Here is a 104,420-nt window from a genome sequence, read left to right as displayed (position 1 = left end):
AAACTGCCTTTAGAATGATTTAAGACATTTTAGTTTGTCATCTGACCTGCTGTGTCAGCCTGATCCCGTCAGATCTTGGAAGCTAAGCAGCTTGTGACCTGGTTAGTACTTGGATGGGAGACCTCTTCGGCACACCAGGGGCTGTGTGTGTTTCTCCAGGTAAAACTGGAGTTGCGTCAGGAAGGGCATCCGGCGTAAAACATGCCAAATCCCAATGCGGATTTGGCTGTATCTGCTGTGGCGACCCCGAACGAAACAGGAGCAGCCTAATGGACGACGGCAACGACGACGACTTTGTCATCTGATGGGTTATAATTACATTAATGTATTTGATCGCTTTGGAGGTGGAGAGTCAGACTCAGACGAGCTGCTGTGGTCCCAAATGATGCATGTGTAGTGAAAGCAGGCGGACCAATTTTTAGGGGGGACCGTTCGGTCGGCGACACCAGCTGGCAAATGAATGAACAGACAGACATGATTCATTGTATTTATTCATTATAAATGTGTCTATTTATTTACTTCTGCAAGTTGAAAGGTGAAAATCATCAATGAGGTCAAAAGAGGTCAAACAGTAAAATGCCCGTTTCACCCAAAAAAGCTCAAAACTGCAAGAAAATGCACAGGAAATGACCCCCCTCCTCCCAAAAGAAAATTTAAATAAATTTGACATGTTGACTTCTGGCAATTTTACAGAATTGCCTCTTTTTCTTTTCTGACAGTTTTGTTAAAACTCAAAATCATCTTGTTCTTTTTCACAAGTAAATTTCAGAATCCATTTGAAAATCAGTGACGACAAACAAAATATGACCCACTTTTCTACAGATTGTCATGTTGCCTTGACAGCTGCTCAGACAAACAGCTGAGTGACTCGTCCGCGCTATGGATGCAAAAATAAAAACTGTGATACAAAGAATAAAAATTAACATTAGAATCAGAAGACAAATGCTGAATATTTCCCTTTACCGTAAAATACGTTAATAAAAATTAAATCTATTTAACATCTTTATTTCTCATAACAAAAACCTTGTTCAGACGTTGTTATTCCTACAACTCAGATTATTCTGCTGCAACAAACATTTTGTGTTGTTTTATAATTCAAATGTGTAACATTAAAGTTAGAATAGTTTTGCTACGATATTCAAAGTTCTGTTATGAAAAGATTTTGAATACGTAGTGATGAGAATCAGCCGTTAGCTGGATTTGCTCAAAGATGGAAAAATATTCACAAACACAGATATTTAACCTCAACTTCTCATTTGGAATTGATCCTGGCCGATGTGAATTTTTTGGGGATGATGATGCTGATATTAGCAGAAGCCACGTCGCATCATTCAGCATTTGCATGAAACTGATTTTTTTCTATTTTGGTCCCACTGACCTAGTGAGCATAGCACCCACTTGTCTCTTGTGGCTGTAAAATGCCCTGTCTAATTGAAAATGACTGGCAGCTGGACACTTTGCCTCTGTTTCATGTGGCTTTTATGACCAAGGGGTGATGGGGTCCCAGCCATGCTTGACAGCATTGTAAACAATGCTGCTGAACCTCTGCTGGTCAAATTAGGTAATCACACCATCTCCAACAGCCAAAATATTCTTCTGTATTGTTCAGTCAAAAAAGTTTTTATACCTGCAGAAACAAGGTAGACGCCGATATGTCTGTGAAACTGATATCGGCCGGGCTCTCATTTGTAACTTTGTCTCTGTTCAAGTGGGAAATTTGCATTTCAGAGACTGAACCATTGTGCTTTTCCAACTTATCTTATGGAACTCATAGAGCCTTACGTTCCTCCTTGTGACCTGCAGTCTGTAGGTTCGTTCTTGTTCGAAAGGTTCAGAGGAAGTTGGCAAGGTGTAGAGCTTTTTCTGATTGTGCTTAGACATATGAGGGCGACTGAGAAGTTTTGAGCCCGACCCAGAAAGAGTTGGGCGTGGTTCTCTATCTTTTGCATTCTGAGAAACTAACGTTTCTCAGCACTGGACCCTATGAGTCAAACTTTCTGGAGAAATGTTGGTTTCTCAGAATGCAAAGGATGGAGAACCACGCCCAACTCTTTCTGGGTCAGCCTCAAAACTTCTCAATCTCCTCCATAGTTGTAATCAACTGGAACTTTTTTCTGTTGTTCATAGACTCTCAATTTATTTTATTTAAATATAACTGGATTTTAATTGTCCATATTTCATTTGCATTTTTTTAAAATTTCGTGCTAAATTTTGTGTTTTTAACTTAAAAGTCGTATAGAAAAAAGTATTCAATTGTACGAAATAAGTTGAAATGTCATGTTAGCTAGCTGTCTCACATTATCTGATTTTATGAAATTCTGCACAAAAGAAATATAAACTGTTTTAAAAAACAGATTATTTTAGTGTGCAGTTTCAACACTGAATCCTATAATCTTTAAAATGCTCTTAGCACAGCCGCTATAATGCTAACATGTCGCTCATCTGAAGGGTGAATTAAAAAAAAAAATTGTATATTTTTGCTTGCATGTGTCTGCTCTTCTCACATCACTGGTTCATGACATAAAATGAAAGAAAAAAAAAAAACCCTGCATCTGTTGTTTTTATTAAATGACACGTTAGACTGACATGTTGAAATAATAAAGTCATGATTTCTTAAAGTAGAGCTGCATTGAAATAAATGTGGTCAGATTTCAGTAACAAATAGCTGGTATATATTTATAAGACCCTTTTGAATGCAGTAAAGTAAATCTGTAAGCCCAAATTTGTAATTCAGCGGAGAAATCTTCGTTTAAAAATGACAAATTTGCAGCTAAAATTTAGCCCTCTGCGAAAACAGTTTGTACATCCGGATCATTTCCATGACATCGGGGACAAGACGACGCGCTCCCGCCTTCAGTCCGATCCCGCACTGAAATTGATTTTATCTGTTAGTAATGTTACTGTTATACACATCCTGGTTTCAACATCCAAAAGTAAGCTGCAATGAATGCGAGATACAGCTCTGCATGCTCAGATCAGCGACGACATCGACAGCGGGCGGCGTTCTTCCCCAACGCCTCGCTCTCATTGCCTCCGATGCGCTTACCGAGTGCATGCACTCGTTAAATGCCGCCGCGGGCCACTCACACCCCCGTGTCTGCTGTGCAGCCGCAGACATGGCTCTGTCTACTGAATGGAGGTGCAGCCAACTTGGCACAAGTCCAGAGACTACGCTCGCTGTTTTGATGCGGATGCGGTGACACCTGTTGCTCGCAAGGACAGACTTCTTGCGGCAAAATCCGCAGCGCCGCACGTCTCGGTAATCGGAGCCGCAGAGCTCCATGGCCACTGAGAGAGGTTTATATCTTTTTAATGACTTGAATTCTTTGCGGGTCCCGCCTCCGTACCCTGTGACGGTAACACCGGAGGTGAAAGACAGTAGATTTTCAATGCGACACCACTCAATCAAACGGGCATATGAAAAAGTCCCCAAAAAATAATTTTCAAGCACAAATAAAAGAAATGTGTACTCACCAAGCGTACCGCAAGACAATATGAAGTTTTAAAAAAGTAGATCCTTCCGTATAAGACAAGAAAAAGGTGCAGATGCAAACTGACATAAATCCACAAATTACAGTTGGCGCGCGCAATGCATGCTGGGATAGGGTCTTCTCTCTGATGTCTCGGCAGCGTCCCGGATGTGCTGACAGTTTTGCGGAGGGCTAAATTTTAGCTGTAAATTTCTCATTTTTAAATGAAGATTTCTCCGTTGAATGACAGATCTGGGCTTGCAGATTTACTTTACTACATTCAGAAGGATCTTATGTGTAAATATAAGTCATTTTTTGGTCCAAAGATCTGACTGCATTTATTTCAATGCAGGTCTACTTTAATGAGTTTCCGCCTCAGAGATTCTTCAGCTCAGCTCGTTTGTGTCACAAAGTGATGAGCAGTGACTTTAACGGGTCATTTTTGTACAACACCATCCTATCAAGAGCTTTTTAATCAGCTCTTTACAGTGGAGCAGTTTTCTGTAACTTGTTGATTATCTTGGATCTGCTCTGAAACGGGTTCTGTTATGTTTTGAGTTAGTAAATTTTCATAATTTTTCTCCCACCGTGAGGTGTTTTCAGTGCAGTCGTGCACCTTAATGAGCACCGTTATAGTTTTGTCACAATTATCATTTAAAAAAATGTCGTAACGGGAAACTATCTCCTCAGTATTCACGCAGAACACGTTTTTATTCAGAAAACTTTAAAGTCAAATTTAAACAAACATGCTCAGGGTTAAATAAGAGGCACCACCGAGGAAGAGGTCAAAGGTCAGCTGTTGGGATACAAGGTGCATAGAATAAATTGAACAAATCTCTAATGTAGAGAAAATGAGTTCAGACCGTTTGAAGGTTCAGTGGTGAAGCACAAACTTTAGCACATTAGCTGCTACTCAGTTTCATCAGAACTGACAAATTATAAGAATAAATATTTGTCTATAATTCATTGTCTTATGACTATTTAATGACAAAAAAAACTTTATCATGATTTTCTACAATAACATAAATATGTATTTTACTTTTATTTATTTTTGTCAGTTTGACTTTTGTTATAACAATGCAACTTTATTCTTGTAAAATTACTTTCTTAAAATTGTGACTTTATTTGCGTAACATTACAACCATTTAAAAAACAAAACAAAACATGGTATTAATCACTAACTCACCCATCTTCAACCGCTTATCCAGGATCGGGTTGCGGGGCGTCATTTTAATCTCAGATATTTTTACATGGATGTAAATCTATTTTGAAACCAACCAAATGGTTCATGTGACTTTTTCCTGCAGAAAAATCCTGTTTTAGGGACAGTAGTCCAAAATACAGTTGCATACGTTCTCATTTTCTAATTTTCTTTATAAAAAAAAATGTTTTCTTTAAATTTCAGTTTTATTAACTGATCCGTTGGTCACAAGGTGGTGGTTGTCTGATCTTCTGAGTGATCTAGTTTTTGACAAAGTGCACACGACGTAAAAACATACGTCAGTCTTCACTAGTGATTATCGGAAAAAATGCAGTAATTTGTCAGTGTGTAAAAATACTTCACCTATTTGGCGTAGAAAAATATTATTACTCTGTTACGTAAACATAAAAACATGATTCAGGATTCTGACATAAACACAAAAAAAAAAGAAGTGCAAAAAAGAACAAAGACGGAGACAGGAAGTGTTCGTGTTGCCACAGGCAACAAAATAAAGAACAAAAAAATTCAGAGGACAAATATTTGCAGTTATGTCTGAAATACTCTTGTTCTGATTAGGGCAGGGCCACTAAAAGGGGCGGGGCCAGGAAACAGCCCTTACCAAACATGGTTAAGTGGCGGGTTTTGCGCTCCTCGAGTCTTGCAGGGTCCTGGTTGAGACACTGAACCATGGATCACAGTGTGACATCACTTTGGTTTCTGAGGGCCGCCGTGCTGTTGAGCCAGGCACCGTCACAGTGTAGCCTGACTTTGGCGTCGACTGGATCGGCGAGGAGGATTCTGCCTCAGTGCCGCGAAGCCAGGCATTGCCAGGATCCGTCTGTCACAGTGTGGGGTTGTAAGGTCCCTGCTGCTGCGGTGCCACTGAGCCAGGCGCTGTTACAAAGGCTGCTGCTGAACCAGCCGCCGGTAATGGGGCAGGACTTTACTCTCAGGGAGGTAGAGCGCCATCTCCAGGGCAACGAGGATGGTGAACTCAAAGGAGATGAGCTCCCGCCTGCTGATCCGGAAACGCTCCTCCAGTTTCTACAAGGGGGGGTTAGAAACCCGTCTTAACAGCAGCCACTACAATGACGTGAAACTTTATCTAAACTAAGTGAAGTCACATGGACAGCAGAGGGCGCCGGATCTCTTCTTATGTTTCCAGGGAATTAAAGCAAAGTCAAGGAAAATACACTTTGTTGTGCAACATATGAATTATTTTAAAAATATTCATCCATCTATTTTCTAAACCCACTTACTCCAATTAGCAGTCATGGGGGGTGGAGCCTATGCCAGCAGTCACAGGGCGTGAGGCAGGTTCACCCTGGACAGGACTCCAGTCTGTCACAGGGTCACATACAGACAAACAAACACATTCACACCTACGGACAATTTAAAGTCTCCAGTCCATCTAACCTGCGCATCTTTGGATGTGGGAGGAAACTGGAGCACCCGGAGGGAACCTACACAAACACGGGGAGAACACGCAAACGCCACACAGGAAGACCACAGGTGGGAATCAAACCAATGACCATTTTGCTGTGAGGCAACAGTGCAAACCAATTGTTCAAATTTATTCCATAATACAATTTAAAAATATATATTTTGATGTGAAAAATTTCATCCTTGAATGATTGTTATTCAGTGGAGACATTTTGTCAGGATTTTGCCCATTCAGGGCCCTGGTCATAGTTTTATCGCCTTGCCTTGCTTCTGTTTTTGATTATTCTGTGTGTGGTTTCTGTTTTTCTTTACCTTTTGTGTTTTGTCATCTTTGTTATGCTCCGTTTATGATTAGTTTTGTTTCATTTATTTTCTGTGTATCACTTGGTTGCCATGAGTTTAGTTTTGTCTTAGTTCCTGTTGGCCTGTAGTTTGTTTTTCTTTATTGCTTGTTGTATTGCATTTGTATTCTTTTACTTGTGGTCCGTTTAGTTACTTCAGTCTTAGTTTAGTTCTGATTATCACATTTATTGTATTATGCTTTAGTCACTGGCTTTGGTTGGTATTTATCTTCAGTGTTTTCATCTGGTTGTGTTCCTTTAGTTATTTATTACTTTCTCTGTTTATCATTTATTCCTTGTTGTCCTTTGTTGAATTCTTATGTCTCTGGTTTAGTTTATGTCATTTATTTTCTGGTCAGCTTGTAATCAGTTATGGCATTTACTTTTATACTTAAATCTGTATCACTTATCTGTTTGTTTTGATCATATGTTGTATTATCTGTTAATTCCATTTTTGCCACCCGTGAGTTCTAGTTTAGTCTTTGCTTTTTATTTTTCTCATTGTGTTTGCGCTCAGTCTTTCACTGTAGTCATTAGTTGTTTTCTCTTATACGAGGTCTGTCAATAAAGTATAGGTCCTTTTTATTTTTTTCAAAAACTATATGGATTTCATTCATATGTTTTTACGTCAGACATGCTTGAACCCTCGTGCGCATGCGTGAGTTTTTCCACGCCTGTCGGTGACGTCATTCGCCTGTGAGCACTCCTTGTGGGAGGAATTCCTTTGTCTGAGAAGTTGCTGAGAGACTGGCGCTTTGTTTGATCAAAATTTTTTCTAAACCTGTGAGACACATCGAAGTGGACACGGTTCGAAAAATTAAGCTGGTTTTTGGTGAAAATTTTAACGGCTGTTGAGAGATTTTGAGGTGATACTGTTGTGTGTTGGGGGGGGCGTGGCTGGATGTTTTGGTGTTCTTTTCTTTTCTTTGCTCTCCAGGTGGCATGAGGGCTGATTTGTCTGTGAAGAAGGTGCTGGCTGAAGAGTCTTCACCCTCATTAACATCATGGAAAGCACCTGTGAGTGGTGCTCACGTGCAACCTGGACGACTTGCAGCTGAAGCAGATAATTGGATGGTGTTCTGCATTTAAGTCATGTGTGATTCAAGCAGAACTGCCGGGAACTCGACCTTGTGACGTTCGTTTGTGAGACGCTGAGGACCGCGCCTGGGTTTTGACACATCGAGCCCGTGAAGCGGGGAGGGGTGAGGACACATGCTGTCAGCACACACGAAAGGTAATTGAGTGTTTGAGTAGTTGTTGATAGTGGCTTGGTGTTTTGTTGCACAGTATACTGGAATTGTGAAGAGAATTGTGCAGTTTGCTTCTCACTGCTGTGGCGTGAAGGATAAGTGATCCTCCACTTGTTGTGAGAAGCTGCTCATTTGCATAAAGTAAAAAAAAAAGGACACTGACCTGAGTGTGTTGCTGATAGCGTGTGTTTATTGGAAGATATAGTTGTATCTGTTGCCCCATCCCCGTGGAGACGGTGCCTGCTCCCAGACTACCAATAACCAGCAAAAATCTAATTAAGCATAAAAATTCAAAAAGAAAAAATAATATAGCACCTTCAACTGCACCACAGACTAAAATAGTTAAATGTGGTCTATTAAACATTAGGTCTCTCTCTTCTAAGTCCCTGTTGGTAAATGATATAATAATTGATCAACATATTGATTTATTCTGCCTAACAGAAACCTGGTTACAGCAGGATGAATATGTTAGTTTAAATGAGTCAACACCCCCGAGTCACACTAACTGTCAGAATGCTCGTAGCACGGGCCGGGGTGGAGGATTAGCAGCAATCTTCCATTCCAGCTTATTAATTAATCCAAAACCCAGACAGAGCTTTAATTCATTTGAAAGCTTGTCTCTTAGTCTTGTCCATCCAAATTGGAAGTCCCAAAAACCAGTTTTATTTGTTACTATCTATCGTCCACCTGGTCGTTACTGTGAGTTTCTCTGTGAATTTTCAGACCTTTTGTCTGACTTAGTGCTTAGCTCAGATAAGATAATTATAGTGGGCGATTTTAACATCCACACAGATACTGAGAATGACAGCCTCAACACTGCATTTAATCTATTATTAGACTCTATTGGCTTCGCTCAAAAAGTAAATGAGTCCACCCACCACTTTAATCATATCTTAGATCTTGTTCTGACTTATGGTATGGAAATAGAAGACTTAACAGTATTCCCTGAAAACTCCCTTCTGTCTGATCATTTCTTAATAACATTTACATTTACTCTGATGGACTACCCAGCAGTGGGGAATAAGTTTCATTACACTAGAAGTCTTTCAGAAAGCGCTGTAACTAGGTTTAAGGATATGATTCTTTCTTTATGTTCTCTAATGCCATATACCAACACAGTGCAGAATAGCTACCTAAACTCTGTAAGGGAGATAGAGTATCTCGTCAATAGTTTTACATCCTCATTGAAGACAACTTTGGATGCTGTAGCTCCTCTGAAAAAGAGAGCTTTAAATCAGAAGTGTCTGACTCCGTGGTATAACTCACAAACTCGTAGCTTAAAGCAGATAACCCGTAAGTTGGAGAGGAAATGGCGTCTCACTAATTTAGAAGATCTTCATTTAGCCTGGAAAAAGAGTCTGTTGCTCTATAAAAAAGCCCTCCGTAAAGCTAGGACATCTTTCTACTCATCACTAATTGAAGAAAATAAGAACAACCCCAGGTTTCTTTTCAGCACTGTAGCCAGGCTGACAAAGAGTCAGAGCTCTATTGAGCTGAGTATTCCATTAACTTTAACTAGTAATGACTTCATGACTTTCTTTGCTAACAAAATTTTAACTATTAGAGAAAAAATTACTCATAACCATCCCAAAGACGTATCGTTATCTTTGGCTGCTTTCAGTGATGCCGGTATTTGGTTAGACTCTTTCTCTCCGATTGTTCTGTCTGAGTTATTCTCATTAGTTACTTCATCCAAACCATCAACATGTTTATTAGACCCCATTCCTACCAGGCTGCTCAAGGAAGCCCTACCATTATTTAATGCTTCGATCTTAAATATGATCAATCTATCTTTGTTAGTTGGCTATGTACCACAGGCTTTTAAGGTGGCAGTAATTAAACCATTACTCAAAAAGCCATCACTTGACCCAGCTATCTTAGCTAATTATAGGCCAATCTCCAACCTTCCTTTTCTCTCAAAAATTCTTGAAAGGGTAGTTGTAAAACAGCTAACTGATCATCTGCAGAGGAATGGTCTATTTGAAGAGTTTCAGTCAGGTTTTAGAATTCATCATAGTACAGAAACAGCATTAGTGAAGGTTACAAATGATCTTCTTATGGCCTCGGACAGTGGACTCATCTCTGTGCTTGTTCTGTTAGATCTCAGTGCTGCTTTTGATACTGTTGACCATAAAATTTTATTACAGAGATTGGAGCATGCTATAGGTATTAAAGGCACTGCACTGCGGTGGTTTGAATCATATTTGTCTAATAGATTACAATTTGTTCATGTAAATGGGGAATCTTCTTCACAGACTAAAGTTAATTATGGAGTTCCACAAGGTTCTGTGCTAGGACCAATTTTATTCACTTTATACATGCTTCCCTTAGGCAGTATTATTAGACGGTATTGCTTAAATTTTCATTGTTACGCAGATGATACCCAGCTTTATCTATCCATGAAGCCAGAGGACACACACCAATTAGCTAAACTGCAGGATTGTCTTACAGACATAAGGACATGGATGACCTCTAATTTCCTGCTTTTAAACTCAGATAAAACTGAAGTTATTGTACTTGGCCCCACAAATCTTAGAGACATGGTGTCTAACCAGATCCTTACTCTGGATGGCATTACCCTGACCTCTAGTAATACTGTGAGAAATCTTGGAGTCATTTTTGATCAGGATATGTCATTCAAAGCGCATATTAAACAAATTTGTAGGACTGCCTTTTTGCATTTACGCAATATCTCTAAAATTAGAAAGGTCTTGTCTCAGAGTGATGCTGAAAAACTAATTCATGCATTTATTTCCTCTAGGCTGGACTATTGTAATTCATTATTATCAGGTTGTCCTAAAAGTTCCCTAAAAAGCCTTCAGTTAATTCAAAATGCTGCAGCTAGAGTGCTGACGGGGACTAGAAGGAGAGAGCATATCTCACCCATATTGGCCTCTCTTCATTGGCTTCCTGTTAATTCTAGAATAGAATTTAAAATTCTTCTTCTTACTTATAAGGTTTTGAATAATCAGGTCCCATCTTATCTTAGGGACCTCGTAGTACCATATTACCCCAATAGAGCGCTTCGCTCTCAGACTGCAGGCTTACTTGTAGTTCCTAGGGTTTGTAAGAGTAGAATGGGAGGCAGAGCCTTCAGCTTTCAGGCTCCTCTCCTGTGGAACCAGCTCCCAATTCAGATCAGGGAGACAGACACCCTCTCTACTTTTAAGATTAGGCTTAAAACTTTCCTTTTTGCTAAAGCTTATAGTTAGGGCTGGATCAGGTGACCCTGAACCATCCCTTAGTTATGCTGCTATAGACGTAGACTGCTGGGGGGTTCCCATGATGCACTGTTTCTTTTTCTTTCTGCTCTGTATGCACCACTCTGCATTTAATCATTAGTGATCGATCTCTGCTCCCCTCCACAGCATGTCTTTTTCCTGGTTCTCTCCCTCAGCCCCAACCAGTCCCAGCAGAAGACTGCCCCTCCCTGAGCCTGGTTCTGCTGGAGGTTTCTTCCTGTTAAAAGGGAGTTTTTCCTTCCCACTGTAGCCAAGTGCTTGCTCACAGGGGGTCGTTTTGACCGTTGGGGTTTTACATAATTATTGTATGGCCTTGCCTTACAATATGAAGCGCCTTGGGGCAACTGATTGTTGTGATTTGGCGCTATATAAAAAAAAAATTGATTGATTGAATTGATTGATTACCTCACCTTCTCTTTGCTTCACAGAGAATCAGTTTGTCGTGTCCACCTGGGGGGTGTTTGGCGGTGGTAGGAAGTCCAGGAGCGCCGGCTTTAATCCTTGCGGGCGCTGGAGAGCGAGCCACGAATCACTCCACCAGAGGGACGTTGTTTTTATGTTTTTACACTTTTAAGCACAGGTGAATAATAAATAGTTTCTGTTTGGAACCGCTCTGGTTATTTTTAGCGCTGGGTCCTGTCTGACGCAGGTCCGCTCCTCAACCCGCGTCGACACATAACAGATACTGTCGCTTTAAGGACTTCCCACGGAGCGAGACGTCGTGCAGCACTCCCAGGCGCCGTCGTCAGCCTGTTTCAAGCTGAAAACCTCCACATTTCAGGCTCTATTGATCCAGGACGTCGTGAGAGAACAGAGAAGTTTCAGAAGAAGTCGGTTTCAGCATTTTATCCGGATATTCCACTGTTAAAGGAGATTTTTTTAATGAAAGACGTGCGGGCGGATTGCAGCGTCGGCTCGCAGCCGCTGCGACGCTCCGCCACAGGAAAAACACCTCTGTTGGAAGCCTTAAGGACAAGTTGGAACATGTCCAGCTGTTAAACAATTTCTCATATACTCACTCCACTGAAAGCCATCAAAAGCCGCCTGGATTTTACAAATGGTTATCAACACGGTGTTTTTCCTGTGCCGCTGCACCGCGCCGGCTGCGTCCCGACGCGCGGACCCGTCCGCACGTCTTTCATTAAAAAAATCTCCTTTAACAGTGGAATATCCGGATAAAATGCTGAAACCGACTTCTTCTGAAACTTCTCTGTTCTCTCACGACGTCCTGGATCAATAGAGCCTGAAATGTGGAGGTTTTCAGCTTGAAACAGGCTGACGACAGCGCCTGGGACCGCTGCACGACATCTCGCTCCGTGGGAAGTCCTTAAAGCGACAGTATCACCTCAAAATCTCTCATCAGCCGTTAAAATTTACACCGAAAACCAGCTTAATTTTTCGAACCGTGTCCACTTCAATGTGTCTCACAGGTTTAGAAAAAATTTTGATCAAACAAAGCGCCAGTCTCTCAGCAACTTCTCAGACAAAGGAATTCCGACGAGGGGCTGGACGACTCCTCCCACAAGGAGTGCTTGCTCACAGGCGAATGACGTCACCGACAGGCGTGGAAAAACTCACGCATGCGCACGAGGGTTCAAGCATGTCTGACGTAAAAACATATGAATGAAATCCATATATTTTTTGAAAAAAATAAAAAGGACCTATACTTTATTGACAGCCCTCGTACTTTAGCCATGTGGTGAGTTCTGTCTTAGTTAAGTTTCTACATTTTATTTTCTGTGGTATTCAGTTCTTTTTGTCTGTTTGGTTGTGGGTGGGGCCACTTACACTCAGTTGTTTCGTCTGTCACACCCACCTTTTTTCCCTGTCTTGCTGGCCACGCCCCTTCTAGAATCTTCCTCACACCTGCTTCACATCTCGTCTGATTACTCCCCTGGTATTTAAGCCCTCACTTTCTCTCTGTCCCCTGCCAGTTTGTTGATCGTGTATCTCATCCTTGCATCCAGTTTCTGCCTTGTTTGCCTGGTGATTTTGACCTTGCTTGTTTATTCAACCTCCGCCACGCCGTGAACCTGACTTAAAAAAATTCACTGATTGTTTTGTGTCTGTGAGTACGCATGCACGCGCACACACACACACACACACTTAAAAAAACAATCACGCTTTTTATGCAGCAAAAACATCACATTCTAAATTAATGAAATAAAAATAAAAAACAACAAAATGAAATATCATAAATACAGAAACGGATTTGTATTTATATATAAGTGTTGAACATCTTGAAAGGACATGTTGCATGTGTTTTAACGTCCCACTTAGCAAGACAGCATAAAAGTACTCATGACTGTAAGTCTTTCTGCACACATATGCTAATAATTAGTGATCTCTGATGTACTTTCTTCCTCTTACTCTGAGCATTAGCAGGTGCATTTCCGGAAAACATCTCACTCTGCAATTCTCTGCATTTTTCGGCGTGTGACGCACATTTTAGAATGCGCAGAAACATCTTGCTGACTGACACACCGAAGGAATGAACCTGCTCCGTCCAAAAAATGAAGCTTCTGAGCTTTCATTTGAAAGTGATGGCTCGGATTTACAGACAAGAGACGACACAATTCACCCCGAAAAACTTTAACTTCTTCAGAGTGTCGGATTTTGAAACCTAAAGTGTGGTGACGAGCTGTTTGTGTGGATGCTGGTTTGTTGAAGCTGTGTATATATACTCAACAAAAATATAAACGCAACACTTTTGGTTTTGCTCCCATTTTGTATGAGATGAACTCAAAGATCTAAAACTTTTTCCACATACACAATATCACCATTTCCCTCAAATGTTGTTCACAAACCAGTCTAAATCTGTGATAGTGAGCACTTCTCCTTTGCTGAGATAATCCATCCCACCTCACAGGTGTGCCATATCAAGATGCTGATTAGACACCATGATTAGTGCACAGGTGTGCCTTAGACTGCCCACAATAAAAGGCCACTCTGAAAGGTGCAGTTTTGTTTTATTGGGGGGGGGATACCAGTCAGTATCTGGTGTGACCACCATTTGCCTCATGCAGTGCAACACATCTCCTTCGCATCATCCGTGAAGAGAACACCTCTCCAACGTGCCAAACGCCAGCGAATGTGAGCATTTGCCCACTCAAGTCAGTTACGACGACGAACTGGAGTCAGGTCGAGACCCCGATGAGGACGACGAGCATGCAGATGAGCTTCCCTGAGACGGTTTCTGACAGTTTGTGCAAAAATTCTTTGGTTATGCAAACCGATTGTTTCAGCAGCTGTCCGAGTGGCTGGTCTCAGACGATCTTGGAGGTGAACATGCTGGATGTGGAGGTCCTGGGCTGGTGTGGTTACACGTGGTCTGCGGTTGTGAGGCTGGTTGGATGTACTGCCAAATTCTCTGAAACGACTTTGGAGACGGCTTATGGTAGAGAAATGAACATTCAATACACGAGCAACAGCTCTGGTTGACATTCCTGCTGTCAGCATGTCAATTGCACGCTCCCTCAAATCTTGCGACATCTGTGGCATTGTGCTGTGTGATAAAACTGCACCTTTCAGAGTGGCCTTTTATTGTGGGCAGTCTAAGGCACACCTGTGCACTAATCATGGTGTCTAATCAGCATCTTGATATGGCACACCTGTGAGGTGGGATGGATTATCTCAGCAAAGGAGAAGTGCTCACTATCACAGATTTAGACTGGTTTGTGAACAATATTTGAGAGAAATGGTGATATTGTGTATGTGGAAAAAGTTTTAGATCTTTGAGTTCATCTCATACAAAATGGGAGCAAAACCAAAAGTGTAGATGCAGGACATCTGACACTGTTTTTAACAGACTGCCTGGACACAGAAATGGATTTGTTATATTGGAAAAAGTCGGAATACATTATTTCCAGGAGGTGATGGACTTTACATGCCACAATCAGAGAACTGAAGGTGGAGCTGCAGCCAGTGATCTCGTGTGTGTGCGTGGGGGCTTTGATCCTGTGGAGTTTACATTTGGAAATACATCAACCTCTGGGTGAGTCTGGCATGTTCAGGATTTTACCCCTTTTGTGACAAGCTTTTTTATTTTTACTTTGAGTGTGAATTTTGTGCTGGAATGTGTGTGTGTGAGTGTGTGTGTGCGCAACTGATGACATGTAGCAGGTCCTGCCGCTGTGAACATGAACATTAGTTAACCCCTAAAATGTAAATCAGCTGCAAATCATGAATTGCAAAACATGAATACTGAAAAAATATCTCCCAAAACGTGAACGTGGGTCTCACAAAACGTAACTATCATTCATAATATATATATATGTTTTTTCAGTTGAAGTAGTTCATGGATTTCAGTTTACGGGTCAATTACTGCAGGAAATCTTGATCGCAAACCTGATCACTGCAAAAATTATTATTATTTTTGCAGCTTTCGCTTCTGGATTCAAGCACCCGGTTCCGCTCGGTGTGTCCCACTCCGGAGACAGTGTCAGGTGAGGACTTTGACTGGGACAATCCACCTGTCAAACTCATAGAGAACACAAACCTCCCCCTCCGGTAAACGGCTCAATAATCTTAAGAGAAACATTGTAGAAAAACAAATAACACTAGTTTCTAACCTCAGGAAGGTAGACAACGAGCTACATTATTTTTATCCATATGAACTGTCCTCTGAGCTGGAAAAATAACATTGATCTGAACAAGCAGGTGGCGGAAAAAAGAGAAGCTTAGGGACCGTCTACAAAGTGCAAAAACAAGACACCAGAAAAATATTCAATAAATTCCTGTGTGGTGTCACCGAATTGACTGAATACATCAAAGGCCTCCTGCTGGTTATACTACACACACTCGGTTTGGAAAAATGTGCAAAAATTGAATCTGAGTGGATTTTTTTTAAACATTAAAATAGGTCATAAAATGAGCAATAAAATTCACTAACTCACGAAAATTAAATTTTTGCACATTTTTCTAAACTGAGTGCTGCAGTATAACCAGCAGGAGACCACTGATGTGTGCAGTGAATTTTGAGTCACTACACCGAGCTGCTGGGATCAGCTCCTCAGGCTGTAGTGTGCCCCCCCAAATAAATAAAAAATAATAATCATCATTTTTGCGGTGATCGGGTTTGTGATTAAGGTTTCCTGCAGTAATTGACCCGTAAACTGAAATCCATAAACTACTTAAACTGAAAAACATATATATATTATGAATGATATTCAGGTTGTGCGAGACCCGCGTTCATGTTTTGGGAGAAATGTTTTCAGTATTCACATTTTGCAATTAACGGTTTGCGGATAATTCACGATTTGCAGCTGATTCATGTTTTGGGGTTTGCAACATCTCCACGGCGTTTTTTTCCCCGGCAACATATGTATTTTTTGTTTTTTTTAGATTTTATTGATAAGAACACTTAATTAATCGTGCACAAAACTGAGCCTCAAACAGAGATTATTATCCGGTTGTTAAGCGCTGACGTAATGCATCACGTGATAAATCTGTTTCCAGGTCCAAAGACCTCCAAGTTTACAATTAAAGTTACGTCTGTTTTATCCTTTTAAGGATTTACAGTTTAAGTTTAGTTTGTGTTTACATTGTGTGCAAACCTCCGTCCCTCCCTTCTCCGCCTACACCTCCGTTAACCGCATTCATCTGGTTCTGTGGTCAGAACACTTAATAAAACTTTTTTTTCTTTTACTTTATATATTTTATTATGCACAGGTAAAATATACATGTCTGTTTGTTAATAAAAAATTATTTATTAAAATAAACAGGACGTGAAAGTGCAAACTTGACTTTCTCCCCAAATGACATGAACAGGAAGCAATCGCAGCAACTCCCATTGAAAATAATGGAGAAACAACCTGAGCGTCTGACATTTTTACATAAAACAAACACAGTAACAACGTCTAAAAACCCAGTTAATATATCCAGGAGAGTTTTAGGCACAATATACAAAGAGTTTTATGTTGCAATGTTAATGCTGTTGTCCGTGTGCAGCGGTTAAAGTGCAGCCTGATCAGATTGTCTCAGTGCAGTTCTCAATGTTAATGACAGCGCGCCTTTTTTGTTTGGAGCCGGAAGTTGAAAATCACATGATGCGTTATGTCACACTTAACAACCGGATTGACAGACTGCTTTTATGGCTCATGGCCATACAGGTGCACGAAACCTTCTCAGAGGTGCAGCTTTTACCGTGACTGCATCAAAATGAACAGTTTTCACTTAAGAACGAGTCGTCATAACACGACATCACACTTATGGAAACTGTGGAATTAATCTGTGCCTCAGTTCTTAACATTATCAGCTACATTCCATTGAAGCGCATGCTGGGATGCTTCTAGCAGCGACGTCACTTATCAGAAACACTCGAGTATTCACGAATACTTTGTTTTCAGATGTCTCTGTAACTGTTTGTTGTGAATGCAGTATACTTTGAAACCGGTCACGGAAGTGCACAAAGTACAACCCCTGGCAATAATTATGGAATCACCGGCCTCGGAGTATCTTCATTCAGTTGTTTAATTTTGTAGAAAAAAAGCAGATCACAGACATGACACAAAACTAAAGTCATTTCAAATGGCAACTTCCTGGCTTTAAGAAACACTATAAGAAATCAGGAAAAAAATTGTGGCAGTCAGTAACGGTTACTTTTTTAGACCAAGCAGAGGTAAAAAAATATGGACTCACTCAATTCTGAGGAAAAAATTATGGAATCACCCTGCAAATTTTCATCCCCAAAACTAACACCTGCATGAAATCACATCTGCTCATTAGTCTGCATCTAAAAAGGAGTGATCACACCTTGGAGAGCTGTTGCACCAAGTGGACTGACATGAATCATGGCTCCAACACGAGATATGTCAATTGAAACAAAGGAGAGGATTATCAAACTCTTAAAAGAGGGTAAATCATCACGCAATGTTGCAAAAGACGTTGGTTGTTCACAGTCAGCTGTGTCTAAACTCTGGACCAAATACAAACAACATGGGAAGGTTGTTAAAGGCAAACATACTAGTAGACAAAGGAAGACATCAAAGCGTCAAGACAGAAAACTTAAAGCAATATGTCTCAAAAATAAAAAATGCACAACAAAACAAATGAGGAACAAATGGGAGGAAACTGGAGTCAACGTCTGTGACCAAACTGTAAGAAACTGCCTAAGGAAATGGGATTTACATACAGAAAAGCTAAACGAAAGCCATCATTAACACCTGAACAGAAAAAAACAAGGTTACAATGGGCTAAGGAAAAGCAATCGTGGACTGTGGATGACTGGATGAAAGTCATATTCAGTGATGAATCTCGAATCTGCATTGGGCAAGGTGAAGATGCTGGAACATTTGTTTGGTGCCGTTCCAATGAGATTTATAAAGATGACTGCTTGAAGAGAACATGTAAATTTCCACAGTCATTGATGATATGGGGCTGCATGTCAGGTAAAGGCACTGGGGAGATGGCTGTCATTACATCATCAATAAATGCACAAGTTTACGTTGATATTTTGGACACTTTTCTTATCCCATCAATTGAAAGGATGTTTGGGGATGATGAAATCGTTTTTCAAGATGATAATGCATCTTGCCATAGAGAAAAAACTGTGAAAACATTCCTTGCAAAAAGACACATAGGGTCAATGTCATGGCCTGCAAATAGTCCGGATCTTAATCCAATTGAAAATCTTTGGAGGAAGTTGAAGAAAATGGTCCATGACAAGGCTCCAACCTGCAAAGCTGATCTGGTGACAGCAATCAGAGAAAGTTGGAGCCAGATTGATGAAGAGTACTGTTTGTCACTCATTAAGTCCATGCCTCAGAGACTGCAAGCTGTTATAAAAGCCAGAGGTGGTGCAACAAAATACTAGTGATGTGTTGGAGCGTTCTTTTGTTTTTCATGATTCCATAATTTTTTCCTCAGAGTTGAGTGATTCGATATTTTTTTTTTCCCTCTGCTTGGTCTAAAAAAGTAACCTTTACTGACTGCCACAATTTTTTTTCCTGATTTCTTATAGTGTTTCTTAAAGCCAGAAAGTTGCCATTTGAAATGACTTTAGTTTTGTGTCATGTCTGTGATCTGCTTTTTTTCTACAAAATTAAACAACTGAATGAACATCCTCCGAGGCTGGTGATTCCATAATTTTTGCCAGGGGTTGTAATCCTGGTGGATCATCGGATGGTCACTAACAGCCTAAATCTAAATTATGATTTCTGTGCGACATGTCCTTTAATTCTGAGTTGAATCTAAACCAGCATTGTTTACATGTTTGTTTGTTTAGAATTCTTATAATAAAATAACATTTCTAAATTTATTATGTTTCTGTTTTTACAATCTGATTTTTTTTTTTTCTGACCAAATTGACTATTTTTTAAAATTTAACACTAGCTGTTGTAAACTAATAATAGTAAAAAAAAATAAAACCTGGTTGTGTCAGATGGTGAGCAGTGCCGAGACGCTGTTGCTGAAAGTTGTGCGCGTAGGTGTGAGTGTGTGTGTGTGCTTGTGTGTGTTACTGACATCTATCAGGTGCTTGACTTCCTGTTTCTTCAGGTCACTGCTGATCTTAGCAGCCAATAGGATGCAGGCGGCTGACACCAACTTCCTGTAAAACAAATTCACATCTGATCACGTTTGTTTGATCGAGTCTCAACAAATAAGTAATCAATAAAAACGAGTTCAGGAGAACAATTCGGCTGTGATTCGATTCCCACCAGACTTCTGTTCAAATAACTTCAAGAGCTTTTGTCAGCTATCAATCTACAATCAATTATTGCCGGTCAACAATATTACTGTTTTACTAATTGGTGCGTGTTTTTATTTCAATATTAAAAAACCAGTTTGACCAAACAATAATTGACAAAAATCTGAATTACAATTCGAGACCTGTGACCTGACATCTAAAACTTTAATGACAGTCCACAGCTGCAAGGTCACCCAGCCGAGGAGCCCCGGAAACAGAGCTTTCCTGGATCCAATGAACCCAGGTAGCTCCAGATCCAGTTTCTGATTGATACAGAGTTCCTATCAGTGAATTCAGGAGAAAGCAACTAGAATCAAAGCAAATTCGATCAGTATCTCCAGATTGATTATAGATTATTAGTTATATTGTGTAATTTTGTAGAATAGTTTATGAGTTTTGTTTGAATTATTTTGTTGTTATACTTAATATTTTGAATCAAATAAAGTCAGAATGATTAGACACAGCAGCTAAACTATTGTCTCTGGTACCCTCTAGTGTTTAAATCAGTAGCTGCATGTCCAGCAGAGTTGAGTTCCTGTACCTGTTCTGTTTGTTGAGTCGACCTTTCAGCACCAGCTTCTCGAAGTAGACGAACGCCATTGCTATGGTGACGGGCTGCAGGCCGCAGTCCTCACCGACGGCTCTCATCTCTCGCTTCAGACTGACACACAGACAAACAAACAAACCAATAATGGGCTGTTACTGGTGCAGTTCAGTCCGTTGTCAGAAGTGGAACCAAAACAAAGTCCGACTGCGAGCCACACAAACGTGACTTCTGGTTCCACCCCTTTTGTGAAGCTGTCAGAAAATGAAGAGTCTCCGTTCCAGGATGGACCCAAATGCCTCATCAAGCTCTAAGAAAAAAAACCCAACAAAAACCCTCAGCTGTTTGTTGGGACTCGTCTCTTGGATGAATTTTGTCCTCCTGTGTTCACTGTAGTTGTGCGTTCTGTTTATGCATTTTCAGCATTCTCAGCTGTTTGTGTCACCGAAAACCTCGAAGTCTCACAACCACATAGGGTGACCAGAAGGGCCGATGTCGCAGACCGAACGGTCCCCCCTAAAAATTGGTCCACCGGGCCTCCACTGGGCATGCTCAGCGGCTCATCTGAGACAGTCTCTTCACCCAAAGTGATCAAATGGATTAATGTCATTATTAACCATCAGATGACAAAGTAAAACCTCTTAAATCATTCTAACATCAGTTTTAAGCAGAAACGACGTGATATTCGGTGATGCTTTGAAATGACCAACACGCAGTGAATGCATCAGCTAGCAGCTCGTGTAGCCGCGGTGTTCTGATCACTTCCTCCATCTTTTATGATGAAATAATGCTGAATTTATGTGTAAATGATTGTTGTACAAAAGCTTCAGATATCTGTGGCTGAGACAGATGATGACTGGAGGCAGTCTGAAGCAGAAACGAGGTGATAATCGGTGAACCGCGGCCGATGACGCATGCGCAGTGAAGGCACGGCGGGCGACTTTTAGGGGGGACCGTTCGGTCGGCGACACGGGACTCTAAAGACCTGGACCTTCATCCTCCTGTCCAGTTGAGCTCATCCTCACAGGCAGAAAGGACTCAGTCCAAGTAAGTTTTTCAACAAATTCAAAAGTTACAGAAATGTCCAGCCGAGACCTCTGACCCGGGACAAACACAAACCCAGATGCTTGCGTGTTGCAATCGGGGTGTCCACTGATTCTATAAATGTCACACTGTCCTCAAAGTCAAGGTTAGAAAACCTTAAAACACAACCTACAACAGTGGAGGAATCAGAACTCATCCCTGAGGAACACCACCAGGGTCCACCCTGTCTTGGCACCTGGGTACCAGATTGTGACTGTAATTGTTTTTTGTGATTAACGCTATGTTGCTAACACATTAGCTTCCATTCTTGCATGTTGTGTTGAAGTCTGTTGATGAAATCTGTAGTTTCAGTGTGTCAGTTAATGCTAGCCAGTATTGATCAGTATGTCTGGTATTCGTATTGTGTATTTGTATTTATAGTTGCAAACTGGTGTGCTTCTTACCCTGTGTGCTGCCATACAATGCTGCTGGAACATCAATTTCCCTGAGGGAGTCTTCCCAAGGACTGTATCTAATTAGATTAGATACAGTCCTATCTAATCAAATCTAGCATTAGCATGGTGGTTCAGGTTCATTTTAGTGACATTCAGTGAGGTCTACTGCACTGTACTGTCGACTGACATGGACATCCTGTTTGTCTATGCGCGGTGTTCTGATGCTGCAGGAAATAGTCTGTGACATTTTGGGAATAAGAGGAAGATGATTATTTCCCGAAGCAATCTGATGTTTATTCCACATACAGTAGAAACATGATCAAAAGCCTGGTTTCAGGTCCCAAGAGTTCGTAAGGAACAAAGAGGCAGATGCGGCTTGAGTTCGGCTGATTTACCTTCTTATTTTACTCAGAGTGAGTTTGATGTGAGGAAACCTCTCCTTAAACGTCTCGTTCATGTCCTTCTTCAGATCAGACGGCTTCACGTATTCTATGACGGTAGTCTGGAGGAGAGAGGGAAGGAAATGAGAGACGTGAGGAGGAGGAGAGCAATAGGGAATAGGGAAGGAAACAAGGACAGAGGGGAGGATGAAGACAGCAGAAGGAAATGAGAAGACGGACGGAAATGAGAGAGGGGGAGAGGAAACAAGGAAGGAGGAAACAAAGGGAGGGGAGGAAGAAGAGAGCAGAAGCAAATGAAGGAAGGAAGGAGAGAAAACAAGTGGATAGGAGAAGTGGAAAAAGAAAACAGGCATTAATGCATCAACAAGGGAAAGGAGATAAGTGTAAACAGATGTTTAAAAATTAGAGATGACATTTGTCCTCTGATTTTATTGGTAATCTATTACCAATCAATAACTAATTATGTTTGACAGGTCAGTCGTACTAAGATGATTGAACATTGGGGCGTTTCCCACGGCAACACATCTGACTGATGCCTTGTTGGACCTCTGCATCGGAAACGGACGTGACAAACTGCTGGCGTTGCGGCCGTGACGTCAAACAATAAAATAATAATAATAAAAAAAAACAATCAATCAGAATAAAAACTAAACAAACAGCTTGTTTACCATGTAGGAGGCGAAGATCAGCACCCGCTTGTGTTTCCCACACGGCCACTGGGGGTCGCTGAGGAGGTCCGGGTCATAGTCTGTCACATCCTCCAGACCTACACACAGTGTTGCCACAGTTACTTTGAAAAAGTAATCCAATTACTGATTACTCCTTGAAAAAGTAACTTAGTTACTTTACCGATTACTCAATTGTAAAAGTAACTAAGTTAGATTACTAGTTACGTTTATAGTTACTTTCCCCAGCTGCCGACAACAACCCTCTGCCACCTCAACATGACAATGATACCTGTTTTGCCAAAACTCACTTTATAGTCACCCTTTCTTGACTTCAATGAAAATAAATACTTGTTTTATAAAAAGTAAAATAAAGACCTCTTTCTTGACCTCATATTTAACTGTTGACAGCACTGTAACAGTAAAACTTGCAATTTCTAACCTACATTGTTTATAAATGTAACTATTAAATTCATTCTAACATTTAAATTCTCTCTAAACATTTTACTTGTCGAAATTATTATTATTTTAAGTAGTATTAGTAGTTGTAGTAAAAAAACGACTTCAAAACTGGACCTCTGTACCACTTCATCATGAAGCTGAATAACTGGAGATACAAAAAGCAAAACATGCACTGTGCACAATTTCTCAAATCACAGCCACAGAAGCCTGTAACAACTTCTGGGTTGTCTTGGTGTCTTTCCTCACTCTCCTCCTTCTTGCACAGTCACTCAGTTTTTGAGAACTGTCTACTCCACACACATTTATCAGTGTCAAACTGTTTGTATTTCTTCATAATTGATGTAAATAAAGTTCAAGACATATTCAGTGGATATGTTCATGTATCCATCCCATGACTTGTCTGAAGAAAACTGACAAAATGATTATTTTACAGGTATCATACCAAAGTGTTCCATTACTTGTGCAACCCATCATCTTGGCTTTTATATTTTTAGTTAATTTATATCAGGTTGTAGAGATATGATTTGAGTTTAAGGAAGATCATTTTAGAAATTTTTATTTTTGTATTTGAAATAGCATAAACAAATTAAAACTGGTGAAATACCAAAGGGCCTTGGACTGAACTGTATCGAAACATATCTGAAAACATATCTGAAATATGTGAAAGCATATCTGAAAACATATCTGAAATATCTGAAAACATATCTGAAATATGTGAAAGCATATCTGAAAGCATATCTGAAATATGTGAAAGCATATCTGAAATATGTGAAAGCATATCTGAAAGCATATCTGAAATATGTGAAAGCATATCTGAAAACATATCTGAAATATATGAAAGCATATCTGAAAACATATCTGAAATATGTGAAAACATATCTGAAATATGTGAAAGCATATCTGAAAACATATCTGAAATATCTGAAAGCATATCTGAAAACATATCTGAAATATCTGAAAACATATCTGAAATATCTGAAAGCATATCTGAAAACATATCTGAAATATCTGAAAACATATCTGAAATATGTGAAAGCATATCTGAAAACATATCTGAAATATATGAAAGCATATCTGAAAACATATCTGAAATATGTGAAAGCATATCTGAAAACATATCTGAAAACATATCTGAAATATCTGAAAGCATATCTGAAAACATATCTGAAATATGTGAAAACATATGTGAAAACATATATGAAATATCTGAAAACATATCTGAAATATCTGAAAACATATCTGAAATATGTGAAAGCATATCTGAAAACATAACTGAAAACATATCTGAAATATGTGAAAACATATGTGAAAACATATCTGAAAACATATCTGAAATATATGAAAGCATATCTGAAAACATATCTGAAATATCTGAAAGCATATCTGAAATATCTGAAAGCATATCTGAAAACATATCTGAAATATGTGAAAGCATATCTGAAAACATATCTGAAATATCTGAAAACATATCTGAAATATGTGAAAGCATATCTGAAAACATATCTGAAATATGTGAAAGCATATCTGAAAACATATCTGAAATATCTGAAAGCATATCTGAAAACATATCTGAAATATCTGAAAACATATCTGAAATATGTGAAAACATATGTGAAAACATATCTGAAATATCTGAAAACATATCTGAAATATGTGAAAGCATATCTGAAAACATATCTGAAATATCTGAAAGCATATCTGAAATATGTGAAAACATATCTGAAATATCTGAAAACATATCTGAAATATCTGAAAGCATATCTGAAATATGTGAAAGCATATCTGAAAACATATCTGAAATATGTGAAAGCATATCTGAAAACATATCTGAAAACATATCTGAAATATATGAAAGCATATCTGAAAACATATCTGAAATATCTGAAAGCATATCTGAAAACATATCTGAAATATGTGAAAACATATGTGAAAACATATATGAAATATCTGAAAACATATCTGAAATATCTGAAAACATATCTGAAATATCTGAAAACATATGTGAAAACATATCTGAAATATCTGAAAACATATCTGAAATATGTGAAAGCATATCTGAAAACATATCTGAAATATCTGAAAGCATATCTGAAATATGTGAAAACATATCTGAAATATCTGAAAACATATCTGAAATATGTGAAAGCATATCTGAAATATGTGAAAGCATATCTGAAAACATATCTGAAAACATATCTGAAATATGTGAAAACATATCTGAAATATCTGAAAACATATCTGAAACTAGAGCAGCGCAGAGCAGCACTAGTTTCCAATTCTACAAATTTTACCTTGGAAAAATGTTCAAGGTCAAAGTCCTGTTAGGAGTGACTTTTCATAAGAAAAATTGGATGTGATCAAATGTCAGATGTACTGAGTTCATACACTTGAATCAAAGTTTTTTTTTTTTTTTTGTGGTGTTGTCAGGGTTTTTTCCATACTCTCGCGCACGCCACTAACTTATGGCAAGTCAACAGTGGACGCTCTCGTTTTGGCCAAACAAAGATACACAGTTTCTGTATATTCTGTGTTTGTACGCCGACGTGTTTGATGAAATCCTGCACAAAAAGTAGTTCCCAGACCTGCGATGACAGTGCGTTTTCATGGGTAACAAAAACATCGGGAGTATATTTGGCACAAGAACTTGTGTATCTCGTGTGTTTTTATGCCTAAATGTTGGTAAGTTAACACTCACACTCACCCAGCAGCATCTTCTCATGCCGGCAAATTCAGCGCTGGGTCAGGCGAGCTAACCCACAATGCCGAAATAGCAGAGATGTTGCTCCAACTAGAGTGCCACACTGGGCAGGGTGGTTTTTTTTTCCCCCAACTTTTTCAGTTTCTGAATTCTTTTTCAGATAATTTTCACAGAACATTGGTTATCTCTGCTGAGCACACTGTGTCGTTGCTTTTTGGCACTTGGTTTCCGATTGATAACTGGATGACGAAGGCATAAAACTGGAACTGCCATCCAGTTTTGGTGGTGCAGGTAAATCCAAAACAGAAACATGAGAGTGACCGAGGCATCTTTGATTGAGATATACTGCAAAATGTACACCAGATGGACATTTCAGTATTAAATTCAAATGTCCACAAAACCCACAATCTGGACCAGATCAGGTGTCGCAAATCGGTCCACCCTGCCTTCACTGTGCATGCGTCATTTTGGACCTCAGCAGCTCATCTGAGTCTGACTCTGAGTCTGACTCTCTTCACCCAAAGCGATCAAATGGATTAATGTGATTATTAACCATCAGATGACAAAGTAAAACATCTTAAATCATTCTAAAGTCAGTTTGAAGCAGAAACGAGCCATAATCAGTGAGTTGCTACTGACGCTTTGAAATGACGGAGGCGCTGCAGCAGCTGTGGCGCTCTGATCGCTTCCTCTGTCTTTTATTATGAAATAATGCTAGATTTATGTGGAAATTATTGTTGTACTAAAGCTTCAGTTATCTGTTGGTGAGATAGATGATGACTGGAGGCAGTTTGAAGCAGAAACAAGGTGATAATTGGTGAATCACTCGTGATGCTCAGAAATGATGCATGCGCATTGGAGGCAGGGCGGATAGATTTGTAGGGGGGGACCGTTTATCAAACAGTTGATAAATGATACCATTTTACATAATGCCCTCAAATATGAAAGACATCTAATCTTCTTTGACAGAGGTATGATTTTTTTTAAATTTGTTTATTGTTTAAGATAGGGATTTTTTTTTTTTAATTTTTCAAGATTTTTCCTGACTATGACCTTTGACCTTGAAAATTGAATCAGTGCTTTCCTATCAGAATATAAATCCTCTGAAAAAAATAACATAATGACATATAAAAAGTTGTGGGCTCCAGGCTGTTCACAAAAAAAAACCAGACAGACAGGTGACAACATGACCTCTGCCAACTTCATTATATATCTGAAAACATATCTGGAGTATCCGAAAATGTGCTCTGTAGCTCTCACACTTAAGTCTGCTTTTGATTTACACACACACACACACACACCCTGACATGTTGGGCCGGCCTGCTCGCTTACAGCTGCGCCGCCTTAACACGCCGGCTGTGTGTTGCATAACTCACGGGTCTGAGTGAGACGGCGACACCCTCACATACCTCTGTTGGAGAAACGTGTCTAAATGCTGTCACTCTTCAGAACAGACTCCACGTCCGTCAGACCGTTTAGTCCCACTGTACTGGAGCTAATCCACAAACCGGGTCCAGGTCTGTCTGTCTGTCTGTGTCACGCCCACAGGGAGGCCGCGTCGCTCCTCGGCCCTCACATGTTTTCAGCTGGTTTTGATTAAAGCGTTCAGCTCTAATCTCCACAAACACACTTTCCACCAGATGCGCACCAGTGACCCAGCGTAGCACTCGGTGCGTTGACAGACCTCCGCCAAGGCCACGCACTCCTCAACGCTTTGAACCTCTTTTGGAGCCTCGATGCAAAATATGTTCAGGATCAAATTCAAAATAAAATCCCTCGTTTTCTATGACACTATCCATCAGAGCTCACCAAATTTCAACAACATCCTCACAGCTTTTTGAGTTAAACGTTCTATGGCAAACATTCTTCTGGATCTCACTTTCAGAATTTATTCCAGATCACCTCCAAAATTATTATCTATCTGCTCATTAAAGTTCATTTAAATCTGTTCATTATTTTATGGGTTATCCTCCAAACAAACAAACAAACACCAGTGAACACATTACCTCGTGTCCATAGGTAACCACAGCTGCACTCAGAGCGCACGTACCTCTGCTGAGTTTCCACCAGTTTCCTTTTGTCTCTTTGATGGTGAGAGGGTTATTCCTTTGATCTCTGCCCTGAAGTTCTTTGATTATGATGGCTAATCTTTGAACTTTACCAAAGAGGTTACATTTTAATCATCTTGTCTTCTTTTGTTCCTGTAATCAGGATCAAGGGGTGAATCCTGAATAGGTAACTAATCAGCAATCCTAATTAAATCATCAAAATGATCAGGATCAACGTCTGGATCAAAGATCAACAAACAAAGACAGTATCTAACCCTTGATCTGGGATTGCACCAATATTTAATCAGCTCTGTCTTGACCCCTGACCTGCCTCACCTTCTCATTCAAATCTGTTATTTCCATCATTTAACAAGCGCACTTCAAACCAGCCATGTGCTAACTAGCTGGCTGGGTTGGTGAGCTGTTTTAGAGGCTAAACTAGGCTAGCTAGCTCATTAAGCGGTGCAGTCAGTAACATGCTGGCGGTTTTGTAAAGAAAATGTATTTGCACATTTGTCCGCTATGGTGTTACAACTGACTAAACTACAGATAGCGATGTTATATTGTGTATCTGCATTTAAATATGGCCAATCAGTCAACAGCCATCATTTAGCATCATGAAGCACGCCACATGTTCTACTTTCTGCATGTGTTGGGCCGATCAAAACAGTGATAATAATAATAATAAAGAAGTGCTTTCATGTTTCCTTAATCAAAGTTTATCAATAAAATTATTTTTTTTATTTGGAAAAAGCACCAGACTTTTACTCAAAGTGCAAAAACACAAACTGCATGGGAACTTCCCACTAGTCCTAGCCCTAATATTAAGGAGAGCATGTTGAGTTTGTTTTTACATTTATGGTAGGTTAAATGTTGCAATAAAATATGTTAAGTAATGTTACAAAAGTGTGACAATAAAAAAAATAATAATAATTTTTAATTGTTGATTTTCAATTCAACAGATTTAAAGACAACAGCACAATTAAAGGTGATTAATGATTTATGTCAACATAATTATATGTTTTAGTTTTGTAAATTTAACAAAACTGGATCTGGTTTGTTCGCTATTTGAAAGTCTTACATTTATTTGTGAACTTTAAAATCAGTTTGGAGTTGTAATATACCATCAAATAATATAAAGAGGTTAGGACCAGTGGACCCTAGGAACCAGTAGACCCTAGGACCAGTGGACTCTAGGGCCAGTGGACCCTCCCCACTGCAAACAGACCTTTAGATCACATGCAGGGTTCTAGCTAGGACCATTAGTGCCGGGGAAATTATGCGATCGCGGCTCATAGCTTCCCGTAGCCCCCCAAAGCTATAGGGCTTTATACCACTACAACATTCTTGGCAAGCCTTATTTTAACTCATTCTGGGTGGTTTTTAGATGCATTGAATGCAACAATAATAAATAAAAAATTATATTTATGTTGTAAGATCAAAGTTCTTTTTGCATGTTTCTGTCAAAAGTCTAAGTTAATAAATTAAATAACGCTGAAAATGTTAAAAAGACATTGATAGTTAATATTTAATGGACATAGCATTAGCAGTCTTCAAAAATGACAGTTTTTAATCCATTGAAGCGGGCAGATTTCTGTCATCATGACAGTTTTTTTTTCAACAATTTGAGTGGTATTGCATTACTTTTTCTTTTTAAACAATGTAACACCTAACTGTCAAACCTGCTGTTTTAAATAAAAAACTTTGAGTCGGTTTCTCTCGCTCTCTCGCTCTCTCTCTCTCTCTCATGTGTCTGCTGTTTTTCAAACTCTGAGCTTTTTGGAAACACAAAGCCTTTCAACTGTAAAATAAACTACATTTCTGAATGTATCTTCAGATACGGATACAGAAAGACCTCCGGAGGACTTTCATGGCAGGGTATTTATTTTCTTCAGCTCAGAGTGGAGCAGAGATGCTGTTTCCAGCTGCAGCCATTCACTGCTCTGTGGCCACAGAATGCGCAGACTCTCTGATCTCTGCTGTTTGCGATTTGATACAAAGAAAATCAAAAATATATTTCTTATTATTTTAATTATTAATTATTTTAATTATTTTAATTATTGGTTTAAAATTGCGAATTTGAACCTGAGAGCCGCACAGAAATTTGCAGTACCGGGCGGGGTTGCCCGGCGCCACCCAATGTGGCTAGAACCCAGGTCACATGTACCATTCCAGATGTTCAGATACTTGAGTGCGACTGTTACCCGGGTCCAGTCCCACGGTGCTGTTCAGCCTGCTGGGCGGAAAGCTCCGGCCCGACACACTCTGGCTGCTCCTGGACACAGGGATCTGCAGCGTCAGGTCGTTTGTTGACGACGGCTTCTGCCGCACCAAAGCGTTCGTCGGGTACAGGAACTGTGCGTACGACACTGACTGCAAGGGCCAGAAGACAATCAGACAAAACATCAACACAGTTTCTGTTTGAAAGTCATTCACTAACATCCCACAATGTTTTGTGGCGGTAAAGTGTAAACAGATGTTTGTTTATTTGTACCCTGCCATAGGCCTGCAGCTGGAAACCCTCCAGGCCCGGTAACATCTCCAGCGTGGTGGAGATGTTACCGGATGAGTGTCTCCTCCTTGGGTGGTTCAGTGTCGGGTCACTAGAGGGAGACAGTGAGTACAGGTTAACTGTGGTTTATTGCAGTTACACTGTGCACAGATTAAGTTTTTTACATTCTCGTGTTAAGAATTTAGACAAACAAATGAACAAATAATATTTTACATTCTCTGATTGTCCACAAACTAACCTCTGTGAGGTAGCTAGCTAGTATAGTTGCTAGTTGCGTACGTTTGATTAAATCCTGCACTCATACCAAACTGTTGAGACAAAACTGGTGGATATGGTGATATGGACTGGAGAGTACAAATATAATTGTCAACCTTTAACTCAGTTAGTGTCTGTGCATGCTAGCATGCCATGTAGCTACAATAGCTTAGCCCCAACCTGTCACGTGAGGGTCTGGATCTAAACATGCTTATCAACTGTGCAGATGTGGTAACGTGCCACACATGGAAATATAGACTGGAATGGATGTGCGCACTCAATCTATTAGCGTCGCTCAGGACAGGAAGGCGCCATTACTAAGGGTGGAGATGTCCCGATCAGAAATAATAAACTGACCGCTTTTTTCACACTAGCGTCACTATTTCTTAATGGATTTTAATAAATGTAGGCTTGTTTTAAAGCCATTTGAAAGCTCTTTCCAATGAACCCATGCATGTGTGGGTGAAAAAAAACCTTTTATGTAAAATGCAGAAATTTGGGGAAATTATGACAAACTATGCTGCTTTTCTCTCTCTATTGTCGCTATTTGTTAACAGACTTTAATAAAAGTAGGCTTGTTTTAAAGCCGTTTAATTGCTCTTTCTAATGAACCCATACATGTCTGGGTAGAAAAAAAATGTTTTATGTAAAGTGTGGAAATTTGGGGAAAATATGCCATTCTGTTCATTTACTGTGATGTTTTTTTCCTGTCATCATAATTCTCGATGGATTTTTATAAATGAAGCCTTGTAAGTTGTATTCAAGCTGATTAAAAGCTCTAACGAACCCATACATGCCTGGATAAACAATCCTTATGTATTAAAATATAAATCTGAAGTATGCCTTGCCATTGTGCTCATTTACCTTGCTGCTTTTTCCACTGTAATATTATTGCTAGTCTTTTAATGACAACAACATACGAGGTCTGTCAATAAAGTAACGGTCCTTTTTATTTTTTTCAAAAACTATATGGATTTCATTCATATGTTTTTACGTCAGACATGCTTGAACCCTCGTGTGCATGCGTGAGTTTTTCCACGCCTGTCGGTGACGTCATTCGCCTGTGAGCACGCCTTGTGGGAGGAGTCGTCCAGCCCCTCGTCGGAATTCCTTTGTCTGAGAAGTTGCTGAGAGACTGGCGCTTTGTTTGATCAAAATTTTTTCAAAACCTGTGAGGCACATCGAAGTGGACATGGTTCGAAAAATTCAGCTGGTTTTCTGTGAAAATTTTAACGGCTGATGAGAGATTTTGAGGTGATACTGTGGCTTTAAGGACTTCCCACGGAGTGGGACGTCGCGCAGCGCTCCCAGGCGCCGTCATCAGCCTGTTTCAAGCTGAAAACCTCCACATTTAAGCCTCTGTTGACCCGGGACATCGTGAGAGAACAGAGAACTTTCAGAAGAAGTCGGTTTCAGCATTTTATCCAGATATTCCACTGTTAAAGGAGATTTTTTTAATGAAAGACGTGTGAACAGATTGTCGCGGCGGCTCGCAGGAAAAACACCTCTGTGTTGATAACCATTTGTAAAATCCAGGCGGCTTTTGATGGCTTTCAGTGGAGTGAGTATATGAGAAATTGTTTAACAGCTGGGCATGTTCCAACTTGTCCTTAAGGCTTCCAACGGAGGTGTTTTTCCAGTGGCGGCGCGTTGCGGCGGCTGCGAGCCGATGCTGCAATCCGTTCGCACGTCTTTCATTTAAAAAAATCTCCTTTAACAGTGGAATATCCGGATAAAATGCTGAAACCGACTTCTTCTGAAACCTCTGTTCTCTCACGACGTCCCGGGTCAACAGAGGCTTAAATGTGGAGGTTTTCAGATTGAAACAGCCTGGGAGCACTGCGTGACGTCCCGCTCCGTGGGAAGTCCTTAAAGCCACAGTATCACCTCAAAATCTCTCATCAGCCGTTAAACTTTTCACCGAAAACCAGCTGAATTTTTTGAGCCGTGTCCACTTCGATGTGCCTCACAGGTTTTGAAAAAATTTTGATCAAACAAAGCGCCAGTCTCTCAGCAACTTCTCAGACAAAGGAATTCCGACGAGGGGCTGGACGACTCCTCCCACAAGGCGTGCTCACAGGCGAATGACGTCACCGACAGGCGTGGCAAAACTCACGCATGCGCACGAGGGTTCAAGCATGTCTGACGTAAAAACATATGAATGAAATCCATATAGTTTTTGAAAAAAATAAAAAGGACCTATACTTTATTGACAGACCTCGTATATATGATTTTTACTAACATTTTATTACAAGTAGATATAAAGCCATTCAGAATTTATGACTTTTGACCCTCAGTCAGGGTAAAACGTACCTCCTCCATCCCCCCCAACCACACTGTTAAAATTTAAATACCACCTGTGACCACCATGTACATATTATATTAAACAACAATTGCAAGTATATATACAGACATAAATATATTTAAAGATTTTAGTTTTCATGTTTGTATGCATGTGAACGCAGCTTAATGAAAAGAACTTATGGCGTTGAGTTTATAGTGTCAGTATATTGATATTAAATTGCGACATAACGACTTTAAAATAGACATTTGTTTTACATAAGTACATTAAGGCTATTGTACAGTTCATTTTAGTATTTGAGAATTTGTTTTGTAGTTGGTGCAGTTGATGGTGAAGCACTGGCTGCCTTTTTTCACCTCATTTCGCTTCTGTTTAATTGGTTCTCTCCACCCTTAGTAATGGCCACCGTGTGGCACGCCGCTAGTCACGTGATGTCCATTCCAGTCTCTATTTCCATGGTGCCACAGATTGCTAAATCTGAACACTGGCTGCTGATTGGCTGAAAGTTGCTGCGGTATCATTGCGACCTAGTTTTTGCACAAATATGACATACTTGGAGTACAACACTACTTTGGAAGTAGAAAAAGGCAGAATCCATCATAAAGTATCAAAACTTAAAACTATAACATCGTGAATGCTTACACTTATTGTTGAAGAAGCGCGCTAATCATCTTGCAACAGGGCGACTGCTTCCAGCAAGCTGCAGTGCCCTCTGGTGGTCAGAATTGAGTGGAAATTCATTTTGAGTCTGTTGTGTTTGACTCCCGTGTTTGGGGGGAGGGGGGAGCTAACAAAGGTTAGCCAAGCCAGCTACCTTGGCTAGTTATCTTATAGTTGATTCAAAATCAACATGGTTGAGTTCAAACGTAAGAAGAAAACAACACCCAATATGAGATGGCAGCATTACAAATTAAATATTTCACATAGCACAACTGATTCAAGTCTTAGGTTTTGTTAAAATAAATATCATTTGAAAATTGCAGGAGAACACACCGAACAATACAAATGTATTCCTTTAACGTTAGTATTAGCATGCTGTGCTGGTGCTGACATGCTATCTCTGCTAGCCCATCTCCAATGATGATTCATTAAACCAGTTAGCTTAAACAATTAGCATGTATCTGGTTTGGAATTAAACTTGTTGAGCATTTGAAAGCAGATGATGTACCGCTACCTTGCTAATGGTTTTACATATATTAATTCACGACTTTAAGGCATTTTTGTGTTAATACTAGCGTTGTCTCATAAAATGTGGAATGCGCCAATATGAAATCAGCTTGACAATTCTGAACGGAATTGCTGAAAACGGGTTAATGGAGCAATAGCAGTTTAGCATTACAGGACTGAGAATTAGCGTGAACACAGTGAGCGTTGGTCGATACCTGATGTAGAAACTCTCTCCGTACGGTAGAACGGAGAAGGCAGCGCACAGAGACCTCTGAGCACAGATGAGTATGATCCTGGAACAGGAGACACACATTCATCACCTCGTTAACACGTCTGACGTACAATCCATGTTAACTGTAGCATTAAGAGGCAGAAGATGGATCAATGATTTGTGTTGTGAATATTATCTATTAATGAAAAGAGGTAAAATGTTAATCCTTCTCAAAGTACTTCCGCAATGAAAAGTGTCCTCCAGATGCTTCCATTCCTCCTTTGCTCAGGTTTTCACTAAAATATCACTGAATAATCTGAGCTAACAGTAGCCGCTAACGTTAGCTAGCTGAAGACAGGAGTGGTGCGTATGGCCATATTTGTTGATATTTGGAAAAAATGTGTCTTTTGTAACATGATGGACATTAAGGGAGACAATGGACAGCTGCAGGTTTTGTCTGTCTTCTCGTTTTAATTATTCTTTCTCCTGATGACTTTCAGCTGGACCACTGCGCCTGTCCCTCTCCTCACACAATAACATCTGCCTAAAAACATGAATAAATAACTTTATCACAGCTGAACATGTTAGCATTATTACTACATTAACTAACTGTTGTTTATGTTAGTAAACAACAGTTTTAATAGATTACTTGATTACTAAAATTCTCAATTATTAATCTAATTGATAATTATTAGAAGAACAAAAAAAATATTAAAATATTAGAAGAACAAAAGAAATTTGATGGCAAACCCTGGTTAACAAAGGGGATTTTAAAAGCATGTAAAATAAAGAATAAATTGTATAGAGATTTCATAAAATTCAAAACAGAATATGCTGAAAAACGATATAAGGCGTATAAAAATAAGTTGACAAATATTAAGAGAAATGCAAGAAAAGATTATTATTCATTGTTGTTATCTGAAAACAAAAGTAATATTAAGGAAACATGGAAAGTGTTAAGGGACATAATTGGCAACAAAGTGTCTCATATTCATCCATCTTATTTATTTAATGACCAAAATAAAGAAATAAGTGTTGCAGAAATGGCAGAAGAATTTAATTCATATTTTGTCAATGTCGGTCCATCTCTTGCAAATGCCATTCATTCAAATGACACTGAGGAGAACTGGAGACTTGAAAGTAAAGTTTTAAAATCCTTTTATCTTGGTGAAGTTGATGAGTGTGACATAATTGCCACTGTATCCAAAATGAAGGGCAAAAAATCATGTGATTGTGATGGTTTGGATATGTTTATTGTAAAGAAAACTATAGATTGCATTGCTAAGCCTTTGAAATTCATCATTAATCTTTCTTTTAACACTGGTGTCTTTCCAAATAAAATGAAGGTGGCTAAAGTCATACCCCTTTTTAAGTCAGGTGACTGTCACAGTCTCACTAACTATAGGCCTATATCTTTGCTTTCACAGTTTTCCAAAGTTCTGGAAAATATATTTGTAGATAAATTGAATTATTTTATTGAAAAACATGGCCTGTTACATGACAGTCAGTTTGGATTTAGAAGTAATCGATCAACAGCATTAGCATTAATGAAAATAACAGAGGACCTTGCTACAGAATTGAATAACAAAAACATACAATTGGAGTTTTTATTGATTTAAAAAAGGCTTTTGATACTCTTGATCATCAATTTTATTAGCCAAGTTACAGGCGTATGGAATTAGAGGGGTCGTGTTAAAATGGATAACAAGTTATTTAGAAAACCGACAGTAGTATGTTGAATATGCAGGACAGGTATCAAACTGTAGAAAGATTCAATGTGGAATTCCGCAAGGTTCTGTTTTGGGACCAAAATGTTTTATTTTGTATATAAATGATTTATGTGATGTGTCAAAAATATTAAGGTTTGTACTTTTTGCAGATGATACAAATTTTTTTTTGTTCTGGAAAGAATTTGGATGAATTATTTAATATAGTTGAGCAAGAAATGGCCCTACTTCAAAAATGGTTTAATGTGAATAAACTTTCATTGAATTTAAGTAAAACTAAGTATATGTTATTTACGAATCAAAGACAAAGAGATACTGTTGAATTTATTTTTCATGGGATTAAAATTGAAAAAGTGTCAGAATTTAGATTTCTGGGGGTTATTATAGATGAGAAGCTAAAACGGAAGCAACACATTGCCTATATAAAAAAGAAAGTCAGTAAAAATTTTGCTATTTTGAGCAAAGTAAAATTTTTGGTTAATTATAATGCAATGAGAATTTTGTATTGCTCCTTAAGTCTCCCATATTTTATGTATTGCTTGGAAGTCTGGGGTAATTCCTATAATTCTAATTTAATGCCTTTATTTATTTTACAAAAAAAAGTGATACGAGTTCTGCATAGAGCTCCTCCAAAAGCGCACACTTCTGGACTCTTTTTGAAGTCAGGGCTGTTAAAACTTAAAGACCTTATTTCTCTACAGACATTGATAATCATGTTTAAAGCTCGATATAATTTGTTACCACAAATTTTGGAAAATATTTTTATTATGAATGATGAAAATAGTAGACAAAATCTTGATTTTAAATTACCCTTTTCAAGAACAACACTTAAACAAATGAGTGTCTCATATGCTGGAGTTAAGTTATGGAACTCTTTGGGAAATGAATTAAAATTATGTTCAAATATTATTCAATTTAAATATAAATTTAAAAAAGAAATGTTGAAGTCTTATTTGTAAAAACAATGTAACAAAAACTCATACTGTATGTGGCCATCTATGTTAATTGTTTATTGTATTTTTTGTGTGAGAATGGGGTAGGGACTAAATAAGACTTAGTCTTCATCCTACTCCTGTTCTTACTGTGAATGTATTGTGTTTGTACTGTACATTCTCATGTAAAAGAACAAATAAATTGAAATTATGGCACAAATCCACATTGTCTGTCCTAAGATACCGTAACATTTTACAATAAGGGTACAGTAATTAGTTACTGCAGTAATAATCATTAACTAACTGTGAATTAAGAGTTAAGTGTTTCATAATCATCAATGTGCTCATGTGAACAAAGCATTAATTTATAAATTATTTAATGCATTACTGCTTGTTAATGCTTATTACCACATTAACTAATATAAACAGATTAATTAATGATTAATAAGAACATTAGCTAATTTGTCAGGATGTGAGTTTTGTCTGCTTTTATTTCTCTGCTGCGGTTTGTTTTGATCTGTTTGGTTGCTGCCCGGTTTGTTCTTTCTCTTGGGTTTTTTTTCCTGCTTGGGGTTTTCTGTCTCTATCTCTCTTGTCTGTCTCTGTTGGTTCTTGTTGGTGGGCATCTCCCTCTCCCTCTCTCTGGCCGCGCCCTTGTTCTGGTGCTTTCCATGCTCACCTGTTCTCAGTTTTGCAGCTCATCCCTGGGTGTAGATATACTGGGCTTTTTGCTCTGCTCCTTTGCCAGATCGATGTGTCTAGTGCCGTCCTTCCAGCTCTGTATTTTGTATGCTCATCCTGCCTGCTTCTCGTGTTTGTCGACTACCTGCCTGTACACACGATCACGCCTTTTGCCTGATGTTCCTGGTTTTGTTACTCTTGTTGGTCTGCCTTACTGTGTACCGAACCCCGTTTACTGTTGCAGTAAACTGCTTTTACACACAGAGCCAGTAGTCTGAGTCCTGCATTTGCATCCTGTCCAAACCATCACTCAGACGTGATAACTTTAGTTAATGCTTATTACTACAGTAACTAACAAACATATTAATTAATGATTAATAAAACATCAGCTAACTCACACTTTAGTCAGTGCTTATTACCATGTTAACTAATATAAACACAATAATTAATGATTAATAAAACATCAGCTAATTCGTACTTTAGTAAGTGCTTATTACCATGTTAACGAATATAAACACAATTAATGATTAAGAACATTAGCTAACACATACTTTAGTTATTGCTTATTACTACAATAACTAACATAAACATATTAATTAATGATTAATAAGAACATTAGCTATCTCATACTTTAGTCAGTGCTTATTACCATGTTAACTAATATAAACACATTAATTAATGATTAATGAGAACATTAGCTAACTCATACTTTAGTTAATGCTTATTACTACAATAACTCACATAAACATATTAATGATTAATAAGAACATTGGCTAACTCATACTATAGTTAATGCTTATTACTACAATAACTAACATAAACACATTAATGATTAATAAGAACATTAGCTAACTCATAGTTTAGTCAGTGCTTATTACCATGTTAACTAATTATACAAACACATTAATTAATGATAAGAACATTAGCTAACTCATAGTTTAGTCAGTGCTTATTACCTTGTTAACTAATATAAACACATTAATTAATGATTAATTAGAACATTAGCTAACTCATACTTAGTTAATGCTCATTACTACAATAACTGACATAAACATATTAATTAATGATTATTAAGAACATTAGCTAACTAATACTTTAGTTAATGCTTATTACTACAATAACTGACAAACATATTAATTAATGATTAATAAGAACATTAGCTAACTCATACTTTAGTTAATGCTTATTACTACAATAACTAACATAAACACATTAATGATTAATAAGAACATTAGCTAACTCATAGTTTAGTCAGTGCTTATTACCATGTTAACTAATTATACAAACACATTAATTAATGATAAGAACATTAGCTAACTCATAGTTTAGTCAGTGCTTATTACCTTGTTAACTAATATAAACACATTAATTAATGATTAATTAGAACATTAGCTAACTCATACTTAGTTAATGCTCATTACTACAATAACTGACATAAACATATTAATTAATGATTATTAAGAACATTAGCTAACTAATACTTTAGTTAATGCTTATTACTACAATAACTGACAAACATATTAATTAATGATTAATAAGAACATTAGCTAACTCATACTTTAGTTAATGCTTATTACTACAATAACTGACATAAACATATTAATTAATGATTAATAAGAACATTAGCTAACTAATACTTTAGTTAATGCTCATGACCATGTTAACTAATATAAACATATGAATTAATGACTAATAGAAGTTCATGTTTACACTTTATAATGTGGGTTGTGAGTGAGGCTCCGCCCCACGAGACACATTAATGCTGATGTTGTTTGGTTTTACGCATCCGCACCCCCACACAGACGCATGCGCACACACATTTTACAGTAATTACTTGCATTCCCTGTTGTTGTCTCAGCTGATCCACAGCGTCCTTAAGCCCCGCCTCACCATAACATGAAGTCTCAACCCTAAAACTTAATGAAGGCTTTGAGAAGACACACTTTCTGTCCACACATATCACCGTGGGAACAACACGTGTAATTACACACACACGCACACACTCTCTCTCTCACACACTCTCTCTGTCTCTCTTTCACACACACACACACACACACACACACACACACACACACACACACACACACACACACACACACACACACACACACACACACACACACACACACACACACACACACACACACACACGGCTGCGAGGCAGGGAAGTCCGCCGCCTGAAGTCAGCAGGCAGCGGCTCCGCCCCAGTGGGCCTGTTGGAAGCAGAAACGCTGCCTGCTGATCCGCCGCATGCACGTCGACCACAACACACCCAAAAAACAGCTTCAAAACTTCATAAAGCACACGCGTACGTGGTGACAGAACATCAAAGCCGGCGGTACGGTGGTGGCAGCCTAAAGGTCGGGGAAACAGCCCGAAGTCTGCAGAGGTGGAAGTGAAAGAACAGTATTTTTCTCATTCATCACCACCACGCGTGTCTTCTGATCAACAGTGTGAAAGTTACACACAGATACTGAAGATTTATCATTAATTAATTCAATCTAATGTGATTTGGTAATCGTCTGACTCCACCCATCATGTCAAACTACACTTTGGAGGACTTACAGCAAGTCACGGAACTGATCTGGAAAACTTTCTTCAGAGGTCAGGGCTAACATGATGGCCCCTGACAGGTCCACATCTTCAGGGTCCTTTAGGGCAAAGATGATGTCCCCTGACAGGTCCACGTCTTGAGGGTCCTTTAGGGCAAAGATGATGTCGCCTGAAATCTCCACATCTTTAGGGTCTTTTAGGGCAAAGACGGTGTCCCCTCACAGATCCACGTCTTTAGGGTCCTTTAGGACAGAGATGATGTCCCATGACAGGTCCACGTATTTAGGGTCCTTTAGGGTCCTTTAGGGCAAAGATGATGTACCCCGACAGGTCCACGTATTTAGGGTCCTTTAGAGCAAAGATGATGTCCCCCAACAGGTCCACGTCTTTAGTTTCCTTTAGGGCAAAGATGATGTCCCCTAAAAATCTCCACGTCTTTAGGGTCCTGGTGCTTCCTGTTTTACTGTACGGTTCTTGGACTTGGACAGTAAGTAGTGACCAAAGGTGATGATGGGATGTCTTTACCTGGTATCTTTGGAGGATCCTTGGGGTAGCAGAAGATTGATTTTCAGGCGGTATATAAAAGAATGGCACAGCTAGCTGTCCCTGACCCTCTGTATGACCTAGCAAGGTGTTACAAAGAACTGGTTCACAACACAGTTGAGCTCAGTGATTACAAGCTTCAAACATCATACAGATGTTGGACTGCAAGATTTGTCCAAGTCTGATGCACGGGTCGTATCGATTTAAAGCACAAATGCTATAGTTTTATTACAAGACACAGAACAGCTCCATGCTGTGGCTAGCCTACATGGCTAACTAACGGAATAACACATTGTTAACACAAACTAAAACTCACTCATCTTCAGAACTGGATCTGTTTTTTCAGTGCTTAGGACTGAAATGCATTATAGGGTGTTTGCAAACAGCTTTTGCGATTTTATGCCTAAGCTTCATCCTCTTCAAAGGTTCAGTGGGGCATCTGACTGTTTTCTTGTTAACAACTCGAAGCAGAGCTGTTTGTGCTGCAGCAGAAGTTATTTTTCCATCTTCACAATTTAACAACAATTGTGGAAAAACTCTTCCATTGAATCCCTCTGTAGTGAGGAAGATGGTCTCTTACAGAGATGCCTGTGCGTGGGTTTGTTTAACATGAGAATATCATTGCACACCTACAAATGCATGGGAGATCCCAGACAATCAGGGTGTGAGGACCTGCTGCAGCCTTCATCCGCCTTCACAGCCGTTGCACTATAAGCCATTACATCTTCCACCTCAACTGTTGTTGAGGTCTTCTTGTTTCACAGATCCCCGGTAGCCATCTCATGTTCAGGGTCCTGGTGGACCATATGGGCCATGGGGCAAACATGGTCCCCACCGTATTTCACCCCAACAGGCAATGCCCTACTTGATCCATTGCCCAGGTATCACAACACAGACGACAGGTTTGATTTTGCATCCTCAGCACCAATGATAGAACTAACACAGTAGAAAAACTAGTACTGCCACATTTTCAAAATTTTAGTATTGAAATGGTACCCTAAGTATTGGTACTCCTGACATCCTTAGTCCTCACAGTGAACATAAAAGAATTCATTGGTGTCCCCTTGAGTAGGTACTCACTTGAGATCAAATCATTCCAGTAGTACCAAATAATTCTCCAGAGAGACCTAGGAGTTATCATGTTTGGTAGCAACCATACAGTAAGAGAGGACCATCCAGGATTCTGAAGAGCTGGACCTTCATTCTCCTGCAAAGATTGTGATATCAACATGCAACCCTGTCCAGTGGCCTCATGACTACAGCTGAGCTCTTCATGAGGTCAGCATCCAGAGACATGACTGTTACTGCTGGTGTAAAACCTGGATTAAAAAAGCTTGGTCTTGGGCCAGGACACTCCCAGGACCAGGCAGGCCAATTCCTCAATCAGCTGATTCCTCATAGATCAGTGCATCATCTGCAAAGGTCAGTGACCCATTTCTTACTGGCAAAGGTACTGACTGGACACCTTGACACACCCCCACACCCGTGTTAGACCACAACCCAGGTTGAACATTTTGGGCAGGTGATCCCAGTGAACATTTAGTCTTCTCTGGTAGATTTGCTGAGATGCTGCAGCTCTGGATTTCAGCCTTTGCCTAAAGGCACCGCAGCAGCAGGACAGATGCAGAGGATTGTGGACTTCATGTGACAACATGCCAAAGCTCTGATGGTCTTAGTTGGATCTATTTTAATACAATCAGCCTTTGGTCTATTATTATCTCATGAGCAGTTCTGTGTTTCATTGAGCCAAACTGCCAGGAAGGACAAGGGGAAAAAATACAGTAGAGGAAGATGTGAATGGCAGACAGTGACACTGTCCAGAGCTGGAGAGAAAAACCAGTTGATGTCTACTGGCTGTAAATCCTTTCCACATCTTAAGGACTTCCCCTGAAACAGTTTCTGGACTCTCTTGCTGTATTTTGTTACGCTGAACATTATTCTGACAGACGGCATCACAAGTGCCTCCAGGTTTTGTTCTGGTTTTAGTTCACGTGTAAGAATAAGAGGAAGTTGTTTCAGCCTGGATGTGGGCGTGGGTAGAAGGTTTTGCACACTGTGGATCATCCTGCTGTCACCCCAAACACACATATAGACTCTAGACTGTTAAATGTTTATGTTAAATATAGTGGTAAGAATGGACATTGTTACACAAGGACTAACCTGTTTATCAGTTTTTACCTTCTTATTTATGAATATTTCTAAAGTGATGACACTGATTCCAGTGGACACTATCTCAACTGGGCACATCAGGAACTGCCCTGAACTGGTTTGAGACTGACCTCTGAGTGATTCTTCAGAATGTCTTCATGGCTAAAGCAAAGTTCCTGTCTACCGGAGTACCTCAAGGTTCAATGCTTAGAGCCCTCCTCTTTTCTATGCACTACACTACCTGGCTTGCTGCCATCATGTGTTCCCATCATTCCCTGCTTCTCCAACATCTCAAAGAACCGTCACCTTCACAGCAACATGTGATTTTGGCCAACGTGAAAGCAGTGCTCACACTGATCATTTGATACTTTTCCTAAAGTAATCTGTAAGACATCTGTGCATCATGTTCACATACATACCAAATCAAAAAAGCAGCAATGGACCTGAAGATGGAAGAGGTTTAATTTATTTTCTCACTTTTCCATATGAAACCAATTTAACGTTTATTGTTCAACTTAAAATCGACGACATCGTCAACGTACCTACTGCCTCTCGTGTCGTATTGCTTCATGTTCTTGATGAAGTGAGTCTTCTTTGCTTGCTGAGGTCTGGGAGAACCGGAGAGATTGCGGGTCCTACAAGGAAAGAAGGTGTTTAGATCCCCAAAGCTCCAACGTCCGTTTGATGATAAACATTGATAATTCAAGGTGATGAGCTACAGCGTGCCGGAGCATCTGGCGCTTTCTCATGACCAAAGTGTGAAGAGACGCTGACATGAGCGTTCTTCTCTGTGATGCAAACAAACAAATCAACAAAGCTGGTAGCAAAACAAAAGTGAGATGGGAAATATGGAGTCAAACAGGTAACAAAAAACTGAAGAAACCAAAAAACCATCAACTATGAATTAGTATATTTACAACCCCAAGTCAGAAAACGCCCCCCCCCCCCCTCATACACCCATTTACTTTGACGTGTGATGTCATGCTGCAGCTCGCTGAGCCCGAAACAGAGCGGAGTCAGAGCACAGATACATATTAAAACTCTTTATCATTGTCCTAGGCTCCGGGATCTTCCCCAATATTTGTAACCAAGGACTGATAACGCCGCTCCGCTAAAACGGTGACAAACTTAACCCTTTTAACTCCTGTGGAGTCTGTGTCAACAGCAACCTCAGGAAAATCTTCTGCCTGATCATCAATCACAGACTCCTACACGTCCTGAGCAAATTTCAAAGGATCGTCCAACAGACCAGATTTTCATCCTCAACACCCTGACTGACAACCAAACAAACAAAAATAAAGACAAACTGTTCTCCTGTCTGGCAGATTTAAAAAAATATTCGATTCAATTTGGCCCAAGGGTCTGCTGTCCAAACTGTTGGAAAGCGGGGTTGGAGCAAAAACATATGGCATCATAAAGTCAATGTACACAAACGACAAGTGACAACAAACACACAGGCTTATTTTCGATGGATGGATGGATGGATGGATGGATGATATTTATTGTCATTGTCATTACAAGTGCAACAACAACGAGATTATGTCCACACTCACATTTCCACAGATAAGATACAGCAATTAATCCACAATTATTACTTGTTTACCGTAATACACTGTAAAAATGAAAACTTAAAATTGTTGGCCTCAAAAGGTTTTTTTGATCATATAAACATAAAATGTTTTATTGTGTTGCAAACAACATCAAACCGCAGAAATTCTTCTGGAGGAAAAACAATGGGGCATTTTATCCTTGAGAGGCTAATAAGCCTGCCGTGTTTGTGGTTGAGCAGTGAAAAACACTTTTCCAGCTTCACATGAACAAACCAGTTCCCAATTATGAAAATTCAGGGAGGTGGAGATGCGACCGCCCTCACCAGAGTCCCAAGCACCCTTTTTTTTTTACACCCTTTTCAAACATTTCTATACTTTCTATTCTTCTATTTTTTATCTTTTGTCATATTTTAAACATTGTTTTTTACATTTAAATTTTAGACGTCTTTGACATAACTAACACATTTTAACATAAATAATATTAATTCAACTTTTATACATATTTAGTCTCTCATCTAGTCTCACCTCTTGTTTAGTGCAAGCAGTAACTCTGGGTCTTTGACGCGCACAGGCGGCTGATGTGGGGATGCACTGTAGAGAGGAGAAAACGAAGATCGTACTCTATTTATTCTTTTTTTTTGGTTGCCCCAAACTCTGTCTTCTCACTGGTATATTTATGCACTAAATATTTATCCATTTTGCTCCTGGCATGTTAGCTAATGATGTTCCTTTTTTTCTTTTCTTTTTTTCATGGTTAACAGTGTATACAGATATCCCCCCCCCCCCCCCCCCCCGAAGAACTTTGCGCCCCCTAGGGGTGGCACGCCCCACAGTTTTAAAACCACTGCTCTAGTGGACACAAAAATCAAATGCCTGTTTTGGCAGATGACCTGGTGTTGCTGTCTTCAACCAAAGAAGGACTACAACAACAACTTGACCTTCTACACAATTTCTACCCAAACCTGGGCCTTGACAGTGAATCTAACCAAGACAAAAATGATGATATTCCAAAAAAGGACCCAGCAGAATCTAACCAAGACAAAAATTATGATATTCCAAAAAAGGACCCGGCCTCCAGTCACACAAATATCATTTCTTCCCTGATAAGACGGTCCGAGAACACACAAAAACGACACCTACCTCGGAATAACCATCAGCACCACAGGCAACTTCAACAAAGCTGTAAATGACCTGAGAGATGGGGCAAGAAGGGCTTTTTATGACATCAAAAAGAACATCAAAGTAGACATCCCAATTCAAATCTGGCTCCAAATACTGGACTCCATCATAGAACCCATTTCTCATTATGGTTGTGAGGTCGGGGGCCAGCTCACCAACCAAGATTTTACAAAATGGGACAAACATCAAACTGAGACCCTGCATGCAGAATTCTGCAAATCCATCCTCTGCATCCAATGGAAAAAAACACTGAACAAACGCATGCAGAGCAGAATTAGGACACTACCCACTAATTATAAAAGTTCAAAAGAGAACAATAAAATTTTATGGCCACCTTAAAAATAGTGACCCAATCATGATCCATAACAAAACCCTGATCCACAGAGAGACTGTAGAGAGACACCCCCTCAGCTAGCTGGTTATGGGACTCTCTACACAAACACAAGCAGAGCCACCAAACACAAACCCTGTTAGACTAAACCAAATTATAAGAAAACAAAAAGAAAAATATGTGACGCACTGGAAAAAAAGATCAACCAAAAACCAGAGTAAACTGGAATGCTGTTTGTCCCTAAACAGACAGAACTCGGTGGAAGAATACCTGATCACTGTGACCAATCCAAAGCTCAGGAAATCTTTGACCATGTACAGACTCAGTGAGCACAGCCTGGCCATGGAGAAAGGTTGCCACAGACAGACCTGGCTCCCCAGAAAAGACAGACTGTGCACCCACTGCTCACAGCACCAGGTGGAGACCGAGCTGCACTTCCTGACCACCTGCCCGCTGCACCAAGACATCAGAGACATGAATAGAGACACAGATCACAAACACCCAAACAGACTTTGAGAGCAACATCGACAAACTTCACTATCTGTTGGCTGAAGGACTGAAAGAAAAACGGACGCAAACCACCATAAACCCAAACAGGAGATTAAACTGCTACGTCACTTTATCTATACACAACAAAAATATAAACGCAACACTTTTGGTTTTGCTCCCATTTTGTATGAGATGAACTCAAAGACTAATCATGGTGTCTAATCAGCATCTTGATATGGCACACCTGTGAGGTGGGATGGATTATCTCAGCAAAGGAGAAGTGCTCACTATCACAGATTTAGACTGGTTTGTGAACAATATTTGAGAGAAATGGTGATATTGTGTATGTGGAAAAAGTTTTAGATCTTTGAGTTCATCTCATACAAAATGGGAGCAAAACCAAAAGTGTTGCGTTTATATTTTTGTTGAGTGTATGTATAATATAACTCATTTTATAGGACAGCATATTTTTACACCGAAAACACAATTTTTTACTATTATTTCAATTCCACATCTCCAGTGTACACATTTATTTACTGTAGACTATTGGTAACTGCATGTACATCTTCTTAATTTTTATTTTCATTATTTTTATGACCCTTAATTGGACTAAGCGACTGAAGATGAGTGTATTTTTATTTTTTAATTATTTTACTATTTTTAATTTCAATTTCAATTTATTTTCATTTATATAGTGCCAAATCACAACAAGGTTGCCTCAAGGTGCTTCACACAAGTAAGGTCTAACCTTACCAACCCCCAGAGCGACAGTGGTAAGGAAAAACTCCCTCTGAGGAAGGAACCTCAAGCAGACCAGACTCAAAGGGGTGACCCTCTGCTTGGGCCATGCTACAGACACATATTACAAAACAATTCACAAAACGAACGCACAGGAAATGTTGCTGGTGCACAGGATGGTTTCCGGAACAGATACCACACCCATCTCTGGATGGAGCCGCACCTCAAACAGAGAGAAAAAAAAAAAAAAAAATCAGAATCAAGCAACAGAAAGACAACAGATACACAGTATAATTTGTCAGCATTAAGCAACAAGCTGACAAGCAAAAACAGAAGAAATACTAAGGTGATCGCAGGCCACTAGCCCTAAGCTTCACTAAAAGACCCAGACTTTAGATAAAGTTGAGGCTGTGGCACACTCCATTTCCCAATAAAATGAATTAAAAGAGTAAAAAGCACAGAAACATACTATGCCAGTATGCTAGCTATGCGGAAGGGAAAATAATTTTATTAATTTTAAAATAAGTCTGGACTTTAAAGTCTCTACAGAATCTTACGGTTGTATTGATGCAGGCAGATCATTCCACAGAACAGGGGCATGATAAGAGAATGCACTGTGACCCGAAGGCTTTTTATTCACCCTAAGGACACAAAGTAGTCCTGCACCCTGAGAACGCAAAGCCCGGGCCGGTACGTAAGGTTTAATTAGGTCAACTAGGTAGGGAGGTGCCAGTCCATGAACAATTTTATAGACTAGTAGCAGAACCTTAAAATCTGATCTCACAGGGACAGGAATGTTATGTGGGCCGCTGAAGAGGAGGTACTGCTGGCCCACCACCACCAGAGGGCGCCCTGCTTGGAGTGCGGGCTCCAAGCACGAGAGGGCGCCAGACCCAGAAGAAGTGACAGCTGTCACTCATCGCACCAGCTGTCACTCATCTACACCACTATATAAGCCGGACTGCAACTCCACCTCCCCACCGAGAAATCGACTACCGAAGAGGTAATTTTCTCTGCTGACTCATATCGTTGAGTGATAATCTGAACATCTTTTGCAGCCGTTATCCTGTGGTGTTCGTCCTTATCTGTGGAATTGGCGTCGCCTCACACCCCAAACCAGATAAGTGGTTTAAACAGGAGCTGCACGAGTGTGTGATTGGAGGTGGAGGTGCTCCCTCCTAACTGTGTGCAGACTGTGGATTACTGAGTGTGCGGACTCACACTCATTCATCTTGTCTTTGCTTTCTGCCAGCAGTACCAGGGTCGACAGCCGAAGACGGAAGCCACCTGGGGACACGGGACTTGGCGGCTCCGGTGTTCTTCAGACCGTTGGTGGTGGAAGCCGTGTGGGACGCGGCTTCTCTCTCGTCGGGGGTCTTCTATCTTCGAGCCTGCCCACACGTCACCTGGTGTTAATTGACTTTGCAAATTTTGTGTATTTAGTTGTGTGTTGTCACAACATTAAATTGTTACTTTTTGGCTTATTCATTGTCCGTTCATTTGCGCCCCCTGTTGTGGGTCCGTGCTACGACACCTTCCTAACAGGATTTCTCGGCCATTCGTCATGGATTCCGAGGGGCGTCAACCCGAGCTTGAACAGCCAATGGAAGAGCCAGGAACGCAGGCGTCAGCGGGAGGCATGTTGAGTGAGCTGCAGCAGATCTTAACCACCTTCACGGCTCGGCTAGATTTAGTGACCGAGCAGAATGTTCTCCTTAACCGGAGGGTGGAGGCTCTCACCGCCAGGGTGGAAGCGCGCGATCAGGGCGCTGCTGCAGCCACTCCTCTTGCTGGTCCTGGGCCCGTAACAGACGTTCCACTGGTCGTTCAACGACCCCCCCACCGTCCCCTGAAGCATACATAAGCCCTCCGGAACCGTACGGGGGCTGTGTGGAGACGTGCGCAGACTTCCTCATGCAGTGTTCGCTCGTCTTTTCACAGCGTCCTGTCATGTACGAGTCAGACGCCAGCCGGGTGGCTTATGTTATTAATCTGCTTCGAGGAGAGGCACGCGCCTGGGCTACGGCACTTTGGGAGCAGAATTCACGGCTCCTAACGTCTTATGCTGGGTTTATACGGGAGTTCAAACAAGTGTTTGACCATCCCAACAGAGGCGAGACCGCTTCGAGCGTGCTGCTGTCAATGAGACAGGGGCGTCGCAGCGCAGCCGAGTATGCAGTCGACTTCCGCATCGCGGCAGCGAGGTCCGGCTGGAATAACGTTGCGCTCCGCGCCGCCTTCGTAAATGGACTGTCTCCGGTCCTGAAGGAGCACCTGCTGGCTAAGGAGGAACCGCGGGATTTTGACGGGCTTGTCGATTTGGTTATACGCTTAGACAACCGTTTAAATGAGCATTGTCGGGAGCAGGCCGGGGGGCGTGACCGGGCACGAGCCGTCCCTCCCCCTTCCGGTTCCGAAAAGGTGACGTCGTCCCCACGCTTCACTGCCAGAGAGCTCCGTGTGGCTACAGCTCCCCCTGCTGAGGAGGCTATGGACACGAGCAGGGCCAAAGTAAAAACAAACGTCAGACAAAGGAGGCTGGCCCACGGGGAGTGTTTTGTCTGCGGCTCTTGTGAGCATATGCAGAAGGACTGCCCCAAAACGGTCAAACTACAACGCCTGTCCTTAGAAACTGGGCTAAGGGTGGGCCATAACACGCACGCGGGGAAACCCCGCAAATCTGCACGAATCCCAGTAACGATCCTTTGTGGGGATCTAACCCTTCACGCCCCAGCACTGGTAGACACGGGGTTGGAAGGGAATCTGCTGGATAGCAGATGGGCAAAGGAAGTAGGGCTCCCCCTGGTGGCTCTGCCGGCACCATTGCAGGTGCGAGCACTAGATGGCACCCTGCTTCCATTAATCACACATCAGACACAGCCAGTGACCTTGGTTGTGTCTGGAAATCACAGGGAGGAGATCGTGTTCCATGTAACACCTTCTACCTCCCGAGTGATTTTGGGATTTCCATGGATGGTGAAGCACAATCCCCGGATAGATTGGCCGTCCGAGGTTGTGATGCAGTGGAGCGAAACCTGCCACCGGGAGTGTTTAGGATCCTCGGTTCCTCCCGGCACGACGGCTAATGAGGAGGTCAAAGTCCCCCCCAATCTGTCGGCGGTGCCAAAGGAGTACCATGATCTTGCTGACGTCTTCAGCAAAGATCTGGCACTCACTCTTCCCCCGCACCGACCATACGATTGTGCCATCGATTTGGTCCTGGGCGCTGAGTACCCGTCCAGTAGGTTGTACAACCTCTCACGTCCGGAACGCGAATCAATGGAGACCTACATCCGGGACTCTTTAGCTGCTGGGCTGATCCGGAACTCCACCTCCCCGATGGGTGCTGGTTTCTTTTTTGTGGGCAAAAAGGACGGCGGACTCCGTCCATGCATTGATTACAGAGGGCTGAACGAGATCACGGTTCGCAACCGATACCCGTTACCTCTGTTGGATTCAGTGTTCACGCCCCTGCATGGAGCCCAAATTTTCACAAAATTGGATCTTAGAAACGCGTACCACCTGGTTCGGATCCGGAAAGGAGACGAATGGAAGACGGCATTTAACACCCCGTTAGGTCACTTTGAGTACCTGGTCATGCCGTTCGGCCTCACTAACGCCCCCGCAATGTTCCAAGCTTTGGTAAATGACATCTTGCGGGACTTCCTGCATCGGTTCGTCTTCGTATATCTGGATGATATACTCATCTTTTCCCCGGACCCTGAGACCCATGTCCAGCATGTACGTCAGGTCCTACAGCGGTTGTTGGAGAACCGGCTGTTTGTGAAGGGCGAGAAATGCAAGTTCCACCGCACTTCTTTGTCCTTCTTGGGGTTCATCATCTCCTCCAACTCCGTCGCCCCTGATCCGGCCAAGGTTGCGGCGGTGAGAGATTGGCCCCAACCAACAAGCCGCAGGAAACTGCAGCAGTTCCTCGGCTTTGCAAATTTCTACAGGAGGTTCATTAAAGGCTACAGTCAGGTAGTTAGCCCCCTGACTGCCCTGACCTCCACCAAGGTCCCCTTCACCTGGTCGGAGCGGTGCGAAGCCGCGTTCAAGGAGTTGAAACGCCGGTTCTCGACTGCACCAGTTCTGGTGCAGCCTGATCCTGATCGCCAGTACATAGTGGAAGTGGACGCCTCTGACTCAGGGATAGGAGCCGTGCTGTCCCAGAGCGTGGAGGCTGATAAGGTTCTCCATCCTTGTGCCTATTTTTCCCGCAGGTTGACCCCAGCTGAACGGAACTATGACGTTGGCAATCGGGAGCTCCTCGCAGTGAAGGAGGCTCTTGAAGAGTGGAGACACCTACTGGAGGGGGCGTCGTTGCCTTTCACGGTTTTCACGGACCATTGGAACCTGGAGTACATCCGGACCGCCAAGCGGCTGAACCCCAGGCAAGCCCGCTGGTCTCTGTTCTTCGGGCGCTTTGACTTCTGGATCACGTATCGCCCCGGGACCAAGAACCAAAAATCGGATGCGTTGTCCCGGGTGCACGAAGAGGAAGCCAAGGCGGGGCTGTCGAACCCCACCGAGACCATCATCCCCGAGTTCACTGTCGTGGCCTCCCTTACCTGGGACGTGGAGAAGACCGTCCAGGAGGCCCTGGCAAGGAGCCCGGACCCGGGGACTGGCCCCAAGAACAGACTGTACGTCCCACCAGAGGTCAGAGCTGCCCTATTGGACTTCTGTCACGGATCCAAGCTCTCCTGTCATCCGGGAGTGCGTAGGACCGTGGCAGTGGTCCAGCAGCGCTTCTGGTGGGCGTCCCTGGAAACCGACGTTCGGGACTACGTCCAGGCCTGTACCATCTGCGCCAGGGGCAAGGCAGACCATCGGAGGACCTCGGGACTCCTCCAACCCCTGCCGGTGCCTCACCGCCCCTGGTCTCACATCGGCCTGGACTTCATCACGGGCCTCCCGCCATCCCAGGGCAACACCATCATTCTCACGATAGTGGACCGGTTCTCCAAGGCGGCCCACTTCGTGGCCCTCCCGAAGCTCCTGACGGCCCAGGAGACGGCAGACCTCCTGGTCCACCACGTCATGCGGCTGCATGGGATACCATCGGACATCGTATCAGATCGTGGTCCCCAGTTCTCTTCGCAAGTTTGGAGGAGCTTCTGTAAGGAGCTGGGGGCCACCGTGAGCCTCTCGTCCGGGTACCACCCCCAGACAAATGGCCAGGCAGAGCGGGCTAACCAGGAGTTGGAGCAGGCCCTTCGCTGCGTCACCTCCGCGCGCCCGGCGGACTGGAGTCACCATCTGGCCTGGATCGAGTATGCCCATAACAGCCAAGTCTTGTCTGCTACCGGCCTCTCCCCTTTTGAGGCATGTTTGGGGTACCAGCCCCCATTGTTCCCGCTGGTGGAGGGAGAGGTCGGTGTGCCCTCGGTCCAGGCCCACCTCAGGAGGTGCCGCCGGGTGTGGCGGACCGCCCGCTCTGCCCTGTTGAAGGCCCGGACGAGGGCCAAGACCCATGCGGACCGCCGGCGTTCCCCGGCCCCCACATACCAGCCCGGGCAGGAGGTGTGGCTTTCAACAAAGGACATCCCTCTCTGTGTGGACTCCCCTAAGTTGAAAGACAGATACATTGGACCATTTAAAATCCTCAAAATCATCAACCCTGCCGCAGTGAAGCTCCAACTCCCAGCTTCACTGCGGATCCACCCTGTATTCCATGTGTCCCGCATCAAGCCACACCACACCTCGCCCCTCTGTGCACCTGGACCTACGCCGCCTCCTGCCCGGCTCATCGACGGGGAGCCTGCTTGGACAGTCCGCAGGCTCCTGGACGTCCGTCGTAAGGGCCGGGGGTTCCAATATCTGGTGGACTGGGAGGGGTATGGACCTGAAGAACGCTCCTGGGTGAAGAGGAGCTTCATCCTGGACCCGGCCCTCCTGGCCGATTTCTACAAAAGACACCCGGACAAGCCAGGAGGCGCCCATTGAGGGGGGGGTCCTGTTATGTGGGTCGCTGAAGAGGAGGTACTGCTGGCCCACCACCACCAGAGGGCGCCCTGCTTGGAGTGCGGGCTCCAAGCACGAGAGGGCGCCAGACCCCGAAGAAGTGACAGCTGTCACTCATCGCACCAGCTGTCACTCATCTACACCACTATATAAGCCGGACTGCAACTCCACCTCCCCGCCGAGAAATCGACTACCGAAGAGGTAATTTTCTCTGCTGACTCATATCGTTGAGTGATAATCTGAACTTCTTTTGCAGCCGTTATCCTGTGGTGTTCGTCCTCATCTGTGGAATTGGCATTTGGTGTGACAGCGACGGCTTCGCCTCACACCCCAAACCAGATAAGTGGTTTAAACAGGAGCTGCACGAGTGTGTGATTGGAGGTGGAGGTGCTCCCTCCTAACTGTGTGCAGACTGTGGATTACTGAGTGTGCGGACTCACACTCATTCATCTTGTCTTTGCTTTCTGCCAGCAGTACCAGGGTCGACAGCCGAAGACGGAGGCCACCTGGGGACTCGGGACTTGGCGGCTCCGGGGTTCTTCAGACCGTTGGTGGTGGAAGCCGTGTGGGACGCGGCTTCTCTCTCGTCGGGGGTCTTCTATCTTCGAGCCTGCCCACACGTCACCTGGTGTTAATTGACTTTGCAAATTTTGTGTATTTAGTTGTGTGTTGTCACAACATTTAATTGTTACTTTTTGGCTTATTCATTGTCCGTTCATTTGCGCCCCCTGTTGTGGGTCCGTGCTACGACACCTTCCCAACAAGGAAGCCAGTAAAGAGATGGCAAAATGGGTGTAATGTGGTCAAGCTTTCTGCTTCGTGTCAAAAGTCTGGCTGCAGAATTTTGAAGCAATTGGAGAGCCCTAATGCTGGACTGTGGTAAACCAGAAAATAGAACATTGCAGTTGTTCAATCTGGTAGAGACAAATGCATGAATCAGGGTTTCAGCATCAGCCACAGACAGGATGGGACGAATCTTCGCTATATTTTGCAGGTGGAAGAAAGCAGTCCTCATAATATCTCTAATGTAGAGGTCAAAGGACAACATAGGATCAAAAAATGACCCCAAGGTCATTTTTGGTGTGTCAGGTGCATCATACATCACACTTTGTCAGTGTGATGTATGACACACGAACCTAGGCTAAACGTTAACTGGTGAAATTGATGCTGATGTCTCACTGGACCAAGAATCATCATTTCAGTCTTATCAGAGTTTAAAAGTAGGATGTTGCTAGACATCCAGCTTCTCACTGATGCAAGGCAATCTTCTAAAGATTTTATGTGGATGAGATTACCAGCAGTTATTGGCATGTATAACTGAGTATCATCAGCATAACTGTGAAAGGTAACCCCAATATGCTGCAATATGTGCCCAAGGGGTGCTATATAAAGGGAGAAAAGCAGGGGGCCTAAGACGGACCCCTGTGGAACCCCAAATTTCATGTTATATTTATTTTATTCTTTGCTGTATGTAACACTTGCTTTGGCAATGTAAATGTAGGTTTTACATGTCAATAAAGCTCAATTGAAATTGATAAAAAAATTAACAGAGCACAATCAGCGCACAGAGTCAGGGTGCAGAAACAGAGCATAGGGTAGGAGGACAGAGACAGAGCGCACACAGCATCAGAGCGCAGAGTCAGAGGACAGAGACAGAGGACAGTCAGCACACAGAGTCAGAGCGCAGAGTCAGAGGACAGAGACAGAAAGCAGTCAGAAGACAGAGTCAGAGGACAGTCAGCACACAGAGACAGTGCACAGAGACAGAAGACACTGTCAGAGGATAGGGACAGAGCACAGAGACGGAGCACAGAGTCAGAGGACAGAGTCAGAGGACAGAGACAGAGCACAGAGACAAAGGACAGTCAGCACACAGAGACAGAAGACAGAGTCAGAGGATAGGGACGGAGCACAGAGACAGAGCGCAGAGTCAGAGGACAGACACAGAGGACAGAGTCAGAGGACAGTCAGCACACAGAGACAGAGCGTAGAGACAAGCGACAGAATCAGAGGACAGGGACAGAGTACAGAGTCAGATGACAGAGACAGAGGACAGAGCGCAGAGTCAGAGGACAGAGACAGAGGACAGAAACAGAGAGCAGAGTCAGAGCACAGTGTCAGAGCACAGAGTCAGAGGACAGAGTCAGAGGACAGAGACAGAGGGCAGAGTCAGAGGACAGAGTCAGAGTACAGAGACAGAGAGCAGAGTCAGAGGACAGAGTCAGATGACAGAGATAGAGGACAGAGTCAGAAGACAGAGTCAGATGACAGAGATAGAGGACAGAGTCAGAAGACAGAGACAGAGGACAGAGCGCAGAGTCAGAGGACAGAGCACAGTGTCAGAGGACAGAGTCAGAAGACAGAGATAGAGGACAGAGTCAGAGGACAGAGAGCAGAGTCAGAAGGCAGAGACAGAGCAGAGTCAAAAGACAGAGATAGAGGACAGAGTAAGAGGACAGAGACAGAGAGCAGAGACAGAGGACAGAGTCAGAGGACAGACAGCAGAGTCAGAAGACAGAGTCAGAGGGCTTCCTGCTGCCCACTCGATATCATCCCCATTTCATTATTTGATCAAGTTGTCCTCACCACTGGCCTGTGTGTTTTATCAATAATCAACAGATCATTGATTTCTGTGTGTCCCTCAGTATTTTAAACAGGCTGTTATTCACCCTCTTTTAAAAAAGCCTCACACTGACCTTTCTCTTCCCCAAAATTTTAGACCAATTTCAAAATTGTCTTTTACCTCCAAAATCTTAGAAAAAGTGACCAAACATCTTAACGATGTTTTAGCTAAACAATATTCTTTCAGTCACTTGCATTCGACTGAAACAGCTCTTCTTTGAGTTTCAAATGGTATTTTAATGCGCAGAGATGCAGGTGATTAAGTCAGTAATCAATACTTGCACTTTTGGATCTGTCTGCAGCCTCTGACACTGTTGTTCACGGTGTTTTAATTGAGAGATTAAGGACATGGGTGGGCATCTCTGGGTCAGCCATTGATTGACTTTTATCCTATCGCTCTAACAGGAGTTTCAGTTGCTGCAGCTAAATATACGTCCTCTTCTGCCATTCTGTCCTGTGGTGAGCCCCATGGTTCCGTTCTGGGACCTATTCTATTTGCATTGTACTTGACCCACGTGGACATACGAGGTCTCTTAGATAATAAACCGACCCTTTTATTTTTTTTTTAACTATATGGATTTGAATGACATGCGATTACACCAATCATGCTTGAACCCTCGTGCGCATGCGTGAGTTTTTTCAAGCATGTCGGTGACGTCATTTCCCTGTGGGCAGGCCTTGAGTGAGATGTGGTCCCGCCCTCTCGGCTGAATTCCTTTGTTTCACACGGTGCTCGAGACGGCGCGCGTTGCTTTATCAAAATTTTTTCTGGACCTGTGAGGAATATCCGAGTGGATACTATTCGAGAAATTAAGCTGGTTTTCGGTGAAAAGTTTAACGGCTGATGAGAGATTATGGGGTGTTTCTGTCGGTGTAAGGACTTCCCATGGAGCGGGATGTCCTGCAGCGCTTCCAGGCGCCATCGTCGGCCTGTTTCGACCTGAAAACATCCTAATTTAAGGCTTAATTCATCCAGGACGTCGTGAGAGAACACAGAAGATTCAGAAGAGGCCAGCATGAGGACTTTATGCGGACATTCCACTGTTTAAGGACATTTTTTAATGAAAGACATGCGCGCAAATTCGCCAAGTCGTTTCCATGACGACTCAGCAAATCTGTGTGCGCCGCGACAGGAAAAACACCTCCGTGTTGAAAACCATTTGTAAAATTCAGGCGGCTTTTGATGGCTTTCAACAAGTGAGTAACTGAGAAATTTTTTAACAGCTTGGGCATGTTCCAACTTGCCCGTTAAGGTTTCCAACGGAGGTGTTTTTCTTGTCGCGACCCCCCGCGGTCGGGTCCGGCCCGACATGCGACTCTGCCCGCATGTTCTTTCATTACAAAATGTCCGTTAACAATGGAATGTCCGAATAAACGCCTCATGCCGACTTCTTCTGAAAGTTCTGTGTTCTCTGACGACTTACTGGGTCAACAGAGCCTGAAATGTGGAAGTTTTCAACTTGAAACGGCGAGACGCTGCCACCTCGAAGCGCAGATCACCGTCAGGCACCGTGGGCCGTCCTTACGGCGACACTACCAGACCAAAATCTCTCATCAGCCGTTAAAATTTTTACCGAAAACCAGCTGAATTTATCGAATGGTGTCCACTCAGTTGTGCCTTACAGTTTTGAAAAAAATTTGATCAAACAAAGCAGCAGTCTCTGAGCCATTCCTAAACAATGAAAAAAATGACGAGAGGGTGGGCGACTCCTCACTCAAAGACTGCCCACAGGCGAATGACGTAACCGACAGGCGTGAAAAAACTCTCGCATGCCCACGAGGGTTCAAGCATGTCTGATGTAATCACACGTGATTCAAATCCATATGGTTTTTGAAAAAAATAATAAGGTTGGATACTTTTCTAATAGATCTCGTATATTGAGTTAATGATGTCTCATATGGTTATGCAGATGACATACAGCTGCACATCTCCTTTACTCCATAAAATGTTTCTAGGGTATGTGTTCTTCAAAACTGTATTAACGGCTGCTAACTATTTGTCACTTAATACAGCAAAAACTGAAGTCATTGTATGTGCTCCTGAGGGGTTTGTTCCCTCAGTGATTAAGAACCTTGGCTCTCTCTCCTCTTTTGTTCACTCAGCAGTCAGACATCTGGGTGTTACATTTGACCAGGCTCTCAAATTTGACGCACACATTGCCCGTCTTGTGCAATCATGCTTCTTTCATTTACAGAACATTGCCCGCCTTAGAAACATTGTGTCTCAAGCTGAGCTGGAACAGATCATTCATGCTTTTATTTCCTCACGTCTTGATTACTGTAATTCGCTGTTCCCCAGCCTCAGTAAGCGTCACTGGACTGCCTACAAATGGTCCAGAATGCGGCTGCAAGGCTCCTTACAAGGTCCTCTAAGTGGTCTCATGTAACATCTGTTCTGTCTTCTTTTCATTGGCTCCAATTTTGGTTCAGACTGCAATTTAAAATATTGGTGATGACTTATTAATTATGATGACTCATTAATTCTAATGGTTCTGACGCATTAATTCTAACATTTCTGATGCATTAATTCTAATGGTTCTGACACATTCAATCTGATGGTTCTGATGCATTAATTATAACAGTTCTGACACATTCAATCTAATGGTTCTGATGCATAGTTTTAATGATTCTGATGTGTTAACTGGTTCTGACCCTTTAATTCTAATGGATCTGATGCATTAATTTTAATGGTTCTGATGCATAGTTTTAATGATTGTTTGGTGACTTAATTCTAATGGTTCTGACATGGTAATTGTAATGGTTCTGATGAGTTAATTGTAATGGTTCTGATGTGTTAACCCTGATGGTTCTGACACGTTAATTCTAATGGTTCTGATGAGGCCACCGGGACCACAGACACATGACGGAGGTTTCTCAGCATTCCATTTCCATGGGAACTCATCATTCCAGAATACTGAGGAATTTTTCCATTCACTGTGTGGGAAAAACAGCGATGATGAGGATGGTGGTGTTGTGACAAAGGCCGATATGACTTGAAAGGTCACCACACAGAACAAACAACACACCAACGGGGTTTAGAGACTGTGATGATATTTTGTAGGGCTTAAAAAGTGTCTCTTATCTCCAGTGTTGCCAAAGTAACTTTGAAAAGTTACATATCAAGTAAATTGTAATCTAACTTGATTATTGTTAAGACTGAGTACTCAGTTACTTTGCTGCTTAGTTACTTTGCTGATTATTCAATCTTAAGAGTAACCAAGTTAGATTACTAGTTACCTTATTAGTTACATTACTTATTAGCTGCAAGTTGTCTAATAAGTTCTAATAAAGCTGCTAGTGAAGTAACTGTATAAAGTAACTGTTAAAACAATTTAAAAAGTAACTAATAAAGTAACTTTTCAAAGTTACTTTGGCAACACTGCTTATCTCATTCTTCAAGCTCTTTGACATCATGAGGTCATGGTTCCTTTGATCTCTTTAAGATTCCTTCTTTGTGATGTCAAAGAAGGCTGATTTAGGTAACAGCCAGGTGACGTGGGCGTGTCCTTGTCCTTGTCCTTGTCCACTCTGGTATCCTCAAATCATGCTCGGACATGGACATAGAACGATAATCCATAAGGATCACAGGAATGTTCAGTTTTTGCACACAAAAATAAGACATTTGTAGATGTGGCGGAAATGTGTTGTCACCATTTTATGACATTTTATTTAGCAAGCAATTGATCAAAATTCAGCATAAGTTCAGTTCGCTATAGCATATAGCCTCATTTGTCCAAATGTTTAATGACATTTTAAACCAGTGAAGCCTAAATTTTCCCAAATTAAAGCTGAGGGTAAAAGCAAAATCTGACAATTTCTTCTTTATTTTGATAAATGGCTTACTTGATAAAGTGATTGTGAAAACAGTAACTTCACGAGCAGTGGCTCTTATTTTTGCTTTGCAATGATTTTATTCAAGCAGGATGTTTTTGTAAGCATCATCCTGATCTGGATCTGGATCAGGGTCTGGAAGGCTGTCTCCAGTCTGTCGCGGTATTTGAGCACAGAGTTTCAGTCCCGTGAGAACCAGCAGCCTCGTCAGTGGAAAGTCTGTGTTGCGTGGGAAGAAATAAGGACGATGATGGTCGTTTAGATAAGGACACGCCATGCAGGGTCACTGTGGAACTGAGCAGACGTAACCCACGACCTTTCCTCAACAGTAAACAAAATCTGGAGTCATTTTGATGAAGCTGATGACATTCCGACCCGGTGAAACTCAAACTGCAGTGATTTAACAAACAATGGCAGATTTAAACATCTGCACACCAAAAAGAGACTCCTTGCTAGTTTTTTGAAAAACTTTTCAGGACTTTCAAACATATTTTAAATGAGCTGAAACTAGACTTGGGCTCGTGACCGCTGAGGAAGTTGTGTTTTTTTTTTGTTTTTTTTGTCGGCAGATTTGAACAGATTTCAGAGAAATCTGGTGCAGGTGGAACTCTTGGACAAAGGAACAGCTGCTTAAATTCAGGTCCAGATTCGGATCAGTCGGCAGATCCAGGTTGCTGAGAGGTAAAGTGGGCTGTCCCACATGTAACCTCGTTTTGAGATATTTGTCTTTGAAGTTCAGAAAACACAAAGAAGAATAAATACATGTCAAAACAGAAACAATGAACTGGAACTGATTGGTTGCATAAATGTAACTGGGTTTGTAATATGAGAGTAACTGTAACTACTGGTCTTAAAGTAAGACTAACTAACTGTAACGGGTTACCTGAAAGTAAGTAGTGCTGGGGAGTAACTCGTTAAATGTAAGGGAGTTACGCAACAGTTACTGAGAAAAAAAATACCAAATTAAATTAGAGTTACTTGTTAAAATACAGGTGATTATAATATGATTATACATATGTGGATATTATAATAATAATTAAAAATATCTAATGAATGAAATATTCATTAGGTCTGTGTTGCATTCCATCTTTTCCAACTCAGCCACATAGAGTGTGCAGCCAGTACATTCTGAGTGCCGGTCCCAAGCCGGATAAATGAGGAAGGTTGCGTCAGGAAGGGCATCCAGTGTAAAAAAGGTGCCAAAATTAGAAAACTTTAGAAGTGGTGAAAGTAGATGAGTTTAAATACCTGGGGTCAACTGTCCAAAGTAATGGACAGTGTGATAGAGAGGTGAAGAAGAGAGTGCAGGCAGGGTGGAGTGGGTGGAGGAAGGGGGCAGGAGTGATTTGTGACCGAAGAATATCAGCAAGAGGTCCTGCGACTTATACGGCAATGCAAAATATATACCAAAAAAAAAAAAAAAAACCAACCAAAAAAACCCCACACACATTCTGTTTTTACTGTAATAATAATAATAATAATCATCATCATCATTTTAATGACTACTTCGGACTTTCCCAGGAATTAAAGCATTAAAAGAAATAAACTCTAATAATAACAGTATTAATGCTAATCATAAGTGCACAAAAATCCCAAATTAAACACCTGAAAATACAATGCCAAAAAATACTTTACTCTGATTATGTAATTAAAATAGCTGCATTACCTATTCGATTTTTAACTGAGTAACTAATCATCTTTAAGCTCTTACCTCTCAAAAATAATGTTCCCAACACTGCTGGTACCTGTAACTTCAAACACTCCTTTGATCCTGATCAAGGGGTGGATTGTCCTTTTGAGTCTTACTGATCCTGATTCCAAGATGAAAGCATTCAGGATCACATTTCAGGAATAAGAATCAACATCAGGACCTGTTCCTTAATCGTGATTGGTTTGAACTCAATTATAAGATCAAAGCAAGACAGGGAGACAGAAGGTGATAAAAACAGAACTTCAATGAAGATCAAAGATCAGAGATCAAAGACTGATCAGCATCAAAAGTCACAGATCAGAATGTTTGGGGGTGGGTGGGGAGTTCAAAGAATAACCATCTCACAAAGAAAATGTCAACAGAGACAATTTGTTATTAATTAAGTGATATAAAGAGACTAAACTGTGATTCCAGCAGTACCTGCAGGAATCCTTCCCCATGCATCATGGGAAACCAAGCCTGAAATGCCTACAGCTTTGCCATCCAGTGACTGGAGCTGATAATGAGGTATTTGGACTCTGCTGACGGATCTGACTGGGAAACAGTGGGTTTCAGTCGGACTAATAACAGCTGAAGTTATTTAAGCTCAAAATAAGTGCTGCTGTCAGAACTCAGTAATCTTAAAATAGTGTGAGACTGATGTTTTTATGCTGTACTTTATTTAGACTCGAGTCTTTTTCTGGTTCTGTTGGCGGTGGCTTTATCTCGTTTCTAAAACAGTCTCATGTCATTTTAACTTTGAGGTTGATCCGATCAGCTTTGTACATCTGAGATCAATCTGAAATATTATTGACCTGTTTGAGTTTTTTTTCTTGTTATTTCAGATGTTTCTCTCTCTGCAGATTATGTAATCAATCTGAAAAACAGCTTTAATCTTCTCATGCCCACCAGCTGTACATTGAGCTGAACAGATTACACTCAGTCTGTCCGTCTGCTGTTTCAAAAATATCTGCTTTTCCTCAGCGATTAGGCCCCACAGCCTGGAAACATAAACGCACTCGTGTGAATTGTTCGTGTCACTCACACATCACTGAAGCCAAAGTCACACAAACGGCGCATCAATTCTGTCACAATCGCTGCAGGCCTAAGGATCAGGATCTAAGCATGCAACTGGCACTCAAATTCAAAGATTCATTCAACCTAAAATATCAACAAATCAGTAAAAAAATAAAGAAATTAATGTGCATAAAGAGCAATACATGAAAGAATAACTAAATGTGGAAATATAAAGACAAAAAAAAATTCTGAGTATTTTTTTTTATAATTTTCACATTTATTTACTTCTATGCACATTGATTTTTAAATTTATACTTTTACAACCCCAATTCCAATGAAGTTGGGACGTTGTGTAAAATGTCAGTAAAAACAGAATATAATGATTTGAAAATCCTCAATTGAATACACCACAAAGAGAAGATATTTAATGTTCAAACTGATAGACTTTTTTGTTTGTTTTTTGTTTTTGTGCAAAAATTTGTTCGTTTTGAAAATGGATGCCTGCACATGTTTCACTTGATGTATGACTTCAGTTGTTCAACAGTCCGGGGTCTCCGTTGTCATATTTTACGCTTCATAATGCGCCACACATTTTCAATGGGCAACAGGTCTGGACTGCAGGCAGGTCAGTCTAGTACTGGCACTTTTTTACTATGAAGCCATGCTGTTGTAACACGTGCAGAATGTGGCTTGGCATTGTCTTGCTGAAATAAGCAGGGACATTCCTGAAAAAGACATTGCTTGGATGGCAGCATGTGTTGCTCCAAAACCTGGATGTACCTTTCAGCATTGATGGTGCCATCACAGATGTGTAAGTTGCCCATGCCATGGCAAGGTACCAACAGGCAGCAGCCTCTGTTGTGAGGGGGCAAAGCAGTGGGTGTGGGAGGAGCTCGAAGTAACCATGGAGAAGGACATTTGGTCCATACCAAGGTGCTTCTGGAGGACCGTGAGGCACCTCAGGAGGGGAAAACGTTGAATCACCCATGGTGTCTACAGTAAGGATGGGACTCTGTTGACCTCAACTAAGGAGGTAATCTGGCACTGAAAGGAACACTTTCAGGAACTTCTGCATCAGACTATACTTGGAGCACCCCCTATAGTCGGGGCAGAGCTGGAAGCTGATGGAGGATTATCATCAATTTCCCTGGTGGAAGTCACTGAGGTAGTCAAACAACTCCACAGTGGCAAGGCCCTGGGGGTTGATGAGATCCGTCCAGAAATGCTGCAGGCTCTGGGTGTGGGTCTTGGATGAGACGTCTCTTCAACATTGTGTTGAGATCTGGGACAGTGCCAAAGGAGTGGAAAACTGGGGTGGTGGTCCCCATATTTAAAAAAGGGGGACCAGAGAGTTTGTACCAACTACAGGGGCATCACACGACTCAAATTCCCCGATAAACTCTACTCCAGGGTACTGGAAAGGAGGGTTTGGGCGATAATCAAACCTCTGACTGAAGAGCAGGTTCCATCCTGATCATGGAACAACTGACCAGCTCTTCACTCTCACAAGGATCCTGGAGGGGGCCTGGGAGTATGCCCATCCAGTCTACACGTGTTTTGTACACTTGGAGAAGGCGTATGATCGGGTACTCCGGGAGATACTGTGGGAGGTGCTGTGGGAGTATGGAGTGAGGGTGTCCCTTCTCAGGACCATCCAATCTCTGTACTCACAAAGCGAGAGCTGTGTTCGGGTGCTCAGCAGTAAGTCGGATTTGTTTCCGGTGGAGGTTGGCCTCCGCCAGGGCTGTGCTTTATCATCAATCCTGTTTGTGATATTCACGGATAGGATATCGGGGCATAGTCGGGGAGAGGAGGGTTTCCAGTATGGTGGGCTCAGGGTCTCATCACTGCTTTTTGCAGATGATGTGGTCCTGTGACCTCCAACACTCACTGGATCAGTTCACAGTCGAGTGTGAAGCCGCTGGGATGAGGATCAGCACCTCTAAATCTGAGGTCATGGTTCTCAGCAGGAAACCGATGGATTGCTTACTCCAGGTAGGGAATGAGGTCTTGCTCCAAGTGAAGGAGTTCAAGTACCTCGGGGTCTTGTGAGTTAGGGGACAATGGAGCATGAGATTGGCTGGCGGATCAGTGCAGATGGAGTGGTGTTGCATTCCCTCTACCATACTGTTGTGATGAAACAGGGAGCTGAGCCAAAATGCGAAGCTCTCGATCTACTGGTCAATCTTCATTCCTACTCTCATCTATGGTCATGAGGGTTGGCTCATGACCGAAAGAACTAGAATGTGGGTACAAGCGGCCGAAATGGGGTTCCTTAGGAGGGTGGCTGGTGTCTCCCTTAGAGATAAGGTGAGAAGCTCAGTCATCCGTGGGGAGCTCGGAGTACAGCCGCTGCTTCTTCACGTTGAAAGGAGCCAGCTGAGGTGTTTCAGGCATCTGGTAAGGATGCCCCCTGTGTGCCTCCCTAGGGAGGTGTTCCAGGCATGTCTAGCTAGGAGGAGACCCTGGGAAAGACCCAGGAGTAGGTGTAGAGATTATAAGTCCACACTGGCCTGGAAATGCCTCGGGATCCTCCAGTCAGAGGTGATTAATGTGACCCAGGAAAGGGAAGATGGAGATGTTGCCCCCACGACCCGATGAATATATACATAATATATAATAAACCGACCCTTTTATTTTTTTTTTTAACTATATGGATTTGAATGACGTGCGATTACACCAATCATGCTTGAACCCTCGTGCGCATGCGTGAGTTTTTTCATGCGTCGGTGATGTCATTTCCCTGTGGGCAGGCCTTGAATGAGATGTGGTCCCGCCCTCTCGGTTGAATTCCTTTGTTTCACACGCTGCTCGAGACGGCGCGCGTTGCTTTATCAAAGTTTTTTCTGGACCTGTGAGGAATATCCGAGTGGACACTATTCGAGAAATTAAGCTGGTTTTTGGTGAAAAGTTTAACGGCTGATGAGAGATTATGGGGTGTTTCTGTCGGTGTAAGGACTTCCCATGGAGCGGGACGTCGTGCGGCGCTTCCAGGCACCGTCGTCGGCCTGTTTTGACCTGAAAACATCCTAATTTAAGGCTTAATTCACCCAGGACGTCGTGAGAGAACAGAGAAGATTCAGAAGAGGCCAGCATGAGGACTTTATGCGGACATTCCACTGTTTAAGGACATTTTTTAATGAAAGACATGCGCGCAAATTCGCCGAGTCATTTCTGTGACGACTCGGCAAATCTGTGTGCGCCGCGACAGGAAAAACACCTCCGTGTTGAAAACCATTTGTAAAATTCAGGCGGCTTTTGATGGCTTTCAACAAGTGAGTAACTGAGAAATTGTTTAACAGCTTGGGCATGTTCCAACTTGACCGTTAAGGTTTCCAACGGAGGTGTTTTTCCTGTCGCGACTCCCCGCGGTCAGGTCCGGCCCGACATGCGACTCTGCCCGCACGTTCTTTCATTACAAAATGTCCGTTAACAATGGAATGTTCAAATAAACTCCTCATGCCGACTTCTTCTGAAAGTTCTCTGTTCTCTGACGACTTACTGGGTCAACAGAGCCTGAAATGTGGAAGTTTTCAACTTGAAACGGCAAGACGCTGCCGCCTCGAAGCGCAGATCGCCGTCAGGCGCCGTGGGCCGTCCTTACAGCGACACTACCAGACCAAAATCTCTCATCAGCCGTTAAAATGTTTACCGAAAACCAGCTGAATTTATCGAATGGTGTCCACTCAGTTGTGCCTTACAGTTTTGAAAAAATTTTGATCAAACAAAGCAGCAGTCTCTGAGCCATTCCTAAACAATGAAAAAAACGACGAGAGGGTGGGCCACTCCTCACTCAAAGACTGCCCACAGGCGAATGACGTAACCGACAGGCGTGAAAAAACTCTCGCATGCCCACGAGGGTTCAAGCATGTCTGATGTAATCACACGTGATTCAAATCCATATGGTTTTTGAAAAAAATAATAAGGTCGGATACTTTTCTAATAGACCTCATATATATATATATATATATATATATATATACACACATACATACACTGAATAAATTTATATTTTTAAGATATATTTATGAGTACTGAATTTGAATTGTTCTTGATAATCATTTTATATTTGATAAGGGAAATTAAATTATATAGGATCAGACTGATAAAGAAGCTGGATAACTATTTTTTTTTTAAAGTTGTTTCAACTTAACTAAAGTTATTTCAATGTAACTAGAGATGTCTTGTGGCATTAACTCAGTTGAAAGTTGAAATAAATAAGTTGAAATAACTTTTCAAAATCTATGCAGATTGTTGCATACATTTTTCTCACTGATACAGCAGTTCCTTTTTTACAGTGTATGACTGAAGGTCATGGAGAAGAGGTGAGAATGATAATAAATCATTTCTGTACTTTTTGTCACTCCTTTTCAAATTTGTAAACAAAGAGTCAAAGGTTTCTGTTGCTTTAAGCTTTTCATTGAATATTTTTTCCTGATTCGCACTTGTTTGTAATTTATTTTTATGATTTACATGTTCACAATGAACTTCAGTCAGTACATACAAAAAAATAATTAAATGAAATGATAGAAAACAAATACAATTTTTAAATTATGTAATACTAAAATTAATATTTGAAAGCAAAAAACAATTTTTAACTGCAAGGTGTATAGGATTTATTGTGGGGGTGTTGAAGTAAAACCCAAAGACAGGACCCTGAAGGTGCTTTTCCACCACAGGGTCTGGATCCTGCCTCCATCGGTGACTGACCCGGGCCACCGGTTGATCAGGTAATCAATTTAAAATGAATCATTGTGTTATTTAATCAGTGAGCGATTGAAACATTCTCATGTTCAGCTCATGTCTGTGATGTTTCATGAACAGAATCTCAGCTGAAGATCTGAGAGAATCCGTCCTCAGGATTGCGTCATGTTACAGATGACTTGGTTCTGGTAGTTTCTTTGGATCAGGACCTTCAGCCGTTGGGATGAGGATCAGACATCAAGAATCTGAGGTTGTGGGCCACGAAACTGAATGAGTTTCCTTCAGAAAGTCGCTGAACTGATACATGATCCTCTTTCAAAGCAAGATGGTGTAGAGAGTCCGACGTGACCCATGTTATCAAAAGTGTGTGTTGGTTTTTGATGGCCAAATCACCCAGCTGCTGGTCTGGACGTGACCAAGACCACCTGAGACAGACTGAGCTTCATACTCAGGCCACCTGAGAACTGAGGTGGGTCTCAGGACAGACTGTCCCACCGTCTGCCTGAAGGTCAGAGACCACCCGGAACTGATTCTGGACATGGGTTGTCTTGGTTTGGCCTGAAGGTGGTCTGTGCACAGAGTTAATGCTAAGGACCCTCTTCTTGACCTGGGTCAGAGCAGGGACATGTCTTTTTGAAGGGGTTTGGAGATCTAGGTCTTGATAATGAGACTTGATTGGTTTCCTGTGTCTGTTCCACAGGCCCATGAACAGCCCTCTCAGGATGGACCCAGGACATCACGGCCTGAAGGATCTTCAGGTAACCATCATGTTGGTTTCTGTTCTTATTTGGAGAGGTGATTCCCACCTTGGGAGACTGTCTGTGTGAAAAATGTCTTTAGCACCACCCTCATTTTTAACAGACTCCTTAATCAACCTCCTGGACCAATCTGTGCAAGAGTTTCTGGGTGCATGTACCCAGAAACTCGACATCATGTTCTGCACGAGTGCTCCAAATGGATTCACAGTTTCATACAAAAGAAATAAATGAAAAAAGCATGTTCTTCTTCAGTGCGCCTGCTGACAGACTGCTCTGGGTTCTGGGTCAGTGGTTTGGAGGAGTGGAGCTTTCAGGTCTACCTTCAACCCAAAGGCTTTCACATAAATGTGCGCATGCCAAAACACACAGATGATGTCAGTCAGATGGCAGCTCCTCTGTTGTCACAGTTCAGTTTGTGCATTAAACTCTGAGAAGAGTTTCTGCTGAATCTGCTGACTTTTTGCTTCAGGCAACACATCCAAAGTAGAACATCCTACCATTTTAATTCAAATCAAATCAGCAGAAATCAAACCTCTAAAACAAACATACCCAACCAGCTAGTGGGGATTAAAACACTGTGCACTTCAGTCTTAAATGCCAACATACTCCAATCCCTCCAGATGCACCTCAGCTGTGAGTCCTGACGAGTCGCAGGTGATCAGGGTGAAGTCCTAACAGCCTCAGCAACACAGCCACTCAGTCCCAAATGCACGCCACCTGGGAGGAAACCAAATGACAAACAAACCAGCAGCCAGGCCCCCCCAGCCACACAACAGTACCCCACCCTCACGGGAAGCCTCCCGGCGACCACACACACCTGGCCCAGGAGAAACACCCCCCTCCAGGGACCATGGCTGGAAACCACGTCCGCGCTCGTCCTCCAACAGACTGCCCGAACTGGCTGCATATTTGCCCTTGGTTCTAACAGTCTTAGCACAGGTGTGGCCAGGAGTTCCTACACCTGTGCGGTCAGCCTTTAACCAAAACATGTGTGATTAGTCAAAAACAAAACAACCAAAACATCCCCCCCCCTCCCCAGGGGACCGTCCCATCAAACCCCAGGGAAGGGGAGAAAGGAAAAACAACCCAACCCAACAAACAAAAACACTAAAACACCCCCCCCCCCCCCCCCAAACGACACGCAGGGACCAACACCCCCCAGAGGGCCACCCGCCAGCTCCAGGAGTAATAACCACGGCCGAGGTCCCTCTGGGATCCACCGTCACCCACGGGGACCACCAGCGCCCCCCAGAGGACCGCTCGTCAACCCCAGGAGACGCCTCCCCTCACGACCAATGGACCCAGCCCCGGCCGTCCACGGCTAGATGGACCCAACGCCCGTTCCCCCCCAGAGGACACCACAGTCAAACCCTGAGGGCGGAAACTGGGGGAGGGAAAACAAAACAAAAACCCCAAACCCCCCCCCCCCCTCCCGGGTGCAGAGGCCACCTGGGAAACGCCCAGCACAACCTAACTGCACCCCTCCAGCAACGCCGACACTACGGCACACCCGGCTGGAGTCAGAGGAGAAGAGAGGGCATAACAAAAAACAAAGAGAAAAAAAAAAACAACCCAAATACCACCCCATCACCCCCCAGGGGACCGTTCCATCTAATCCTGGGGATGTGAAACAAAAAGAAACAAAAGAAAAAAAAAACAGACCAACACACAGTTGTTTGGGTCCCCGTTTTTCCTTTTTCTTTTTTGTTTAGCAAAGGCTACAGGGTCACACCCCCAGACAAATAGTGGAAAACAAAAAATAAAAGCCCACACAAAAACCAACTCAAAAAAACACCCAAACAAAATGAACTAACACAAAACAAATCAGTGAGTTATACCGTCAAGCTCAACCACATGGAACACACCTGTTCCTACTCAAGAGCTTGACGGTACCGTGATTCAGTCACCACAAGGGGGAACCAGAGTGCTAAAAAATGAAAAACCCCCTTTGGTGACAAAAAACAAACGAGCTGCATCCTCGTGCGCAGCTGTGTGCAACACAACCAAAATGTGCTCAACTAAATAACGCCGGAGCTGAAACAACAGACGCAGTAGTTACCTTTTATCCGGGGAAACGGGGCTACGACTGTAGCACAGGAAGCCCAGCGACCCGTGCTAACAGAGCTCCGCCGTGCGCGTGAACCCATTACAAACGCACTCTTGCAGCTCCCGTTTAAGCCTCTTATCCGGTTGGAGTGTGACGCGAAGCTGTCGCCAGTCACACTCCACCACGACCCACGGATAAGGCACAAACACAGGACACGGCTGCAAGAGAGCACAATTAGTATCCAGTAATGGGTTCTCAAACACGCACCTTCCGGGCGGAGAGCCCCGCAACTGATCCGGATAACCACTGAACGTCTGCTGCCGCCTTCCCGGCGCGTTACCGTCTCTGCTACCGCTGGGTCCGTGATGTTTGGCCAGAGACTACTGTTAAGTGTCGGACGCAGCTCGGAGAATCGACCAGCGTTTGAAGGACCCAGTATGAAATAAGCAGAGCACGGTACAAAGGCTAACTGAATTTAATACATAACAGTGATCATAATAATAATAAAAGGTGCGGTCTGGCGTGGTGCGCTCCCAGCAGCGCTAATGGTCCGGAGCCAGAAGCTGTTTCGGACCCAAGGACCCCGCCGACACCCCCCAGGTGGCCGCAACAACCGAGTCTGTGAAAGAAGGAACCATTATGTGAGTCCACACTCTACACACAGAACACTTAAAGGTGTACAAACAGCAAACACTTCCTGGCTTGATTACTGATCAGCTTCCAACCTGCAGGCATGGAACATCTCGTTCACAAATCACCACCGCAGTGGAAGCTGATACATGACTAACATACAGCTCAATACAATAAGGTGTGAGGGACACCACATTTACTGACTGTATAACTGTTAGTCACAAAATCCAACGTACCTCAGGAAGTGTGCTGACGAGCGTGAGACCTCACCCTCTCCTCTTTCACAGACCGTGCATCAAACCTGGACATTCTCAGCGTCCGCTGCTGATGAGATGGCTCCCAAGACGACGATCTCACCCGTCTGGTCACAAGGTCGAGTCTCTGGCAAATGCACACTGTGCACTTCAGTCTTAAATGCCAACATACTCCAATCCCTCCAGATGCACCTCAGCTGTGAGTCCTGACGAGTCGCAGGTGATCAGGGTGAAGTCCTAACAGCCTCAGCAACACAGCCACTCAGTCCCAAATGCACGCCACCTGGGAGGAAACCAAATGACAAACAAACCAGCAGCCAGGCCCCCCCAGCCACACAACAGGTTGTAGGTTCATCTTTGAGCTGGGTCATGTTCACTTTGCTTTTGTCTTACTGCGCTCTCTTGTCTGGTGTTCAGGGTTTGGTGTGGGTGTGTCCAGTCCCTTCTGTTTGCCACACCCCCCTTCCAGATTGTTCTCCAGCACCTGTGTTGTTCCTTAATTACCACTGATTTTTTATTTCAATTTATTTTCATTTATATAGCGCCAAATTACAACAAAGTTGCATCAAGGTGCTTCACACTGGTTCTATTTAAGTCCTTTGTGTTTGCCACTTCACTGCCACTTTGTTGAATTTCCTCATTCACTTACCAGCCTTCCACAGTCTTGTTCTTTTGTCTGCCCGTGTATCAACCTCACCTTGTTTTTGACCTCGCATTACTCTCAGCCTCTGTATCCTGCCTTGCTGTGTGAGAAATCTACTTGTTTTTGGACCACGTTCCTGCGTACTCCTTCCAGTTTTGTCTGCTTGGCTGATTGACCACCAGCGTACCGAACCTGTGCTCGTGTTACAGATAAAGCCTTTTTTACTCCTAAGCCTGCAGTGTGGGTCTTGCATTTGTGTCCAGTCCTGTTTGTGCCCGGCCTCGGCCCATGCCTGACAGCGCCAAATCAATCTGCAAATCCACCATGGATCTGCTGTGGCGACCCAGAGTGAAAACAAGGGAGCAACTGAAGGGACTTACTAGTAAAAAGCTCTTTAGTCAATCAATCAATCATTTTTTTTTTATATAGCGCCAAATCACAACAAACAGTTGCCCCAAGGCGCCTTATACTGCAAGGCAAGGCCATACAATAATTATGTAAAACCCCAACGGTCAAAACGACCCCCTGTGAGCAAGCACTTGGCTACAGTGGGAAGGAAAAACTCCCTTTTAACAGGAAGAAACCTCCAGCAGAACCAGGCTCAGGGAGGGGCAGTCTTCTGCTGGGACTGGTTGGGGCTGAGGGAGAGAACCAGGAAAAAGACATGCTGTGGAGGGGAGCAGAGATCGATCACTAATGATTAAATGCAGAGTGGTGCATACAGAGCAAAAGAGAAAGAAACAGTGCATTGTGGGAACCCCCCAGCAGTCTACGTCTATAGCAGCATAACTAAGGGATGGTTCAGGGTCATCTGATCCAGCCCTAACTATAAGCTTTAGCAAAAAGGAAAGTTTTAAGCCTAATCTTAAAAGTAGAGAGGGTGTCTGTCTCCCTGATCTGAATTGGGAGCTGGTTCCACAAGAGAGGAGCCTGAAAGCTGAAGGCTCTGCCTCCCATTCTACTCTTACAAACCCTAGGAACTACAAGTAAGCCTGCAGTCTGAGAGCGAAGCGCTCTATTGGGGTGATATGGTACTACGAGGTCCCTAAGATAAGATGGGACCTGATTATTCAAAACCTTATAAGTAAGAAGAAGAATTTTAAATTCTATTCTAGAGTTAACAGGAAGGCAATGAAGAGAGGCCAATATGGGTGAGATATGCTCTCTCCTTCTAGTCCCCGTTAGTACTCTAGCTGCAACATTTTGAATTAACTGAAGGCTTTTTAGGGAACTTTTAGGACAACCTGATAATAATGAATTACAACAGTCCAGCCTAGAGGAAATAAATGCATGAATTAGTTTTTCAGCATCACTCTGAGACAAGACCTTTCTAATTTTAGAGATATTGCGTAAATGCAAAAAAGCAGTCCTACATATTTGTTTAATATGCGCTTTGAATGACATATCCTGATCAAAAATGACTCCAAGATTTCTCACAGTATTACTAGAGGTCAGGGTAATGCCATCCAGAGTAAGGATCTGGTTAGACACCATGTTTCTAAGATTTGTGGGGCCAAGTACAATAACTTCAGTTTTATCTGAGTTTAAAAGCAGGAAATTAGAGGTCATCCATGTCTTTATGTCTGTAAGACAATCCTGCAGTTTAGCTAATTGGTGTGTGTCCTCTGGCTTCATGGATAGATAAAGCTGGGTATCATCTGCGTAACAATGAAAATTTAAACAATACCGTCTAATAATACTGCCTAAGGGAAGCATGTATAAAGTGAATAAAATTGGTCCTAGCACAGAACCTTGTGGAACTCCATAATTAACTTTAGTCTGTGAAGAAGATTCCCCATTTACATGAACAAATTGTAATCTATTAGACAAATATGATTCAAACCACTGCAGCGCAGTGCCTTTAATACCTATGGCATGCTCTAATCTCTGTAATAAAATTTTATGGTCAACAGTATCAAAAGCAGCACTGAGGTCTAACAGAACAAGCACAGAGATGAGTCCACTGTCCGAGGCGATAAGAAGATAATTTGTAACCTTCACTAATGATGTTTCTGTACTATGATGAATTCTAAAACCTGACTGAAACTCTTCAAATAGACCATTCCTCTGCAGATGATCAGTTAGCTGTTTTACAACTACCCTTTCAAGAATGTTTGAGAGAAAAGGAAGGTTGGAGATTGGATTTAGTGTGTTAGATTGCTTAAAATTAAAATTTTGACTTGAATAGCAACATAAAAAAACATCCAAACGTAGAGAGAATAGTTTTTTTTAATCAACACAGTTTGTTTAGTTGAATAATTTCCCTTCTTCTTTCCTGGAGGCTGAGGCACCCCGCAGATTGCACACTTGCTTTCTTGTTCATGTTGATTTCTGAGGGTCCTCAGTCAGCCACTCTGCACACACGGAGCCGTGTGAATGCAGGTCAAACCAGCGTCCTTCTCCCTGCACTTCACACTCTGTCCAAACAAAAGCTGGAATTTACACGCGCTAAGTCAGCGGGCTAACGAAGTGGCTGCCGGGCTGTTTATCTGACCGGGAAGACTTCACATCCTGATCCTCATTCCACACTGCGAGGCTAAACAGAGCGTGACTGATCACATCTGACAATGCCGTCACACCAGGAAGTGTGCAGCTGACGAGAAGGCTGCTCTTAAATCCAAACAGATCCTGCAAGCAGCAAATGGAACATCTGTGTAATTTGTGAGCCCAAATTCCCCCCAAACACTCTGACTTTATCGTTACCAAAGGCTCAATGACCTCGGTGGAAACCCGGCGTGGTGCAGCAGCAAATGTCACATTAAACATTAGAGTGCTGCACACGAAGCTAGTGAAACATAACAGCAGATAGACTGAAACCAAAATGCTGCATTCATTTTCACACATTTTACAAAGCACAGCGGCAGAACCAGCTGGCACCCTGAACAGCATCCAACCAGAAGGTCCCAAGTTCAATACCAGCGATGCATCTGGTGCAAAACTTGATTTATTTTTTTATCCAATATTTAAATTACTTTTTAGCAGCTAGAGCTGCTTTAGAGCACAGGACATGTGTTCTCTAATAGCATGAATATACTTGCAATTAATTGGCAGTGCATATTCTGCACAAAATTATAACTGCAAGCTGTGATTTCAGTATCATCTGTAGGGGCAGCATAGCTGTAATTACAACGTAGCTGTGGAAGCAGTATCAAAAAGTACAAAAATAAGAAAACAGTTATATGAAGTTTGAGTTTGTAGACACTTCTGGGAGTGGAGTCCAACCATAAAAGAAGATAACTGCTACACATACTCCACCCAAGACTTTTAGAGGTGTCCAAAACCACTGTACAGTTCCGGAAGTAGTGTTCAATGAGAGTCAAGTTCTGAATGCAGAACAGCCTGATGCCCTTCTGGAAGCGTCAGTTGTTTCAGCGACTCAAAGTCTTCTGAGTAGAGCCCGACCAATTTTGTTGGCCGATAACATCGGCCACCGTGATCCTTTCGTACCACACTGTATCTGTGTTTTTGTTTTTTTTTTGTTTTGTTTTTTACTGATATGAAAATTTTTATCAAATATACAATGCAGAAAAAACTTTTGCTGTTGGAAACGGTGTCATTACATAGTTTGCACAGCAGCAGACGCTCCAACAGCATTGTTTACAGTGCTGCTGAGTATGGCTGGGACCCCATCACCCCTCAGTACGTCGTTACAGCCACATTGTTATAGCTACGTCATTACAGCCATGTAGTTACAGCCACATCATTATAGCATGTCGTTACAGCCATGTCATCATAGCCACATCATTACAGCCATGTCGTTACAGCCATGTCATCATAGCCACATCATTACAGCAGTGTTGTTAAAGCCACGTTAGTATAGCTATGTCGTTACAGCCATGTCGTCATAGCCACATCATTACAGCCACGACATTATAGCGACATCATTACAGCCACATCGTTATAGCTACACTGTTACAGCCACGTTATTATAGCTATGTCATTACAGCCTTGTCGTCATAGCCATATCATTACAGCCACATTGTTACAACCACATTGTTAAAGCCATGTCACTACAACCACATCATTATAGCTACTTTGTTACAGCCACGTCATTACACCACATCATTACAGCCACATTATTACAGGACCCACTTACAGCCACTTTGTTACAGTACACAGCAGCTGCATGTGCTGGGTGTCATAATGAAACAAACAAACAACAACAAAAAAAAACACCTGTTTTTGGACTTTTTGTGACAAACCACAGAACATGAAGCATGTAGTGACAAGTTCTGGCTCCATCTGAACCCGGTTTTTCACTTCAAACTCCAAAACCAAACCAAACAGTTATATGACGGAGCGCTTGTTTGCACCGCTAAAGAAATCCTCCATCACGCTCACTGAAAGCAGACTCATTCTGCTGTTTCATAAAGAGCTAAGAAAAAGTCTATGTAGCTTATTTGCTGAGCTTCAAAGCTGTCATTTATAGCTGATCACCTAAAATCACCTCAACAGCTATTTTCTTAGTGGTGCATATTGTTTGAGCACACCTGTGCGTTGTTTAAAACAGATGCATCAAGATGCATCGATAATCATTTTGTAATCAAACTGCAGCCCTCTGAATCATGGCTTATTGGTTGGTTGCCTGAAAATAGTTATCCAAGATGGTTCAATACACTCAGGTCAATATGTTTGGCATTCTTTTATGCCCCGTGCAGTGCATATAGCATTCGGGTTGTCTGTCCATCCGTCCTTCCGTCAGTTCGTCTGTCCGTCTGCCTGGCCGCAAATTCATTCGCTGCAACGTAGCTCAGCACCTATTGCTCGCAAAAACTTCATATTTGGTGGGTACATGCCTTGGAGGAGTACTTCACATGGGTTTGAAAGCCAGTGACCTTGACCTGCTTTTCAAGGTCACCAATGGTCACAACTGTCAAATCCTTCGTCACAACATAGCTCCGCACCTATTGCTTGCAGAAACTTCATATTTGGTGGGTACATGCTTTGGAGAAGTACTTTGCATGTGTTCAAAGGCCAGTCACCTTGACCTACTTTTCAAGGTCACCAGTAATTGCATTTGTTTTGAAGGCTGGTGACCGTGACCGACTTTTTATGGTCACTGTTTGTCACATCCTCTAAATAAATATTATGCCAATCTCCATTTTTTTCATTGTATATCCCAGTTTACATCAAACACATAAGGCTTCAACCAAATACCCACCCCATACAAGTACATATTACTGCACTTTGCATGGAAAATAATACTGCGCACGGGGCATTTCATGATGAATGTCTTTAGTTCTCTTATATTTTGTAAAAGTTAGTGAGAAATAAATACTTTTTTATAATGGCAGATATTTCTGCATCGTAAAGTTTTTACTGCCTAAAATCAGTATTGGCACTCAGGAAAAACCTAATTTGTCGAGCTCTACTTCACCTTCACATATTGCATGGAATTCACTCAACTGGAACAAAAACAAAAACAAAAACGAAAATGTCAGAAATTTTTGAGAAGTTGTGGGTTTGTTCACAGTGATGTCACAAATCAGCTCCACAGTGATCTTTTTGTCAACTAGAGATAATCTGTCCTTACGGGTGCTCATCAGTTTAAAATGTTTGTAAATTTTATCATGTGCCTCTTAATGTTGAGCTGACTCACATACTTCATCAAAAATTCTTTACTGAACGTTGATCTTCATCATGTATGGGGAAGTAACTGCTAACTGCATGTAAAACTGATGTTATCTTATAATGCGCTGACGTTTCCACTATTACACACTAAACAGAGTAGCTTCCTGTTCGCGCCACAGGAAAATATTGCACAAAAATGTCAACCTTCAGATGTTGCATCCATATTTGTTAGAAAACTACATTTTAGATGTCTGAAATGAAAGTAGCTAAGATAATCCAGCACATGCTAATGCTCCCTTTTATAGCTCTCTGCACAAAGCCAGCTTTAGTATTTACACTTGTCCAACTGTCTGGGACAGGATGAAAAGCCATTCGGACAACAGCGGGAGGCTACATGAGCCAACTCAGACTTGTGCTAATTTGGAGTTTAAAGCTGTCAAATTATTTTCTCTGCACTACTAATCCACAAATCAACAACGGACAATGCTGTTGTATATATCATCTCATAACAACATGGAACACTCCTCCAATGAACTAAGCCGAAACCACATACAGTTGTATACTCATAAACTGCTGGTGCTTGTGCTCTTGTAGCCTCTTGGAAGAAATTTTGTGCAAATGTTTCATATTAAGAAAAGATAATAAAGAACATTAGGGTAAGTATACCCATTACGCCCATGCACCCTTTAAGCCCACTTTCAATTTTGATGTCAATTTACAAAAAAGGAAAATATATATTGTCCCATCCATTACTTCATTTAATCAAATGGTTTGTTACTTCTATGACATTTTTTTTTTATTGCATAGAAATCACATTTTCCATTGTTGAGTTAGCCCCACCCCAAAGTATACAGTCTCTGGACCCTTGACTAGAAGACAACCAAAAACTTTGGCGTTTTGGGACCTTTGAGATTTCATTCATTTTCAGCAAATTTCAGTTACATCTTTGGTAGGTACATTAATATTATGTCACATAACAGGTAAATGTACTAATTTTGATTCATAGATAAATAGTATTTTGCCAAATTATATGATTTAAAGCAGAGAAAAAAACGAGCACTCACAGGGACCAGGAGTGGAGGTGCAGGGCTCAAAAACTAAGTCAATATAAAAATATAGCCAGCAACACTCAAGTGTCCTTCTTAATAAAAGTTTTAATGACTCACGGCAAGACGACAGGATCAGGAGCACAGACGCGTTTCGACTAGGTCTTCATCAGTGTGTCGAAACGCGTCTGTGCTCCTGATCCTGTCGTCTTGCCGTAAGTCATTAAAACTTTTATTAAGAAGGACACTTGAGTGTTGCTGGCTATATTTTTATATCAAATTATATGATTTCCCTTCAAATGGAAAGATGAGTTTATGAGCTAGCAAACATAGCTAATCTCACGATAACACGCCTAGCCCTGTTAATGCTACTCTGCCACAAGAACTAAGGTTGTCAGCTACAAATATTAAGCATTTTGTTATTCATTTAACATTGACATTTAGATAAATGCATCATAAATTGTTCTATGGAGCTGATTAATTTCATAAATTTACTTTTTTTTACAGGTTGGCTTAAATGGTACATCCCATCAAAATGCATGCAAACTACAGCGAGCACATTAATATTCAATAACAAATAGACAGACAGATAGATAGACAGACAGATAGATAGCGATATAGATAGATAGTCCCTTCAGCTGTTCCCTTGTTCACACTCGGGGCTGCCACAGCAAATCCAAGGTGGATCTGCATGTTGAATTGGCACAAGTTTTACACCGGATGCCCTTCCTGATGCAACTCCACACTGCATGGAGAAATGTTGCAGGGGTGGGGTTTGAACCGGGAACCTTCTGCACTGAGTGGTGGCCAAGTGCTGCTGGATCAGATCCAGCAGCAACAGATCACCATGGATCCATCTAGTCCCAAAGTGCAACCTAGGTTTTCTGGATTTACAGAGGCTGGTCCTGGATTGCCTTCACAGCACGCAGATCAGGAGCCACCTCTCTTCACCCAGTCAGGGAGGCTCAAGATATATTCTGGGTTGAGCAGTTACAGACTCCACCTAAATTCACAAACCACCTGCAGTTAAGCCAGATAAAGTCCTGGTCCACTTCAACACCACCACCACCAACAACAGCAACAACAACAACAGGTATCAGCCGACCCAGACCAACTGCTCTAGGAACTTGGCCACCACCCCTAGAGATATATAGATAGATATTTGGGGAGAAAATCATGATATCACAAGACCTTAAAAATGACCTGCGAACAACATGGTCATTGAAGGAAACAGATATAATACCAGCTGTGGTGTGGGCAACAGGGCTTATGAAGAAGAACCTGAAGAAATACCTTGAGGTAATTCCTGGCCACCCAAGTGCACATGAGGTACAGTTATCAGCAATTAAGGGAACAATCACCATCTTGAAGAGATCCCTCAGATACAATGCCAGTAATGTTTAGGATGCAACTACACTGGGTTTGGGGTCTATTGCATTCTATTAAAAAGAAATTCAAGAGAAATAAAATAAAGGCATAATTTCTGTGTAACAGAAAGGAACAATTTACTGGACTATAAGTTGGATCGATGTATTAGTCATATCTGTCAAAAAAAAAAAGAAAATGTCATGAGCAGGAAGAAACATACTGGAGTATGCACGTCCCACAATCTGTAGCCTAAATTGCATTTATTTTTTTTAAATGTGGTCCTACCGCTTCATGCACCAAGAAGCAAAACTAATTTATTCAGCAAATTTCTTTATTTACAACACAAACACTGCATTAATGAGCAGAAGCTAATGAGTTTATTAATGTTATTGTATGAGGCACAAAACATGATTAAAGTGCTTCTTGTGGTCACTGAACAGATGATCATAGCCAAGGTAAATGTTCAACATTATTAAACATTTGAGTCTTTGTGCATTATTTATAAATAAAAAAAAAAAAAAAAATCTGTACAAAATAATAGACTCATATTAGTTGACTGATTTTCCTTCAAATTTAACAGAATTTGAGTTCCAGAACACTGGAACTCAAACTTGGCTTTACCTCCTCATTTTACCCACCAGTTTTATTTTTTTCTAAAAGTAAAAAAATCAAAACGCTTGATGTCAAAACCTGAAAGTGTATTTTTGAAATAAAATCTTCTCACACATTTGAAACTGGGTGAATGTTTTTACAGCAGAGGGAAGTCACACGCAGTCAATTTAAAATCATATGCAGGGTGTCTGTGGACACCTTCAACTCAGTCAGTCAACCAGAGAGGTACAGCTGGTACGTGCAGCACCGCACAGCGACCGCTGCTGTCGTTTCCCAGCATGCTGTGAAGTGTAAATAGGTTAAGAGGTGTTAATCACAGTGGGTCGAACATTCTGGGTTTGATACTCTGCCAACATAGTGGTGAAGCTCATCCATCAGCTCGCAGACGAAGCAGGTGTCAAATACGACTGCGCTCCTGATCAGAAAACACTTTTACAACTTTCACATTTAACTTTTCTGTTATTCTAAAAGGAAAAAAATTAAAAACACCTCTTAATGATCCATGTGACCATACCGCAGAAAACGGTTTGGCTCGATGGTTTCCGTTTGTGGTTTCAAACCTTCCACAGCTTCACTTCCCCTCTGCAAGAGCCACCAGCCTCTCCATATGGCTTCAAATTTTAAAACGTCTGCTGCTGACTTCCTGCTTTAAGAATGCAAAAGTCTAAAAAAACAGCCGAGATCAAACTGAACTTCTGACTTCAGAACGTTTCATTTCAGAGAAAGTCTCACATATCTCATGATCGTGTTGGTTTAAAAAAGAGAAGATTGCCTTGCATCAGTGAGAAGTTGGATGTCTAGAAACTTCCTAGTTTTAAACTCTGATAAGACTGAAATGATGGTTCTTGGTCCAGTGAGACATCGCCATCAATTTGACCAGTTAACGCTGAGCCTCGGCTCGTGTGTCGTACATCACACTGACAAAGTGAGGAACCTTGGGGTAATTTTTGATCCTACATTGTCCTTTGACCTCCACATTAGAAATATTACGAGGACTGCTTTCTTCCACCTGCGAAATATAGCGAAGATTCATCCCATCCTGTCTATGGCTGATGCTGACACCCTGATCCATGTGTTCATCTCTTCTAGATTGGACTACTGCAATGTTCTATTTTCTGGTTTACCGCAGTCCAGCCATTATGCCTCTACAATTGATTCAAAATGCTGCAGCCAGAGTTTTGACACAAAGCAGAAAGTTCAACCACATTACACCCATTTTAACATTCCTTCACTGGCTTCCTGTCCCAGTGAGATCAGATTTTAAGGTTCTGCTACTAATCTATAAAATTGTTCATGGACTGGCACCTCCCTACCTAGCTGACCTAATTAAACCTTACGTACTGGCCCAGGCTTTGCGTTCTCAGGGTGCAGGACTACTTTGTGTCCCTAGGATGAATAAGATGTCTGCAGGTCATAGAGCTTTCTCTTATCATGCCCCTGTTCTGTGGAATGATCTCCCTGCATCAATAAAACAGTCAGATTCTGTGGAGACTTTTAAGTCCAGACTTAAGACGCACTTATTTTCCCTTTCGTATGGCTAGCATACTGGCATAGTATAGTTCTACACTTTTTACTCTTTTGATTCATTTTATTAGAAAATGGAGCGTGCTGCGGAATCAACTTTACCTAAATTCTGGGTCTTTTAGTGACGCTTGGGGCTAGTGGCTGGCAATCACCTTAGTATTTCCTGTTTTTCTTGTTGTTTAATGCTGATAAATTATACTGTATTTCTTGTCTTTCTGATGCCTGATTCTGTCCTGTGCACCAACAGCATTTCCTGTATATTTGTTTTCTGAATTGTTTTGTAATTTGTGTCTGTCGCATGGCCCAAGCAGAGGGTCACCCCTTTGAGTCTGGTCTGCTTGAGGTTTCTTCCTCAGAGGGAGTTTTATTTCTTACTACTGCTGCTCAGGGGGTTAGTAAGGTTAGACCTTACTTGTGTGAAGCGCCTTCAGGCAACTCTGTTGTGATTTGGCGCTATACAACCCCTGGCAATAATTATGGAATCACCGGCCTCGGAGGATGTTCATTCAGTTGTTTAATTTTGTAGAAAAAAAGCAGATCACAGACATGACACAAAACTAAAGTAATTTCAAATGGCAACTTTCTGGCTTTAAGAAACACTATAAGAAATCAAGAAAAAAAGATTGTGGCAGTCAGTAACGGTTACTTTTTTAGACCAAGCAGAGGAAAAAAATATGGACTCACTCAATTCTGAGGAATAAATTATGGAATCACCCTGTAAATTTTCATCCCCAAAACTAAAAGCTGCATCAAATCTGATCTGCTCGTTAGTCTGCATCTAAAAAGGAGTGATCACACCTTGGAGAGCTGTTGCACCAAGTGGACTGACATGAATCATAGCTCCAACAGGAGAGATGTCAATTGAAACAAAGGAGAGGATTATCAAACTCTTAAAAGAGGGTAAATCATCACGCAATGTTGCAAAAGATGTTGGTTGTTCACAGTCAGCTGTGTCTAAACTCTGGACCAAATACAAACAACATGGGAAGGTTGTTAAAGGCAAACATACTGGTAGACCAAGGAAGACATCAAAGCGTCAAGACAGAAAACTTAAAGCAATATGTCTCAAAAATCGAAAAATGTACAACAAAACAAATGAGGAACGAATGGGAGGAAACTGGAGTCAACATCTGTGACCGAACTGTAAGAAACCGCCTAAAGGAAATGGGATTTACATACAGAAAAGCTAAACGAAAGCCATCATTAACACCTAAACAGAAGAAAACAAGGTTACAATGGGCTAAGGAAAAGCAATCGTGGACTGTGGATGACTGGATGAAAGTCATATTCAGTGATGAATCTCGGATCTGCATTGGGCAAGGTGATGATGCTGGAACTTTTGTTTGGTGCCGTTCCAATGAGATTTATAAAGATGACTGCCTGAAGAGAACATGTAAATTTCCACAGTCATTGATGATATGGGGCTGCATGTCAGGTAAAGGCACTGGGGAGATGGCTGTCATTACATCATCAATAAATGCACAAGTTTACGTTGATATTTTGGACACTTTTCTTATCCCATCAATTGAAAGGATGTTTGGGGATGATGAAATCATTTTTCAAGATGACAATGCATCTTGCCACAGAGCAAAAACTGTAAAACATTCCTTGCAAAAAGACACATAGGGTCAATGTCATGGCCTGCAAATAGTCCGGATCTTAATCCAATTGAAAATCTTTGGTGTAAGTTGAAGAAAATGGTCCATGACAAGGCTCCAACCTGCAAAGCTGATCTGGCAACAGCAATCAGAGAAAGTTGGAGCCAGACTGATGAAGAGTACTGTTTGTCACTCATTAAGTCCATGCCTCAGAGACTGCAAGCTGTTATAAAAGCCAGAGGTGGTGCAACAAAATACTAGTGATGTGTTGGAGCGTTCTTTTGTTTTTCATGATTCCATATTTTTTTCCTCAGAATTGAGTGATTCCATATTTTTTTTCCCTCTGCTTGGTCTAAAAAAGTAACCGTTACTGACTGCCACAATTTTTTTTTCCTGATTTCTTATAGTGTTTCTTAAAGCCAGAAAGTTGTCATTTGAAATGACTTTAGTTTTGTATCATGTCTGTGATCTGCTTTTTTTCTACAAAATTAAACAACTGAATGAATGAACTTTAACTAGTAATGACTTCATGACTTTCTTTGCTAACAAAATTTTAACTATTAGAGAAAAAATTACTCATAACCATCCCAAAGACGTATCGTTATCTTTGGCTGCTTTCAGTGATGCCGGTATTTGGTTAGACTCTTTCTCTCCGATTGTTCTGTCTGAGTTATTTTCATTAGTTACTTCATCCAAACCATCAACATGTTTATTAGACCCCATTCCTACCAGGCTGCTCAAGGAAGCCCTACCATTATTTAATGCTTCGATCTTAAATATGATCAATCTATCTTTGTTAGTTGGCTATGTACCACAGGCTTTTAAGGTGGCAGTAATTAAACCATTACTTAAAAAGCCATCACTTGACCCAGCTATCTTAGCTAATTATAGGCCAATCTCCAACCTTCCTTTTCTCTCAAAAATTCTTGAAAGGGTAGTTGTAAAACAGCTAACTGATCATCTGCAGAGGAATGGTCTATTTGAAGAGTTTCAGTCAGGTTTTAGAATTCATCATAGTACAGAAACAGCATTAGTGAAGGTTACAAATGATCTTCTTATGGCCTCGGACAGTGGACTCATCTCTGTGCTTGTTCTGTTAGACCTCAGTGCTGCTTTTGATACTGTTGACCATAAAATTTTATTACAGAGATTAGAGCATGCCATAGGTACTAAAGGCACTGCGCTGCGGTGGTTTGAATCATATTTGTCTAATAGATTACAATTTGTTCATGTAAATGGGGAATCTTCTTCACAGACTAAAGTTAATTATGGAATTCCACAAGGTTCTGTGCTAGGACCAGTTTTATTCACTTTATACATGCTTCCCTTAGGCAGTATTATTAGACGGTATTGCTTAAATTTTCATTGTTACGCAGATGATACCCAGCTTTATCTATCCATGAAGCCAGAGGACACACACCAATTAGCTAAACTGCAGGATTGTCTTACAGACATAAAGACATGGATGACCTCTAATTTCCTGCTTTTAAACTCAGATAAAACTGAAGTTATTGTACTTGGCCCCACAAATCTTAGAAACATGGTGTCTAACCAGATCCTTACTCTGGATGGCATTACCCTGACCTCTAGTAATACTGTGAGAAATCTTGGAGTCATTTTTGATCAGGATATGTCATTCAAAGCGCATATTAAATATGTAGGACTGCTTTTTTGCATTTACGCAATATCTCTAAAATTAGAAAGGTCTTGTCTCAGAGTGATGCTGAAAAACTAATTCATGCATTTATTTCCTCTAGGCTGGACTATTGTAATTCATTATTATCAGGTCGTCCTAAAAGTTCCCTAAAAAGCCTTCAGTTAATTCAAAATGCTGCAGCTAGAGTACTGATGGGGACTAGAAGGAGAGAGCTTACTTATAAGGTTTTGAATAATCAGGTCCCATCTTATCTTAGGGACCTCGTAGTACCATATCACCCCAATACAGCGCTTCGCTCTCAGACTGCAGGCTTACTTGTAGTTCCTAGGGTTTGTAAGAGTAGAATGGGAGGCAGAGCCTTCAGCTTTCAGGCTCCTCTCCTGTGGAACCAGCTCCCAATTCAGATCAGGGAGACAGACACCCTCTCTACTTTTAAGATTAGGCTTAAAACTTTCCTTTTTGCTAAAGCTTATAGTTAGGGCTGGATCAGGTGACCCTGAACCATCCCTTAGTTATGCTGCTATAGACGTAGACTGCTGGGGGGTTCCCATGATGCACTGTTTCTTTCTCTTTTTGCTCTGTATGCACCACTCTGCATTTAATCATTAGTGATCGATCTCTGCTCCCCTCCACAGCATGTCTTTTTCCTGGTTCTCTCACTCAGCCCCAACCAGTCCCAGCAGAAGACTGCCCCTCCCTGAGCCTGGTTCTGCTGGAGGTTTCTTCCTGTTAAAAGGGAGTTTTTCCTTCCCACTGTAGCCAAGTGCTTGCTCACAGGGGGTCATTTTGACCGTTGGGGTTTTACATAATTATTGTATGGCCTTGCCTTACAATATAAAGCGCCTTGGGGCAACTGTTTGTTGTGATTTGGCGCTATATAAAAAAATTGATTGATTGATTGATATACAAGTATTCTGTAAAAGCTAGCAATAAACACTTCTAAAAGTGAAAATGCTGTTTTTGGAACCTAATAACACCTCAAGATACAAGATATTTCGCAGATGTTAGTGTGGTGACATCACAGGCTGGTCTAGCTAGCTGAAACCCTTTTGATTGTGTGTAAATATAACCTCTTTGTCATATATTATGTAAAAGCAAGCAAGAAATAAACACTTCTAAATCAGAAAATGCTGTTTTTATAACCTGATAACACCTCTGGAGTCATTTACAAGACAAAAAAATGATCGCTTCATTTTGGTAAAACAAAGTGTATCGTATTTTGAAATAAACCCAGGAAATTATGTAGAAATTTACTAGTACACGATACTGAAAATGAACTTGTAAACAAAAGTAAATTTCTTGGGGTTTTCATTGACGATAAATTGAGTTGGAAAATACATAAATTATGTGAAATCAAAAATGTCAAAAGCCATTGCCATTTTGTATAAAGTGCAAGACTTCCTCCCCAACACTCATTAGTTACCTTATATCATTCATTACTTGTTCTGTATATGACCTATTGTATTGAAGTTTTGGGAACCACCTACAAAACAAATACAAGTTCAATGTTTTTACTACAAAAGAAAGTCATAAGAATTATTAGTAATAAACCATATCGTGAGCCAACAAATCCACTATTTTTCTGTTTACACATTTTAAAATTTTTGGACCTGATTGATTATAGCATAATACAAATTATGTTTAAAGTAAAAAAAAAAAACTTTTAACAAAACATTTTCCAGGACCTGTTCAAAATGAGGGACTCCAGTTTTAATTTGCGAGGAACATTATTATTTAAAAAAAAAATCAAAGATCTGAACTACTGTAAAGTCCTTGTGTTTCTGTTAAAGGTGTTACTATTTGAAATTTGTGCCTGGATAACATAAAATCACTGTAACTTGGTTGGCTTTAAAAGGCGCTACAAAAATCATCTAATTACTTGTTATGATGTGATGAATTAGGTTTATCGATTTTGGTTTTGGGGGGAGGGTTGTGCATGGTGCACTGCTGTTTGCATGTTTGTGTTTTGAAATTTTAGTTCAGTGATTAATTTAGATTTTGTATTAGTTATCATGGGCATATGTATAATTTTATATACATATGTATACATGTGTATTTAATACATATGAAGAAGACAGCGCTCATATGACTGAGGGTAGTTTAGCATTGCATTATATTTAAACTTGTGAAAGAACTTTTTGCATTACAAAATAAAATTAATCATATAAAACTGCATTTAAAGAACGTACATAAAAATTCTGTTTTCAGCCACTTTAGATTATAAACCTGGTAATAGTTGGTTTTAAATGGTTATAAAACAGTTATAAATTGGTGTTAGCCATGTTTACACTGGCAGAATTCTAGATAAACCAGTTTTGACTGAACAGACCAAAGTCAGACTGGACTCTGAGCTTCTGATTCAGATGGAAAAGTACTAAAAAATGTAGTTAATTTAACTGTTGTCACCAGCTATAAATTAGTAGTACCTTGTTTACACAGACTCAGATGGCAATCTTCACGAAATGACAGACAGACAGACAGACAGACAGACAGACAGACAGACAGACAGACAGACAGACAGATAGATAGATAGATAGATAGATAGATAGATAGATAGATAGATAGATAGTATTTGTTTGTTTGTTTGTTTTGTGCCCGCCCCCCTCACCTGTGTCTGAGCTCTGAGGTGACGGAGCTGCAACTCTGGACCGACAGCAGCGTGGAGGACTTGCGCGGTCCCGGTCCCGGCAGCAGGCTGCTGCTGGACGGGGACGCAGACAGCCGCTGACTGATCCCCGTGGAGGGCGACGAGCCTCGGCGGCTCTCCAGCAGCACCTCGGCGTCCGACGGCAGGACGAGGATCGGCGGCACGTTCAGGAGTCCAGTCCGCGGCGTCGGAGAGCAGATTCCTTCGCTAGGACAAGTCCCGGGATCCGGAGCCGGCGCCCCCGATCCGGAGACGGGCCGTCCGTCCAGCGAGATGTTACTGAGGAATAAAAGTGCGGCTTGTCTCCGGCGGGAGTTGTCCCGGATCCTGCGGGGTCCGCAGGCGGCCGCCGCCGCCGCCGCCATCGTCTCCGTCCCGACGTCCGCGAGCTGAGCGCGAGACCCAAACTGTCAAATCCCTTTTACCGGGCGCCAGAGCAAGACACGCCCTCTGGTGCTCTCATTGGCTCAGACAGCACACGTCATGACGTCGAGCCACAGGGCGGAGAGGGAGGAGCCTGGTTATGTTGTGTTGTTTTTTTTCTGAAAAATATTGAATATTTTGTTTTTCGTTTTCGACTCTTTTTCTATATTATCCTGCGCCTCAAACGGTTGGACACGTCGAATGACTTATTTGTATTTTTAATAATTATTTAATGCAGAATTACAACCATGTTCATACACACTCGCTAATTTCCATTTTTGGAGACCAAAAGTAATTGGACAAACTATGAGGCTTATTTTCTATGCAAATCCTACAGGCAATTTTGTTTAAACAAGTCAGGAACACAGGTGATGAAGACACCAAGACCCCCAAGCAGCTCTGATGGCCTTACAGGCTTCTGTGCCTGTGACTGTACAGAGAAACAGCACTCCTTCTGTGCATAAAGAAGAAAAGTGAGGGAAACCACCAAGACACATTGACTATTCTCAAGGACTTACAGGCTTCTGTGCCTGTGATTGTACAGAGAAACAGCACTCCTTCTGTGCATAAAGAAGAAAAGTGAGGGAAACCACCAAGACACACTGACTATTCTCAAGGACTTACAGGCTTCTGTGCCTGTGACTGTACAGAGAAACAACACTCCTTCTGTGCATAAAGAAGAAAAGTGAGGGAAACCACCAAGACACATTGACTATTCTCAAAGACTTACAGGCTTCTGTGCGTGTGACTGCACAGAGAAACTGCACTCCTTCTGTGCATAAAGAAGAAAAGTGAGGGAAACCACCAAGACACATCGACCATTCTCAAGGGCTTACGGGCTTCTGTGCTTGTGACTGCACAGAAAAACTGCACTCCTGTGCATAAAGAAGAAAAGTGCGGGAAACCATCAAGACACATAGACCATTCTCAAAGACTTATAGGCTTCTGTGCCTGTGATTAGAGACACTGTGTTTCGACCTTGTTGGAAGCCACAGAATGCTGAGATTGGTGAAACAACAGACAGAAGTCGTATACAGTCACTCAAATCACAACCACTGAAGGTCACCATTCCTTCAGAATTTTCATGATGTCTTGGTGGCTTGACTTTTTTCTTCTTTAGCAGGATAACTCAAAAAGCAATTAACTCATTTTAATACATATTGGTGAGGAGATTGATAATGTTGTTGGAAATAAGTGATTCAGTTTTGAAGCTGATCTACCATATATTCTAGAACTGAGGTCCAGAAGAATGTTTGGCACATAGCTACATTTAACTCAAAAATCTGTGGGAGGTTGTTGATGAAATTTGGTGAGCAGATGGATAATGTCCTCAAAAATGAGGGATTTTTATTTTGAAATTGGTCCAGATCATATTTTGGATCCAGGATCCAGAAGATTTTTTAAGCCGTATGTAGCCTTGGTGGAGATCTAGGTGTCTTCCTGTCTTTGCCCCTGCACCTGGCCTGTCTGAAGACGTCTCAACGCCTGGTCAATGGTGATTCCCATCACAGAGGCTGTAGTTTCAGTGTGATTTGGGCCTACAGCACCTTTAGTTGGCCGTTTCTTATTAAACCTGTGTGGATTTTCTCTGCAGTCAGCAGCGACACAAAGTAATCCTCCCTGTCTCACACTAAACCTGTGATCCTGCACATGTGCACTGCCCTGACTCAAAATGATCACATGCTTTTTGTGGAAATCAGCACCTGAGAGAAATTCAGACGTAAGACTGGTTGATACTTTCTGCAGGAACTTTATCCTCTGTGCTGGTCACGTTACACACAGTCTGACCACTAGGGGCAGTGTGCAGCCACGGCGCAGCCTGCGGTCCAAATGCACATCTGCACACAATGTTTTGGTCAAGGTCAGAGGAAGCAGCAAAAAGGAAATGTGCATGAACTGAGGGCGAGAGGAAAACGATGACCACACGAGAACACGCAGACAATACAGAGAAAGGCCCCCAGGGGGAACTGAACCCACAACCTTATGTGTGTTTGGAAAAAATAAATTAATCAATAGATAAATGGTAAATGGACTGCATTTATATATAGCGCTTTTCCATCTGCATCAGACGCTATTACACTTGTTTCAGTGTACATTTTATTCTTGCCATTTATTCTTTAATTAGTGGAGCTTCTTTTTGTTTAGTGCCTATTTAAATAATAATAATCACAATAACAATGAGAATAATAACAATTATTATTCTTATTGTTGTTATTGTTATTTTTATTATTAATGAATGGCTGTTTTTTGGTGGTGGTGGTGTTTTTTTCTTTTTCCTATATATGTTGCAACGTGGTATACGTTGAACAGCAGATTATGTTTTTCTGTCTGTTTGTTCTTTCGTTGAGCAAAGGGTCCTTGGTTTGATCTTGGTTTGATGTGCCGAAGTCTCCTTGAGCAAGAAGCAGATACACAAATTGCTCTCAGAGCAGATCAGGTATGATAGTGAGTGAAGCTGAATGGTTTCAGGTCGTTTGGGATAAAAACATCAGGGCAGTGTGTGACCTACTCACCTGCCACTTCACCTTACTGCTACTGGGTTGGACTTATTTGACCTATAGAACTGTTTTAAGGGTCTTAACTCTTGGTGCCATTGATTCAATTAGGTGCTGAAAACATTCCTCAGAGATTTTAGTCCATGTTGACCTGAGAACATCAGTGAAATAAAGATGACAGATCGGATGGGAATCATTGATATGTGAAGTGCTATTTATTGTACATCAGTTAAAATGTATAAGAAATGAAAAAATGAAAAGGCCTTTTTATCATCTCTCTCTCTCTTTGTGTGTGTGTGTGTGTGTGTGTGTGTGTGTGTGTGTGTGTGTGTGTGTGTGTGTGTGTGTGTGTGTGTGTGTGTGTGTGTGTGTGTGTGTGTGTGTGTGTGTGTGTGTGAGATGATGATGTGATCCTAAATGTCACCACATGTATGATGTCGGAGAGTCGGAGATTACAGTGCTGTAATCCGATGATGAGGATCATCTTCATGAAGTACTGCTGTGCCCACACATACACACACACACGCTTGTGCACACACGTATACACACACACACACACACACACACACACACACACACACACACACACACACACACACACACACACACAAGTATATGATTCTGTCATACAGCTGTTGAGTGTTGGGAAGGTGTCGTAGCACGGACCCACAACAGGGGGCGCAAATGAACGGACAATGAATAAGCCAAAAAGTAACAATTTAATGTTGTGACAATACACAACTAAATACACAAAATTTGCAAAGTCAATTAACACCAGGTGACGTGTGGGCAGGCTCGAAGATAGAAGACCCCCGACGAGAGAGAAGCCGCGTCCCACACGGCTTCCACCACCAACGGTCTGAAGAACACCGGAGCCGCCAAGTCCCGAGTCCCCAGGTGGCCTCTGTCTTCGGCTGTCGACCCTGGTACTGCTGGCAGAAAGCAAAGACAAGATGAATGAGTGTGAGTCCGCACACTCAGTAATCCACAGTCTGCACACAGTTAGGAGGGAGCACCTCCACCTCCAATCACACACTCGTGCAGCTCCTGTTTAATCCACTTATCTGGTGTGGGGTGTGAGGCGAAGCCGTCGCTGTCACACCAAACGGCAATCCCACAGATAAGGAAAGCACCAGGAAAACGGCTGCAACAGAAGTTCAGATTATTACTCAACGTATGAGTCAGCAGAGAAAATTACCTCTTCGGTAGTCGATTTCTCGGCGAGGAGGTGGAGTTGCAGTCCGGCCTTTATGGTGATGATGATGATGATGAACGAGTGACAGCTGGTGCAGAGGATGAATGACAGCTGTCACTTCTTCTGGGTCTGGCGCCCTCTCGTGCTTGGAGCCCGCACTCCAAGCAGGGCACCCTCTGGTGGTGGTGGGCCAGCAATACCTCCTCTTCAGCGGCCCACATAACAGTTGAGAGTGTAAACCATCTAACATCAGCATGTCAGATCCTTATGGCAGACAGAGATTATGCATCCCGACACAACAAGATCTGTCAATATCTCCACTGGAAAGTATGCAAGGAACTGGAGATGGAAGTCAAGGAAAATGTCGGAGCACGAACCAGCACCAGTCTCATCCAATGGAAAAGTAACTGTCTTCTACTGTCTTCTACTGTAACTGTCTTCTCATCTCTGTGCTTGTCCTGTTAGACCTCAGTGCTGCTTTTGATACTGTTGACCATAAAATTTTATTACAGAGATTAGAGCATGCCATAGGTATTAAAGGCACTGCGCTGCGGTGGTTTGAATCATAGTTATCTAATAGATTACAATTTGTTCATGTAAATGGGGAGTCTTCTTCAAGGTTAATTATGGAGTTCCACAAGGTTCTGTGCTAGGACCAATTTTATTCACTTTATACATGCTTCCCTTAGGCAGTATTATTAGAAAGCATTGCTTAAATTTTCATTGTTACGCAGATGATACCCAGCTTTATCTATCCATGAAGCCAGAGGACACACACCAATTAGTTAAACTGCAGGAATGTCTTACAGACATAAAGACATCAATGACCTCTAATGTCCTGCTTTTAAATTCAGATAAAACTGAAGTTATTGTACTTGGCCCCACAAATCTTAGAAACATGGTGTCTAACCACATCCTTACTCTGGATGGGATTACCCTGACCTCTAGTAATACTGTGAGAAATCTTGGAGTCATTTTTGATCAGGATATGTCCTTCAATGCACATATTAAACAAATATGTAGGACTGCTTTGTTGCATTTACGCAATATCTCTAAACTTAGAAAGGTCTTGTCTCAGAGTGATGCTGAAAAACTAATTCATGCATTTATTTCCTCTAGGCTGGACTATTGTAATTCATTATTATCAGGTTGTCCTAAAAGTTCCCTGAAAAGCCTTCAGTTAATTCAAAATGCTGCAACTAGAGTACTGACGGGGACTAGAAGGAGAGAGCATATCTCACCCATATTGGCCTCTCTTCATTGGCTTCCTGTTAATTCTAAAATAGAATTTAAAATTCTTCTTCTTACTTATAAGGTTTTGAATAATCAGGTCCCATCTTATCTTAGGGACCTCATAGTACCATATCACCCCAATAGAGCGCTTCGCTCTCAGACTGCAGGCTTACTTGTAGTTCCTAGGGTTTTTAAGAGTAGAATGGGAGGCAGAGCCTTCAGCTTTCAGGCTCCTCTCCTGTGGAATCAGTTCGGATCAGGGAGACAGACACCCTCTCTACTTTTAAGATTAGGCTTAAAACTTTCCTTTTTGCTAAAGCTTATACACTTAACAAAAATATAAACGCAACACTTTTGGTTTTGCTCCCATTTTGTATGAGATGAACTCAAAGATCTAAAACTTTTTCCACATACACAATATCACCATTTCCCTCAAATATTGTTCACAAACCAGTCTAAATCTGTGATAGTGAGCACTTCTCCTTTGCTGAGATAATCCATCCCACCTCACAGGTGTGCCATATCAAGATGCTGATTAGACACCATGATTAGTGCACAGGTGTGCCTTAGATTGCCCACAATAAAAGGCCACTCTGAAAGGTGCAGTTTTATCACACAGCACAATGCCACAGATGTCGCAAGATTTGAAGGAGCATGCAATTGGCATGCTGACAGCAGGAATGTCAACCAGAGCTGTTGCTCGTGTATTGAATGTTCATTTCTCTACCATAAGCCGTCTCCAAAGGCGTTTCAGAGAATTTGGCAGTACATCCAACCAGCCTCACAACCGCAGACCACGTGTAACCACACCAGCCCAGGACCTCCACATCCAGCATGTTCACCTCCAAGATCGTCTGAGACCAGCCACTCGGACAGCTGCTGAAACAATCAGTTTGCATAACCAAAGAATTTCTGCACAAACTGTCAGAAACCGTCTCAGGGAAGCTCATCTGCATGCTTGTCGTCCTCATTGGGGTCTCGACCTGACTCCAGTTCATCATCGTAACCGACTTGAGTGGGCAAATGCTCACATTCGCTGGCGTTTGGCACGTTGGAGAGGTGTTCTTTTCACGGATGAATCCCGGTTGACACTGTTCAGGGCAGATGGCAGACAGCGTGTGTGGCGTCGTGTGGGTGAGCGGTTTTCTGATGTCAGTGTTATGGATCGAGTGGCCCATGGTGGTGGTGGGGTTATGGTATGGGCAGGCGTCTGTTATGGATGAAGAACACAGGTGCATTTTATTGATGGCATTTTGAATGCACAGAGACACCGTAACTAGATCCTGAGGCACATTGTTGTGCCATACATCCAAGAACATCACCTCATGTTGCAGCAGGATAATACACGGCCCCATGTTGCAAGGATCTGTACACAATTCTTGGAAGCTGAAAATGTCCCAGTTCTTGCATGGCCGGCATACTCACCGGACATGTCACCCATTGAGCATGTTTGGGATGCTCTGGACCGGCGTATACGACAGCGTGTACTAGTTCCTGCCAATATCCAGCAACTTCGCACAGCTATTGAAGAGGAGTGGACCAACATTCCACAGGCCACAACTGACAATCTGATCAACTCTATGCGAAGGAGATGTGTTGCACTGCATGAGGCAAATGGTGGTCACACCAGATACTGACTGGTATCCCCCCCCCCCCCCCAGTAAAACAAAACCTTTCAGAGTGGCCTTTTACTGTGGACAGTCTAAGGCACACCTGTGCACTAATCATGGTGTCTAATCAGCATCTTGGTATGGCACACCTGTGAGGTGGGATGGATTATCTCAGCAAAGGAGAAGTGCTCACTATCACATATTTAGACTGGTTTGTGAACAATATTTGAGGGAAATGGTGATATTGTGTATGTGGAAAAAGTTTTAGATCTTTGAGTTCATCTCATACAAAATGGGAGCAAAACCAAAAGTGTTGCGTTTATATTTTTGTTGAGTGTAATTAGGGCTGGATCAGGTGACCCTGAACCATCCCTTAGTTATGCTGCTATAGACTTAGACTGCTGGGGGGTTCCCATGATGCACTGAGTGTTTCTTTCTTTTTTTGCTCTGTATGCACAACTCTGCATTTAATCATTAGTGATTGATCTCTGCTGTCTTCCACAGCATGTCTTTTTCGTGATTCTCTCCCCTCAGCCCCAACCAGTCCCAGCAGAAGACTGCCCCTCCCTGAGCCTGGTTCTGCTGGAGGTTTCTTCCTGTTAAAAGGGAGCTTTTCCTTCCCACTGTTGCCAAGTGCTTGCTCATAGGGAGTCGTTTTGACCGTTGGGGTTTTTCTGTAATTATTGTATGGCTTTTGCCTTACAATATAAAGCGCCTTGGGGCAACTGTTGTTGTGATTTGGCGCTATATAAATAAAATTGATTTGATTTGATTCTACGACAAAGAGATCGCAGCAGGAAGACATATCGAAAGAGGTGCAATCAAACCTGATATTGTCATCTGGAACAAGCAAGAGAAAACAGCCAAAATCATCGATGTGACAGTCCCCAATGACTATGGCCTGAATCAAGCTGAAAGGGGAAAGATCACGAAGACCTGAAAAATAACCTACGAACAACATGGTCATTGAAAGACATCGATATCATCCCAGCAACCAAGCGCATGAGGTGCAGTTGTCTGCAATTAAGGGAACGATCACCATCTTGAAGAGAGGCCTCGGATACAATGCCAGCAAAATCATAAAATCATAAAATTGTGAACTCATGTGTATTTCTGGGAGGAGTAGAGCTCCAAATGGTACATGAGTTCAAGTACCTTGGAGTGGTTCTTGACACATCTGTCACGTTCAAGAGTCATGTCAAGAAAATTTCTAAAACTGTTAAATTTAGCCTACAAAATTTCAAATACATTCGATCATCAATGTCACTTGAGGCAGCCAGGATGTTTTTGAATGCGATGGTATTTTCACATACAGTAGTGTTCAGAATAATAGTAGTGCTATGTGACTAAAAGATTAATCCAGGTTTTGAGTGTATTTCTTATTGTTACATGGGAAACAAGGTACCAGTAGATTCAGTAGATTCTCACAAATCCAACAAGACCAAGCATTCATGATATGCACACTCTTAAGGCTATGAAATTGGGCTATTAGTAAAAAAAAGTAGAAAAGGGGGTGTTCACAATAATAGTAGCATCTGCTGTTGATGCTACAAACTCAAAACTATTATGTTCAAACTGCTTTTTTAGCAATCCTGTGAATCACTAAACTAGTATTTAGTTGTATAACCACAGTTTTTCATGATTTCTTCACATCTGCGAGGCATTCATTTTGTTGATTTGGAACCAAGAGTTTGCTCGTTTACTAGTGTGCTTGGGGTCATTGTCTTGTTGAAACACCCATTTCAAGGGCATGTCCTCTTCAGCATAAGGCAACATGACCTCTTCAAGTATTTTGACATATCCAAACTGATCCATGATACCTGGTATGCGATATATAGGCCCAACACCATAGTAGGAGAAACATGCCCATATCATGATGCTTGCACCACCATGCTTCACTGTCTTCACTGTGTGTCCTGTAGACGGACCACCTTTGGGCAGTCTGTTCTTTCAGTCAGAGGCTGTAACATGTGTAGAAACATCCCACTCTCTATAAGAGAATGTCCCATGTTTGTCACTTTTAAGACTTAACTAAAAAACTGTCTGAAATCAAACCAGCGTTGTCGTCGTTAGATACGTCTCCACTATGGGTTAGAATCATGTGACCTGCTGCAATTTTATAAATACAATGTGCTGCTTTTGTAGACAATAACCATGTTTTCATCACACCATGTTATGTGTGTCGCCTTTTATATTTTTCTGCATTTATGAACATTCAACTGATTGTTGTTAATTGTTTTATTGTTGGCATTATACACCTTGCCCAGGGACAACAGTTGAAAACTGGCTCTTGAGCTAATACTGACACATTTACAGAAATGTTCATTAATGTGTGCTGTCCCTCTGAAATAAACAAACAAATAAATCAATCAATAAATAAAATCAAATCTTTGCACATTGAGTGTTGTAATTTATTTTATATACTGTAATATATTTGCAACACGAATGAATCGGGAATGCAGCAATTTACTTCAATAACATTTATTTTCTCTGTGCCTTTGCATTGGAACTTCAGGACTTAGAACAAATAAAAAGGTAAAGTAGGCATACACACAAAAAAACAACACTTGAGGTTACCTTAATTATTGATTGGCACATCAGGGCCACCATACTGCCACTGCATCTTTCCTTCCCTCCTCTGTTCTTGACATGAAATTTTTTATTATGTTTTCATAAATGACATTAATCTGAGAAATAATAACTTAGCTGCACAGTTAGATATTTATTATTCCCTTACACGACTTTCAGTAAATTTTTGTTGCATTTCACATTTAGGCCAACTCGATTCCTGCTGCCTCTGCAGTGGCCCTGGAGCCCAAATACCTCTGTGACATATGTCACAGAAGTCTAAAACGAGTCATTTCAGTATCAGTTTCTTTTTATTTCATCAGTTTCTACAGAATTGTGTGACTTTGATAACATTAAATCCAGAGTGTATTATACAGTTAAATGTAGATTTAAATCCTGTAAATGCACAAATTGACTCATTGTGAGGCACATACATGAGCACAAAGACACACAGAGTCAAACTAACAGAAACAAGCTCAACATTTGATCTTAAATCCTGATTCCAGACGTCAAAATGTTCAAAAAGCATCAAGAACGAGCTTTGACCTTTGACCTTTAAAAGCAGTGTGGTAGGGATTAGAGGTGAAAAGATCATCCAAAAGGTCCCCTTGAGCAAGGTCCTTCATGCCCAGACTGCTCCCAGTTTTGTGTGTGTGTGTGTGTGTGGGTCAGATGGTAAAGTGTGATATAGATTAAGTATTTTTTTTTAACTGTTTACTCTGTGAAACTGAATTTACACGGCGTGGAGTCGTTACGTAATGAGGCTGATAACGCCACGTTTGTTTAAGAAGGATGGTAGAAAAGAAGCAGTGCATCATGGGAAGGCTGTGACACTGATGTCAGGATGGAGAGAATCTGCTTTCCCTCTGATTATTTATTTATTTATATTTTATTTGGTTTATTATTATTGGGATTTTTTTTAAGTCAGGGATGTAAATCGACACCCTTCAACGCCCACCCACCATCTTTAACCGAATACACTGGCACAGAAAATAAATGAATGAATGGAGATGACTTTTTTGGCCGGAGCTGCCTCCTTGTGGTAACTCTGATGCATTTCAGTGCTTCAAAAATAAAAACGACATACAGAGGGGAAAATAAGTATTTGATCCACTGTTGGTTTTCCCCACCTACAAAGAATGGAGAGGTCTGAAATGTTGGTATCTTAAAAAAAAAATCCAGAAAATCACATTGGATTTTTTTTTTTACATAATTTATTTGCATTATATGTTCTCCCCGTGTTTGTGTGGATTTCCTCCAGAAGCTCCAGCTTCCTCCCACATCCAGAAACATGCAGGTTAGATGAAGTGGAAACTTTAAAATTGTCCATAAGTGTGTGTGGGGTGTGAATCTGTTTGTCTGTCTGTCTATATATGCAGTATATAGACAGACAGACAGACACAAGTGTCTGGTCCTGTCACAGTACTGTGTCTTTTACAGTGGGATTACAAACCTGTCTGTTTCTGTCACAGTACTGTGTCTTTTACAGTGGGATTACAAACCTGTCTGGTCCTGTCACAGTACTGTGTCTTTTACAGTGGGATTACAAACCTGTCTGTTTCTGTCACAGTACTGTGTCTTTTACAGTGGGATTACAAACCTGTCTGTACCTGTCACAGTACTGTGTCGTTTACAGTGGGATTACAAACCTGTCTGTTTCTGTCACAGTACTGTGTCTTTTACAGTGGGATTACAAACCTGTCTGTTTCTGTCACAGTACTGTGTCTTTTACAGTGGGATTACAAACCTGTCTGTACCTGTCACAGTACTGTGTCGTTTACAGTGGTATTACATACCTGTCTGTACCTGTCACAGTACTGTGTCTTTTACAGTGGGATTACAAACCTGTCTGTACCTGTCACAGTACTGTGTCTTTTACAGTGGGATTACATACCTGTCTGTACCTGTCACAGTACTGTGTCGTTTACAGTGGTATTACATACCTGTCTGTTCCTGCCAGAGGACTATGTTGTTTACAGTGTGAGTACACACCTGTCTGGTCCTGTCACAGTACTGCGTCTTTTACAGTAGAATTACACACCTGTCTGTTCGTGTCACAGTACTGTGTCATTGACAGTAGGATTACACTGCTGACAGTTCCTGTCACAGTACTGCGTCTTTTACAGTGGGATTACACACCTGTCTGTTCGTGTCACAGTACTGTGTCGTTGACAGTAGGATTACACACCTGTCTGTTCCTGTCACAGTATTGTGTCGTTTACACTGGGATTACATACACGTCTGGTCCTGCCACAGTACTCTGTCATTTACAGTGGGATTACATACCTGTGAGACGGGGTTGGGATTACATACCTGTCTGTTCCTGTCACAGTACTGTGTTGTTTACAGTGGGATTACATACCTGTCTATTCCAGCCACAGTCCTGTGTTGTTGACAGTGGGATTACATGTCTGTCTGGTCCTGTCACAGTACTGTGTCGTTTACAGTGGGATTACACACCTGTCTTTTCCTGCCACAGTACTGTGCCTTTTACAGTGGGATTACACACCTGTCTGTTTCAGTCACAGTACTGTGTAATTTACTGTGGGATTACATACCTTTCTGTACCTGTCACAGTACTGCGTCTTTTACAGTGGGATTACACACCTGTCTGTTCGTGTCACAGTACTGTGTCGTTGACAGTAGGATTACACACCTGTCTGTTCCTGTCACAGTATTGTGTCCTTTACAGTGGGATTACATACCTGTCTGTTCCTGCCACAGTCCTATGTTGTTTACTGTGGGATTACATACCTGTCTGTTCCTGTCACAGTACTGTGTCGTTTACAGTGGTATTACATACCTGTCTGTTCCTGTCAGAGGACTATGTTGTTTATTGTGGGATTACATACCTGTCTGTTCCTGTCACAGTACTGTGTCGTTTACATTGGGATTACATACCTGTCTGTTCCTGTCACAGTCATGTGTCATTGACAGTGGGATTACATATCTGTCTGTTCCTGTCACAGTACTGTGCTGTTTACAGTGGGATTACACACCTGTCTGGTTCTGGTGCAGGACTGTGTCGTTTACAGTGGGATTACAAACCTGTGGAAAAGGCCCCCTGTAGTGGACATTTGGGTCTTTCACTTACTGTCATTGGGCACTCTCTCTCCTTTAACTCCATCTGCCGTAGTCTGGAGCTCAACACGGAGCGGGGCTGCAAATCACAGCAATCCTCGATAACATCTGCCTAACCAGCCATTTGGCAACAGTGCGTACAGTGCAAAACCACATCATAAGTTGCCAGACAGCTGCAATAAACGATCTGGACAAAGACATTCTTACTGATCACCTGCTGAGGGTTCTAACAATATCTGTCTGTTCTTGTCACAGCACTGTGTTGTTGACAGTGGGATTACATACCTGTCTGTTCCTGCCACAGTACTGTGTCTTTTACAGTGGGATTACACACCTGTCTGTTCCTGTTACAGTACTGTGCCGTTGACAGTGGGATTATCAGACCAGTCTCACATTTTTTTTGTGCCCCAGTGACAAAATGAGTCAAATTTACGTGACAGGTTTTTTTTAAATTCACTATTATTAACACTACTCCTACCCACAACCCTAACCTTAACCATAACCTAATCCTACTCCTTCCCCCCACACTAACCATAACCACCCCCCACCTCGCTTCACTTTTAATTTCGTGCAGCCATCACAGAATGAATTAGAAAGAATTCATGCTGCCTTGAAGAAAGTGAGGCGCCTTTTGTCACAATAGCAAAACCAGTAGATTAATGTATATTTCGTGCTGCTGATTCACAATTTACCGTGAGACGGGGTTGGTATTACATACCTGTCTGTTCCTGTCACAGTACTGTGTTGTTTACTGTGGGATTGCATACCTGTCTGTTCCTGTCGCAGTCCTGTTTCATTGACAGTGGGATTACATACCTGTCTATTCCAGCCACAGTACTGTGTTGTTTACAATGGGATTACATACCCGTCTGTTAATGCCACAGTCCTGTGTTGTTGACAGTGGGATTACATATCTGTCTGGTCCTGTCACCGTACTGTGTAATTTACTGTGGGATTACATACCTGTCTGTACCTGTCACAGTACTGTGTCGTTTACAGTGGTATTACATACCTGTCTGTTCCTGCCAGAGGGCTATGTTGTTTACAGTGTGAGTACACACCTGTCTGGTCCTGTCACAGTACTGCGTCTTTTACAGTAGAATTACACACCTGTCTGTTCGTGTCACAGTACTGTGTCATTGACAGTAGGATTACACTGCTGACAGTTCCTGTCACAGTACTGCGTCTTTTACAGTGGGATTACACACCTGTCTGTTCGTGTCACAGTACTGTGTCGTTGACAGTAGGATTACACACCTGTCTGTTCCTGTCACAGTATTGTGTCGTTTACACTGGGATTACATACCTGTCTGTTCCTGCCACAGTCCTGTGTCATTTACAGTGGGATTAAATAGCTGACTGTTCCTGCCACAGTACTGTGTCTTATACAGTGGAATTACACACCTGTCTGTTCCTGTCACAGTACTGTGTCTTTTACAGTGGGATTACATATCTGTCTATTCCTGTCACAGTACTGTGTCTTATACAGTGGGATTACACACCTGTCTGGTCCAGTCACAGTACTGTGACTTTTACATTGGGATTACATACTTGTCTGGTCCTGTCACAGTACTGTGTAGTTGACAGTGGGATTACATACCTGTCTGTTCCTCTCACAGTACGGTGTCTTTTACATTGGGATTACATACTTGTCTGTTCCTGTCACAGTACTGTGTCTTTTACAGTGGGATTATGTTGAGAAAGTGAATTCAGGGACCCACGTTAGGGGGCGTAAATGAGCGGTCAATAGGAATACCAATAAATAACAATTTATTGTGCAAAAGTGCAAACAGGTCTCAAATATGCAGAGTCCAATCAAATAACAAATGGTAATACGTGCGCGGGCCCGAGGGTAGGAGACGCCTATCCAGAGAAGAGCCGGAACCCACGAAGTTCCACCGCCAGCCAGAGGCCTGCAATACACCAGAGCCGCCAGGTCCTGGTACCCCAGGTGGCCACCGCTCGAGGCTGTCGGACTGGTACTGCTGGCAGGAGCAAAAACAGATGAGATGGGTGTGTGCACACCCAGCAAACAGATAGCAAAACCACAGTAATCCTCCTGAGGGAAAACTCCAAATAACTCCCAGAGTGCAGAGGAAAACTGGAAAAGGTGCAGTGTCAATTGTTATACTTAGCAAGTAAGAAGTGAGGAGTGGAGACGCCAACTCCTCCAAACTTCCAACAAACCCAGCTACAAGCTGCAAGTATATGAATCACAACTGCAAAGACTTCAGTAGCAATGAATGTGCAGACAGCACAAAAAGGCTGAGTAGGTTTACCTGTTAGGTAAGCTGATAACTCGGCAGAGTTATGGTGTCTCTCGCAGGCTTTTATGGATGTGGTGATGAGTGATGACAGACAGCTGATGATGGCCTAACGGTGCACACCTGGTGGTACCAAAAAGGCCAGTGCCCCTCAAGAGGCCCAAACGCTGCCAACATGGCAGGGCGCCATCTGGTGGTGGGCCAGCAGTACCTCCTCTTCAGCGGCCCACACAACAGGATTACATACCTGTCTGTTCCTGCCACAGTCCTATGTTGTTTACAGTGGGATTACATACCTGTCTGGTCCTGTCACCGTACTGTGTCTTTTACAGTGGGATTACACACCTGTCTGTTTCAGTCACAGTATTGTGTAATTTACAGTGGGATTACATACCTGTTTGTTCCTGTCACAGTACTATGTCGTTTGCAGTGGGATTACATACATGTCTGTTCCTGCCACAGTAATGTGTCGTTTATAATGGTATTACATACCTATCTGTTCCTGCCACAGCACTGTGTCTTTATAGTGGGATAACATACCTGTCTGTTCCTGCCACAGTCCTGTGTTGTTTACATTGGGATTACATGCCTGTCTGGTCCTGCCACAGTACTGTGTCATTTACAGTGGGATTACACAAATGTCTGTTGCTGCCACAGTCCTATGTTGTTTACTGTTGGATTACATACCTGTCTGTTCCTGTCACAGTCCTGTGTTGTTTACATTGGGATTACATGCCTGTCTGTTCCAGCCACAGTGCTGTGTTGTTTACAGTGGGATTACATACCTGTCTGGTCCTGCCACAGTACTGTGTCATTTACAGTGGGATTACATACCTGTCTGTTCCTGCCACAGTCCTATGTTTTTTACTGTGGGATTACATACCTGTCTGTTCCTGTCACAGTCCTATGTTGTTTACTGTGGGATTACATACCTGTCTGTTCCTGTCACAGTCCTGTGTTGTTTACATTGGGATTACATACCTGTCTGGTCTTGTCACAGTCCTATGTTGTTTACTGTGGGATTACATACCTGTCTGTTCCTGTCACAGTACTGTGTCGTTTACAGTGGGATTACATACCTGTCTGTTCCTGCCAGAAGACTGTCGTTTACAGTGTGATTACACACCTGTCTGGTCCTGTCACAGTACTGTATCTTTTACATTGGGATTACACACCTGTCTGGTCCTACCACAGTACTGTCATTTACAGTGGGATTACATACCTGTCTGTTCCTGCCACACTCTTGTCTTGTTGACAGTGGGATTACATACCTGTCTGGTCCTGTCACAGTACTGTGTCGTTTACAATGGGATTACACACCTGTCTGGTCCTGTCACAGTCCTGTGTTGTTTACAGTGGGATTACACACCTGTCTGGTCCTGATACAGTACTGTATCGTTTGCAGTGGGATTACATACCTGTCTGGTCCTGTCACAGTACTGTGTCATTTACAGTGGGATTACATACCTGTTGGTTCCTGCCACAGTCCTGTGTTGTTGACAGTGGGATTACATACCTGTCTGGTCCTGTCACAGTACTGTGTTGTTTACAGTGGGATTACACACCTGTCTGTTCCTGCCACAGTCCTATGTTGTTTACTGTGGGATTACATATCTGTCTGTTCCTGTCACAGTACTGTGTCGTTTACTGTGGTATTACCTACCTGTCTGGTCCTGCCAGAGGATTATGTCATTTACAGTGTGATTACACACTTGTCTGGTCCTGTCACAGAACTGCGTCTTTTACAGTGGGATTACACACCTGTCTGTTCGTGTCACAGTACTGTGTCGTTGACAGTAGGATTGCACACCTGTCTGTTCCTTTCACAGTACTGCGTCTTTTACAGTGGGATTACACACCTGTCTGTTCGTGTCACAGTACTGTGTCTGTTCGTGACAGTACTACTGCCACGTGACAGTACTACTATCCTACTGACTCAGTGACAGTAGGATTACACACCTGTCTGTTCCTGTCACAATACTGTGTCGTTTACAGTGGGATTACACACCTGTCTGGTCCTGTCACAGTCCTGTGTTGTTTACAGTGGGATTACACACCTGTCTGGTCCTGATACAGGACTGTATCGTTTGCAGTGGGATTACATACCTGTCTGGTCCT

General features: G+C 42.0%; 1 protein-coding gene across 2 annotated transcripts; it reads right to left on the bottom strand.

The window, feature by feature from the left end:
• Positions 1-3,710: 3,710 nt before the first annotated feature.
• On the bottom strand, positions 3,711-87,846 carry cables2b (Cdk5 and Abl enzyme substrate 2b). Of its 2 annotated transcripts, XM_034171806.1 has the most exons (11): positions 87,395-87,846; positions 43,503-43,595; positions 34,381-34,458; positions 30,424-30,532; positions 30,134-30,302; positions 22,725-22,822; positions 22,051-22,157; positions 20,175-20,294; positions 19,411-19,495; positions 6,088-6,134; positions 3,711-5,715 (listed from the first exon to the last, which is right to left on the bottom strand). In XM_034171806.1, exons 1-11 carry the CDS (start codon positions 87,796-87,798, stop codon positions 5,475-5,477), a joined length of 1,551 nt encoding a protein of 516 aa, XP_034027697.1. In that variant the 5' UTR covers positions 87,799-87,846; the 3' UTR covers positions 3,711-5,474. The 2 variants fall into 2 exon arrangements, with proteins under 2 accessions (XP_034027697.1, XP_034027698.1); XM_034171807.1 differs by lacking the exon at positions 6,088-6,134 and having other exon boundaries at positions 87,395-87,845.
• Positions 87,847-104,420: the final 16,574 nt, after the last annotated feature.

Source organism: Thalassophryne amazonica, chromosome 6, assembly GCF_902500255.1.
Source record: "Thalassophryne amazonica chromosome 6, fThaAma1.1, whole genome shotgun sequence".
NCBI lineage: Eukaryota > Metazoa > Chordata > Actinopteri > Batrachoidiformes > Batrachoididae > Thalassophryne > Thalassophryne amazonica.
The sequence above is the reverse complement of the archived record's forward strand: the minus strand, read 5'-3'. Positions and strand labels throughout refer to the sequence as shown.

What these genes read in the sequence shown, in the direction of transcription:
- cables2b (XM_034171806.1), bottom strand. Translation starts at nt 87,798, where the DNA reads ATGGCGGCGGCGGCGGCGGCCGCCTGCGGACCCCGCAGGATCCGGGAC. An exon ending in AAGTCAAGCACCTGATAGAT is followed by an intron (nt 6,135 to 19,410) that starts GTCAGTAACACA and finishes GTGTTTGTGTAG; the next exon opens with GTTCCCTCCGGGTGCTCCAG. An exon ending in CCACATCCAAAGATGCGCAG is followed by an intron (nt 5,716 to 6,087) that starts GTTAGATGGACT and finishes CCCCCCTTGTAG; the next exon opens with AAACTGGAGGAGCGTTTCCG.